The sequence below is a fragment of the Podarcis raffonei genome, chromosome 6 (genome assembly GCF_027172205.1).
Source record: "Podarcis raffonei isolate rPodRaf1 chromosome 6, rPodRaf1.pri, whole genome shotgun sequence".
Lineage (NCBI taxonomy): Eukaryota > Metazoa > Chordata > Lepidosauria > Squamata > Lacertidae > Podarcis > Podarcis raffonei.
Window position 1 is genome coordinate 23710659 of NC_070607.1, and position 134965 is coordinate 23845623.

The window sequence follows — 134965 nt, forward strand, 5'->3', positions numbered from 1 at the left end:
TTAAAAAGTAAACAAAACCAGGTCTTTAAATTCTTCCAAACGGTAGCCATCAAATTACATGTCTACAACTCCAGCAACACGTATGCATCATAATAAAACATCCTATTATGTAAAAAGCAAATATTGTGGCCAAACATACAGTCCACTTTCTAAAGGGAGACAAAACAGCAGCAGCAGGTCACAGTAAAAATATAGTTTTTACAAGCAAGGACAAAAAAATTGCTCATCTTTCTGTGTGCAAATGACTGGCAGGGGAACAATTATTCTTTGGCTAAGCCTAGAATGTAAGAAAAACTACAAGCAAATTCAATTTAATTTTATTGTTTCATAGGAAGTTCTATATCCAGTTTTGTGTATATGTACATACAATTCATGTACAGTATTGTTTATCCAAATACGCTATCCGTTTAAACCAGTGCCAGAGCTAAATCTGCCAAAATGGACTCTGACAACAGGTATTATGTCAAAAGAAAGAAGTGACAAGGGAGAATGATGACTGGTAGCAGTCATAAGTGAAATCAATGAATCTGCTTAACAAATTCAGTTTTGCATAAGTGGGTCTCTTTAACGATGAGCCAAGAAACCTGGTCGTCTCCCGTTTTTGCTACTGCTGCATATGCCAAGTTTAAACTTACTCAGAATAATTCTTCACATCAACAGCAGGTAGCTATTGTTTTGTTTCTCTAGCCATTGCTCTGGCTTGTTTAAGATGTATGGAAAACATATTCCTAAGATGATCAGATACAACAGTGAAATATTCCTACTGCGTGCATGCACGCTTCCAAAATAAATTTGCACTCATTATAAATAATGTGGGTGTGACATAGTGAGGTATTCATTGGCAAGGTTGATTTAAGTATATCAAAACTACTTTCAAATACTGTACACGAGTGAATTCTTGGCTGCAGAAACTACAAACAAGGGCATCTTGGGTAGTCTGGGTGTTTCAGAAGTGGCATGAGAGCTGTTCTTCTGCAGGTTTATCCCATAGATGGTGCTGCTGTAGCATTTAAAGGCATGCCGGCATGTGAGAGGGACCTGTATATAATGGGTCCTTAGCTCATTATTATTGCTGCTGTCCCAGCTATACAAAAATGGTTTAGTTAGCTCCCACCATGTAGTGGCAAGCTTTTAAATGTTACAGCAAAAATCAGCTCCCCTAATTGTAACGTATGATACAGGTAAAGGACCCCTGGACGGTTAAGTCCAGTCAAAGGTGACTATGGGGTTGCAGCGCTCATCTCGCTTTCAGGCCAAAGGACCCGGTGTTTGTCCACAGTTTTCCGGGCCATGCGGCCAGCTTGACTAAACCGCTACCGGCGCACAGAGGACCGTAACGACTGCCAGAGTGCACAGAAACGTCATTTACCTTCCCACTGCAGCGGTACTTATTTATCTAAAACGTAAAGGGACCCCTGACCATTAGGTCCAGTCGTGACCGACTCTGGGGTTGCGGCACTCATCTTGCTTTATTGGCCGAGGGAGCCAGCGTACAGCTTCTGGGTCATGTGGCCAGCATGACTAAGCCACTTCTGGTGAACCAGAGCAGCGCATGGAAACGTCGTTTACCTTCCCGCCAGAGCAGTACCTATTTATCTACTTGCACTTTGACGTGCTTTCGAACTGCTAGGTTGACAGGAGCAGGGACCGAGCAACAGGAGCTCACCCCATTGCGGGGATTTGAACCGCCGACCTTCTGATTGGCAAGCAAGACTCCTCAGTAGGAGCATCAGATTTTTTCAATAACTTTTTTCTAAGAGTTTCAATTAATCTGTAAAGTGTGGAATCATGGAAGATTGCAGCCGTTACATCTGCGATTGTAAAAGTGTATTGGTTTTTAATTACTTGCTGCATTAGAGGACTTTTTTAGGTTTTAATTTCTTCTTGATTGGTGAGGTACTCTGGAAACTTTGGGATACAGAGCAGGGTAGCAATGTATGGAATGAATCCCATTGTTCCATTTTAAAAATGAATCCGATTGTGCCATTTGTAGAATCTGAAGCTGTCGCTGCCGTGTTCTCTGAGTGCTTGCTTCAGATATTTAACTAGTTTTAATTGGCACTTTTTCAGGCGGTGGGATAGCTATTTTCTATTTTGTTCTGGGATCTAGGTTCAGTTCACTTGCCAGTCAGGATGGCACAATGTGACTTTAGGCAAAACTTTCCCCATCTGTAAAATGGAATTTAATAGTGAGAAAAGTATTTGCAAGGTTGCTGTGAAGACAATTGGAACAGCTAAACAGCATTCAGTGGACACTGAACTGTTACATTGCCCTTTAAGGTCATTCTCCCCACCTCCATCAGCCAATTTTAGTATTTCCAAACTTTTATTCTTACTTACAGAGGTTGTTCAACACCGTAGTACCAATTATTTCCTCAGATTACAGGATTCAGATATCCTATTACAGAGCAATCCCTGTCTCCTCAGAAATTAATCCTATTGGGTTCAATGAATCTTTCTCCCAGGTAAGTGAAGTACATTCAAGTAATTAAAAATGATAACGGCTTAATCTCAAACTATTAAATTGAGTCCTGTATTTCAGTTAATCACAGGCCCAATTTCATCGTCGGGCTTCAGGGGGGGGGGCGGATACTGTAAAAATGATTAAAATGTGCTGTATTGATTTTTTATATATAAAGTGATTTGCTAATCCTCTGAATTAGGGTTGCTAAATAAGCAAACACTCTGTTCGCCCAACAGAAAGGAATTTGCTAGATGAGATAGCCAAAATGATCAAGACTAGTATAATGTCTCCTGAGAAATACTGTGTTTGGGGCGGGGGCAATAGGAACCCACCCTCTTGATAAATAAACTTACCCAGTTATCAACAAGCTACCATTTCAACTGAATGAATATGTCTCTGACAATGCCTGAATTTGTCCAATTCAAGAGCCCCCAAAGAACGAAAGAGAACCCTCATAATACTGGGAGATTCATGCCTACTGTAACTCTGCCCCACACCCATGCTGAATTCAGGGATAGCTCAAATTTCTTAGTAGTTTTATCCAAACAAGCATGGGGGGAAAAACGAATGAATTCCAAGTGCAGCATTGTAATAAGCAAAACGTAAAATAGGACAGATCATGAAGCTGAGGCTCCAATACTTTGGCCACCTCATGAGAAGAGAAGATTCCCTGGAAAAGACCCTGATGTTGGGAAAGATGGAGGGCACAAGGAGAAGGGGACGACAGAGGACGAGATGGTTGGACAGTGTTCTCGAAGCTACTGTGGGAGGCAGTAGAAGACAGGAGTGTCTGGCATGCTCTGGTCCATGGGGTCATGAAGAGTCGGACATGACTAAACGACTAAACAACAACAAAATAGAATTTAAGGAAAAACATCGGCTTCCAACCTGAGCTCCCTTCCACCAACATGAGAGATGACTAAACTTTCATAATTAATTTTCTTCACAATGGCCAGTTGTTGTTAAAAAAAAAAATGTCAGTTGTGTTTATAGTTCTTTCTAGTTCTAAAATCTTGCAGTGCGATCCTATAAAGTCTACTCAGAAGTACATTCTATGGAGTTTCCTGTTTCTAGGAAAGCAGGTACGGAATTGCAGTCTGAATGCAATGGTTGGTTGTTTATTTTTATATAATTATTTGTATTTGGGACTTTCCAGCCGTTTATTTTCTGTATTTGTTGGTTTTTGTATTGCATTCTGCACAATTTCAGTATGGATATCCCTGCTCTGCGGAACAACGTTCCTGTCAAGATACAACAGAAACCCACTCTCTGCATTTTCCAGAAACAGAAAACATTTTTGTTCCAACAGCCTTCTCTCTCAGCTGGATAAATGTGTCTATTTTGTGTTGTTTTAGTTTTGTTTTCAAACAAAACTTTTGGTGTTCAAAGGTTTTTGGCAGTTTGTACAGTGGTGCCCCGCAAGACAAATGCCTCGCAAGACGAAAAACGCGCAAGACGAAAGGGTTTTTCGGTTTTTGCGTCGCTTCGCAAGACGATTTTCCCTATGGGCTTGCTTCGCAAGACGAAAACGTCTTGCGAGTTTGTTCACTTTTTTCCTAAAGCCGCTTGAAGAGGCGCAGTTGCGACGGACCGTGCTTCGCAAGACGAAAAACATCGCAAGATGAAAAGACTCGCGGAACGAATTAATTTCATCTTGCGAGGCACCACTGTACTGTACCTCGCCTTGAGATGATGGTGTAGAAGGCAATTAAAACATTAATGATGATGGCAACAACATCCACCCACCTTGGGAGCAGTTGGTGAAGGGCAGGGTTATAATTAATTATAAAAGCATTTGGTACAGGGCCGAATAACATATGGACTGTTAGAAAATTGTTCATGGTACAGGAAAGGGGAACACTGGAAGACTTTCATGGCTTCTCAATTGTTTCTAATTAAGGTCTGAAGCTATTCTCTCCCCATCCCAACCCCAGTCAGGTTATGATGTTGGAAGAAGTTAGGATGCAAGGAAATGACATTAGGAGAGCAGCTTTTGCATTGTGAGTTAAGATGTAGAAATGGTTAGGCATCCTCTCCACCCCCAAACCCTGATTCTCCTCTGCCCTAGATTTCTGCTTATAAGACGACATGTTCAGAAAGCATTTATCTCAGGGGTCAGCAAACTTATTCAGCAGGGGGCCAGTCCACTGTCCCTCAGACCTTGTGGGGGGCCAGACTATATTTTGAAGGGGAAAATGAACAAATTCCTATGCCCCACAAATAACCCAGAGATGCATTTTAAATAAAAGGACACATTCTACTCATGTAAAAACACGCTGATTCCCGGACCGTCTGTGGGCCGGATTGAGAAGGCGATTGGGCCGGATCCGGCCCCCGGGCCTTAGTTTGCCTACCCATGGTTTATCTGTTAGTATGACACCTACCTCCTCTGTGTAACAGATCCAACAATATGTGCACTGGATTTCCTGCACAAATGGGTAGAATTTCTTCAAAACATGCATAGTTCCGCTGCCTGAAATCATGATCACAATACAACATAACATACTCTCGAGATTAGTTTCAGCCAGTATCACAACAGTCTGATAAACTTTCCCATTTTCTCCTTGTAACACTAAAACAATGACTTATAAATGAGGTTCAAGATTGGTAAACAAATGGGGGGGTGGATACATCAGCTGATAGTCAAAACGATATAGCATTTTTTGTTAAATATGGTTGGTCAAATCACCATTACAATTTTGAAAAAATAAAAATAAAAGCTCCTTTGTTTTCATAAACACTTTATTTCTTTGCTAATGCCAATGTCTGGAATATAAATTACTTTCACTTTGAACCGTTACCAGTGGAAACGCTGCAGAAAAGCGATCATTAATGCACCGTTTGTAAATTAATTCTTTGCCGTAAAAAAGAAAGAAAGCTGTGCACTAACCCGACACTTTTATTAGGTTTGACTTAACGGACTGCTTGATTCACATAGTTATTGAGATTTCAATCCCATACACTCTTAACCTGGGAGAAAGTCCCACTGAATGTAATGGGAACTTGCAGCTGAGCAGAAATGCATGGGATTATGCTCTGAAATATTTTAATAGACTAATTCTGGAGCAAAGCAACATTAAATTAACGTAACTCATAGCTCCCCACAAAGAACCCATAGCATTGTAGCTGTGAGAATCACAAGAGTGCTCTGAGACTCCTAGCAGCATCACAGAAACATCCATTTATTTCTTTGACATCTGTGGAACGCCCTCCCATCAGATGTCAAAGAAATAAACAACTATCTGATGTTTAGAAGACATCCGAAGGCAGCCCTGTTTAGGGAAGTTTTTAATGACTGATGTTTTAATGTATTTTTAATCTTTTGTTGGAAGCTGCCCAGAGTGGCTAGGAAAACCCAGCCAGATGGGCAGGGTATAAATAATAAATTACTATTATTATTATTAATTATTATTATTATTATTAGAAACATGTTGGGGCAGAAGGCAAGAAGAACCATGGTTGTTACACAGATGAGTAAGTGGGGTGTTTTGTAGACATTTCATTACTTTTGATATGTTACCGTAAGCAGTTTAATACCAGATTTGCCCACAATATTAAGCCGTAACAAGTGTTCCAAGAAAGTTTGCCCAGCCATTCCAGGATGAAGGAAAGAAGGTTCTTTGGCAATCCCTCGTACCAGGAGAAATGATGCCCTATACTCATTGCACAATAATGTTATCAATATTAATACAGTTAGCATGTATTCTTCACAAGACTGGACAAAAACCACTCTCAGTTACATAATTCTTACGTGTGTGTGTGTGTGTGTGTGTGTGTTTTTAAAGCTCTGTAATATAATACAGTATATTCACATGATATATCACCATGGCTCCAAAAGGAACGATAATACCTTTAAACATTTCCATGGCTAATTTTAAAAATACAGGTTAAAATATTTTCAAATTAAATTTTGAAGCAATGAAATGCACTGTAAGGTAATTACAAGATTTTTTTTGCTTTTATATCTTTATATAAAAAGGATTTGCTCTTTGAACACACACATCCATATCTGGTGCCAACTCTGGCACTCTATCATAGCCTGTTGTTGAATAAAAGCACAGTAGCTATGCCTCTTCGATTTGTTTTTACGAAGCCTTTGGTCAGACTCAATGGTAGTGCTGCAGCAGCGTACGTTGTGACCTGACCCCTACAACACTTCTGATTAATCCTTTTTATTATTTGTGGATTCAAATCCTTCCTCTCTGGGAATCTTATCAAAAAAGTTTCTCGTGACCGTTAGAAATGTGTATAGATATGTTTCCCAACACCAATTTCTGTTTACTTGTACAGCTTTCTATATAAAATATATAAAATGTCTGAAATGAGAACGATTCAATCCCACTTTGCAGGGGTTTAAATCGGAATACCAAATCAGAAACACCATGGTTGCACTAAGTCTTATTTCACTTTGATTTGATCATTACAAATATACAGCAAGTTACAAAAAAAAACACATACTAAGATGAAACAGTCAATTTGCAAAAAAAGAAAAGAAAAAAGGTATGATTCAACAAATGTCATGTGCTCTTGCAAGAAGAGTGCATAGGGCATTTCTGCAGCTGTCAAATACAGTAAATAATTCTGATTTAACCTCAGATTCAAGCAGGAAGCATTTCTAATTGTAGGTATTAGGTGCAACGTGTTCCCTTCAAGTTTTGTTCTAGGACTTCCTTCGTTTCCAGAGGTACATACTGTTTTCTGTCTTTCTGTAGTTTGGTCTCCCATAAACCATTATTTTAATATGTTGTCGTTCTTCAGATACCATGTAAACTCTTCCATTCCAGTGCTTGGTGGTCCTCCATATAAATATTTTGAGGTCCTTAATGCACAGTTTTTGCAAAAAAAAGGTCTGGCACTGAAGATTCTGCTATGCTTTAATAGGGTTCCCCGCAGGCTTTGGATCATAACCGTATAGGAATGTAGCAGCTATTACAAGAACGGCTCCAAGGAAAAAAACACTGAAAGTGAAAAAGAGGGGGGGAGAGACTTAAGACCATATACATTCATAAACTAGATATCATTTACTTCAATGTATTTATTTTATGGCCAAAATGTTCATTAGTTTTGCTTTTCCCATTTCCCCATTCTTTTTACAAGCAGATATCTGGCTTTTCTCTTAACCTGGTCATATAATGAAACACCAGGACACACACAGAGGTCTGCAAAGGAACTGGAACAATAAAATAAAAGTGATAAAATAGCGTCTTATTAAATAGATGCAGTGAGCAAATATGAGACTTTTGCATGGCAACACGACAGAACTTCCCAGCTTGCAAATGGTTACTGTTAAAGTCTCATGATGTTGTCTGAGAGAGAATTGGGCAAAAAAGCCATTGTTTTGCTTTGGACACTTCCACAGGCATGGAAGACAGTGGCTTAGACTGAGAAGTCCAATATGTAGGCTGCAGGGTTCAAAATGGCTGAAAAAGTGTGCATCAAAATTCAGGGTATAAAAAAATTGTGGCTATCAAAAGAGTGGGCTTTCAAAATTCAGGCAGTATGTACCTGCTCTAAGATATCTCTATTGGCGTTAAATATTTTTCTTCCGTTTCTGACTGAACGCACTGCTGGTGTTTTAATATTCTCTCTTAAAAGTATGCAAATAAGGAAAGGAAAGATTCTAATCAACTTATGTTCAACTTGGGAGCATAAGAAGCTGCCCGATGGAAAATCAAACTGTTGGCTCGTCCAGCTCAATCAATGACTGGCAGTAGAAGGGTTTTATAAATGGTATAAATGTTTTTTTCCGAATCCTACCTGAAAAGCTCAATCTGATGTCATTCAGCGCGAGCAAGTCTGAGTCCTGTTTTTCCTGGTGGAAAAGCAGTTCCTTCAGCAAAAGTGTTATCGTGAAAACCTCTGAGGATTGGGGATTTTTGCAAGCCCCACATCAGTGACATTGTCTGCTTGTATGACTATCACTGGCATGTCAGTATTTCTGTGTAGAGAACTGCTATGGCAACAAAACTGCTGCACTATCCTTACAAGCATACAGTGGTACCTCAGGTTAAGTACTTAATTCGTTCCAGAGGTCCGTTCTTAACCTGAAACTGTTCTTAACCTGAAGCACCACTTTAGCTTATGGGGCCTCCTGCTGCTGCGCCACCAGAGCACGATTTCTGTTCTCATCCTGAAGCAAAGTTCTTAACCCGAGGTACTATTTATGGGTTAGCGGAGTCTGTAACCTGAAGCGTATGTAACCTGAAGTGTATGTAACCCGTGGTACCACTGTACAATATTGGCTCCCGTTTATGATGGAGGAAGGAAGATTTTTGGCTTCAAGTTTCTTGCTGCTCAGCTGCAATTTCATGTGCTGTAGCACAGCCCTCAGGTAAGAACAGGGGTGATCGACACATTACACCATCAATGACTGTAATAGAGATTATTGCATCAAAAGCATGTACTACTCTGTTACTGAGCTACAATCCTGAGTGTCAAACAAGGGAAACCGTTGCAGGTGCACTATCAATAGTGTTCCCTGGCTCCCATTCTAAAGGAGAAGATGATAGATCTTTTCTTCATTCTACCAGATGGTGTAACGTGTCGATCGCCCCTGTTCTTACCTGAAGGCTGTGATAGAGCACATGAAATTGCAGCTGAGCAGCAAGAAACTTTAGGCCCAAAATCTTCCTCCCTCCATCATAAATGGGAGCCAATATTGTATGCTTGTAAGGATAGCGCAGCAGTTTGGTTGCCATAGCAGTTCTCTACACAGAAATCCTGACACACCAGTGATAGTCATACAATCAGACAAAGTCACTGATTCGGGGCTTGCAAAAATCCCCAAAGAGGTTTTCACAAAAACACTTTTGCTGAAGGAACTGCTTTTCCATGAGGAAAAACAGGACTCAGGCTTGCTCACACTGAATGACATCAAATTGAGCTTTTCACATCTGATGAACAGAACTGGCACAGTTCAGCAATGGAAAAGAATCTGCACAAGAAGTGGCCGGACCATGGAACTTGGAGCAGATAGATGGGCAACAATCTCCATCAATAAAAGCCTAATCTATGTTGACCCTGCTGGGTGAGGCTTTGGAGGGCTTTAAATGGGCATGCCATTTGTGTGTCTAATCACCATTAAACTTTCTGAAAAACACCTTATCCCCACTGTTTAGTTTAGTTGTTTAGTTCATGTACGGTTTGATTACAATTGCCAGGCAAATACTGATACAGTGGTACCTTGGGTTACAGACTCTTCAAGTTACAGACGCTTCAGGTTACAGACTCCGCTAACCCAGAAATAGTATCTCGGGTTAAGAACTTTGCTTCAGGATGAAAACAGAAATCGCTTGGTGGCAGCAGGAGGCCCCATTAGCTAAAGTGGTACCTCAGGTTAAGAACAGTTTCAGGTTAAGAATGGACCTCCAGAACAAATTAAGTTCTTAACCCGAGGTACCACTGTACCTGAGTATGTACTGAATTAGAACTCAGGATGCCCAACATTAGTCCAACAACAGAAGGTGAATATTGGTTTCAAAAATATATACAGTCGTATTTTGGTTGTCGAACGCCTTGGAACTCGTACGTTTTGACTCCCGAACAATAAAAAAACAGAAGTGAGTGTTTCAGTTTTTGAACGATTTTCGGAAGCCGAACGTCCAGTATGGCTTCCACAGCTTCCGATTGGCTGCAGGATGCTCCTGCAGCCAATCAGAAGCCACATCTTGGTTTTCGAACAGTTCTGGGAATCGGACTCCTGGAATGCATTCCATTCGAGAACCAAGGTATGTCTGTGTTACTTGAATGTTATACCAGTGAAAATTAGTAGCAAACCAAAGCCGACTCAGCTAGATGTTTTGCACTCTGGCATACTGAATTTGATCATTTTCCTTGTCTGAGTTAATGTTTGAGCTATTAATAATGGGCTTCTGGTTGAACTGTAACTTTAGTTATTGTAGATCTTGCGGATAACCCCTCAGGTTTAAATACTAAACAAAATCAGGATCAGCAGATACAGAGATTTTTTTGAGGAAAGAGGTAGAGCTCTTTTAAATGTCTTACAGTTGCTATCTGAACCATACGTACTTGTAATCAAGTTCCTTTGTATTCAATGAAACTCACAATGAAGGGTTTTTTTTTGGGGGGGGACACAAATTCATACTATGGTTTTACATAAAGATATATACCACCTATTTCAAAGAATCACTCTGAAAAATATTTGAGTCTAGATTAATATGGAAGTATTCTAAAATAACTTAATTTCTTATTTCCTTCCCTAAACAGTAAAACACTGTCACCATTACTCTTTGCATATGTTGATCTTAGCGGAAACGAAAAGTAGTATGTTTGGCTCAGAATAAACCCACTGAAATTAATGGCCAAATTAAAAGGTATTTCAGTTGCATGGTTAACAGCCACGCTTGGAGTTTTTCTTTTTCAAAAAAATTAATAATAAACTGGGGGAGCAATTTTTATTGGAATCGCAACATGGAGGGAAATGAGTTGCGACATTTGCAGGATCAGGGGGTTCGTCATGTTGCTGTGGAGAGAAGGGTTATATCTCCTCTCCCTGAAGGCTGTGGTCATGATAAGACTCATGTCCCCAGCAATTCGGTCTTAACTTTTAAAAAATGTGCATCACCAGGCTACACAAGAACTGCAGAGTTTATGTCTAGCTTAACACCAAGAACAGTGTAGTCAGTTTAATGAAGTAAATCAGTGCAATTCAGGCATAAAAACTGAGTCGGTCAGAAAGAAGCATGTGAAAAGGTACTGAAATAGTGACACAAGCGACCAAAAATGTGCATTTTATAACCTTTGATAGACTCCAACTAGAATCTATATTTTGTAATCCGCATGACAACCACCATTCTCCACGATAAAATACAAAGGCTGCATCCTATTGCAAAGTATTTAGAGTGCGTACTAACCTAAGCAGTTAAATTTACTTAAAATCAGTTGAGACACAAATTTCAAGTTATTTATATAACGTACTCTTACCTTGTAGGGACAAAATCTTGCAGCCAGAAGTATGAGATTAATGTTGACAGTATAATAGACAAAGATGTTGCAAATCCTTTTAAAATGTTGTCTGCATATTTTATAACAGCAGCTATGACAAGGCCTCCAAGTGCCTGACAAAACATTGAAAAGTAAGTTGTCATCATATTTGAAAACTTTGAAGAAGAGGCCTTCCTTACTATGCAAAGAAAATGGAAGACTGTCTATTCAAAGACGGCACCTCCCCTATGGCTTTTGTAAGTATTGCATTAAATAGGTATTTGTTAACACTAACATGTAGCAGGGGTCAGCAAACTTTCTCAGCTGGGGGCTGGTCCACTGTCCCTCAGACTTTGTGGGGGGGCCGGACTATATTTTGAAAAAAAGAAGAACAAATTCCTATGCCCCCCAAATAACCCAGAGATGCATTTTAAATAAAAACACACATTCTACTCATGTAAAAACACGTTGATCCCCAGACCGTCCACAGGCCGGATTTAGAAGGCGATTGGGCCCCCGGGCCTTAGTTTGCTTACCCATAATGTAGGGTGAGGAAGTTCAAAATTATATTACATTAATAATAGGGCTGTCAACTTAATGAAGAAAAGTTAGTTGATTAATTGGGGTTTTGTCAATTAAATCTGCATAAATCTGCATATGAATAATCTGAAGTAAAAAACGAAACTCTTATAAGATGACACCTGCACATGTCACAAAAGGCACCGTCTTGAAGAGACATTATGCTTTGTGTTAGAAGTTTGATTTGGTGGTGGAATTTGCCAACATACGTATATTTCAGTTTAGGAGAAATAATGTCTGATTATGGGGGGGGCTGTTTAATAAGTCAAAGTATTTTAAACTAGTAATTGAACTGAACACAGTGGTACCATGGGTTGCATATGCTTCAGGTTACATACGCTTCAGGTTACAGACCCTGCTAACCCAGAAATAGTGCTTCAGAACTTTGCTTCAGGATGAGAACAGAAATTGTGCTCCAGCGGCACGGCGGCAGCAGGAGGCTCCATTAGCTAAAGTGGCGCTTCAGGTTTAGAACAGTTTCAGGTTAAGAACGGACCTCCAGAACGAATTAAGTACTTAACCCGAGGTACCACTGTAAAGATAATTGACCCTCCTCAATAAGATGCAGCGGTACTTATCCCAGAAAACTGACATGTTTATCCTGCGAGAGAATAAGTTCTGCTGATTTTGGGGTAAAAATGTAACTCTGGATGCATTACCTGCAGAACGACGACTATCCAGGTGAGCTGGTTGTAACCTTGAAAAAATCCATTCTTCGATACAAGTTCCCCATCATAAATGTAGACGCCCATCAAGCCAAATATGCTGCCAAAAAATCCTAAAAAAGACGAGACAGATTTTTTAACGCACAGTGAAATGAACGGCAAAAATAAAAGAAGAAACTCTCTTAATTCACCTGCATGTAGAAACGCAGGTTGGTCCCCTCCTGCGTCAATTAATGTGCTCCACGCGGGGAATCCCGAATCATGTCCTGGTGCTTGCAACTAGTATAAAGCTCTGTCCGTTTACTGGCAGGTGCTGGTCATAGGTAAAAAGTAAACTGGCTGCTTCTCTTGTTCAAGGCCTTTGTTATGATTTTTTTATCCTTTTATCCTTAGCCACCAGATCAGAGCGCAAATTCCCTCGCCCAGGTCCACCAACCAAGCGTCACCCTATTGATTGCCCATGACTGGGCAGTTTGAGCTTTAGTCTTGGTGGGCTGTTCTGCCCTGCAATGTGGCTGGCCAGGGAATTTATGCCAGCTGGCCGCTGGAAAATGACTGCTCGCCACCCTGGGCATGGTGTTCAGCCCGCGGCGGTTGAAACTGGCACCCACCTGGAGCAGGATATTATGATATTTAAAGCCCTAAACAACATGCTCACAGCATATCTGTCAAAAGCATATCTGTCTTTCCCCTTAGATTTGAAAATGTATTTATTAAAGCAAGCTTTTAATTTGTGAGTCTGTCGCTTTTAAGAGTTTCCCCTTTTAAAAAGGCTATTTTGATCTGAAGCTACAAGTTCTTCATTTTGAGGCTACATTTTTGCATTTTTATTAGCTGCAAACTGTTTCATTGTTCATTGCTTTTCTGTTTTATATACCTGAAGGAGCGTTTTCTTGGTAGTGGCCTTTTCGGTAGTGGCGCCCGCCTTGTGGAACGCCCTCCCATCAGATGTCAAAGAGATAAACAACTATCTGACGTTTAGAAGACATCTGAAGGCAGCCCTGTTGAGGGAAGTTTTTAATGACTGATGTTTTAATGTATTTTTAATCTTTGTTGGGAGCTGCCCAGAGTGGCTGGAGAACCCCAGCGAGATGGGCAGGGTATTATTATTATTATTATTATTATTATTATTATTATTATTATTTGCTTTGGGAGCAATTTGTTATAGGAAAGCGGTGCACCAATTGTTGCTTGTGAAGAAAGCTGGCGTATACGGTTTAAAATAAGTAAACAGAATAAAAATATAAGCCTCCCCACTTTTTAAGATCTGCTTTAAAATTCTCTGTCTTTCTCAGTGCATGGGCTCCAGAATGCCAGGGATGCTCGCGTGGGGACAGTTCCAAGAATTTCAATATATATGCGTTTTTCTGTGTCTGCTGAACCCTTGGAACCAAACACCCTTGTAAGATGCAGTCATACTGTAAATGCATTTCTATTTTCCTGTGCTTTTAAAAAAATTGCAGTTACATTTTACTGTTATAGTTATTTTACTGTGTAACCAATACTGGATTTTTCAATGCTGCCTTGAGTGCATTTAGGAGAAAGGCAATTAGCAAAATTCATAAGGATGGATTCAACTGCTAACATGAGGTCTCATAGCACAATTGTACAGTCAATTCAGATCTAACCTATGAACTGGAGAGGAGCTTTTCTACAGGTTCATAATATATCTCTACAAATATTCATGCAATCATATTTTTAAAATGGCAGTCCATAATCCTGTAATCAGTTGTTGAGAAATGATATATTTTGTTTTAAACAGAAGGAATTCATGTGTGTTTTTATTACACAATTCTATTACAGACATGGGGGGAGGGATTTAAGTATTCATCAAGAAAATGTTTGCAGGATACATGATATTCCCAGTTTATTTTTAAAATAAAGGCATAACTAACTGCCACATTAAGATTATGCTTTAAATTGGAAACATGCAGTCAAAATTTAATCTAGTTCTAGTACAATACATGAGCCAGGATCCAAAGTCTTATCTTAGGTTTGCCCGTGAACTTGCGACACTTCAGACGGAGTGTTTGACTTTTAAATCTTTAAACAGAGGACCCTCGTGGAAAATGACAAAGCATTAAAAAATCCCCTAAAAGAGAATTTTAGTTGCACTGTGGTTTGGATCTCAGCCACTGTATTTAGCACCCATTAGATGATATCAAATCAAACAAAACAAGCTGACTCAGACGTTAAATGAACAACAATTGTATTCCGAACAGGATGCAGCGTTTATAGAGTTCCTGTTAGCAAAGTTAATGGCAAATTTGGCATATGCTTCTGTAACACTTTAATTACACAAAGGCATGTTGAGGTACTCTGATAAGATTCTGCTGGAAATCTGAATCTCCGTTCTGTGTTTCTCTCGAAACAAGACTCACCCAACTGAATGTTCCTGATCCATACTGACTGTTTTGTTTCTTTCAAGATTTTCTCAAAATACACTCCAGCAAATCCGCTTGAAAAGCAGGCTATAAGTACTGCCATCAGGCCCACAAACTGTGATCCTGCTGAGAGTTCTTTTGTGGCTGCTTCTTGTGAATCTGATGGCCACTAAACGAAACAAGCAAAATAAAACATGTATATTAAAATCGTACAACAGGTTGCCAAATAGAATTTAACGCAGAGAAGTTTGTGCTTTGTTCTTGCTGACAAGAAGTGAAAAGAGGCAATGAAATACCAGAAACATTTCCCATCCAGCTCTTGTTTAGTCCTTATACACATCTTTATACCCATGAGCAGCTATTGATGGCATTCCAAGTTTGCAGCGAATCAAACTGTACTGACAATAGAATTGGGTTTTTAATAATTCCCTTTAAAAGTTGCATGCCTAGGCATAAAGGTAAAGGTAAAGGGACCCCTTGAGTCATGACCGACTCTGGGGTTGCAGCGCTCATCTCGCTTTATTGGCCGAGGGAGCCGGCGTACAACTTCTGGGTCATGATTAAGCCACTTCTGGCGAACCAGAGCAGCGCCCAGAAACGCCGTTTACCTTCCCGCCAGAGTGGTACCTATTTATCTACTTGCACTTTGACGTGCTTTCAAACTGCTAGGTTGGCAGGAGCAGGGACCAAACAACAGGAGCTCACCCTATTGCGGGGATTCAAACCGCCAACCTTCTGATCAGCAAGTCCTAGGCTCTGTGGTTTAACTGAATTCTATGTTTTGTAAGTGGTGCCCCTAAAGAACTAGGCACATTTATTGGTGACATGGCCTATATCTAGGGATCATATCCCAGAACAGCATGCATAAATTGAACATGTGAAATATGTTTAGGTCAGTATTTATTCTGCTACTTCCTTCCAAAATAACAAGATTATTAAACAGTACCCAAAAGAGTTGTGAACATTTGGCCCATGTTGCTCTGCAGCATCACCATCTGCTTATCAATGTTCAATTAATCAGGAGTTCAGTGCACCCTTAAGGTATATTTGATGAATGAATCACAAGCAGAGATCCAGGGAGGACGTTTATTGACAAAAAAACTGATTGCAATTGTGTTCTATTTCTTTATTCCTCTTTTGCCATTTAACATCCAATTATGGATTTTGTGACATGAACACAGAGAAAAGAGTTTGCCCACCTTCATTGCAACCAAGTTCAAACACATGAAATGGATCCTGGGGTTTTGTTGCACTTATTGATCTGCTTCAGACAACATCCCAAGCCAAATGTTGGCTTAGGAAGACTGTGAAAATGTGCATGATCCCGGAAAGAAACACTATTATTAGTGGGACACAGTCTGTGGGCAACGTGTCAAAACTATCCTTCATGTGTTCTTTTACAACAGTTTTTATCAGCAGAATACAGTGGTACCTCAGGTTAAGTACTTAATTCATTCTCGAGGTCCGTACTTAACCTGAAACTGTTCTTAACCTGGAGCACCACTTTAGCTAATGGGGCCTCCTGCTGGTGCCGCGCCGCCGGAGCACAATTTCTGTTCTCATCCTGAAGCAAAGTTCTTAACCTGAAGCACTATTTCTGGGAGTCTGTAACCTGAAGCGTATGTAACCTGAAGCGTATGTAACCTGAGGTACCACTGTAGAGAACACACAATATATCTTATTATGAGACTCTTTCCTGGCCAATCTTAAAACACCCTTCTGAAAATGTTCCTAGAAGGTACCAATACATTTATTACTAAGCAAGTGCCCAAATATTTAAATGTTTTAAAGTCTCTTGGATCTTCTTTGATATTTTACTGGGGCTATGATCTTGTGTCTTGTACAGTGGTACCTCGGGTTACAGATGCTTCAGGTTACAGACTCTGCTAACCCAGAAATAGTACCTCGGGTTAAGAACTTTGCTTCAGGATGAGGACAGAAATCGCGTGGTGGCAGCGCTGTAGCAGCGGGAGGCCCCATTAGCTAAAGTAGTGCTTCAGGTTAAGAACAGTTTCAGGTTAAGAACAGACCTCCAGAACGAATTAAGTTCGTCACCTGAGGTACCACTGTACTCTGTATCGTCTCATTTCTCAGCTGACAGCATCTGAAGTCAATGGATAAACTGATCTGGGAATCGACATTTAATATGGATTCCACCCCTATTCTCTCATTTATACATATCAATAAAAAAACAATCCTCCCAGAACAGATTTAGGGGGCACAGAGGGAGAGAAGGAAGGGATGTTCCACCGTGCAGCCAAAATCCTTCGTTGGATACTACCAGTGCTTTTTTTCTGAGCAGATGCAGGGGTACGCATACCCCTAAACATTTTGTGAATCTAAGTTTGGCCTCATTGAGGAGCAGTATTTTAATATGAGTAGGATAATGAGAGTACCCCTAAACATTTTTTTTGGGAAAAAATCACTGGATACTACCCCAGGTATTAAGTAGTAAAGCAAATAAGATCTACACTTTTAATATTCAGGAGTATGTTTATGTTAATATTTACCTGTACAAATGCAACTCCAGCCATCAAAATCACTAATGAAAGCCATTGATACACACCTAATTTCTTACTGAGCATGGACACAGAAAATAACGCAGTGGTAAGAATTTTCAGCTGATACGTGACCTGAAAAGACCAAATCAAGATGACTCTTGATTAATGACTCATTATTTGTGTGCACAATTTTAAAAACAAACAAGCAACAGCAAACTCCTCAAAAGCATGCCATACCTGGTAAGTGGCTGCATCTAGGTTTGACAAGGCAACATACAGGAGATTATTCTGTAGTGTGTAAATCCCAGAAGGAATAGCCAGTTTAAGTGTCTCCATAGGCTTATTAAGGATTTCATCATGCAACACTCTGTTCAGAGATCGTAAATTGCACTCTATACAAAAAGAGAGGATAATAAATTCTTTGTAAGTTTAAAAACAGATTAGTGTGGCCTGTTAATTATAACGAGCTTTTTTGCTAAAAACTTTTAGAGCTTTGTTTTTAAACATGACATTCCTAAGCAAAAATTTGCATAGCTATGTAGTTAATGTCCATTTACAGCAATGGGTTTACTGCGGCGTCTTCACTGCATAACTGTGCAAAGCTGACAATGGTTTGTCCCGATTAAGATATAGCAATATCTAGTTCCTGCTGATGAAGACATCTAACTCGTCTCTTCAGCACTAGGAACACTGGCAGCAAAACGAAGAAGTTGTTGCTGTGTCCAAAATACAATTCCGTACATTTCTAATAGTTAATTCAGGTGGTGAGTGGCAACAGAAATGTAGCAAAAACAGACCACCAAGAAACAAGAAAAATATAATTGTGGATGGGAAAACCTGAGGTTTACAAGATGTGGAATTTTTATTTTTTTTTACACACGCACAATAATAATAATAAATTTTATTTATATCCCGCCCTCCCCAGCCGAAGCTGGGCTCAGGGCGGCTAACAACAATAAAATAATACAACATTCTAAAATAATTTCATTACAAAAAAGATTAAGAGGCCAAACTGCTCCCCCCCCCCAAAAAAAACCCAGCCCAATGAGGTCTGAGCATGCTCAGTAGTTGTGGAATACAGTTGGGGGAAACAAAAGACAGATAGGTGTGGGAAGAAGAGTGGAATTTTCTTTTTTAGGAAGACGAGTTTCTGCAACACTGAACAGGAACATTTCATTTAGGAGGGAGGATACAATGCAATATTTTGCTAAAGGTCCCAACTTGTATTGAAAAAAGTATTAACCCCCTCATAATAAACAAACAAACAAATAGCAGACACTTACTGCTGTCTTTGTAAACCAACAAAATACAGGCTGTGATCTTCAAAAGCTCAGCAATAACCACTGCAGTCGAAGACAGATAACGAGGTCCTTCTTCTTTCAGTGTCCTTGAATACCGCATAGTCAAAACCAAGCTAGTTGTCTGGAAGACCAAAATCCCCAAGGAAAGGTATTTTAAGTTGGTAGACATAGCTTGACTATCGCTTTCCTGGGGGGAAAAAGAAAAGAAAACATATATATCAAATGTAAAACAGGGATTACTGAGTAAAATAATATATTGAAGCCTGTTTAGGAATTGCTTTCAGTACAAAAAGAAGTCTCTGAAGTCAAGGAGTAAAGAACCAAGTTTTTTAAAATGAAGCCACTGCATTACAAGTAGAACAAATGGTCTATAGTGGCAGCGCTGAGCCAATGCAACAGAACAATACCTTGTTTTTGCTTACTTTGGCTGTTGCCACTTGCTTTAAGGACTATTGCTCAGTGGGTTTTTCTGTCAATTCCCCAATTAAAACTTCAAGCTACTCAAAAGCAGGAAGCATTTTGAAGACAGTTAAGAAAAACAAATGTGTCTTTTTAAACTATATAAATACCCACAAATCAGCAGGTAGTTAAAAAAAACCACCCCATGTTACTAAGGAGGGGTGTACATGGGATGTTTATTTTACAAATTAACTAACAGACGGGTGATTCTGATTTATAACCTGCCCTTCCACTTACTAAAGTAGCATTCAGTGCAGCCAACAACATTCATCATGCAATAAAACAATCAAAGCAGCACAGCAAGGAAGTAACAGAGTCCACTTCAAATGCCAACACTAACAGAAACCCTGCCGGAACAAAACAGTCTGTGTGGCAGTGAATAATTCCACTGCTGGTGAAATCTATGGAAAAGACCAAGCACTGAATGTCAAAGCAGGAACAGGGAACCTAGACTACAGTTCCCATCATCCTTCCCTATGGGGTTGATGTGAGTTATAGTCCAAGAACATTGGTCTGGCCACAGGTTCCCCATTTGAAAACGAGGCACAGCAAAAGCTGATTAAAAAGTCAGAACTGTGTAAAAAGAAACCACAACCTACTCTTTTACACTCCTTTAGAATTTCATCATGATTTTTCAAGAGCTGGCGGCTATTCTTCTGTATCTGAAGGTTTCAGTGCCTCTCCTCCCCCCACTGATAGTCACATTTACACACATACCATACCCTCCGACATTTCTCCATTGAAAATAGGGATGCCCTATTCCATCCTCAATCATCATCAGTAGTAGTAGTAGTAGTAGTAGTAGTAGTAGTAGTAGTAGTATCATCATCATACCCTACCCATCTGACTGGGTTGCCCAAGCCACTCTGGGAGGCTTCCAACATATATGAAAACATAATAAAACATTAAACTTTTTTAAAATTTAAATCTTCTCTATACAGGGCCACCTTCAGATATCTTTGAAAGGTTCTAAAGTTACTTATCGCTTTGAGGGGGGGGCACACATAACCATACCCTCCATAGGGACGTCCTAAGGAAAAGTGGGACATTCCAGGATCAAATTAGAAAACTTCTGTAAATCCAGGACTGTCCCTGAGAAATAGGGACACTTTGAGGGTCTGACATACAACTTTACTAGAGTGCTGTGTGCGCATGAATATTTGGGCCTGATGTTGTCTCATGTAGTTCCATACTAACAGGAGCATACTGTTAATAAAGCAGACTTTGGAGCGTACTCTCCCCCCAAATGTAGACTTTATTAGGGTTGCACAAGCGTTGCATCGTGCCCTTAATACACAAGAAAGCTATACAAATTGTCAGAGCCAGGCTGGGGGCCATGGACAGCTATATCCAAATTTAATCTTCTGGAATCAATGAGGGAGAGGAATCCACTCTCAGGCTCACCAAATAGGCCCCTCAGTCTGCTGAGGTAACTTCTACAGATTACTTGAAAGGTTGTCAAAGGCATCTATACTTTGACAATGACCTTGCTGGCTTCCTGTTGCAGCAGAACAAAATTTAAGTTTCTCTGGGGATCAACGCAGGCATTTGGAGACATGGTACCCAAAGAAATGAAAAGACCTGCAATACTATCCTGGAAGGCCAGGAACACTAACTTGGTAGCCTTCAGTGCCAATTAGCTGATGTTTACAACTGCATGATCAGATCATAAAAGGAACCCACTCCCAATTAATTTCAATGGGTCTGATTTGAGTAGAATTTAGTTGGACACAACCCTCTTATCCCTGATTCAGGATACAAACACTTTGAGGGTTACATCTCCATCAGCAACTAGGCTATACTGCACTATTTTGCTTCTCTCTTAACTAGTACATTATTCAAACTTAATCTCTAATTTCACCAAGATAAAGACGCCCCTGTTTTTCTTTACTTCTGCTTTCTACTTATCTTGGAATCTGATTGTTTTGTTTAAGGTACAGGGCAGATCTGGGTTACATGTCAGGATTTATCATCCCATAATAGAGAGCTATTGCTCTTTGGGGTGTAGCACCTGAGAGCAACTTATTCTGGCTGCCATCTCTATCTCGGAACAGAGCCTACACCTCTGACCTTATGGCTCTAATATCACCACTTTTTTGTACTTAAACCCCCCCCCAAAAAAACTTTTCTCATTCCACCCCCCCATTCATGTTTGATGAAGAGTTGTGCAGAACTCACAAGCTTGCCAAAAGGTTTTAATTATTTTAATTATTTTTCCAAATTATAACAAATCAAACCAAATTACTTAAATTTACACAATTTCTTAAAATCAGGTTTCCTGCTCCTGTTGCAAACATATGTCCATAATTTCCCCTCCCATATCGCTTCCTTTCTTATTTTGTCTCCAGGTGACATCCTTCACTTGACATTAAACCAGCTTTTTTCACCTTACAAAGAGCAAGCTTGCCAAAATGTTGTGACATTTTCGTTGGCCCTCATAAAGGTATTTATGTATTTCTTTTTTAAAAATTGTATACTGCTGTATCATAAATATATATATAACAAAGCAGTTTACAGCAACATAAAGCCATACCATAAAGCCACAGGAAGTTATTATATAACTAATTATATGGTTAACATCACATGAAGTTAGCCTCCAACATGGGGGCAATCACTCAGCAAATCAGTTTCTCAAATTTATATTTAAAATAACAATTTTGTTTGGCCCTTACAATTCCCCACCCCGACATCTTATCAAACTTTTCTCATTGTTGTTAGCCGCTCTGAGCCTGGCTTCGGCTGGGGAGGGCGGGATATAAATAAAATTTTATGAGGATGATGATGATGATGAAAGTCTTCTGGGCTTGAGAGTGTCTACATATGTCTGAGAAGAAGAGAAAGGCCAGTTTTCAGGATATTGTGGGCGTGTGTGGGTGACAAGCTTTTTGGGAGGCCTGCGGGTGGCGCTGTCGGTTAAACCACAGAGCCTAGGACTTGCCGATCAAAAGGTCGGCAGTTCGAATCCCCGCGACGGGGTGAGCTCCCATTGCTCGGTCCCTGCTCCTGCCAACCTAGCAGTTCGAAAGCACGTCAAAGTGCAAGTAGATAAATAGGTACCGCTCTGGCGGGAAGGTAAACGGCATTTCCATGCGCTGCTCTGGTTCGCCAGAAGCGGCTTAGTCATGCTGGCCACATGACCCAGAAGCTGTACGCCGGCTCCCTCGGCCAAGAAAGCGAGATGAGCGCTGCAACCCCAGAGTCAGTCATGACTGGACCTAATGGTCAGCGGTACCTTTACCTTTTAGCTACTTATTAACCCTCGATAAAACCTTCATGGAAAGAAACTCGGAGCGTGGAAAGAGAAGCTGCCATCTATCTCGGCTTTGCTCGTTCCTCCGTCAGGCCATTTGGCTCTTACCCCATTCCAGCTCTTTACCCCATAACAGAGAGGCGAAGTTCCTTGCCACCGGGAGAGGTGGGAAACGGGGACTTGCTAACCTTCTCCATTGCACTGGTCCCTCCCAGGCTAGGCGCCACGGTGCTTCCCTCTTGCCACGGTCCAGGACTGCCTCTCGTAAGAGGATGAGAGAGATGCTCAGCAGAGGAGGCTGGTGCCTGCTCTGCCTCTATGGAGGGGATAGCTGGCATGAGCTGCAACGCTGCTTTTGCAATGATGCCAAAGTAACAAAAAGTTAAAAGTCAGGAAAGAAGAGCTTCTCTGGGTACAAAGCCTTCAACGCTCTCTAAGGGGCTGGTTGCTGCTGGGTGCCATTTTGACAGGGAAGACAGGCCATCCTCCAGCCTTCTCAGCTTCCTCCTTCTCTGCCCCCAAGACAGGAAGGGGAAGAGCATGGAGCTCACTGGGCTTGTGTAGCTCCTCCACTCTCAAGAGGGCAGCATTCCCTCCAATGTTTCTCTGATGAAAATAGGGACATTATTTTAGAAGACATCTGAAGGCAGCCCTGTTTAGGGAAGCTTTTAATGTTTGATGCATTATTGTATTTTAGTATTTTGTTGGAAGCCGCCCAGAGTGGCTGGGGAAACCCAGCCAGATGGGCGGGGTATATTATTATTATTATTATTATTATTATTATTATTATTATACCCCACCCAATTGACTGGGTTGCCCCAGCCACTGTGGGTGGCTTCCAACAAATATAAAAAACCTAGAAAAAAAAACATTTTTAAACTTCCCTTTACAGAGCTGCTTTCAGATGTCTTCTAGTGACTTATCTCCTTGGCTTGGGTGTGTGGAGGGTCGCATAAATTCACAGCCTCCAACATTTCTCCGATGGAAATAGAGACATCCTAAGGAAAAGCGGAACATTCCAGGATCAAATCAGAAACCTGGATGGCTTCTGTAAATCCAGATCTGTCCCTAGAAAATAAGGATACTTGGAGGGTCTGGGGCTTGCAAAAAATGTTCCTCTGTGCGTTCTCCAATGGCCTCTTATCAGCAGTGGGGTGGGTGTATGGGAATCTATGACAGCCTTAGGAGAAGGCCTGAGATGATTTTGGCTGGTTAAAATACGATACCCTTAAATATGCGTTAGAGTGGGGATTACCAGTTTATTTTTGCTCTTATTTTGTATTATGCATTTTGTTTGTCTGTTTTCCAATTGTATTTTTATGTTGCAAACTGCCCTGTGATCTATGGCTGAAGGCCGTTATACAAATTTAATAAATAATAATAATAATAATAATAGATGTTCGCCCAAGCTGTTCAACCCCTCACCCTGTCCTGTCCACACTGGCTCGGAGGGCAGGAAATTATGAAGGCATAAAAAGGTCAGGTGCTACCTCTTCAGCAAGCTCCTATTACCTGCTAGCCAGTCAAGGATGCTGAATAGCCTCTTTAGAGAAAAAATCCCACAATCCCAGATGCGATAAATGCCTCGCACTATTTATACTTTCCGGAAGCAATTAAAATGCCTTTTTGCTCCAACAAACTTTCCCAGTTGGCTGAACAGATCTCTGCCAGGGGTGTCTGTTTTGTATTGTTTTTTAAATTCATCTTTTCTTATTTTTTTACACTGTTCTTAATGGTTTTTACTAGGTTTTGTAAATTGATTTGAGATATATATGTGAAACTCAGTATACTACTACTGTGGCACTTTAGGACACACACAAAAATGTTATTTTAGGATGGCACCCAATACTATTCCTTTTCCAAGCAAATATTAAAATAATAAAGTTTTTTTCAATCTGCTGGCCAGATAACCAGCAACTTTTTGCTTGACCAAAAGTTTTTTTTAAAACTGATTAATATATCTATCAACTGAATACTGCAGTCTTAATCAAATGTGAACTTAACATCCCACAATACTTATTTCCCAATGACATTTCAGAGAAAAATATCTGATGGGTTCTTGCCTTGAGTTTTCCAGAGCAATGTGGATTTAGAACTGAAAACCAAAGTTTGGGATAGAGGATTATACCACAAAGTGGTAGTAGCTGTCACTAAGACTAAAAGGAAGGAAGGAAGTTTACAGCTAGGTGACTTTCCATTGCATCTGTGACCAATTTCACCTTTTCTTTACACCTTTTCTATTGTAGATGATGCCACACTTAGGAACCTAATGGATGCCTGGTACCCAAGAAGAAGATGATTTGGGAACAGACCCAGCCTTGATTTGAGTGTCAAATGAAAGCGGGAGAGCTCAGAAAGCGTTATTTCATGAAACTGTATGAGTTGCTTATGGAAACTTAGGTGAAGAAATGCTAATCTGACAAGGACAAAAGGGAATGAGGACGATTATCTGTGGTTTTTTTTAAAAAACTGTTCAAGGATTAGAAGAAATAGCTGTAAGGGAATAAGATAGGAATAAGCCCACAGGAAGAAGGAGTTACAATATCGTAAGGTATCCTGACATTCTGGGATGGGGCAAGGCATAAATGAATTTGTACATTTGTAACATTTCAATTCAAAGACAGATGTATTTCACATTGACCAGCATTTTGAGTTTTGCACAAATGTCTTGGAAGTGAAAAGAACGCGTCTAACTGTTCTTAAAATTCTCCTGCACGCATTTTATATTTGTATAACATCTGAACAACTAAACAAAATATAAGCCAGAAAGAAATACCGATTTAAATTTTCATGAACAACCTTAACATACGAGCTGCTAACTATGGCCTAATAAACAAGTCCAACAGAAGACAGGTGGCTGTTTCTCCTGAACGACAAGTTTCTCAACTTTTATGTCAAACCAGCTTCGGCTGATGGCCCAGCTACGCCCTTATCTGGACAGGGATAGCCCAACTACTGTTGTCTATGCTCTGATAACCTCAAGGTTAGATTACTGCAATGCGTTATACGTAGGGCTGCCTCTGAAGATGGTTCGGAAACTTCAGCTGGTGCAGAATTCAGCGGCCAGGTTGCTCACCGGAGCAAGACGGTTTGAGCATATTACACTGATCCCGGTTCGACTGCACTGGCTACCAATTAGTTTCCGGGCCCAATTCAAAGTGCTGGCTTTGACCTATAAAGCCTTAAATGGCTTAGGACTAATTCTGCATGTTCAAGTAGATTTGGGCTTATGACAATCAAAGAGAAAAACAACTATGCCACATACAAACCACTTTTGAAACCAAGGGGATTTTCAAAACTGGTTTGCAATATAGCATGCAGATCTATTGTTTGAAGGGGGGGCCAAAAAAATTATGTGACATACCTAATTCCTTTGGCATACCAGAAGTCGCTCTTTGGATCCTTACCCCCATTAAGAGTTCAGCCAACAAGAAAACCCCAACATATTCAGCACTGTTATATATTTTCGTAAGAGCATTCTTAATAAAAACATATACGGTAGAAAATGGTAAAAAAACAAACAAAACAAACCATAGAGATATACTAACTTCAAGTATAATCTTCTCTCCGTTAGCTGCCATTTCAAAAACTGATATGTTAGGCACATAGAATTATTCAGTCAACCTTGCTGGAGAAGAACGACCCATCAGGTATCAGTTGATAAGTTCCATGTCACATTTTCTTCCCAGTCTTAGAAGAAAGCACTAGATTTCCAAGTTTTGTGTAGCATCAGCTTGCTATATGCCAATTTTGCTTGCTGTCGTTCTTCTTCAGCAAACACCAACCTTTGTAGCATATGCAAAGTGATTTCATTTTCTTGTAGGCAAAATGTTTTTCTAAGCCAAAGAGGTGACTCCAAAAGACCGATTCCTCATGTGGACACTTAAGTACCTTGCACACAGAAAAGCACTTTCGATGCTATGCTGTACCTAACACTGCCTATAAGACAAGTGACGTGTCACAAATTGTGTAACTAGCAATATTCTACGTGTTCCACTGAAACAATAAACCACTCGCTGTTAAGCACGCTGCAAAGTACAGCCTGTTTAGAGATATTTATTTAAATATTGTGTTTCCTCTAGATAAGAAATCTCAGACTAAAGATCTTCAAAACAGAGACTGAATTCCACAAAGCACTTTATATACGCTAAATATTTACGAACACAGAAACTTTCAACAGAAGGTTTAACCCTACTATGTGTCTGTGGAAATGGACAACTACAAAATGTTTCTAAAAAGCAGGTTGATAACCTCATTTGCTCCTTTAGAACAGTGAAACACCAAATACATGAAACACCAAAATGAATGGGGTTTTTCTTAGCAGCAGAGGATGTGGTGCATTTTTATTATATTCAGCAGTATAATTTTCGGGGTAAATATTAAATATCTATAAGCTTGTCAGAAACAATGTAAGAAATACTTTACCAATGGTTTGGGGTGGGGGGATATGGTGGCAAGCAATGGGTTCAGGTTTTAACACAGGAGTTTTACGCTGGAAATCTTCCTATTTGTAGAAACTACTGGGCAACAGAACAAATTAGCCAAGGGAGACTTTTAGAAAACTAAGGCTGAAAGCCTGCAACCTTGAACACACTTACGGCTAGTCCTACTGAACTTAACAGAACTTATTCCTGAGCAGGCATGCATAGGATTGCACTATGAACATTTAAGCCTTATGGAATAGAGGCATTAGGAATTAAAATAGGAACTGTGATTATTCAGATTAGAAGATAAAACCTTGAACACAAAGGTACTGTGAGTGTGGTGCATGTGTTTGCCCACCTTACAATAATAGGCTAAATCTGGGCTGTCTGCAGCATTGACTGGGTCTTTGGCACGGTTTCAGCCCCTGGGCCCCTCCTGCATCAGTTGAACACTCACCAATCCCCAATGGAGTTACCTAGTGGTGAGCTGTATCATCAGTGTTCCCCTAACCCAGTGGTTTTCAACCAGGGTGCTGTGGCACCCTGGTCTCTGTCCCTCTTTCCTTCCCTCCCTTCCTCTGATGCCCCCTCACATCTCTCCCTCCCAAAGGCTTGCGGGGCTGTTTGTTGCTACAGCCCTGGCTACAAGCTCCCCAGGCGAATGGTGCCTCTGGGGCTGGCCAGGGGGTGCTTTCCAGGCCCCTGTGGGGCAGTGTGAGGAGGCGCCTCTCTTTGGGGCGGGAGGGGGGCAGCTCAGAGACCAGGGGCGGCAGCAGTGGCTGCCCAGAGCACTCCCAGTGAGAGGGGAGAAGAGAGGAGGCTGAGGGAACACTCTACAAGGGAGGGTGTTTGAAAAGGGGTGAGGGGGCTTTTGGCTCTGCAGGCAAGGGGTGACGTAACTGAGCTCCTGAGCCCCACAGGGGTGTTGCAGAAGGAATGTAGTTGGTCAAGGGAGCTGTGGACCCAAAAAAGGTTGAAAAACTTTGCCCCAACCTCAGGGCAGCTTGGAGCCACCATTTAAATTCCTCACAATGCTTCAGGGTATGAATAAAGGGTAGTCAGCACATGCACCAACCACATTGGCCTACACCAGGGGTCAGCAAACTTTTCCAGCAGGGTCCACTGTCCCTCAGACCTTGTGGGGCGCCGGACTATATTTTGAAAAAAATATATGAACGAATTCCTAAGCCCCACAAATAGCCCAGAGATGCATTTTAAATAGAAGCACACATTCTACTCATGTAAAAACACCAGGCAGGCCCTACAAAAAACCCAGAGATGCGTTATAAATAAAAGGGCAGTCTACTCATGTAAAAACACACTGATTCCCAGACTGTCCGCGGGCTGGATTTAGAAGGCGATTGGGCCGGATCTGGCCCCCGGGCCTTAGTTTGCCTACCCATGGTCTACACCCATCAATGTAAACATAGTTCTGTTTGTTCAAACCTCTCTCTAGTTCAGTATTTCCAACTTCAGACCTCACTCGCAAGTACTTTGCAGAGAATTACAACTTTCCCCTTCACATTGTCAAAAGTTGTTGAAGCAGGCCATAAAAGAAAATCGGGGGGGGGGGGGCAGGGTATCTATTTCTTTGAGAACAGAACCCTTCACTTATTTAATTATTTCAAAAGCTTCTCCTGAACCAGAATGCATTTTTTTTTAATTAAGACTGATGTCCCAGTCTCATAGTGTGAAGGTAGAAGAAATCTAGTCAAGTTTATTATTCTGTTATGTTTGGCTTGTTTATCTGCCCTGCTGCCTGTCTGTTTCGATTGTGTAATTTTTTAAAAAAAGTTGTATGATCACTTAAAAACACGCAAACACAATTGTTAAGTGCCTTGAGCAATTTTTCAAGCAGAAAAGCAGGATTTGTGAAGGAATAAATACCCTCAGTTTTCCTGTTCTACTTGCTATCGCCTAACCTCACCCACCTTTGTTCCATACTACCTAAATTAAATTGCAAGAGGATGGGAGTTGTGGTCCAAAACATCACATCAACGCACGCTTCCAGCAGTAGTAATACTCACGACTATCTAAAAAGCACCACACCAGCCATGTAAATAAAGATTTATTTACTGCTCAAAGCAGAAAAGGGTATCCCACCCATTTCAAGGTGTGACGCAAATCTCACACATCTTAAGCTGTGATGCAACCTCATCCATAGTTACTTCAACAAAGCACTTGGCAAAGGTAGATGTGTTTTTCAAAGACTGATGACAGTAGCAGCGGTACTAACATTTGTAGGCAATTATTAGCTTGACTTTCAACTCAGAGGTGGGCAGAGTTCAGGCTTGCTGAATCTATTTTGTCTCTTCCTAGAATCAAAAGATTACCAACCAGAGTCAGGTGCAAGAGACATAAAACGGTTGTTTGCATGCATAGGACTACTAGAAAAGAACTTACTTTCTTTTGCACCAGAGTCCACTACTAGTTACTACAACTTTTCCTCATTTCAGCAGTCTAACTGAGCTGGAAAAGTCATTTTGCTGTTGCTATCGTTAAACAATTGGGAATTGGAAACACATGCAGATCTACTGCAACTCACACAAGATCCCAATATGCCCTCTGTCTACCTCACCCTTTTTAACCGTACCACTGCCTTCCTTTTGTAAGCCACCGAGTTATTTCTTATCTCCAAGTTGACATCCTCTTTCGCCCTCCTGTTATTTTTTCTAGTTCTTGCTCAACAATCAAAAATCAAATTCTACTTCTTAATCCTTCAGTTCCCCTTCAACAGTAATTCTACAAAGACACAGATATTTTAGGATACTTTCCAAGATCACTGTCTCCCCCCCGCCACCAAATTTCAATTACCAGGGTGGATATGAGAAACCTGTTTCGCCATGCTTTTAATACTTCTGGAAATAGTACAACCTAATTGTGTGGGAAAACCTTTCAAAGAGGAACTATAGAGAGTCAGGCTGTAACCTGTAAAACATGTGATACATCTTCAGCCTCTTCTATTCCTCCCTGCCAAATAGAAATTCCCTGACACAATACACAAAGGTGTGATTAAAGGTAAAGGTACCCCTGCCCGTACGGGCCAGTCTTGACAGACTCTAGGGTTGTGCGCTCATCTCACTCTATAGGCCGGGAGCCAGCGCTGTCCGCAGACACTTCCGGGTCACGTGGCCAGCGTGACAAGCTGCATCTGGCAAGCCAGCGCAGCACACAGAATGCCATTTACCTTCCCGCTGGTAAGCGGTCCCTATTTATCTACTTGCACCCAGAGGTGCTTTTGAACTGCTAGGTTGGCAGGCGCTGGGACCGAAGGACAGGAGCGCACCCCACCGCGGGGATTCGAACCGCCGACCATGCGATGGGCAAGTCCTAGGTGCTGAGGTTTTACCCACAGTGCCACCCGCGTGTGATTAGATAGCTGCTATTCAGATATCAAATAAGGAAGAGCACAAAATCAGAATCCTGATACACAGGAAATTCTGGGCCTCATAGGTTTACATTACTCCACAGATTAGCCGTTACTGTGCACACACAGAGAAGCAAGAGTTTGATATTGACTTAGGAGTTCCTGTGTCCAACTCTCTGTGGCAAAAGTAAATGGAATCGTTTCCCTCTCTTTATTCATAAATAGTACATACAATGTTTTCATTGTGTAAATGTCACTCCGTATTTTCTCTTTGTATAATATAGTGATAGGTGCCAGCTGGAGAAGTACACATAGCAACTTTAGGCTGCAATCCTATACACCTATACATATTTTCTTGAGAGTAAAGCTCAGTGAGACCACACTGCACTTCTCCTAAGATTTGGACAAATGTGCCATTAATCCTTAGGTACAGTATAAACTGAATTAATACAAGTGTAGTAATTCTGGGAGTTTTGGCTGTTTATGTCTTTTTCATATGCAAGGAATGGCAGTCCTTTTTCATTGCATCTTTCCCAGTGTTAAGATTCAAATTTTCCCTCAACATCCAGTTCCTTACCTACCTACACCCCTGGGCTACATGCTCCTGGCTTGCAACAAACTAGCATTAATTTGTTAAATAAAACCATAGAAGGATTTGCTGTTGTTTCTAATTTACTGCCATGTACCATCTCCCTGTGTTTCTCGCTTGCCAAAGTACAAGTTACTGCAATCCAGGCCATCCGAGTGTCCAAAGAACTTGATGCACAATAGTAATAAATTTGTTTCTCAACTGTCCTTCAAGTTGAGCCCACCAACAAGCAGGCAACCTATTTGCCAGGAGTGGCATAAGGCACAAAGGAATGGCAAGATGTCTCTTCACTTCATGCATCCCTGATCCAAATGTCTCCTTAAATTTTTGTAACCCTCAAGCTTAACTAGCCAATTCTAAGCTCAGTGGTCGCTTTCCTTGGCGCCAGATATTTCTAAAACAAGAATCACAGAACTGCAAAGTCGGAGGGGGTCTCGGGGGTCATCTAGTCCAACCCCCTTGCAACTCAGGAATGCAGCCCACAGCGGTCCCTGGCTAGCCTCAAACCCCCAACAGCCAGACACGTTGACCCACTGCACCAATCGCACAACTGCAGATTTGGAAGGGACCTCGGGGGTCATCTAGTCCAACCCCCCGCGGCGCGGGAATCTTGGACTTGAACCCTTCACCCTGAGATCAAGGGCCTCATGCATCACCGACTGAGAGCTGCCTCCCAGCTAAAAAGCCCATCTTTTATCCTGGAAAAAAAAAATCAAAGCTCCTCGAGGGACTCCTGAGGGCAATGCGCAAGGCGAAGGAGAGAACACGAAACTTTCCTTTCCTCGCCGCGATCACAAAGCGTCAGGCACGGCCGAGAACTGGCTGGCTGCTTCTGGCTGCGGTTGGGCGGGACGGCACTCTGCACATGCTCGGAGGGACCACCCCCTTTCGCTGGGGGAGCCCAATCCCTCGGGGATGGGGTGGGGGGTGCTTGAAAGCCAAGCCGTCCCCCACCTCAAAGAGCCCCGCCTCCTCCAGGTTCGCATCCCCTCCGGGGCCCGATTCCTCCCGCTGCCTCCCTCGGCGAGGAGCTGCCCTTCCTTCCCGCCCGGGTCTCCTTCGCTTCCCATCCTCACCTGCCGCGCGGGGAGCCTGGCGCGCTTCCCTTCCGGGTGCTGCTTTCTCCCCCCCACGAGCCGCCGCCGCCGCCGCCGCCATCCACTCCCGGTCCCGCCCCGACAACGCTCCGGCTGCAGCCGCGGCTCCGCCCGCTCGGTTCCCAGCGCCCCGGACGGCCCTTCCTTTCTCCGAGGCCGCTTGCCGAAGCCCCGCGCTCCTCCAGGGTGAACTTCCCTCGGGGAACCCCGGAGTCCAGGCGGGAGAAGCTTTCCGCAGGGCCGGGGAAAGGAGGCTGAGGGGCTGGAAGCGAGCGGAGGGCAGCAGGCACCCCTCGTCCTGCCCCACCTCTTCCACCCCTTTTTACAAGTGCCATGCACAGTCCTGGGACAGATTTATGGTGCCATAAGCCTATCTTCTCTCACACAGATTATTATTATTATTATTATTATTATTATTATTATTATTATTATTATTATTATTCTCCTTCATGTTAAACATTCTCTTTTTCTTCTACATGAGTATGGGTAACTTTCAAGAACTGTTAAAGGAATTCTAAGGTCACGTATATATAAATCATATGTTCATAAAAGGCAAACACATACATAAGTATATAAACTATGTGTCTGAAATAGTTCAGGAGAGCAATCCTGAAACCATTTTGACTCTCCCAAATGGACCTGAAATGTTTCTCTGCAAGGAGGAAGGAAATGGGAAAACCTCCCCGTTGTCTCTTTGCTCACAAATCCTGTCTTAAGGGCGTATCTGTATGAATAGGGTGAGCCTGTGACCTGGATTCAGGAACAAAAGAATGGCCAGGATGCCTAGGTAAAAGCAATCAGTGACCATTATCAGGTATCCTGGCAGACAGGTTTTCTGCTGTAGACCTCCCCTTCAGTGATGTATGCATGATGTTTTGCGGGGTGGTCTTGAGCTACAGGGGAGGCAATTTTCAAATGTCTATATAAGAGCTTGAACACCATTGTTCTAGGTTCCTCTCCACCCTCCCTGCATAAAGATCATGCTTACTAGCTGCTTTGCTTCTCAATATTCCCTGGTTGGCCTCTGTTATTTTCTCCTACCAATAGAGAACCTATTTAAGGAATCTGTATGGGCTCTTAGATACCCCATAAGGGAAAGGGAGCAGTATTTTTCTTATAACAAACTATAAAGGACATTGTTTAAATTTTGTGCTCACAATATTTGTGAGACACGGCAGGTAGCCAGGATCTTCCTTGGCCCCCTTCCAAATAACATTTGCCTTCCCACCACCTAAGATAGACCTGCATATCTGTGACCATTCAAGCAAAATGCAGCCCACCCACCATGAATGGCAGCCCACCAAGGGCTTCATAAATTTGCTTTTGATATCTTGTCTGAAAATTCAAAAGCAAAGAGTGAACTGTCAAGCTGAACTGCAAACAGCTGAAAGCATGTTAATAAAAACTTTGCGAGTGTCCATTATGATACCATGGTGTCTTTGGAAACTACCATGTGTCACAGGGGTTGGTAATTATGAATGACATTTTCAGTAGCTGTTGTGCAAGTTCCTAACATCGTTGATGTTCTTTCTGGTAAAGCAAGTCAAAGTATGTAAGCAGGTCAGTCTAGCCTGGGCATTACAATGGTGCCAAACTGGCTTTTCCTGTTCATTGCTTGCAATTCCAGATTCATAAGGCCTATGGGTATGTTTCTCTTCTTTTAAAGGCCTATTGTGCTCTCTTTGAATGCTATTAAGTTTCTGTTCCTGAAACAAGAACCCTGAGTTCTTCCTTAACTCATATTCTCTGAAGAATATTTGGGAGTGGCAGGTGTAGCAAGTGAAAAGTGAAGACAATGATGAAGCCACAGCCACAAACAGAGAATTGTGTGCCCATGCCGGTTCCATTATGTCTCTTTTCTGACTAGATGCACAGAATGGTAATATATTTTGTGTGACTTTACAGAATGTTATGTACAGTGGTACCTCAGGTTAAGTACTTAATTCGTTCCGGAGGTCCGTACTTAACCTGAAACTGTTCTTAACCTGAAGCACCACTTTAGCTAATGGGGCCTCCTGCTGCTGCCGCGCCGCTAGAGAACTATTTCTGTTCTCATCCTGAAGCAAAGTTCTTAACCTAAAGCACTATTTCTGGGTTAGCGGAGTCTGTAACCTGAAGCGTATGTAACCTGATGCATATGTAACCTGAGGTACCACTGTACCAGTATGTCTCTGGTACTGGATATAAATATGAATTTATACATGGCACTAAGGTCCTCTTCTCATGGTAGACTGTTAGTGTAGTATTTGCCGCAGTGTGGTCCCCAGTGTGGAATGTACAATGCCCTCTTTAAAACTGTTTACAGTGGTACCTCGGGTTACATACGCTTCAGGTTACAGACTCCGCTAACCCAGAAATAGTGCTTCAGGTTAAGAACTTTGCTTCAGGATGAGAACAGAAATCGTGCTCCGGTGGCGCGGCGGCAGCAGGAGGCCCCATTAGCTAAAGTGGTGCTTCAGGTTAAGAACAGTTTCAGGTTAAGTACGGACCTCCGGAATGAATTAAGTACTTAACCCGAAGTACCACTGTATCTGTGAAGCAGTCTGTGTGGCTGGCTTTGTCTTGAGATGCTATGAATGCAGGTTCTTCTTCTTTGGCATTCACTCGTAGCCGAGTGAGACTGTCTTCCATGAACACGGTCTTAACAGTGAGTCCGTAAGTGACTGTGGAGGCCAATTCTGGACCCACAGATGAAAGGCGCTAATAAATGCTTTCAGCAATGGAAGCTATATTGTGGCCAACCATCTGTAAATTCCTAAATTTAATGTTCATTTACATAGAACTAGCCTGGCCACAAAATTCCCTAGTGGAATTTTAAACATTGGATTTGTTGATGAGCACTTAAAATTGTATTCTTATCTTAGAAAAAGTTAAAGACGGGCTTATCTGCACAATTATTCAAAGGTTTCACCCCCAGCTGCATTTCAGCCATTCTACTGAAACATTTATTTATTTATTCGGTGGTGTATACAAAACAACAACGTCAGTCTGTCATTTTGGCAAAGGGATATCTTTGATTCATGTTCATCATTCCTTCCTACTCTTATCCCATCTTGCCAAAGACACACATACTAGCTCATCATATGGGATGTGTAAGTGATTACATCTACTGACATTACATCATCTACTGACATTACATCATATGGGATGTGTAAGTGATTACATCTACTGACATATAGAGGGTGGGTGGAGGAGGTTGAATTATGTATGTCAACATCCTGAAATACATTATTAATTATATTTCAGAAGCATATAACATGAGGGCAGTATTTGCTCCATCTACGTTGCTTTGGTGTCTATTTCCAGCTACTGTATGTGAAAACACCAGATTCCCTTAGTTTCCCTAAAGCATTACATTTCCTTAAATAAACCTTTAGGCATTCCCGTTTCAACATATAGCCAGAATATCTAGCTTATGTTCCCAAGCATAAACTTTATGAAACCCACGTAAATTGCCTTCTTCAGCCTCTCAAATACAGTTACTGAAAATAGAACAACAAATTGCAAAGACACAGCAGTTCGTATGAAACCAATAATAAATTTATTAGAACAATTTAATACCTATTCAAATGAACAGTATATTACATCCTAAAGACCTTTCGAAGTTTTATCTATCAATTGGTTTTGAACAGAATCCTAAAAGCCTTATTTGAGGAAAAAAAGTGTTTTTGCCACAAGCTATGTAAAACAATGATGCAAGCTTTAAAGAATTAGGCACATGTGAACACTAAGCCATGGTTACTTATACCCAGAGTAGATCCATTGAAATGGACTTAAGTGACTTGAGTCCTTCAATTCCAAAGGGTCTACTTTGAATATGACTGGCTTAAGGAAAAACCCTTTCCTGACAGTTAATTATTTGACTACCAAAGGTCCATAGAATTTTAATGGAGTTTAGGCTCAACCTGAATCCTCTCTCTTGTATTTTATAGCTTCTAACGTCTTATGGAGGTTCCTGCTTTAGGGATGTTACAATTGTTGTTTAGTCGTTTAGTCATGTCCGACTCTTCGTGACCCCATGGACCAGAGCACGCCAGGCATTTCTGTCCTCCACTGCCTCCCGCAGTTTGATCAAACTCATGCTGGTAGCTGGTAGCTACCAGCAGGGATGTTACAATAAGGACTTCAATAGCCATGTAGTATTGTTTAGAATGTCCTGAATTCTGATTTTGAGCTATGAACAACACCCAGTAAAATAAACACCTATTGTTCATTTAAATTTTTATTTCTCGCCCTTCACTCTAAGGTCTCAAGAACATTAAAACACAACATGAAAAACAATTTAACAACCATAAAAATAAGCGGGGTCCTATGAACATACACTTTGAGAAACTCTTTGTATTTTTATAATCTGAGGTACTTGAAGTGGGATTAAAAAAAACCCAGTAGAATTAGGGTTTGATCCCCCTTCAAGAACTGCTGAATTCTGACTCCAGATGTGCTTAATAAACACACTAATTTAATTGCAACTAGTCTGTCTTAAGTGAATTATGGATAAGGTTGTGTCGTCCTAATTCTATGCAAACAAAAGGCCCATTTTAAAATGCCTATGCCGTTTTTAAGTTTAAGGACATGTTATACTAAAGATGACAGGAATTTAAGTGGTCTTAAATTTCTGAAACCTTTTTTAAAATTATATGCAAACACAAAGCATGCTGTTGCAGGAAAAAAACCCCACCCCACTGTATTAGTGGGTCAGAGGCAATGTAATTAAACATTTTAAATTTAGATCATCACTAGTGTACCTGGTACATACTGTATGTGATGCTATCACATTTCTTTGTAAGAGTCTGTTCATGGGGGGGGGGAATCCACAAGTAGGGGTGGGTGTTGTTTTTAAATAAAAAGAACATAACCAAACATTTGTAATTTTAGAACTAAGCCTTCTCAAAATGTATGCCCTCATCCCTGCTTGAGAAGTGTCTGAAAGGCAAGCCTTTTGAGTTACAGACTGGATGGGGCTGATTTAAAACAAAAACAAAAATTATAACTATGTTGTAGGGTAGCTGGCAACTGGTAACTTAGGGAGGAGCTAGAGTTGATCTACTGGAGCTGGCTGGAGATAAGGGAGCTGGCTGAGCAGTCTCCCACCCTCTTGTAAGTAAGATGATGCCACACAAGTAAGGACTGTAGCTCTAGTGAAGAGATGGCACCACCAAAAAGCCGGGACAGGATGCAGTTGCTAGCTTTGAGCAGGACAGAATCAATCAACTTTTGCTCCATATTATTGTGGCCATTTTGCTTGGCCTTCGGAAGGCAAGTTAGGCAAGAAGTGATTTACAGAAATACTGTGGAATTTTAATTTGTGCATCCAGCACAAGCTCACCCCATCAGTAAAAGCCTTGATGTCATAGCTATTTGTATGAATATAGGAACGCTCAAGCTTGTGAGTGGTTCCTGGTTATTTAAATCCATGCATCTATTTGAAATTGAATATAGCTTATCTTTATTCTCTTATAATCATCATAAAGGTCTAACATAATTGTGCTTATGAAGAAGAGGGAATGTTGAGATATTCACCGCAAGAATAGTTTCTCTTTCGTAATCTCTAGGCTGAATACTATAAATTCACTGAGGATAATCATCCTTGTTATCTTACTGTGGGTTACTTTCTGAAAATTACGGTGTATTGCTGAAGGTTTGGATTACTACCATTCTATACATCCATTTTAGGGTATTGGCATGTGGGAGTTATCACTCTTCTAGGACCACAAGCCAACATTTTAAAATATGTTCTCTTGATAACAATAGGCCTAGCCTATTGTAGGCAACTCTGTATTGGGAAAATTTTAATGCCTAATGTTTTACAATTTTTTGTGTGCTGTAAGCTGCCCAGGGTGGCTGGGGAAACCCAGCCAAATGGGTGGGCTATAAATAATAAAAATATTATTATTACTATTATTACTAAATGGATTGTCACCTATAACTCCCAAATTCTTTAGAATGAATAGAATCCTGTTTAGAGCAAATGCAGAGGAAGCATTCATTACATCTCAAGAAGCAAATAAAACATCTTGCAATTAATATCCCTACTTCATACGACGCATATGAAGCTCTGCTATGAAAATAAAGAGATAAGAAGAGTCAGTGTCATGACCTATTGCATTGTTAACCCAGGGGTGGGGATGGGGAGGAATAAATGTTTTATCAGTCCATAAATTCGACTCAATCGTTTCTTATAGAAAGTAGTATTCTGTTGAAGAAGGCAATCTTCCTCATTGGTATGGCTTCAGAAGTTTAGATCATCCATTGAATAAGAGATAGTAGAGGTGCAAAAACACTGAAAAGTATCAGGCTGAAGATGGGTTGTTTCCCAGAAGCGTCCTGCAAAAGAACACACATATATAATTACTCTAGAATCAGTTTCTAGTATTGTGAGGCAGTGAAAAAATTCCCTTTCTGCATAGTTGTAGAAACCTCTTTCAGCCCTCATATTTACCCCATACAAAAAAGCCCCACAACACATTACAGCAGTTCTATACATGATTTCTCTCAATTAAGTTCAGTGAGGCTTACTCTCATGTCAGTAGGCCTAAGAATGCAACCTGAGCCTTTCCTCATAGGAAAGTGCTTTAATTGCTTGGTCATTTGGGCAGTAGTCGTTTTCTGCACCTTTTTCTAGCTCTGCAATATCCTAGCACACAGTATTCCTAATGCGCACACGCAAGAGACTTCTATAATGGCATTATGGCACTCATCGTTTTTTATTTTCAATCCCTTCCGCTAGTAATTTGCATCATAAAATATGCATGTTTCATGGCTGGCACACAATGAATTGATGTTTAAAGTGAACTACCTTTGCTGGGGAGTCACAGATCCTTTCAATGCCTATTGGCCACAATGTGAATCCCTTGGCCCTTTCTTCCACTGAATTTTGGTGGGCATTTATTTTGTTGCCCATTCCCCAGTTTGGAGAGCTCCATTTGGAAGGTTTCGCAATCTGCTTGGATTCCCACCATCGCAAATAATTTGGTGGCATCCACAAACCCGACCACCTGACTGCACATCATTTATGAATAAGGCCTTGTCTGCTCATGAGGTGGTAGAATGAACTGTACCACTTCAGACTGCCAGTGGAAGCATCACAGTCGTTAAGTGTATCCTATGTTAAAAAGCAATAGCCCAAAAATTTACTTGAAAGTGGAAATTTCAAATAGAGAAGAGGCCAGGATAAAACCTTTCTCCCTCATGTGCTAGGTTTATGTTTTGTTTGCAGTGAACTTGTGGGAAACTTCCAAAAAACGGCACGCACCACCTTCAGAACGCAGTGGTACAGTCCACTCTGCCACTACATTATGATGCCTAAGATTAAATAGCATCAGTTTCTGGATGGGTCCTGAGGGTACTTCACTGTTTACCTTCCTGATAACCCATCCTTTAATCCTATGACTTAGGATCCTTTGGCTAAAGTCCGACTACAAAATGTTAAGAGGACTGTAATTTTTACGAGTTATGATAACCCTTTTCGGACAAGAGATATGTGCAAACTTCCATTTAAATACAAAGTGGTGTGTGTGACTAAATTTAACAGTAAAAGGAGCAGGCAGGAGAGGGACTTTGAATCCTCCTCCTCTCTTGCCTTTTCCTCTTCTTATCAATTGCTGCAGGTACTTTTCTCCCTATGCAGCTCTGATACCAGAAGTGAATTGGAAGTGGAGAAAATATCTGGAGTGTGGAAGAAAGGGACGGTCCACTCCCCTCTCCTGCACCCTCCCTTTGAAAAACCCAATCCACATTTCTACTGTACACATACATTGGGTGGATATACAAGAGACAGAAAAAGGTGTCTGCTCCCTTAGACTCCAGTGCATCACTTCAAAACATTGTGAAGAAGAAGAAGAAGAAGAAGAAGAAGAAGAAGAAGAAGAAGAAGAAGAAGAAGCCGTCCACATGTGGCAGTCAACCATAGGTTGCACAAAAAGATCAATGCACATTTCTAGTTATGCCACCGATTCAATACCATCCAATACTGTTCACAGGATTATTTGTGAACATGGCCATTGTCATTTAACAGAAATAAGTAAGGTGTAAATGTTCTGAAAGAAGTGTACTTACAGAGTGAGGAGCCTGATTGCTTTGAAAACCCTGCAGAAGGGGGGAAATGGGTGGAAATTATTTCAGCAACTCAGCCTCGGCACATTCATAGTAAGTCCTCATATGGCCTCAAGGTGCAGAGGCCTTTCTGTGCGTAGCCTAGGAGCCTCTGGCTCATGATGGGACCTCCAGAGCCCAGAATTCCCCCTTTTCTTATTGAAACACAGTTCTCTCCAGATTTCTAAGATGTGGCACAGATTTTTGCCAAGGAGGAGTTTGGCAGCATTCCTACACAGAAGTAAGGCACTTTCTTCTGTAAGGGCATAGAAAACTGCAACCATGCAGATTGTTTAACAAAATTTACTCTTTAAGAATACACACGATCACAGACTTGCGGCACATTCCTATACTTGTTTATTTGTGACGAAGTCTGGCTGAATTAAAGGCCAACAACTCCCATGAAAGTGTGTTTTAGGCAGCAATTCTAAGCACACTTACTAGGAAGTAAATTCCATTGAATTCAGTCAAGCTTACTTTTGTATAGAGATATATCGGATGAGGCTATTAGTGTTAACTTGTGAAAATATCACAGCACATGATAAAGCGAGTTCTCCTTCATGAATAGCACATGTTGCGGTGGGGGCAACCATGACATCCCCTGTTGCTGGGCGGGTTAGTATGGATGGCCACGAATTTGATTGGGCACCTCCAATTGTTGCTGGGTAGAATTTAATGTTGCAGAATTGTTTGATTGACGGGGGTGCTATTTATTCCCTGTGCGCAGCGTTGAGCTTCCTCTTTTCACTGCGCACATCGGTTTGCCCACCCACTTTCCCTATATTTAGGGTTTGTTTGTGCTGACCTTGCTCTGACTGTCGTGGGGTCGTCTGCTTTGGAGCAGGGGCCTGGTAGGAATTTTTACCATTTGGCTGATTGGCTGGTGCCATTTGGTTTTTTGCCTACTGCGGAGCAAATCGTCACAACTTGTAATGTTGCGGTTAGGCATTGGTTAATTTTGGTTGGTGGAGGGGATGTGGTTGGCTGTGCCTGCCCCTCCAATGCTGCTGCTGCAAGGATATTTCAGTGAAGGAATCCATGGGCTCGCCATGCTCTTGTCTGAACCCCTGGCAAGGGGCTAGGGCCACGCAAGAGCCCCTGGGAGCATTTGGGGAGAGGTGAGAGCCTGGCGCCCAGCTCTATTCGCTCCCCCCAAATCTTTACCCTTACTGACTTCCACAGGCTTGCGGTTGTCAGTTCTGTTCCTACCTCTATGTGGGAACAGACAGTCGCTAACCAATGCCTAAGCAACCACTCCCATACTGTAATTCAATAAAGTTGTGGCCAAAATTATGCCAAAAACCAAAACAAAAATGTTGTGTGAACTGTGTCTTTATTTGGGGGTGTCCTGGGGGGCCTTGACATGCAATAAACCAGTTTTAATACTGGGTCGAGTGCTTCATGATTGATTACAGTCCCGGACTATTTAGGAGCTTTGCTGATACTTTCAAAGTCATATATATACTTTTAGAAATGCTCTCCAAGCCAAGAAGAAGATTAAAAGCTAATGCAGAAAGGCTGCTTACCTTGTTGGAACCATATGGCCTACTTCCGTATGGTGAACCCTGTAAAAATGAGAAACCCATTAAATCTAGAAAACGTGCACTACTATCCGGCTGGGGTGGAGGAATCACCTACTCAGTTATGATCCTCCTTGTGAACACTGGCCACTGATTCTAACCAAGGTTACAGAACAATCCTAGAAATGTAAACTCAGAAGAAAGCTCCATTGGGTTCAATGGAGTTTACTCCCAGATAAGCAGATACAGGATTGTCCCTCGCTTCTCAGCACCAGTGTGTAAATACTCTTTGGTTTTAAAAGTATTTAGTCACATATTTTGAAAGAGCAGGGGAAAGCCTGCTTCATAAGGATAGCAAAACAACAACAAACCTATGGTTACGTGAAACATACTCAATAAACACACAAGACATAACCGACTGTACTTTTGAATAAATGAGGTATACTATTCATTGTATCAAATTGTAGATTTCAACGGAAGTCTCATAAAGTTCAACGAAAAATGCAGAAGACCCAGTGGATCAGTTCATTCTCTAAGTCAGTTCATGCATAAGGTCCATCTTTTCCAACTGTCTGTTCAAAGAGTCCAATAATCCACATGAAGGGTTGTTACAGTTCCACAGAATCCTTTCACAGAGTCTAAAGACAAGGATTTCTGGAATATTAGCCTTGTTTCGCCATCCTAGGCTTCATCAGTAGAACAGGCTCATAATAATAATAATATAATAATTTATTATTTATACCCCGCCCATCTGGCTGGGCCTCCCCAGCCACTCTGGGCGGCTTCCATAAAAACCAAAAATACAGTAAAATATCACACGTTAAAAACTTCCCTGAACAGGGCTGCCTTAAGATGTCTTCTGAATGTCAGGTAGTTGTTTATCGCTTTGACATCTGCTGGAAGGGCGTTCCACAGGGCGGGCGCCACTACCGAGAAGGCCCTCTGCCTGGTTCCCTGTAGTTTTGCTTCTCGCAATGAGGGAACCGCCAGAAGGCCCTCGGCGCTGGACCTCAGCGTCCGGGCAGAATGATGGGGGTGGAGACGCTCCTTCAGGTATACTGGACCGAGGCCGTTTAGGGCTTTAAAGGTCAGCACCAACACTTTGAATTGTGCTCGGAAACGTACTGGGAGCCAATGTAGGTCTTTCAAGACCGGTGTTATATGGTCTCGGCGGCCGCCCCCAGTCACCAGTCTAGCTGCCGCATTCTGGATTAGTTGTAGTTTCCGAGTCACCTTCAAAGGTAGCCCCACGTAGAGCGCATTGCAGTAGTCCAAGCGGGAGATAACTAGAGCATGCACCACTCTGGCGAGACAGTCCGCGGGCAGGTAGGGTCTCAGCCTACGTACCAGATGGAGCTGGTAAACAGCTGCCCTGGACACAGATTTGACCTGTGCCTCCATGGACAGCTGTGAGTCCAAAATGACTCCCAGGCTGCGCACCTGGTCCTTCAGGGGCACAATTACCCCATTCAGGACCAGGGAATCCTCCACACCTGCCCGCCTCCTGTCCCCCATACACTACTATGCTATAAGATCCACTATCCTGTAATGCTGTTCTACTGACAACCCTTCTAACAACCCTTCATGTGGATTATTGGACTCTTTGTACAGCCGGTTATTTCATAAGGATGACATAGGCTTGAAATCCAAATGAATTAAGTTTTTTCAAACTTTCTACCCTGAGAGAACTACTGCCATGCCTACTTGTCTGCTGAGGAATATAGGTGTATCTGCCATAAAACCCTTTTGTTGCCCAGTTTCACACTCGGTTCTCATGAGGCACTGGCTAGGCCTGTTGAGTTTCACTGTAACTGGGAAAGATTAGGAGTGACGGGCAGCTTTGCTTTCTTTGCTGCCATTGGAAGGAGCAGCAATCATGTTGACATCCTGCCCGCCATTTTGAATCCTTCAAACAACATGCAAGACCTAGCAGAATTCTGTGGCACTGTGAGGGGGACAGGGCAGTGGCAACAAAAAATAGTGAGGGTATTGTGAGAAAGCTGCCTTATTTTTCTCTGAGGGTGAGAAAAACAAAAATCTCCAAAATTTCCTCAGAAAAAATGTCTTCTGATAAATTTTGTCTCGGCTCTGAAAAGCATAAAGCACATTGCCATATCATATTGAGAGGACAAAGCAATTTAGCATGGCTCCATGATGATTTACTGAGAAGTTAGTTCTACAAAGTTTATTGGTACTTATAAATAACAAATACATTTGTTAAACAGTCCTTACATATCCACCATATTGGCTGCCTAGCCGTCCGCCACCATACTGGCTACTTCCATAGGGGTAACCCTAGAATCAAAACAGAAATGAGTATATATATTAAAAATGTAAACACCAATATTTTATTTGTTAATGCTGTAGAGAAAATTTCTGTCTTGTCCACCTCCACGCTGGCTACTTTGGTTTCCACCATTTTGGTACAATCCTGTAAAGGAAAGCTCTGATTTTATCCGCCACTCATGTAAAAAAGAAAAGGGGGGGGGGGAAAGCTCCATATATAGGCCAAACTAAATAAGATGTTGGAGTACTGTGAGTGGAACTCCTGTGATGGTTTCTCTTTTTGCACTGGGGGAGAGGGTATAATCCATTGCCTCTGTAGAAGTTTTTCAGTGCAACCCCTCTCCCCCAATATTATTCAAAGTTGAAAGGGATACAGGCACAATATGGGTGCCTCTAGGTTTCAATCTCCACGACTACTAGCTGCACAAAATTGGCACACTGAAATTGGTTACCCCACAAAATAGCCCTGAACCAAATCAAGGGCTTCAAGGTTGCTTTTTGAAAAACAAAAATATGTCACGAGCTCCTAAATGTAAATTCTGTTGAAAATTGTTCCTTACTTGTCCGTATCGTCCACCACCATATTGATTGTTGCCACCATATTGGTTTCCTTGCCAACCACCATATTGGCCACCTTGGCTGCTGCCATACTGGCTACTTCCTGACTGAGAACCCTGTTAAAAAAACACAAGCCAGGTTTTTTAATGCAATTAATGTGGTTGAAGTTTATTCCTTGTCCACTATAAGGGTGGGGTCAGAAGGACAATTACTTAGAAATAATGCCATTTGTTCGTATCTTTTAAGGGTAATATAGATATGTTTAAAATATATGCCACAACAGACTGGCCTCAAACATTTAATAACTGGCACAGCACACAAGAGATTAGGTGGGCAACCACAAAAGAATTAGCTGCACTCATGCTGCAGAAAACAGCATAAATAAACAAACACACACAAACAAATGCATCCATCTCATATATCTTCCAAAACATAAAAATGAATACAGCAGGCAATGGGTACTTACAGTCATTCCACCTGGACAGTAACACCCAGGCTGAAAAGAAAACACAAAACACTTGTCATATTTCTTTAGCGATCTTACTAGAATGCCGTTTTTATGGAGGAATTTTGTGTGAATTAAGATTGATCAATGATTCTTTACACCTTAAAAATCATGAAACGCAACCCTGTATCGGGAAATTTTTTAATGTTTAGTGTTTTACAATTTTTTATGTGTTGTAAGCCGTCCAGAGTGACTGGGGAACCCAGCAAGATGGGTGGGGTATAAATAATAAAATTATTTATTATTATTATTATTCTGGACCCTAAAACTTCAGCTCTTATTTCTTCCAAGATGCATTTTCCGAACACTGCTAAGGTTTCGGTTTTGATATTCTTCTTTGCATTCCGTTTCTGTTGCGTTGTCTACATTAGATAGCAACCCTGTTTGCATAGGGTGTGTTGTCTTAAAAATTCAGGTACACTCAGCTGGCTTGTACCTGAATGTATGCAATGAGCGCTCACACCTTTCTTTGTGGGCGCCCTTTGTGGGTCCGCACGCAGCACCGCGGCCCACTAGGGACCCACCAGCTGGCTGGGCTGGCCTGCCCCCTGTGCTAGCCCTTGGAGGTTCCCACCAAACCTCAGTTAGCCAATCAGCCCTGCAGGGAGGCGGGGCCAGCTGTTTAAATAGGAGGCGGAGCCGGCAGCAACCATGTGATTGGCTCTGGAGCTTCACCCACCTACCCAACCCTCCCTTTGTTTAATGTTTTTTTGCAGGTTAACCATTTTCCTTCCTGTTCAGCGGGTGCTGCTAAGGTCTTTGGATGATTGTTGTTGAAGAGCCGGGAAGGAATTTCCTTGCATTGGCAGGTTTTGTCTTCCCCATAGCAATTTGTCACAACTTTGGTGGTTTTAGGCCTTGGGCGGAATCCTTTAGTCTGTCTTTCCTAAATTGGGGGGGGGGGACGTGAAGTGGTGACTCACCCCCCCCATGACGGCGATTCCAGGGTTCCCTCTTGTTATGTACTGAGGCCGGCATACCTTGAGGACTATGAATGCAACCTCCCGGGCAGGACTGGAACTTAGAGGGGAGGGGTGTTATGTACTGAGTTGAATAGGATCCAAAATGCAGCAGTCTGATTGGTCCTAGAACAATAGGATTCAGAATGCAGCAGTCTGATTGGTCCTAGAACAATAGGATTCAGAATGCAGCAGTCTGACTGGTCCTAGAACAATAGGATCCAGAATGCAGCAGTCTGATTGGTCCTAGAACAATAGGATTCAAAATGCAGCAGTCTGATTGGTCCTAGAACAATAGGATCCAGAATGCAGCAGTCTGATTGGTCCACAGGAGCCACCCAATCCAGCTCCAGGTGGAAGTGAATCCGCAACCTGATTGGCCTACAGGAGAATCCCGGAATTAGCTAATCAGGTGGGGCCCATTGTGTAAATAATGTATATAAAGCAGACATTCTGGGGGAACTTCCATTCCTCCTCACCACTATGAGCTGAATAAAGAGCATGAAATCCACTCTCGACTCCAAGTATATTTCACCTCTTAAAGGGGTTTGTATATGGGAGTCTCTGGCCATACACTGAAAGGTTGTCAGTGAACTCCCCTGCGTTACAGGGATATGGGGTAGGCTGCCAGCGTACACAAGCATCTTGCTGTGCACCCTCCCATATCCCATCCACCCTGAAAAGCCCCAGTTCCCCCGGCTGTGGGGCTGGGAGGGATACACACCCAATGCCTAAGCCAAGTCTTCCTACGTCTGAAAGGTTTAATAAAGTTGTGGCCAATTTTTAATCCCATAACACGTTGTCATGAGTCATTATTCCTTCAGGTGGTCTCTCAGGGCCGGGGGGGGGGTGGTCTCCGCCTGGGCACGCAATGAACAAGCATGGTAACGAGAGAATGCTTACCTGACCACCAGGCTGCCTGCCTCCGGAGTATGATGAGCTCTGTATTTGCAAAAACAAACCAATAGGCTTTCATATTCTAAACTTGTCTATCACTACACAAGAGTTCACCAATAGCACCCAGTAATTACAGTATCAATTGCGTGAGGGAAAAATCCTTACCGGACTACCCTGCTGGCTTCCTGAAGGGGATGCTGAACCCTGTAATTATACAGTGAAAACACAGGTAATATATATAGCAATGGCTTTCTGCTCTTTATACAGTATGCAGAATATGATACTAAAGCTTTATGATAAAATAAAGTGGCCATTACACAGTCAACAAAGACTGGGAAAAGCCTTGATTGCGGAGGGTTAGGCTAATATGAACTGACTCTTAAGGTATTAAATGTGGAAAAGGTTTGGTAAAGGAATCAGGGGAGAACGATGATGGTCTGTGGTCCAGCGGCCCATGATTAATCGGCTTCAAATCCTGGTTAAGAAACAAAGTTAAATGGAGGCTGATTGGCCTCATCCGTGGTTGACACTGGCTTTGAGATGGAGACACATGATACAGCAACCTTGCTAAAGTTAAGCTGATCTGAGCCTGGGCAGTGTCTCCATAGACCACCTGGGAGCCCTATATATGTCTGATGCCTTGAATTTCACCATGGAAAAAAGTCAATGTATTTATGTAATAAATAAAATAAAGGGGATGAGAGATGCAGATGAGAGCCACAATGTGATCATCTGTTTACCCGCAGAGCAGGCAAATGACAAATTGCACATCTGCTCTAAAATATTGCAGCAAATTCACAAAATATCTAAGCAAATTTATAAAAGATTAAAGCAAATTTATGAAATATTAACATTTTGAGTAAACATTACCTGTCCAGACTGGCTTCCTCCTGAGGACCCCTAAAAGCAATACAGAAGCAATCAATTTCTGTGCTAATATGGCAAGATACCTATTTCTCTTTGTGTGGTTTCTCCCCCCCCCCTTTCTGCATGTTAATTTCTTACCTGTCCAACAGACTGACTGCCTCCTGAAGAAGTCGAGTTCTGTAAAAGAGTAGGAAATGTTTATTTCTGTTCCTTTTAAAAAGCAACAGCCAAGCAATCTTTGGGTGGTTTAGATTTCTTTTGGAAATAATGGAACGTCTATACCTCAATCCAGCTAGGTGCCAAATTCTTACCTTTCCACCAGGCTGACTGCCTCCTGAGGAAGAGTTGTTCTGCAAAAAATTAGGAATTGATTGTTTCTGCTCCTGGTGCTTTGCGGTATGGTTCTTCAGAAACAGGTAAATGTCTATATTCTGACCCAGCTGCATGCGTCTCTAATGCTGGATGAGAGCAGCACCAATTTGCTTTGCATCCAGAGTTCCTTTCCTATGGCTCGTGTGAAAGAGACTACTGCCACCTGCAGTCCTTCTGAACAGCTGACTGCTCCAATTGCTGATTTTTCTGACAGCAGTACGCATGTGCAGACCTATCTAGTGTGCAATGGGGTAACTTTAAAGATATGAATAAGGTTGCTATATGGCCCGCTTGTCCAAGTTTTGGCCACATTCTGAGCATGCCATCCAGTGTGGGCCATTTGGACCACATTTCCAGCTTCCATTGAAAAAATAATAAGTTGCAAGCCTTTGTAGAACCAGAGATATGAGGCAAAACCACAGGAAGATTCTGGCCAATTGTTTAGCGAGATGCCATGTCTGTGTCTGCTTTCCATTGTCTTAGGAAGGAAGACACAGCTATGATTGCCATACAGTGAAGCAGCGATAGCCATCTTTGTTTCCCTCTTTCATAAACTGATGGCTACAAAGCAATGCAAGAAGCAATTTACGATCTCCCCCTTGTCAACCTATTTGCTCTTTTTTATAATCTAGCTGAAGGGAAGCTGCCCAACTTTCCCGCTTCCTAGATTTTAACAGGCTTCTAAAAATATGTCAGCTTAAGGCAAAGTATCTCATACAATCTTATGATTTCCAAGCCTGGTCCTGTATTTCTGATGCTTGAAGAAATCCTGTGGATACGAACCCCATTCTCTCCCCTTAATCCTAAATCAAGATTCTCCTCCCACAGACACTGAACTCCAATGCAACTTTACATTTTGGCTCCCCTAACCCAAGATTCTACTTTCTTCCATTAATTTTTAAAAAATCAGATTCTTTAATTATAATGAGTATGTACATAATATATAATCTTTCTTTCTTTCTTTCTTTCTTTCTTTCTTTCTTTCTTTCTTTCTTTCTTTCCTTCCTTCCTTCCTTCCTTCCTTCCTTCCTTCCTTCCTTCCTTTCTCTTTCATAGTGCCCTTGAAGAAAGCTTTTGCCAAAATGCACTGGACGTTTTACACACACACACACACACACACACACACACACACACACACACAAATTTTGAGATCTCATCTCTCTCTCTTTCTTTCTTTCTTTCTTTCTTTCTTTCTTTCTTTCTGTGTCTGATGTTACTGCATTTTTCTCTCTTGATTTGCATAGCCGGCAGATTTGCTTAATATGCCGACTCGGCTGACCAGATTTAGAAAACTGCAGCATAGTATTTTGTTACTACTTCACAGTTATCATAATGGTTCCTAACAGTTATTAGACTGAGGGGCAAACACATTCTGATAAACAGGAGAACACCAGTTTTCAAGACCCTTGGCAAGATTTCTTAAATGCATGTCTCAGCTCCACGCATTAAAAGATGATCGCATCTTAGAAGTATATTTAAAGCATGATTATATTGGAGTACTCTTTCTGGGACTAAACAAAAAGTCTTCTATTCGAATTCCAAATACTCATGGACCAAACCTGGACTAGGGAGGAGCCAATGTTCCAATTATAAAAGCGCATTCACTGTCAATGGTAAGAAAATTATAAACAGGAAAGGATTTTTTTACTTTTCCATATTGGCTGCCACTGCCGTACGATCCACCCTGCCCATACTGGCTGCCGCTGCTGCTGCTGCCATATGATCCACTCTGCCCATACTGGTTGCTGCCGCCACCGTATGAGCCACCCTGTCCAGAAAACAATTATTTTATTTTATTTTTAAAAAGATGGTTTGTCACTGAGGCACCATATTACCATATCAAAAGATCTACAGCAAGCCACTCTCTGAGCAGAAATAAGCAGAAAATCTTGGCCCTGATAGTAGTCTTGATTCAGTGGGAGGCATCCATTCACTACCGGCAAATTTTGCACATTTCGCCTCCTCCAGTCTCCAGCACCTCCTGAAAATCTCCTCTGGAAGGTCCCAAGAGCCTCTGGAAAAGCTCTCCAAGGGCTGCTGGGGACGTGCATAGAGGGAAAAGGTAAAGGTAAAGGGACCCCTGACCATTAGGTCCAGTCGTGACCGACTCTGGGGTTGTAGTGCTCATCTCGCTTTATTGGCCAAGGGAGCTGGTGTACAGCTTCCGGGTCATGTGGCCAGCATAACTAAGACGCTTCTGGCGAACCAGAGCAGCGCACGGAAATACCGTTTACCTTCCCGCCAGAGTGGTACCTATTTATCTACTTGCACTTTGACGTGCTTTTGAACTGCTAGGTTGGCAGGAGCAGGGGCCGAACAACGGGAGCTCACCCTGTCGCGGGGATTCAAACCACCGACCTTCTGATCGGCAAGTCCTAGGCTCTGTGGTTTAACCCCCAGTGCCACCCGCATCCCTTGTGCATAGAGGGAAGGAAACTGGCAAAGTTAGCTCCCAATAGATGGCACCATTCAAGGCTACCCACACTTTTGTTTCCTTATGTATGTATTGGATCCAGGCTTCACTCCTATCATGGATGGGGAGGCTAATTTTGCACCTCCCGCTGTAGCCCTCAGTGCCACACTGTTCTGGAGGGTGGCAGTGTCTTCATTCAGGACAGCATGGAAGGATGGGGGGGGGGAGCAGGGAGAGGGAGGAAGTGGCAGAAAGTCACACCCCCCAACACACACACCTTCCACCAGATTCATCCAATGGATCAGAAAGCTTTGTGGGCAGAAGAAAACCTTCCATCTACAGAAGGCAAAGTCCAGATGGCTTTATGCCGCCTTGAGATATCTATCTATCTATCTATCTATCTATCTATCTATATCTATCTATCTATCTATCTATCTATCTATCTATCTATCTATCTATCTATCATCTATCTATCTATATCATCTATGTATGCTACTTTATAAATTTGTTTTTACCTGCCCATATTGGCTGCCTCCACCGTATGATCCACTCTGTCCACCCTGCATGGGAAACATTAATTACAATAGCTACTTTTTATGGCTGCTTTCTATTACCAGGAGCAGAAATTAGCATAAAAATGTTTTCTTTTATTTATTTTTCATAGCTGTGTTTATGCTAAGGCATATGTTCCCTAATATGCATACATTAAATGAGTTTTTACCTGTCCATATTGACTGCTGCCACCGCCATAAGATCCACCCTGGGGAGAAAATGCATTATTATATTATTATAATATAATCAGAACCAGTGAAGGCAGTGAAGGTCCTGTGTGAGTGCCTGGAGGCGGTTGGAGGATGGATGGCGGCTAATGGATTGAAGTTGAATCCTGACAAGACAGAAGTACTGTTTTTGGGGGACAGGGGGCGGGCTGGTGTGGAGGACTCCCTGGTCCTGAATAGGGCAACTGTGCCCCTGAAGGACCAGGTGCGCAGCCTGGGAGTCATTTTGGACTCACAGCTGTCCATGGAGGCACAGGTCAATTCTGTATCCAGGGCAGCTGTCTACCAACTCCACCTGGTACGCAGGCTGACACCCTACCTGCCCGCGGACTGTCTCGCCAGAGTGGTGCATGCTCTAGTTATCTCCCGCTTGGACTACTGCAATGCGCTCTACGTGGGGCTACCTTTGAAGGTGACCCGGAAACTACAACTAATCCAGAATGCGGCAGCTAGACTGGTGACTGGGGGCGGCCGCCGAGACCACATAACACCAGTCTTGAAAGACCTACATTGGCTCCCAGTACTTTTCCGAGCACAATTCAAAGTGCTGCTGTTGACCTTTAAAGCCCTAAACGGCCTCGGCCCAGTATACCTGAAGGAGCGTCTCCACCCCCATCGTTCTGCCCGGACACTGAGGTCCAGCGCCGAGGGCCTTCTGGCGGTTCCCTCATTGCGAGAAGCAAAGCTACAGGGAACCAGGCAGAGGGCCTTCTCGGTAGTGGCGCCCGCCCTGTGGAACGCCCTCCCGTCAGATGTCAAAGCGATAAATAACTACCTGACATTCAGAAGACATCTTAAGGCAGCCCTGTTCAGGGAAGCTTTTAATCTGTGATATTTTTTTTAGTGTATTTTTGGTTTCTATGGAAGCCGCCCAGAGTGGCTGGGGAAGCCCAGCCAGATGGGCGGGGTACAAATAATAAATTATTATTATTATTATTATTATTATTATTATTATTATTATTATTATTTAAGAATAGCAAACCTTCCCTAAGATATTTTCAAGATTTAAGAGCAAAATAAGCATAGTGTGTGTGTGTGTGTGTGTGTGTGTGTAATATTACTATGGCAGGTATTTCATTTATCTATTAACATAGTTCCTACCTGTCCACTGCTGCCGCTGCCATATGATCCACCCTGGGAAGAAAATACTTATTTATCATCATCATTATTATTTACGAATAGTAAACCTTCCCTAAGATATTTTCAAGATTTAAGAGCAAAATAAGCAGTGTGTGTTTGTGTGTGTGTGTGTGTGTGTGTGTGTGTGTGTGTGTGTGTAATATTACTATGGCAGGTATTTCATTTATCTATTAACATAGTTCCTACCTGTCCACTGCTGCCGCTGCCATATGATCCACCCTGGGAAGAAAATACTTATTTATCATCATCATTATTATTTACGAATAGTAAACCTTCCCTAAGATATTTTCAAGATTAAAGAGCAAAATAAGCATTGTGTGTGTGTGTGATATTACTATGTTAATTTATCTATTAACATAGTTCTTACCTGTCCGCTGCTGCCGCCTCCATATGATCCACCCTGAACAGAAAACAATTACTACTTCAGATAAGGTTTATTTGTTGGTGCAATACCACATTACATTATTATATCTGACATTCAGCTACTTTCTGTATTGCGGAACAGAAATAAGCATAACACTTTTACGATAAGACATCTTTGTGCATACTATCTAACACTACGGTATAGACCAGTGTTTTTGGACAACAATTCCTATCATCCCTGACCACTGGTCTTGCTAGCTAGGGATGATGGGAGTTGTAGTCCAAAAACAGCTGGAGACCCAAGGTTGGGAAACACTGGTATAGACAATGTCTCCAGATGTTGCTGGAGTATAACTCCCATAATTCATGCCCATTGGTTATGCTTGCTGCAGATGATGGGAGCTGGAATCCAGTGTCTGGAGACCCAAGGCCGAAGAACATTTGTAGAGATTACATTATACACACACGCACACACACATGCGCACACACACACACACACAAACTTACCTGTCCGTATTGGCTGCTGCTCCCATATGATCCACTCTGTCCACCCTGAACAGTAAAACATGTTACTTCAAAAAAAGATTGTTTCTTTCAGATGCGATAGTACCATATGCTTAACACACATTGTGCAACTAATTGGGATCCATTTCTATCTGGTATTTGCAAAGAAACTGCCTTGGCTGATCTAGCTGGTGAACGATATTGGAGAAAAGGCAGGAACTCCAGCGCTGGGAATTCAGCTTAACATTATTGTCATTCAAGTTAATGGAATGGACATCAAAGGTCTCCTAGTCCAAATGCCTGCTACGAGTTAACACCTCATGGATTTCTCCCTAGTTATCTCCCACCTCATAAAAAAGGGCCCATTAGGTCCAGTCGTGGCCGACTCTGGGATTGCGGTGCTCATCTCGCTTTATTGGCCGAGGGAGCCGGTGTACAGCTTCCGGGTCATGTGGCCAGCATGACTAAGCTGCTTCTGGCGAACCAGAGCAGTGCACGGAAACACCATTTACCTTCCCGCCGAAGCGGTACCTATTTATCTACTTGCACTGGTGTGCTTTTGAACTGCTAGGTTGGCAGGAGCTGGGACAGAGCAATGGGAGCTCACCCCGTCACAGGGATTCGAACCGCCGACCTTCTGATCAGGAAGTTCTAGGCTCTGTGACAGAGTTATCCCTAGTTATCACCCACCTCATACAAAAGGGCCTCTGAAGCAGATCTTAAGGATTATGCAGGAACATAGGAGGGGGAAAAATGCTCCTTCAATCGCCTAGTCTTAAGCTATTTGGGGCTCTTTAGAGTAAAAGCACCACATTTAGTGGTGCCCAGAATCAAACAAATTGTTAGCTAGAGATGGATAAAATATTTTCAGACCAGCATTAATAATCTTGATACCATGTTCTGAATTTAAGTGAAGTTTCTTAAAAGCTTTCAGATGGCAAATAATATAACAACCAATAGTCTAGCCTGGCTCTTACTAGAGCACAGATAACGCCATAATGACATGTACATTGTATATTACATGCATGTATAATTCTTTTACCTGTCCATATTGACTGCTACCACCGTATGATCCACCCTGTCCATATGGATGACCATAACCATATGATCCACCCTGTATTTAAAAAGGTCTTATTACTACTTATTACAACCATTGTTTTTTAATATGCAAGCTCAATATAACAGCATAATAAATAAACTGTAGATAAAAAGTCAAAGCTAGGGGAAAATATAGGAGAAACAACCATATTGGCAGTTGTCCCCATACGATCCCCCTGCCCACTGTCCAGAAAACAGCTATTTCAAGAAATATTCTCTGATGCTGAAACACTATATTGCTGAAATATATCTGCACTCAGCTGCTTTCTATAACCAGGACAGGAAATAAGCATAAAATGTATTTTTATTTTATTTTTCATAATTCTCTCTTTCTCTCTGTCTGTCTCTCCATATGCTATATTACAAAATAACATTTACCTGTCCATATTGGTTGCTGCTCCCGTATGATCCACCCTGAACAGAAAACAATTATAAATTGAGAAAGGATTACTTTAATATATCTCAACTAGCTTCCTATATTCAAACCCCCCACCAAACTTTTATCTATATAATACCACACTATGTGTTACAACACACACACACACACACACACACACACACACACACACACACACACACTAACAAAATACTTTTTACCTGTCCATATTGGCTGCCACCATAAGATCCACTCTGTCCACCCTGAACAGAAAACAATTATAAATTGAAAAAGGATTACTTTAATACATCTCAACTAGCTTCCTATATTCAAAGGCAGAAAAAACCCACAAAACTTTTATCTATATAATAGCACATTGTTTATTACTATATATATCTATTATATCTATATCATCTATCTATCTATCTATCTATCATCTATCTATCTATCTATCTATCTATCTATCTATCTATCTATCTAGATTACATATAAAAAGGTAAAGGGACCCCTGACCATTAGGTCCAGTCGTGACTGACTCTGGGGTTGCGGCGCTCATCTTGCTTTATTGGCCGAGGGAGCCTGCATACAGCTTCCGGGTCATGTGGCCAACATGACTAAGCCACTTCTGGTGAACCAGAGCAGTGCACAGAAACGCCGTTTATCTTCCCACTGGAGTGGTACCTATTTATCTACTTGCACTTTGACATGCTTTCGAACTGCTAGGTTGGCAGGAGCAGGGACCGAGCAATGGGAGCTCACCCCGTCACAGGGATTCAAACTGCCGACCTTCTGATCGGCAAGTACTAGGCTCTGTGGTTTAACCCACAGCACTACCCGCGTCCCTATATTATATATACTAGATAACAAAATGCTTTTTACCTGTCCATATTGGCTGCCACCATAGGATCCACTCTGTCCACCCTGAACAGAAAACAATTATTACCTTAATAATATTACCTTAGCACATGTGCAGTGCAATCCTACCACTGGCTAAATGGGGTTAGGAAGGAGTGCAGGTTTGTCTCCTTGACTAGAGATGAACTTGGGTAGCAAAGGACATGGGGGTTCCTGTTATGCCCTGTTATGTTCCTCCATGGTCATACAGGAATGGCTGTGCCTTACTTTGTGATCGGTAGCTGGCGTTAGGACTCAAAACAAAGATTCAGCAGGGGAAAGACAAAGGTGGCCTTGGGCCCCCTTGATCCAAGGCCTCTTCATTTGCCAGATGGGCTCCTGAATTGAGCTCTTACCCTCTGTTAGCATGGAGCTGGCCTTACTTATCTCCTGCCCATTCCCCATTCGGACTGGGGAAGTGGGGATTAAAAACAAAACACCCAGCCAGCAAAAAAGAAAATCACACCCCAACACCATCTACTCTAACCAGCACAAGCTGGCAAGATTTTGGAAGTGGTGGCTATTCCATCACTATTCCAGTTCAATTTAGGATTTAATTCTAAGCTACTTTTATGTGGGGGATCAGAGTAATAATAAAAATATGTATACCATGTAAGACCTCATATATATTACATATAGTGAAGGTAAAAAGGTAAAGGACCCCTGGACGGTTAAGTCCAGTCAAACTTGACTATGGGGTTGCAGCGCTCATCTCGCTTTCTCAGCTTTCCGGGTCATGTGGCCAGCATGACCGAACCGCTTCTGGTGCAACGGAACACCATGACGGAAACCAGAGTGCACGGAAACACCATGTACCTTCCTGCTGCAGTGGTACCTATTTATCTACTTGCACCGGTGTGCTTTCGAACTGCTAGGTTGGCAGGAGCTGAGACAGAGCAACGGGAGCTCACCCAGTTGTGGGGATTTAAACCACCGACCTTCTGATCAGCAAGCCCAAGAGGCTCAGTGGTTTGGACCACAGCGCCACTCTCTCCATTACTTATACACTGTATGTTAAAAGAGTTTTTACCTGCCCATATTGGCCGCTGCCGCCACCATGCATTCCTCCCTTTGCAGGAGACATTTTAAAAAATACATTCATGTATCTGCCCTAAACAACTCTTAATACTTAAGAGCAAAATAAGCATTAATCAGATTTTATTTTCATGCCTCTGCATATACTGTATATTTACCATGGTGTTGCATCTGGCTAAATCATACTCAGAGCAGAACCACTGAAATAAAGTTAGTCATAGTTACCTGATGTTGAATAATTTCAGTGGGCTTACTCTGATATGACTTAGCTGGATGCAAGCCATAGTGCAGTATATACTCTGTATGTACTATAAATTAAATGTGTTTACCTGTCCATATTGGCTGCTGCTGCCATATCCAAACCGTCCACCCTGTACAGAAAATAGTTATTGTAAAAAAATGTTGCTGGAAGGAAACCATATTGCTTTCTATATTCAGAAGCAGGAATAATCAGAAGCGCTTTTAATATCTCTGGGTATGCTACTTGTAATGCCTATTAAAAGTTCTTGCTACTTATTAAAAGTTATTACCTGGCTGCCACCACCATATGATCCACCCTGTAGGAAAAAACAAACAATCCATACTTCAAAAAGGTTCTTGATGATCTGTTGTATTACACTAATATATGCGCACTAAAATATTTTTTAATGTTCAGGAGCAGCAAAAAAGCAGAGGGATATCTTACTAAGTCATACTCCAAGTAGACCCATTAATATCAATTGACTGAAGATGCTTAAGTCCACTGACTTCAATGGGTCTGCCAAGAGTATGACTGATGCTGGATATCACCCATAAAACCCATTTTTCCATTTGTTTTAAAAATCTTAGTGTATAGTATTACTACATGATGCATTTCATATATGCTAAGTATCAAAAAAGTGTTTTTACCTGTCCATATTGACTGCCATACGATCCACCACCCTACACAGAAAACAATGACTTCAACAACAACAAAACCCAATTGCTAAAGATGCTATACCACTTTAATAGGTCTGCACTGCGGAAATACTGATAAATGTAAAAGTATCTACTGTACATGGGATGAGCAATCCCAAAAGTGGGGGGGGGGGGGGACGGGACGGACTAAAGTCAGACAAACTGCCATATTCATAGCCTTGCCAGAACTGTGTCACTACAGAGGATGAAAGAGTGGCTTTCCTATTTATTGTCTTCTCCACCCCATGACCAGGAAAAGTAATCTTATGTGAACCAGGTGTCCTATTACCTATAACAGGGTAAAAGGTAAGGTAAAGGACCCCTGGATGGTTAAGTCCAGTCAAAGGTGACTATTGGGTTGTGGCACTCATCTCACTAAGGGAGCCGTTTGTCCACAGACAGCTTTCTGGGTCATGTGGCCAGCATGACTAAACTGCTTTTGGCACAACGGGACACCGTGATGGAAGCCAGAGCGCATGGAAGAACCATTTACCTTCCCGCCACAGCAATACCTATTTATCTACTTGCACTGGTGTGCTTTTGAACTACTATGTTGGCAATAGCTGGGACAGAGCAATGGGAGCTCACTCCATTGCGGGGATTCGAACCGCCAACCTTCCGATCAGCAAGCCCAAGTGGTTTAGATCACAGCGCCACCCACTCCCTCCAACCTACAACAATGCTAAATCAAGTCTAAATGAAATCACACGAGACAACCAGTTTGGGAACAGTAAAGAAAAATAGTTACCTGTGCACCAGGGCAAAAACATTCTCCCTGTAAAAATACAAAAGTTAGTTCCATCTTTGTTGTAAGAAGTCAGATGAAATGCAATTCGCTTTCCCATAAGTTTATATTGATAAAATGGGAGCAGCAAGATTCTATGGATACTTCTGCCACATTTTAAGTAACGTGCAAATTCGAAAAGGATTTAAGTTGTAATCTATTCCTACAAGGGATGGGGGTCAGGCCCCAATGTTGCATCAGCATCTGGGGGAAAATCCACGTACTGAATTTCTGAGGTAAAATTGATTTCTGTTTTCTGATGGAATATCCAGCATGCTGTTGCTTGATGGCGTCAGGCCCAATTGCTGTGCTACCTCTAGGCTGGGGCGGCAATTTGTCTTGAGCGATAGGGATGTGAATGTGGTGGCAATGGCCCCACACCTGCCCAGCCAGGGCTTGGATTGTCCTGCCAGTTATTTAAAATTTTATTGTATGAATTTGTGTGTATTGAGATGCAACTCGCCCTATAACCGGTGAAACTGGTGAAGGGCAGGATATGAACTGAGCAAAAGCCTGAAACAAATGTGCAGGGAAGTCACTCGGGATAATCTTAAGATTTTCTTTGAAATGCAGAAGAAAAGGAACTACACTTGCCCAAGTGTCAGAAAGAGGCTGGTTGTCAATAAAAGGTAGCGAGGCAAGGAAATTGAGGATTGGAGAAACCGAAAGCCGTAAGGATGAAAAATGACCAGAGAGGAAATTGACCAGGAATTGGGGGGGGGGAGCAATTGAAAGAAGGAATAAAAACTGAAGTCTCCTCACTCTCCCATTAACATTTGGATACAAGAAACAGTTGAACAAGGTCCCATCAAATTTGCTTACCTGCCTATTGGCATAAGCCACAAATGATCCATCCTATAAAGGACAAAGTGAATTAAAAACAAATAGCATCTCAATATACAGTTCGTTCTTCTATCTGCACTAAACTGTTCAAAGTGCTGCTTGCTGCATGTGTTTAATTATTTCATCGCACCAAGCTCCAGTATTAGTAAACATAATTTGAATTTTGAAGTATTTAAGGCAGATGTTTATAGGTTGATGCACACACTGTGGTCCATGTGTTAGTAACCTCGAGGCTGGATTACTGCTATGCGCTCTGTGTGGGGCTGTCCCTGGGCCTGGTTCAGACGTTCCAGCTGCTGTAGAATGCAATGGCCAGATTACTGACAGGGACATCTGTCTGACAACATTTGCCACAATTGTTCATGCATCTGCAATGGTTGCTCTTCTACTCCTGAGCCAGGTTCAAGGTCCTTGTATTATTTCACGAAGCCCTGAACAATTTAGGAGACCTCAACCCCAGCACAGTCGCTGAGATCAACTGCAGGAACGTTGTCAGTTGTGGCCTGAGTTGGCGTGGCTCATTCGACAGAAACAAGGAACCGAGCCTTTAATGTCATTGGCCCGGTATTACGGAATGCTATATTAGCAGAGATTTAGCAGGCGCCTTCGGTTTCAACTGTCAAACGCCTGCTGGAAATGTTTCTATTCTGTCAGGCTTACGTAGATAATTAAAAACAAATCTTTCCACAATGTATAGCTGATTTCTGATTTTATTTTTATTTTATATATTTTCAATTGAATGGTTTTATGTACAATTGTTGTAAACCACTTTGATTTTTTTTTTGTCAATAGAGATGTGACTATATATATATATATAGATCTGAGAAACAGCGCCATAATTTGTCTTTACAAGATTATCATGCTGCAGTACAATGTAGGTGGAAGACCCTAGGATTTGCTGCTGACCAGTAAAAGTTCTTCCCCCTGGAAGCTAGAATGTCAGGAAGCAGCCTATGCCATAATCAATCTTCCTGCTAGCAGCTGTTGAAAGAGATGTGATTTCCCCTCCAGTGTCCTCCTCATTTTCATTATGTCATAAGTGCTATCCTATATGACCAACAATATACACCCAAAAATGCACCTGGAGGCACCTTTGTACGACTTAAGAGCTCATGTTACAATCCAGAAACTTCTATTTTTAACTTTCTAGCATTGTGCCTGTATAAATAATATGAGGCAACATAAGTTATTGGGTGAAGACAGAAAGAACAGGGGGGAAAGATAGCCCATATTGCATCCTGCAGCCAAAGGGTGAGCCCAGATTTGCAACTCAAATGCAAAGCAATGAACTGAAGACAATATACCGTATATTATTATCAATAAATTACCTATACTAAGTAATAAACTATGCCAGGCCACCACTTTTAAAATGTTCTAAGACTGCTGCATTTTTCAGCTTATTTGCATATTTGCTTTCCCTTTCAGAACCAGATTTGCATTTTTTTTTCAGAAAGGAATCCTGGAGAAGAATATATTCATTTGGACTACATGCACTGAGTATATTTCCAAATAAACCCTGGTGCTTCATATTTCTTACATAAATCTTTTCCTGTTGGTTCAGATTTTATTTTATTTTTAAGCCCAAATTGTGTTTTGGAAGATCATTTTTCATTTTTTGTTGAGTTTCTTTTCGTTTTCTTTTGCATGAGATTAACGATTTCATTAAAATTCCTAAATTTATGCCACGTCCTGATTAAGAGCATAAAGAACCCTTGATTCCCCCCCCCCACTTTCAATAGGAGAGTGTATACTCCCTGGAGAGTTACTTGCTTTCACTGTCTTTGTATGAACACCAGAAAACTATAGAAAGTGAGTGGTAATTACTATTGGATCAGAGTTGTTTGAAGGACCATCTGATCAAATTGATCTACAAGGGGAAAATTCTTACCTGTACATGATGGTTTTCGTTATTATAAAAGCTTTCGCCCTGTGAAAGATGCAAAATAATAAATAAACACCATCTATTTCTGTAATGTAATTATCAAAAGATTTTAAAACTTTACAAAGAATTACTCTATGGTCATTAGGATATACAATAAGAACCAAACAGTCTGATGTGACTGAAATACAGAAACTTCAAGAACATCTGAAGGATTGTGTGGGGTATGTACTAAAGTGAAAGCCAAATTAGTAATATCTGGGGAAATTAACTGAAAGGACCACTGTAGTCAGGACCCAGAGACTGTAGAGGTTATTTATTTACTGAATTTCTATCCCACCCTTTGATCGAGAAGTACCCTCAAAGCATCTTACATAAAATACTACAATGCAACGACACTGGGGCTGCTTCTACTTCCTCTGGGACACAAAATTGCTCAGGGGCACGACATATCTGTTTTCATAGGAATTCACTGTCCAAAGGATGAGAAAGAGGAACAAGTCTGTCTCAGGTGAACTGCTGAGCATTCGCATTTGGATCTTTAGCTGCCTGGTTCGTGTTTCTTCCTTTCATCCCCTAGATCTGCGAACCATTTTTACTCTCTGAGGGGAGTTCTGTTTCTTGGACAGGAGCCTACCATGTTGCAAGGCAAATCACTTTTGAAATGAAGAGGAATTTCAAAAGCCTGATACAACGTAGTGGGTGGGTGGGTGGTTCTGCTGCCCACTGAAAAAACAGTCATTAAAAAATGCATGAGTTGTTTGCAAGTCCTTGAAAACTCCTAATACTGCAGTCTGAGAGGATGCCAATTTTGGTAACAGGTCCTCCTCTATAACAAATAGGCGGGCATGATTTACTGTGCTGCAAACCCTGGTTATTAATCCCTCTGAAGCAGGTTCTAGCTTGCCTGAGCAGCAGTTAGTATAGTTCCCAACTTGCTCGCCAATGGTGTTTAAGGTGAGATGAAGAAATTTCCTCAGGGGAGGAAGTGTGCATGGCTGATTTCTTAGCTGCAACACACATGTGCCCAATTGTATCTTCATTTGTCTCTTAGTGAGCTCTTAGCATGTAGCGCCACACCACACACAGGGGGCTGGCACAAGTGATGTACAATGGCCTCATTTCAAGTCATAGCTAGTATGTTTCAATGAAGACTTGATGGCAGTGGATGTCCTTACCTGGCCATAGGTATTGATACTTGGTGGATTAGAGGTTTCATTCTGTAACAAAGCCAGAAATTTCAGAAAGCAGTGTTATTTGCTTGCCTGAGCAACAGCTTAAATAAACGAAACGAGGTGAAAGAGGAAAATCTGCCTGTTCACCGGATTTTCAAAGCTATAGAAGTTTGAGAGCCCAATCAGTGGAAAGGCAGCACCAAAGTTACAAAGGAAATGAAAAAACAAGTTGTGCTGCTTTCAGTAGACATTGTATTCATTCGAGAATTGACAATGCATCTTGCATTTGATGCCGAATTTCGACGGTGCTGAACGCAAGCCATGTTTGCAAAGGAACAATCAGGAGCCTTGGGTCCAAATTGTTTGTTGACAAGAGCAGGCTCCAGATTGTTCCTTTGCAAACATGGCTTGCGTTCAGCGCTGCTTTGCACCTGATGATATATGATGCTGGGTGATTGACAGATACGTGGCTCCACCCACCTGTGCAAGGTGGACCATGAAGGGTTGGCCATAATTGAATCTGGACCATTGATGGAAAGGGGTTCACTACCCCGATATATAGAGACACATTGTATAAAGTAGGTATAAATAATCCTAGAAGTTTTCAGGAAACATCTTCTGGTTTATTTGATGTGCTTATTTAGACACATGTGCTTTTTCTTTGCCATTAAGAGCTATCTGGTTTGGGGGGAAAGCTCCCCTCCACTGCTGCAAACAGCAGCTCAGTGGACAATTATATGTATGTAGGTTTTAAGCAGGCAGTGCTGAGTCAATAAGGCTTTGTTTGACGAAGACCTGTCTGAAATACTGTAAGGCCCAAATCATTTCTTCCATTAACTACACCGTAGGGCTGCATTTAGCTCTCCTCATGCAGCCCAAACAACACTTCTTCTTTTATTTTATTTGTAATTTGTTTATTGAGATTATTCAACTGAGTACAGTAACACACATATAACACAAAAATTGAAACATAACCTAAATATGTCTTTTGCGGGTGGAAGCATGGAAACACAGGAGAAAGCTGAGTGTTATCAGAGAAAGGTTACATCATGTAAAAAGGTAAGTTCAGAGATATGCATTAGTTAGACCAGCCACATGTTCCGAAATACCACAGGTCAACCTGTTCCTTCTTGATTTGTAAATGTTATAACACTCCACCAGTCTGCAGCGAGAGAGTCTTGCTTCTTCCTGCCTCTTGTTAGGCGCAAGCGTTGTGTTAGCTTCTAAGTTAAAGCTATTTCCTGCACCTTATTTTAACACCTCTACAGTACAAACAGTTAATTTTGGCACTAGCAGATACAACAGATGCTGAAGAGTCAAAATGAAGAAAATGGTGTCAGGCAGTTCTTACTTTTTCACTCCGAGCTGCTCTGATCAGAGCGCGAGCCTGCAGAGAGAGAGACAAGGGAAAGTTTTAATGTCTTGCTTTTATCTGAATGAACATCAAGCAAACTATTGTGTACCATACTAAGAGTTTGGTTAGCCACTTCGCAAAATATGATGTGGGCCACCTGAAGCTCAGAAAGAACTGCAGAGATATAACAAGGGATCAAATTTTGAAAAAGCTCTTCTTGGATCTTCCCCATCTCTGAACGAGTGTTGGAGGACAAAAGCGATTAGGAGTTCTGCTCTCAACATAACATTTTATTCCACTACAGTGGTATCTCTAGATACGAACGGGATCCGTTCTGGAATCCTGTTCGCATCTAGAGGTAAACGTATCTAGCGATGGCACGTCTGTGCACACGCGCGTCGCTTTTCACCACTTCTGTGCATGCGCGTGACGTCATTTTGAGCGTCTGCGCAAGTGGCGAAACCCGGAAGTAACGCGCTCCGTTATGACTGTACAGTGGTACCTCTGGATACGAACGGGATCCGTTCTGGAGCCTCGTCACATCCTGAAGTAAACGTAAGACGCGACTGCGCGTCTGCGGGTCACGTTTCGCCGCTTCCGCGCATGCGCGTAACGTCATTTTGAGCGTCTGCACATGCGGCAAAACCCGGAAGTAATGCAAAGTTACTTCTGGGTCACCGCGGAGCGCAACCCGAAAATATTCATCCCGAAGCTACTTCAACCTGAGGTATGACTGTAATTCAGGCTGGGTGGGAGGAGCATAGAAAGAAATAGGTACTGGGGCATATCTTCCAACTATTTTTTTTTTTTTTAAAAATTGGATTGGCAGAGAAGATTGAATGGGATGGGCTTTCTACAGCAACCTCTACAATCTCCCTGAGCTGAACGTTAAAACAACAAACAAAAAGGATTTGAAAGATAGTGCAGAGGAGAATGGGAGGAAGCCAACACACACCATCTGGATGGAAACATGCCACAGCTTTCCCTTCCATTGTCAGGGTAGTGGGTTCCAGTCCCATGTTGGGCAAAAGATTCCTGCATTGCAGGGGGCTGGACTAGAGGATCCTTGTGATCCCTTCCAACTCTACAATTCTATGATATATACAAGTAGTGCTTACTTTTTCACTCCGAGTCTTTCTGGTGAGAGCGCTTTGCACACTCCGTGCCTTTCTGATTACAGGAAGTGCCTTGGGAAGTAAGGAAAGAAACATTAGTTTTAGATAACATTTATGCTTCTAGCTGAGAGCAGTGCTCTTCAACATTCCTATGTTCAGGGAACCTTTCCACATCACCTTGTCCACTGAGGAACACCTGCATTTTACAAAATGCCTCTGCAGGGCCTCTGCATTACTCTGTATAAACATAGCATACACCTTGAAACACACTCAACACTCTTGTCTGCAGTGCATTATAAGGGAGGATCTACAGCAGTGGGAAGGTTGACTTCCCTCCACTAGATGTGAAAAAGCTGGGTTCAAATCTCTGCAGTTAAGAAGCTCACCGCATTTCTTTTTCTCAACTCAACCTAGCTCAAAAGACTGATATATTTTGCCACATAAACTGGCTAATTCACCCATGAGTGTTCAGGCTCCATAATAAAGTTGGCGCCATCTATTAGTGAGGTCTTTCTGCTTACAGAGCACAAGTCCTCAGGAAGAGCATATCATACAAATGTGTACATTTGCATATTAAAAATGAAACATACAACATCAAAGACTCAAGAGAGAGAGATATGTTATAAAATTATGGAATAACTGTTTTTTTCTTTTCTATTTGGCTGAAAGTTCTGCTTTATTATCATTTGGTAAAACTAGCAAGGATCAGTTAAAACTGCCTTGGTCTGATGCCATTACTATATCTCTTGCAGGAAAACATGAACTTCTGGGATGAAGGCTTGGACTATACAGAAATGACAAATATACAAGTCAAATAAAAATTATAATAATATCACATTAGGAAAAGTGCCTAGGTACACAACACCACAGAGAATACCATGGGTAGCTAGAACCAGGCAGTTTACAAATACCACAATCACACCATGACCCAACATGAAGGGTCAAAAATGTATGACTAAAACTCTCTGCTAATGTACATGAACCCGTGTGCAGTTATCTACTTCCTGAAACAGTTTTTGAAAGCATTTATTCTCTTGACCTCAAAGCTGGCAAAGAATCCTGCATCCTGTTGATACAGCTACATATATTTATACAATTTCAAGAGCATATGAGCCAGCGCTGCCAATAAAATCCAATCCTGCTGACTCTTTTAAGAGTTAAAACAGAGATTATGGTAACGGGTAGTGCTTACTCGTTTTTCCTGAATCTTTCTGACGAAAGCTGTGAATGCCTCCTGTAAGGGGAAAACATAAACCCAAGTTAGCAGATGCTGAATGAATCCCTCTGTGGCTTTGTTTGCACAAATATGCTCTTTAGAAGCATATTTGGAGCAAATCCAACATGTGGAAACCAAAGAGTACTTACTTGAGCTGCTACGTCCCTTCTGCCTCTACAGTTTGCTGAGCTCTGTCGAGATAAGTGGCATGGAATGAAATGAAAACAGAAAGGTTTTTTTTTTTTAAAAATCCTAAAATAATGCCCATTCAATTTGTGACCCATGAAAGTGGAAGCTGAACTAAGCCCTCCAACCAGGTCCCTGACATTCCCCACCCCCAAGGCAATATAAAATGTGCAATGGTCCAAATGCAATAGATCAGTGGAAATCGCTAGTGCCACAACTGTGCAATAGTGAGAAATTGTGCAGCAGCCTCGTGATATAATAAGGAAAGCCAGCCAGCTTTCTCTCATACCTGGAAGGCTATAGAAAATTTCTGGTATTAGGTTCCATTTAGTAGTGCAGCCATATCAAGATTTGAATTATCACTTCCTTCATGGGCTGCAGTTTGAAACAGCCTGTAACAGTTGCCTACTCTAGAATATTTGTTAGGTTCCTGAGCATGAGCGATGATTATAGGGTTCAAATCTGAGAGTCTCATTCTTCTGATTCAAAGGATAATGTGTGGCCCCCTAATTCAACTTAGGCAATGCCTAAACTGATATTTTAAAATATTACAAATGAAAAATATTTACCACAGCTTTTCCTCCGTAAGTAGAGGCATCACCCTGCAGAGGGGGAAATAGTAAATTGTTATATATTTTGAAAAACAGAACCAAGAGACTAATTTGTGATATCTAAATATAAGGTGTCCCTCACCCAAAGCTAGGAATGCATCAATAGTACTAACTGAAATGGTTTAGCATCCCCTCCTCCAGGGAACTTTAAGGAAATGTAGTTCTTTAAGGGTTTAATGGGCTTTAGTGGTTAACTGTCAGTACTTTGATGAAACAGGATTCTGTGATGGAAACCACCAAGATATATAGGTATAAAAGTGATAAATGTGTATATCATCAACAGACCTAGGAGTGTTTGTCAATCTGAAATGTGCCACTAGGGGATGCTGTTCGTTAAAATGTGAGAGAAAGCAGAAGACAGCCATTTTTATATCAGATTCCATGTGGGTTTTAAAAGTACAGATATTAGAAACATAAAGAGTTGTGAAAATGGCTTTCCCCAGTCAAATGTCTTATTTTCTCCTGCCTTTCCTTTAGCCCACTGAATTAATCCGGAAAAAAACACTAATTTCATCTTGTATAATAATTATGTGCAAATGTAATGCACTGCAAGACAAATGTAATGTCTTACCAGCGTTTTAAAATTCTAGTTTCAGTTGTATCACCTTATAATATCGAAACGACTGTTTGAAGAATGTGAAGTAGAAGATTTCAGGCAAAATAATATCTGTATTTATGCTTTTTTTTTTAATGAGTTCATGAAAGTAGAAAAGGTAATTGAGAAAGATGACTATGCTTAAAAAAACAACTTTTTTGGGGGGGGAACTGTGAGAGTATCCCTTTAGGATTTCATCTCAGAAACAAGTGAAATGTTATCTCCTGGGGATAATCAGCACATCACATGCCAAGTGTAAGGTGCAACGCAGAAGGGCTACTCTTACCTGATCACAAATGATATTGCCGTAACGTCCACCAGTCTGCGATCCCTGCCAAAAAGTAAAATAAGGAACCCAATTATTTACCATGAGAAAAACTGCATAAATATCATGGGTTAAGGAGCCTGGAACTGAAGGCTGCACACCAAGGAACACCAGAGGTTTGTTGCCGGCTCTGTCACTGGGGGAGATGGAGGGGGGGCACTGTCCCATGTCTTGCATGTTGTGTGTGTGATGTGTGTCCCTCCATGTTTGGGTACATGTAGATGGTCATCACCAGCCCAGTTCCTGAACTGATGGGGCACCGGCAGTATTTACTGGAAGAATGTGGGCATCTGTTGGTTTTCGTGACTTCTTTGCATCTTCTACTTGTGTATATTTTTCCTGTCCTTCAGGGCTGAGCGTGCCTTTTTCCTTGGCAAAGCAGAAGTGTATCTCTATTTCCAACCTAAGTATAGGCTTGATATCCCCATCTCTCTGCAGACGATACCATGGAATAATCTGCACATATGCTATAATATTAAAACAATGTTTTACCTGTCCGTACTGACTGCTGCCACCACCAAATGATCCACCCTGTACAGAAAAAAATACATCTTATTTAACAAAGGATTACCTTAACCTATCTGCACAAAGCTACTTCCTCTATTTGGGAGCAGAAATAAGCAGAGATACTTATCTGCATTTTATTTTCTGGATCTGTGTATACTTTGCGCATTAGCAAGTGTTATTGGTATTATTAAATTATCCACCCTTCACCCTAAGGCCCCCAGGGATGTTTACGACAATTAAAAAAACATCAATATGAAAACACAGTATTAAAAACAGTGTGTAAAACAACTTAAATAAGGTGGACTCTGAAAATAGACATCTCAAGTGTCAAGGGATATATATACACAAATCATTTGATCTTTAGAGACCCTTTTGAGTATCTTTATTGAGGTGTTCAATAAATTTATTACCGACAGGGGGAAAATATATCTGAAGGTTGTAATATCTCTTAGACCTGCTATGTTTGTTATTTCCTAACCTGTCAGTTTTGATATTTATTAACTGGTTCTACAGAGGCTGAACTTTGTTATTATTTCATATTTTGGTCTCTCTGTAATGGATGGTTGACAAAAGATTAGATTGATTGAGTGACCAAGCCCTATATCATGTGTATTTTTAAAGTGTTTTTACCTTTCCATATTGGGTACTGCTGCTGCTGCTGCTACTGCCGTATGATCCACCCTGCAGAGGATACAGTTTATTATTATTGTTATTTTTTAAAAAACAGATTTTTCTGCTGAGATACCAGCTTGGTTTAATACATCTGCACCAGCCCTGCAATAATATGGTCTCTGGAAGAGGCACTAGGATAGAGTGGATCTCCCTCTCTGAGGACAGAGAAAGAGAGAGAGATCTACACTTGGAGAGGAAGATCTCACCCCAGGCCCCCTGCCCAGAACCATGGTTATCTTCATAGCCCTAACCTCATTGATGTTAGGTCAGAACTGCCATAATGGCAGAGGAGAAAGAGAGCATGCCAAGAACAGATCAGGAGAAAGCACCCAGTCTGCGTTTCTGGGAACTGAGCCTCAAGGCAACAGAAGAGATTGAGTATGACCATGGTTGGATACTACCCAGATCAGAACCACTGACATTAATGGATTAGGATTCATTTACTGGTAGGTCCATTGATTTCACCGGGCCTACTTTAGTTGGCTACATCCCATAGATTTCTGGTGGACTTTTCTCATGCTTAAGGTGGGTTATAGGTAAAGGTAAAGGGACCCCTGACCATTAGGTCCAGTCACAGATGACTCTGGGGTTGCGGCGCTCATCTCGCTTTATTGGACAAGGGAGCCGGCGTACAGCTTTCGGGTCATGTGGCCAGCATGACTAAGCCGCTTCTGGCGAACCAGAGCAGCGCACAGAAACGCCATTTACCTTCCCACCGGAACGGTACCTGCTTGCACTTTGACGTGCTTTTGAACTGCTAGGTTGGCAGGAGCAGGGACCGAGCAACAGGAGCTCACCCCGTCGCGGGGATTCGAACCGCCGACCTTCTGATTGGCAAGTCCTAGGCTCTGTGGTTTAACCCACAGCGCCACCCGCTTCCCGGTGGGTTATAGTTTGCTCTAAATTAAGGTTTTTCCAATGAATCCGGGGACACTTTTCAACTTCCTACTAAATATTTCCTACTATTTCCTAAATATTTCCTACTAAATAGATTGATTTTGTCGGGGACTGATTTGTAAATCTGGGGACTGTCCCCGGGAAATGGGGACGTCTGGTAACCTTACTCTAAATAACTTGGTCTGGGTCACCGTCCTTGAATGCATCGTACAGTCATGGATTCCAATAATCCTCAGCCTTTCCTTGTTCCCTGACATGCCCCCTCAAACCAGGGAAGAAACTATGCCAGTCCACCACTGTATTTCTGCCCTTGCAGAGCTATGTAATCTGCTGAATTGTAACTGGAAATCAGTCAATTAAAACAGGCAAATGAGAACAGGCCAGAGAAGGAGGGCATGGGCACAGTTCTGCTTTCGCACAACCTGCCAGGGCACTAGATGAGCTGGTTGGTCCACCTTTGTTTCTCTGTCTACCCCACCTTTAAAACCTACAGCTTGTGAGTCTGTACACAGCACACATTCACCCTCACCACCACAGTCCTTGGAAATGTAGTTTGTTAAGGGAGCTGGGAATTGCAGGTCTGTGAAACTCCCAGAATTGTTGAGGCGTGGGTGCTATACATGTATGGTGGGTACGCAGCCTAAGAACCCCACAGTAGTGTTGGATGCGAACTATAACCCTGTGTGTGTGTGTGTGTGTGTGTGTGTGTGTGTGCAGACAGATATAAAACACAGTCACACACAATGAAAGACCACAGACAGACACAGAGTCCTGTTCTCCAACCAGCATTCAAAGTGAATGGATGTCTTCTACGGGGTGACACAGTACCCCACATTTATGCCGTGTACACAATCTAAGCTCCGTTCCGGAGCCCCGTTTGCATCCTGAATAGAACGTAAGATGCGACGGCGCGTGCGCGGGTTGTGTTTTGCCGCTTCCATGCATGCGCGTGACATCATTTTGAATGCATGTGCATGCACGAGCGGCGAAACTCGGAAGTAACGTTACTTCTGGGTTGCTGCGGAGCGCAACCCGAAAGCGTTCAACCTGAAGCACATTCAACCCGAGTTATGACTGTACTTTCTATAGTACAGTCATAACATACATTCAGAAGCAGGTTAAAAAAAATAAAAATTTTATGGAGATAGACAGACAGATAGATAGATAGATAGATAGGTAGATAGATAGATAGATATAAGTTACCTGTCCAAATTGGCTGCTGCCGCCACCGTATGACCCACCCTGTACAGAAAACATTTATTGCAAGAGGGTTACTTGAATATATCTGCACAGTTACTTCCTATCTCACTCTTATTTTATTTTCTATGTTTGTGTGTGCTGGCGTGTGGCCCTCAGAAGACTGCTCAGAAGGAAATGCGGTTCTCAGGCTGAAAAAGCCCCCCCCCCCCCCGTGTATACTGTTTATTACTAGCACATATATTATATACTCTATAAACGGTATATTACAAGTGTTTTTACCTGTCCAAATTGGTTGCTGCTGCCATATGAGCCACTCTGCAGAGAAAACATTTATTATAGAAGGGTTACTTTAATATATATGCACAAGCCTACTTTCTATATATTGTTTCTAAGGCTGGAAAAATAAAAAAATAGAAGGTCCTAAAGGAGGAGATCAGAATACTATCATAAACACAACACCAGGGAGTAGAATTTGAACATACAGAAATGGGCATGAACTAAAGGATATATAATAAGAAAAAAAATAAATAGGGAATATTAGCCCAATATGTGATCACAGTGGAGAGATTTTTAAATGGACATGGACAGAAGAATTTACTCAATATGGGGTAATGGTAGTGGGAATAAAGGGAGGTCAAAAGAAATAATATGGTTGGCATTTATCAATAATAACAATCTCGGACTTTTCGTGGGGAAAAGAAATGAATGATTTCTGACCTTGACTTAAAATAAATATTGTTTAACAGAAAGTGGAGAAGATGGATGTTAGCATAGATTGAACATTTTAAATAATCCACTTTTTATGCCGCTGCCATATGAGCCACTCTGCAGAGAAAACATTTGTTACAGAAGGATTACTTTAAGATATCTGCACAAAGATACTTTCTAAATTATTTTTAATTTTATTTCCTAAATCTCTGTGAGCTGGTGTGTGGCACTCAGAAGGCTTCCCAGATGAGAATGTGGACCCTGGGCTGAAAAAGTTCCCCCACACCTAGAGTAGACTGTCTATTACTAGCATATCTATTATATACTCTATAAACTGTCTATTAAAAGTGTTTTTACCTGTCCGTATTGGTTGCTGCCACCACCGTATGATCCACTCTGCAGAGAAAACATTTATTATAGAAGGATTACTTTAATATATCCGCACCAAACTGCTTTCTCTATTATTTTAAATTTTATTTCCTATATCTCTGTCTGCTGGTTTCACCAGAGCCTGCCAGTCAATACCACACAGTTCAAAGATGGTGTTAACTCTTTATTAGCTAAAACACAATCTCCACAGACTTGGTTGAGTGTCAGGCCTAATGAGCAGAGCAGCTCATTCCCAGTGGTCTTACTACATGAATAATCAGCTTCCAAGACTGAAGGTCCCTGCCTCTCCATAGCCATCTAAGTACCACCCCCTCCAAGGCTTTTCCCAAGCAATCTGAGACTGTGCCTACTTAGAGCCAACCTCTCCTCTGCCCTTTTCATGCCTCTTCTGGTTCAGGGGGACAGGAGCTTGTCACAGAGGAGAGGGAGACAACCATGCCTCTTCACCAGCTGAACTCATCTCTACCTCTTGGCTTCCCTCCTCTCCTGCTTCCGCTCCTATTTCTGAACTTCCCTCTACCACAGCCTCTTCCTGCTCACTAAATCCGGTTACCTCCTCATCTTCCAACACCTCTTCCCCCTAGTCTTCTCCCTCTGACCACTCTTTGCCATCCCACCACCAATCCCCGGGCTCTGAGTCTTCTTCCTTGGGGGTTCCCCGGCTGGTTACTCCCACTATTCCTCTGTGTTCATCAAATCTATGACATCTGGCATGTGGCCCTCGGAAGGTTGCCCAGAAGGGAAGGTGGCCCTCAAGACTGAAAAAGGTTCCCCACAACTAGGATATGCTATTAAAAGTCTTTTTACCTGTCCAAATTTGTTGCCGCTGCCATATGAGCCACTCTGCAGAGAAAACATTCGTTACAGAAGGATTACTTTAAGATATCTGCACAATGATACTTTCTATATTATTTTTAATTTTTTTTCCTAAATCTCTGTGAGCTGGCGTGTGGCCCTCAGAAGGCTTCCCAGATGAGAATGTGGACCCCGGGCTGAAAATGTTTCCCCACGCCTAGAGTAGACTGTCTAATACTAGCATATGTATTGTATCCTCTATAAAATGTCTATTAAAAGTGCTTTTACCTGTCCATATTGGTTGCTGCCACCACCGTATGATCCACTCTGCAGAGAAAACATTTATTACAGAAGGGTTACTTTAATATATCCGCACCAAACTATTTTCTCTATTATTTTAAATTTTACCTGTCCGTATTGCTTTAAATTTTACCTGTCCGTATTGGTTGCTGCCACCACCGTAGGATCCACTCTGCAGAGAAAACATTTGTTACAGAAGGATTAATTTAATATATCTGCACAAAGCTACTTTCTGTTCCGTGGAGGAACAGGTCAATTCTGTGGCCAGGGCAGCTGTCTACCAGCTCCATCTGGTATGCTGACTGAGACCCCACTTGCCCTCAGACTGTTTGACGGGTGCATGGTGCATGATTTGGTTATTTCCCGCTTGGACCACTGCAATACGCTCTACGTGGGGCTACCTTTGAAAGTGACTCGGAAACTACAACTAATCCAGAATGTGGCAGCTAGACTGGTGACTGGGAGTGACCACCAGGACCATATACTGTAACACCAGTCCTAAAACATCTACATTGGCTCCCAGTACATTTCCGAGCGCAATTCAAAGTGTTGGTGCTGACCTTTAAAGCCCTAAACGGCCTCAGTCCAGAAGGCCCAAAGGAGCATCTCCACCCCCACCTCCCAGCCTGGACACTGAGGTCCTCCTCCGAGGGTCTTCTGGTGGTTACCTCACTGCGAGAAGTGAAGTTACAGGGAACCAGGCAGAGGGCCTTCTCAGCAAGTGGTGCCCTCCCTGTGGAACGCCCTCCCTTCACATGTCAAGGAAATAAATAACTATCTGACTTTTAGAAGACATCTGAAGGCAGCCCTGTATCAGGAAGGTTTTTATGTTTGATGTTTTATTATGTTTTTATGTGTACTGGAAGCTGCCCAGTGTGGCTGGGAAAACCCAGCAGGATGGGCTGGGTATAAATACTAAAATTATTTATTTATTAAATTATTATTATTATTATTATTATTTCATTTTTACTTTTACTTCCCATATCTCTATATATCTCTCTGGCATTTGGCCCTCAGAACGCTGCCCAGATGTGGCTCTTAGGCTGAAAAATGTCCCCTACACCCAGAGTATACTATTACTAGCACATATATTAGATAAACTATAAACTGTACGTTAAAGGTGGTTTTACCTGTCCAAATTGGTTGCTGCCACCACCGTATGATCCACTCTGCATAGAAAACATGTATTACTACCAAAGGATTACTTTAACATATCTGCACCAAACTACTTTCTATTTTATTTTTTAGATCTCTGCGTGCTGGCATGTGGCCCTCGGTTGGCTGCCCAGAAGTGACTGCGGCCCTCAGGATGAAAAAGACTCCTCGCATCCGGCATACAGTACGATCATGTCTTACACCCATTTAACTTGTGTGATTTCAACCTTGCACGGCTGAAGGCCTGCTGGCTGAAACCACACAGATTAAATGCATGGAAGGTGAGGAGCTTAAAAGCTCTTTGTGCACTGTGCTTTCCTGGCAGAGAAAGAACTTTTAATCTCTCTTCCTTACTTATCAGGCTCTGGGATGCTCTCGCGAGATCTCAGGGAAACTTGGACAGTCCCACGAGAGCATCTCAGAGCCTGGAAAGCAGGGCGGAGAGCTTAAAAGCCTTGCTTGTATACTATGACTCCCATATATTGCACATATTATATATGCTATATATGAAAAAGGTATTTTTACCTGTCCGTATTGGCTGTTGCTGCTGCCATATGAGCCAACCTATACAAATAATAATAATAATTGCAAAACAGATTTGGTGGCCACTTTAAAATCTCTGCACTAAGTTACTTTCTATATTTAGAAGCAGAAACGGAATAAAACTTTTTAGGAAATCCATCAGTTTTATTACACATCGAAAGCTTTTACCTGTCCATATTGGCTGCTGCTGCTGCTGCCGCTGCTGCCGCTGCTGCTGCTGCCGCTATATGATCCACTTTGTCCGCGCTATGGAGAAAACACGCATTACTTTGAAGTATTTCAAATATTACATTAGCAACTATTCCTGCTTAGACCCACTAAATAACACACAGGTGCTTCTGAAAGCGCACATTCCTACAATTCCTTCATGGAGCCAGATGGCAGTACAGTCGTACCTTGGAAGTCGAATGGAATCCGTTCCGGAAGTCCGTTCAACTTCCAAAACATTTGGAAACCAAACCGCGGCTTCTGATTGGCTGCAGGAAGCTCCTGTAGCCAATCGGAAGCTGTGGAAGCCCCGTCAGATGTTCGGCTTCCAAAAATAGTTCACAAACCAGAACAGTCACTTCCGGATTTGCGGCGTTCAGGAGCCAAAACGTTCAAGAACTAAGCTGTTTGAAAACCAAGGTACGACTGTACTGGATAAGCTTTCAGTGGACGTGAATTATGTGGAGTGAGGGCAATTGTGTTTGCCTATGCATATTTTGTTTGCTTAGAAAAGAAAAGTTTTCAAAAGCTGCCAGGGATTGCCTGGGGTCACACAGTTAGGAAGAGGTCCCATATTAAGGAAAAAGGGACTGAGTAACTCTTGAAATGGGGCATTCGAGAGCAGAAACTCCCTGCTTTTCACACTGAAAATGCTTAACTGTGGACATTTGGTGTAGCTATAAGCCTGGCATTCTCTAGTCCATGGGGTCACGAAGAGTCGGACACGACTAAATGACTAAACAACAACAATAGCACACTTTCATCCACAGACACCTTGCATGTGGTTTCACCTGTTAGTGTAAGACCATAGAAGACATAGAATTTTTACCTGTGGACAGTTGCTACTGCTGGTTATTTTACCGGTATAACCATCCTGGAAGGAAAAAAATAATACATTTTTAAGGCACTCTGGTTTATTTAAACTGTTGCTTAAAGTAATGCATAATATGCTATCAGTTAAAGATACAATTCCAAAAGCCAGCAGGGAAGTTGGCACTTTATAGCCAAATATCTTAAACTAAGTTAACAAAGGGACGCGGGTGGCGCTGTGAGTAAAACCTCAGCGCCTAGGGCTTGCCGATCGCATGGTCGGTGGTTCGAATCCCTGCGGCGGGGTGAGCTCCTGTCATTCGGTCCCAGCTCCTGCCCACCTAGCAGTTCGAAAGCACCCCTAAGTGCAAGTAGATAAATAGGTACCGCTTTCTAGCGGGAAGGTAAACGGCGTTTCCGTGTGCTGCGCTGGTGCCGGCTCGCCAGAGCAGCTTTGTCACGCTGGCCACGTGACCCGGAAGTGTCTCCGGACAGCGCTGGCCCCCGGCCTCTTAAGTGAGATGGGCGCACAACCCTAGAGTCGGACCTCACTGGCCTGTACGGGCAGGGGTACCTTTACCTTTTTAAGTTAACAAACAACAAGAAAGGGACATACCAGTCCACAAGGATTATAGTTGCCTCCTTGGGAATATGAACCACCCTGTGGAAAGTTGGAAGGAAGGAAAAAACAACAGTTACTTCCTTTCAAGATATATATGTATATATTCCATAAATCAAAGTACATTCAGTGTAGGAAAGAATATAATTAGGGCTGGGGAACCTCTGGACCAAGGGCCCAAAGTGGAAGAAAATGAGGGTGGGAGCAGGAAATGACATCACGTGATTGGCAGGGGGAGGAATTTTCCTTAAAAAATGGCCTCGGGCGCCATTTGAAGAGACCTGGTGGGCCAAATAAAGCCCATGGTCCAAAGGTTCTTCCCCAGTACTGCTAAAAGAGAAGCAAAATGATTTTCCAGTTGGAAATAAGTTGGTACAGTGGTACCTCAGGTTAAGTACCGTATTTTTCACCCTATAGGACGCATTTTTCCCCCTCCAAAAATGAAGGGGAAATGTGTGTGCGTCCTATGGGGCGAATGCAGGCTTTCGCTGAAGCCTGGAGAGTGAGAGGAGTCAGTGCGCACCGACCCCTCTCACTCTCCAGGCTTCAGGCTTCAGGAAGCTATCCACAAGCCTTGGGAGCCCGGCGGGAGTTCCCCGTCCCCCCAAAAAACTAGGTGCGCCCTATGGGCCGGTGCGCCCTATAGGGCGAAAAATACGGTACTTAATTCATTCCGGAGGTCCGTACTTAACCTGAAACTGTTCTTAACCTGAAGCACCACTTTAACTAATGGGACCTGCCGCTGCGCCGCCGGAGCATGATTTCTGTTCTCATCCTGAAGCAAAGTTCTTAACCTGCAGCAATATTTCTGGGTTAGCGGAGTCTGTAACCTGAAGCGTATGTAACCCGAGGTACCACTGTACTCTCCAAATATAAAATGAGCAACGGCTGCACACTTAATTGAAACAATCAGTCGTGGTGTCCGTGAGAATGTGTACTCTCCTTCCAGGAGGTGGAGAACTGGAAACTGTTACATGGACCCATTCGCATAAACCATACAGATGTGCACTTTTGCATTGTTATCGGCTTTTGTACAGGGAGCAGCCGCTATGTCGAATTGGGTCCTAGGCTCTTCATGTTTAGGGATGGGGAACCTGTGCCCATTGGACTCCAACTCCCATCAGCCCCAGACAGCACAGCCTATAATCAGCAATGTAGTCCAGTTTAGACTTGTAGTCCAACTTAAAGTCCCACAGGTGACCCAAATGTGTGCTAGACCATAATGCTAATGGGGGATATACAATATGCAATTTACCTGTTTGCTTCCAGTTTGCTGGGATGAGCCGCCCTACAAGGGAAAGAAGGAGGAAAAACAGTCTTTACTTGTGAAAGTGGATCTTTTCAAATACCAGATGGTGCAATATTTATTATTACTATTATTATTATTATTATTATTAAGTTAAAAGCAGCTGTACCTGGCTACTCCCGTAGGTTTGCTGGGATGATGATCCGCCCTACAAGGGAAAGAAGGAACAAAAACAGTATTTTCTCGTGAACTGGGACCTTTTCAAATACCAAATGATGCAGTATTGTTATTAATAATACTAATACTTAGTCCATAATAATATAGGAAGGTTCAAAACAGTTCTACCTGGCTACTTCCGTAAGATTGTTGAGATGATGATCCACCCTACAATGGAAACAATACAAAAACCAGTGTTTTCTTGGAAACAGGGAAATGGCAAATGATGCAGTATTAATTTTTTTAGCAAAATGGGTTAAAATGTAGGGAAATGAAGAGCCGCTTTACCTGGGAACTTCCATAAGTTTGCTGGGATGATGATCCACCCTGAAAAGCAAATAATGTATAATACTGTATATTGTCAGAATATAAAAAAAAGACACCAACAAAAATATGAAACATTTGCAAAGGGAGTAAACGAGGACTGTATCCTGTATATAGTCACGTTACGCTATATCGTTACGCAACGAGGAGGCAAACAACAAAGAATAATATAGAAATTTATGATAAATTAGAACCATTAAAAATGCCACATGAAGGAATATTTTCAGTAGGAATCCTTTACCTGGATACTTCCAGAACTTTGCTGAGATGTTGATCCACCCTGTGGGAGAAATAATTAATAAAGACATTAATTTTGTTAAGTGTGGACCTGCATCTACACTACTTTTGGTACAGTATGGTGGGGTGCTGGCTTCTCCCACTGTGGGGGTCCCAAGTACATTAATGTGGTATTTCTCTCTGTACCACCCTTTTTAAATATAGGGACCAAATTAGTAGGCAGGAAGCAAGACCAGGAGACTAAATCCCAATACAAAATTACAGCTGCTGAGTCAGGGAAAAGATTTCACGATATTACGATCCATGCTGGACACGAGTCTTCAAAGAATTCAGAGCAGAGGAATCTTACCGGTTTGCAAGGATTGCCATCAGTTGTATAGCCCTAAGAGAAAATTATGAACATTAATATTAATCATCCTCCTCAAAAACAAAACATACTTTTTACTTCTGGCGGACATTTATTTCGATCTTTGACTCCATTGGTCAAGAAGAGATTGTGTCAATTAATTAAACTACTAACTGGGCATTAATTATCAAGCTGGCAAAAACTTAATAGACAGACAAATATGGTCTGCACAGATAAATCAGCTATGCCTTTTACATTTGCTATGGTTCTTCAACCAGTATTTATTTGCGTGCCAAGGCTCCGTTCCCTAGTGGATAAAAAACAAAGAGACCCAAGTATTTTGGTTTGTGGGTTCAAATAGGCCACAACTTTATTGGTTACAGATGTGAGCGGTTTGACTTACACATTGGGAAAAGCCAGACTATATTTTGACTCCTGCCCATCTGCAGGGAGTCCATCTAAGGGTAAAGCACCAATAGGGGGAGGCCTATGACTTACATCAAATAGGGGCACCCCATGGGGTCTCTGCTGAGGTTGTGGCATGGCCCTAGCCCACATCTGGGCACTGGACAGAATCCACACCCCCAGATCCCTTTAACAGGATACCCTTAATGAGGAGGGGCAGGCGGAGTCTACAACCTCCCCTCCATCCAAGCAAAGGCTTACCCAATGCCTAACCTCACAAAGTTGTGACGATTGCTGCAAGCTAGGCGAAAACCAAGTGGCTGGTACCAATTTGCCAAATACCCGCCACCAACAATATGGCGGCCAACATTTGTCCATAGCAAAGTCATATCAGAGCAAAGCGTGAAAAGATGGGATTGGAAGATCCGGCGAAAGGGCGAGAGAGGAGGGCCGTGGTTAAATCTCCTGTGGCCACTCCTCCTACTGGCACTGATTGGTCAGCGGGGCCACACTAGGTGTGGCCCCATCCAACGCCGGCAACACAGCCGGGACAACATGGGGGGGGGGGTCAACTCTCCGCCCTCACACCTGATCACTGCAGTGTCCCAGATCCCTGGCTGCAACACTGCCCTCCGGAAAAGGTGAGTGGGCTTATTTCATAGAAGGTATATTCCACTTGGTTTTGGGCTTTATTTTCAAATACAAATACCTTGCAACTTATGCACATTTAACTTGTGCACGTTCAGCTTTACGTGCTTGCCAAAAGAATAAAATGGTGGTTTTTTTAAGGAGATGGGAATGGGATAGGTGTCCAGGAAAAAAAGACTTTGGCAATCGCACCCACCACTGAACCCAATGTGCGTTGACTAAACGTGATTTAGGCCCAATATCCAGAATGTAACGCCAACATAAGTTTAGAGTTGCCTGTTAACTGAAAGTGGTTTACAAAATGAACCAGTTGAAAGCTAAGCTGCTGGCAACTGATGGTAACTCTTATCAACGTACAGTGCAAAAATTATTATAGAAATCTGAATTTTTAATTTTGAAACATCACCCACAATGCAATAAATCAGAATGGATACAAAAAGGTGTTTGTCAGGAACAACGTCAATTTAAACCAGTCCTTGTATTATTCAATTTTCTTCATCTGCTTACACTAGGGACAATGAAACAAACCGTTCTTTAACACTGCAAGATACGACACAATTTTGCCAAGTTCCTCTGCCACGCATTTGTGGCAATTCTTACCTGCCTGCAGATGCTACCTCCAGCTTTAGAAGAGGATCCACTGCTCACGACAGAACTCGAGGATCCACTGCCAACAGAACCAGGAGATCCACTGCCTCCAAAAGTAATAGAGACCCCGCTGTTGCCAACGGAAGTCGAGGATCCACTGCCGCCAGCTGAATTAGGGTATCTGCCGCCACCAACTGAGCCGGGGGATCCACTGCTGCCGAATGTCACAGAGACTCCACTGCCACCAACCGAAGAAGAGGATCCACTCAGCTAAAGCCCATACACACAAAGAACCTTGTCAGCATTAAAGAACGCCATCGCCTGCACTTTTCAACCTGAAATCTGTTATCTTAGGGAGGGACCCTTTCTGTGGTAAATCAATAGGAATAGCATGAAGATGGGCCATTTTCAATGGCGACGCCCCACCTATGGAACAGTCTCCCAAAGGAAATCAGGCAGGTCCCCTTTTTACCTGCATTCAATAAAACCCATGTAAAACTTCCCTTATTTATCCAGGCTCCGGCCAAATTTTTATGAGTATTTTTACGCTGCTGGTTTTAAATGCTGCCTGTAGTGTGTTACAGAGCTGCTTTGAATTGGTTTTTAAGTAACATTATTATTATTCTGGGCTGTTCTTCACACCCTTTGGGGAGGAAGGGCAAATTATAAATCTGAATGAATGAATAAATAAAGATTTGCAAAAGGCATGGCCATGGAAATTATAAGGTAAGGGGGGTAATTTCCAACTGCTGAAGAGAGTATTTCCTCCATATTTTAAGGCTATTGGAATAATTAAGCAAATAATATTTGCTTCGTATTTTAAGACAACAGGTAATGTTTTGGAAAACCATAGTGTGTCATGAAATTATTGCGTTCAGAAAACATTATGAACGTGCACTTAATGTTGGCTATTTTTGCTCTGATCCAGGCAGGGACAAGACTCAAGACTACCGATTTCTGCATTTAAAAATGTGTTGTTATTCTAATTATTACTGATTTCTTACCCACCCTTCACCATAAAGTCCCAGGGTGGGTTAAAACTATACGAACACATAATATTTAAACCATTTCTCTAGTTGGATGTGCTGCAAAAAGGGTTTCTCTCACTGATGCAACTGCAGGTGCAAATCTCTCTTTAAAAACTTAGGTAACTGAGCAATATAGAAGAAGTGTGCATGCACACGAAAGCTCATACCAAGAACTAACTTAGTTGGTCTTTAAGGTGCTACTGGAAAGAATTTTTTTTTTTTTTTTTTTGACTATGGCAGACCAACACGGCTACCTATCTGTAACTGAGCAATATATGAATGGCTTAAATAATCAAAATAAAAACCGATCGCACTTATGAACCGTTTGCAGGGAGCACACACACACCTTGCTGTCAACAACTCGGTTGGCACAAAGCATGCTGTTGTTTTTTAAAGAAGGTTCTGTGGCTGTATCCCAAGAACTGTGCATGAATGTATGCATGGGTGGAAGACTTCCTTGTTTTGGGAAGCTTTTAATATTTGATGAATCATTGTATTTTAATATTCTGCTGGAAGCCACCCAGAGTGCCTGGGGAAACCCAGCCAGATGGGCGGGGTATAAATAATAAATTATTATTACAGTGGTGCCTCGGGTTACATACGCTTCAGGTTACATAGGCTTCAGGTTACAGACTCCGCTAGCCTAGAAATAGTACCTCGGGTTAAGAACTTTGCTTCAGGATGAGAACAGAAATTGTGCTCCGGCAGCGCGGCAGCAGCGGGAGGCCCCATTAGCTAAAGTGGTGCTTCAGGTTAAGAACAGTTTCAGGTTAAGAACGGACCTCCGGAACGAATTAAGTACTTAACCTGAGGTACCACTGTATTATTATTATTATTATTATTATTATTATTATTATTATTATTATTAGGCTTGGTGCGTCTGGGTTTCTGACATTACCAGAGCAGCATGGCTGCAGGAACTATCCAGCAGCAGTTCTTCCACACCACTAAAATAACAATCTTCTAAGAACTCCTAGTGAAACCAGTAGGAATTATACAGGGCTGTTTACCTTAGAGCCGTACGAACTGCCTCCCTGTGACTGAATACTCTGTAAAAAAACAAAAACAAAATAGATATTTTGGTCACCTCGCTGTGTAGAAAAAATGGCAGGCAATACTTCAACAGCTGCAGCAGAGAGAAGAAAGGAAGTAGGGTTTTCCACTGGCTGCCTTTTGCTCTTTCTCAGCTGTTATCTACTAGAAGCAACCATTCCATTAGTCCACAGAGCAGAAGGGAAGCATCGAAACCATCTTAATATTGCTCCTCCTCCTGTTTCCATCCCACCTGGCCTTCATGACAACTCTTAACTTTAAGAACAGGTGCCTGACTTTGCTTCCCGCACCCTTTCCTTCTAATTTGGTTTTTTTTAAAAAAAAATTAAAATGCATACAAAAAATGTGGATTTCCATGCTATCTTTTTCTTTAAAAATTTTGCAGAAGGTCTTCTTGCCGTTAAGAAAAATATATCACAGAGTTATGCAGAAATTGGGTGGAAAGTGACATGGGCTGGAAATAAACTAATCTGTCAAACCCTTATTGGAAGTGCTACAGCAGGTTTGGGAACCGTTGGCCCTCCAGATGTTGTTGGACTACAACTCCCATCAGTTGCAGAATGGCCCAGAATGATGGGATTTGTAGTTCAGCAACAGCTGGAGGACCCAAGGTCCCCATGACCTGTACTAGAAGCTCTAGACAAGCAGAAGATTCCTACCTGCACATTATTATTATTAAAATAATAATAATTTATTTGTACCCCACTCATCTGACTGGGTTGCCCCAGCCAGTTTGGGTGGCTATTAACAAATATAAAAGCAGAAAAACATTTGAAAAGCAATTTCATTCATTGTCGGAAGAGTTGTAATTTCACATATAATGGTACAGGCTAATTCACAACACAGTCATATACTGCGATCTCACATTCTGATCGTGTTCTCCTTTCATTGCTGTATTTGTTGCCTTGGAACTGGTCTCAAGGCTTTAAATGCTTTGGCAAAATGTTTTGCTACCTGTAGTTTTTCTCCACATATGCTAAATCTCTTTGCTAGTATGCTTAGAACCTCTTAATGACTCCCCCCCCCAAAGAAAAATCTTATCAAATATCCAAGTAGACAAGAGCAACATTCCAACACAGGGTAAGATCACAGAGCTCTGTGTGTTTTAACAGACAGATCTCTCAAAGGAGCAGAAATCAAGCTGCAGCCATATGGATGTGTTTACCATTTTACAGGCTTGGCTGTTGTAGGAGGATGAGGTCTGTGAAGTAGAAAAAGAAAGAAATTACTTCCTGAATTAACACAACTAATATGCTAACACGCAGAAAAATTCAGCATCCGTTAAAAGTTATCTGATGGGCATAGGGTTACTTTAAGACCAAACAAATCATTTCTTTGGAAACATAAATAGTGAAATAGTTAGGAGACAGGGAGTTTATGCATAGTACAGATTACTATCTGTAATAATTTACATTTTTGTGGAATTTCCTCAGTACTGATATATAACTGCAGACACATATACACTGGTGTTTTCTTTTCTTTTCTTTTGTTTTACAAATGCTTGGTCCTTAAAGCAGTTATTGGAAGTTTGATCCATTATTGGTCATTCAGGTAGTCTTCCTTCCAAACTTATTTCTTGGACGAAAGGCCAACATTAGTTAGTATCCAACTCAGAGGTGAAACAGCACTTACCTTATCACAAACTCGCCCAGGTTGTCCACTCTAATTGGGGGGGAAATAGAAGCCATTGTAAAACAAATCTTTCAAATGCAGTATAACACCATGTTAGAATAAAATCCTGCACGCATTACAGTCAAGACTGTTTGTTAAGCAAATTTCTGATCTCGAATATAAACGCGAATTGGCTTTGTGATGCGAAGTGAACATTACCGAGAAACACAACTGTTATCATTTTCGTCACTTAGGGGGTTTAGTGCAGCTACACTATAGTTACCTGGATGGTTATTCGGATGTCATCTTGGGGTTTTGAGCCCTGTGGGGGAAGAAGTTGATAATAATAAAAACAACAACAGCAACAATTTTGCAATCAAAGTGCAGGCAGCAGAATGTCCTATAGCTACAAAGATTTCCTTAGAAGACATTTTTTATTAAAATGTAATTTAATAACAGAGAGCATATAACCGTAGCAAACTAGTCGCGTGTTACACCTGCCCAGGTGACAAGCCAGATGGGAAAAATAAACATTTGTTGCATGAACAATCGGCGATCTCCCTCTCATAAACCAAAGCAAGTTGCCACAACAATGATCTGTACTGTTATAAAAGCATCAGGGCAAGTGCAATTATATAATTAAAGAGATGTAAAGAGATAAGTTTCTTAGAAAGAGGATATAACGCATCCGAACTCTGCTTAAAACCAGAAGTATTCTATAGCAATTCGCGTGCTCGAAAACTCACTTGCTTTCACTGAAGCTAAATTCTGATGTGTGTGAGAGAGATCAGGTCTGTTCCCACACATGGTTTGCACCATATCTTTATAAATTGACTTTTACAGGTCAGAATCCAGCAAGCCCATGGCTAAATAGCATGACTAAACAAACCACTGTGCTGCTGGAGGTGGGTGTCATTTAAGAAATAAAAGTCTGACATTCCTTGTCTCTTTGGGGTCCACTTCACAAGCTTTAGGCTATGTTGTTGTATTTTGATTTTACAGATGGGAAAGTGAGGCTGAGAGATGATTATTGTTAACTTTGGATGGGCAAATATCTCTATTTTGGTCTTTCTTCATTTCTCATTTGACCACATTCCTCCACCAGATCGCAACTTTCATTTATTTATTTTGCTATGTATTGTTTCTTCAGCGGTCAAGAGAGGAGGTTTACAGCTCTCACCCATGAGGCATGGAGTTTGCTGAATATTCTTTCAATGCTGAATTTACTAATTCTTCACAATCAGGGGAGGGGGGGAATTACGCAGCCATCGCAACGGCACATGTTGCTTTCATGGCCCCTGAGTTGTTAGCAATTTAGACTGCAGCTCAGGTGTTTGGCACATATTTCCATAGTACTCTGTGAAAGCAGGTAATCTGCCAGTGCAAACAAGGACCAGAATCAAGCTGTTAATTGTTACAGAGAAGCCTATAGATGGCCAAAGAAAAATTAGAACGTACCTGGGCCTTGATTTTGTCCCCATATATAGTGCTCTGCAAAGGAACCGGAAACTAATTAGTTCAACATAGAGGAGTACCTGCCTTCTTGAAATATTTGCTAACTTTGTGGGTACTCCATTCTTACAAATGATATCCCTTGTGCTGCATTGTTATTAATATTTGCTGGATAATATTCTGCGGGTGGCACTGTGGGTTAAACCACAGAGCCTAGGACTTGCCGATCAGAAGGTCGGCGATTCAAATCCCCGCGACGGGTGAGCTCCCGTTGCTCGGTCCCTGCTCCTGCCAACCTAGCAGTTCAAAAGCACATCAAAGTGCAAGTAGATAAATAGGAACCGCTCTGGCGGGAAGGTAAACGGCGTTTCCGTGTGCTGCTCTGGTTCGCCAGAAGCAGCTTAGCCATGCTGGCCACATGACCCGGAAGCTGTACACCGGCTCCCTCGGCCAATAAAGCGAGATGAGCACCACAACCCCAGAGTCGGCCACGACTGGACCTAATGGGTCCCTTTACCTTTATCCTGCTTCTACATCCTGAACCCTGTGTCATCATTACACTGAAGTGGAGTGTTCTAAGCACAAGCTCTCAAGCTAGCAGTTCAAAACAATAAACCTAATCTACAGTTCCTCTTGCCCCACAGCTCCCCATCCCTGTGGGGGAAACCACTCTTTAGTGCTCAGTTGAGCAAATGGCAATTCCTGTACCAAGCAGAGTAGAAATGCTTACCTGAATGTGTTTGTATTTAGAGTTGGCCAGTTGCTAAAAAGGAATCAGAAACCATTTTATTTGTACTGCGTATGCACACATCACATCATTATTCTCATAGTCATGACTTTGTGCTGTGATAATGATTAGGAAGAGAGGCTGGAAGAATGTTTCTTTTGTCAGAACAAACCAGCTGATAATTAGGGCATGCTCGAAATGGGAATAAACCCAAAGCTGTTTTACGGAAATCAAAATGAATTGTTTATAAAGACTTTTAGGCATAACGATGAAATGAGAGTGTCCAGCAAAAAAGCAAATGATGCTTTATTTGAAAGCAGACCCCAAAGTTGTTCAGGAATGAACAGTGCAATCTTATGCGTGACTCATCAGAGGTAAGCCCCATTGAATTTAATCTTGCTGAAGAATCAGCTAAACAAATTAACAAATAGGTGTTTTTTCGCAGGGGACATTTCATGAAAAGCAAAGCAGGAGTACAACATAGGGTTGGCATACGTCCCGAATTTCCCGGACACAGCTGGGATTCAGCTGTCAGAAGCTGTGTCTGGGTGGAAATTGCTGAAATGTCCGGGGAAATCCGGACATAAGGCAAGAAGCGTAGATTTTGTCGGAAATGTAGGTTTTGGCAAATTTTCTTATAAATTGTTCAAAAATGTCTTTTTAAAAAAACAGATCTTGCAAAAAAAAAATTAGCAACTCTAGTACAACATATGTTGTAGTTCCACAGGTACCCATGCCTAAATATCACTTCCGGAAATAATTCCAGGAATGGAAGAATTCTTGCGTTGAATTAGCTTAAGAGCAAGAAAAATTAAAATATTCTTACCGATGGGTATGTGTTGCGCTGTGAAAACAACAGAAATACAAATAATTAGCCATTCCCAAATAACTTTTCCCACATTAATAAAAACCTCAAAGCACAAAATGATATTTTAAGAGAGCTTACTTCAGGTGGGTAGGGCTGGCTGGGAGCATACACTATGACCTGACAAAAAATAATAATAGTCAAATGACAAGTTAAATTGGGTTGATTTCAAAAGACATTTCCTGTTCTGCCTCAAGTGGCAAAACATCTTGAGCCATCCCTACTGAGGACAGCGTGGCTGCACCAATCTTCATCCCAGCTGTTGCTTAAATCAGTAGGAAATTAGTTCAGAAAGAGATACATACCTTCCCTTGGTTTGAAACAGTTGAAACGGACTGTAAGGAAAACAGAAAGCAAACATTGAATACCTTTTGTTCCCTTGTGCTCAGCTGACTGGGCTGGATGCATCAGGGAGTACTAGGACAGGAATAGGGAACAGTTTTCCACTGAAGGGCCACAGTGTCTTCTGGGCCGCATGGTAGTGGTGGGCAGAGCCAGAGGTAAATGGGGATTTTAGCTTTCTATAGCAGGCTAGTTTCTACACACACACACCCTCTATCCTCCATCCATCCAAGCAGACAAGAAGCATTATAGGAGTTCAAGGACACATTCCAAGCAGGCAAAAAACACTCAAGCAGGATGTCAAGTAGAGTTGGGGAGAGGTGTGGCCTATGGAGACGGTGTTCCTGGGGGCCACATTTGGTCCCCAGCTTTGAGGTCCCTCATCCTTGCCCTAGTACTTCCTTTATTTGAGGCTTGTTCCATATTTTTGGACACCTTTGACGCAGCAGTACTAGTTGATTGCTCAGGCCTGCGAGCACTCCAGTTGGAGAACAGCCTTTACCAAAGGTGTCATGGGCTTTGAAGACACTCAATCTCAGGACGAAAGGGAGAAAAGTGCAAAGAGGAAGGCATGCTTGGAAAACCTTCACCATGATTAACTCCCACCCGGAAACCTATGTCCTCACTGTGGAAGGATGTGTGGATCCAGAATTGGCCTCCACTATCACTTACAGACTCACTGTTAAAACCTTGCTTATGAAAGACAATCTTACTTGGCTACGAGTGATTGCAGAAGAAGAATTAGAAGAAGAAGAAGAAGAAGAAGAAGAAGAAGAAGAAGAAGAAGAAGAAGAAGAAGAAGAAGACTAGTTGACTGCTAGTTTCTCACCTGTCCGTAGGAAGTGCCACTACCATAGCTTACACCAGGCTGCATAAAAAAGAAACCTCAGTTACTTCTTTATAAAAGCTACACATTTCAACAAATTGCTATGTTATGAAATTAAACCCATTTGCAATGGTAAGTTTAAAGAGAGATGGCAAGAATTCAGGAAAACGGTGTTGATTAAGAGACATTCTGTTGCCGATTAACCTTTAATTTAAATATGTAGATCTTGGGGAAATCCTTGTTGGTGGTTGGGAGAATCTAATTCAGATTTCAGACATCCAAATGAGCTAATGCTGAAGACACAATGTGCACGACTAGTCACTTGTGGCTTACGACAGAAACCATCCATCACATATCTAACCGTGACAATCAACTTCTATGAGGAAAAGAAGGAGGATGCTTACATCGTAGCAGCCAAACTTGTTGTAGATACTAGCAGTGGCACCCTGTATGGAAAAAAAAACAGAGACTTATATGATTCTTTGTTTTGGTCTGCTGGTAAATGGAATTTAATGGCATACAGTAATATGGGTTCTGACGGCTGAGGAGAACTGAAGTGGATGCAGCTGGGGGTGGGGGGGTGGGAGGTTGAATATATACAGAATACAGAACTCCCACAAAGGCTGCCTAGATTTTCAACAACAATAATAGCACAGGGACAAGGTTTTAAATGAGAACAGAAAAATGTCTGCTTACCGCAAGGCATCCTCCGCCTTTCTTTACACCTCCTTGGTACACTATAACTCCCTGTAAAGGAAATAAGGACAGGTTATTTTTGTCAAAGACTTTATTCAATGCAGGCATAGGAAACTGCAGTGCCTTCATCGCAATCCATCCAGTTTGGAGGGGATGGGGAAGCTTGCTTGAGAGTACAGCTGCTGTCCTTGGGAGCGACGCGTGTAATCTGCAAAGACCCTGGAAACTGTTTTGGTGTAAAAGGGAGAATGAAACCCACTGAACGCTTCAAGTGTCTTCCTTGCTTTTGATACAGGTGAAGGACAAGAAGAGCTTTCATTTCCCCCTGTTCAGTCTTCATCCTCTTGCTCTAAATGACTAATTCACAACCAGGGCAAAGTGACAAGGGGATGCTGCTGCCTGTTGGTGTCTTGGAGATAATGGATGCTTCCAGGTGGGGACTTAATTTGCAAACACGTTGTTGGTATTTTTCAGTGTATCAGATTTTCTCCAGAAAGGGTAAATCTAGATTAAACTGGGGTGGGGGTTGGCATTTTGATGCCTTGGGGGGTACCAGCTTGGGGACCCCAGTCTAAAATATTATTAACTGGCCACAGAAGGGGTTATTCAAGTGAGAAAGAGAAAAGGTGCAGTAGCAGCCCAGAAGCTGGCTCCCTCACATTTATCCTTTAAAAGCCCAAACTGTGGAGTCTAATGAACCTTTGGGACAGAAATAGCTTTGCGTGCTGTTAAGACTGGTACATAAATATGGAAAATATAAGGGCATGGAATGCAACACATGGAAAACAAGGTACCGTGAGAAGAACAATGGTGGCAGCAGTGAATTCCTTCTACGCAATTCGCGTCAGACTATGTAGGTGCATATTTTCACAGAACTGCACTAATTCACACAATCAAGGAGTCACCGGAATAAATCGTTGTACTCTTGTTTCTCTGTGTAAGTGTAAATTTCTGCTCTGAGCAGTTGGGTGTGGTTGTGCAAGACCCAAGATTATCGCGAAGACGAGTGAGCCTATGAAATTGGTAACACATTGGGGAAAGCGGAACTTACCTGGCCTTGAGTGCTACCACCCTGAGAGGAAAACGTTGACCCCTGTGAAGTAAAAAGGAATGAAAATGTGATGCTATGTCCATCAAGCACAACTATTAAATAACAGAATTTTCGTAACCCTCCTTCATGGCATGAACAAGACGCAATGGCTTATTCAGCTTATCCTGTGTTTTATTTCACATCATTCTGCTGCTCTGCATCATTTGAGCGGTAATTCCACCCACTCTCCTTGGAAGTAAACCCTGTTGAACTCAATGGGATTTGCTTCCACGTAAGCAGGCATAACTTACTTGGGCTGCTCACATGATAAATGTGTGTACAGTTCAAGATGATGATGATGATGATGATAATAATAATAATAATAATAATAATAATAATAATAATACTTTATTATTTATACCCCGCCCATCTGGCTGGGTTTCCCCAGCCACTCTGGGCAGCTTCCAACCGAGTATTAAAAACAATACAGCGTCAGACATGAAAAACCTCCCTAAACAGGGCCGCCTTCAGTTGTCGCTTAAAAGTAAAATAGTTGTTTATTGCCTTGACATCTGCTGGGAGGGCGTTCCACAAGGCAGGCACCACTACCGAGAAGGCCCTCTGCCTGTCAGCTTGATGGGGAAGGAGGAGCGATATGAAGAAGGGCCGCATGTCGCTCAGTGGCAGAACACCTGCACTGAGTGCAGAAGGTCCTGATTCTCAATATGTCTGGATAAAGCTGGGAACATCTCCTGTCTGAGACCCAAAAGGGCCCTCTGTCAGTCAGCTTGATGGGCCAACAGCTTGACTTGGTATAAGGCAACACCCCATGTTTCAAATATTGGACTCACCTGCCCTAGATTCATGAGTCTTGTGAAAATAGGCCATGTCTGCTCAAGCATAGCCTCTGTTCACAATACCTCTGGGTGGCATTTTTGTCAGGTATAAGTGTCTGCATACACTGACAACAAAAATTAGCAGTGGTAATATTTATAGCAGTAATCACAGTATATGGGGTGGCTTGGGGGCATAGCTGCCAGCGTTTCCTTTTTTTTAAGGGAAATTCCCTTATTCCGAACAGGATTCCTTGCAAGAAAAGGGGAAAGATGACAGCTATGCTTGGGGGAAGTTCAATAGAGAGAGACAGAGAGTATGTGTAAAGATAAAGGAAATAGCTTTCAGCAAATAATAGAAAGGCTATCAAAGGGCTAACATTATCATTTGTGACCTATATTTTGAAAAAATGAGCACTTACCTGGGCACACTTGCTGCTGCCTACATGAGCTCCTCCCTGCAAGCAATAAAAGGCATTTGATTTTTTAAGGAGTTTTGCAAACGTAGTACAGTTTCAGGTTTAGTGAAGGGGGAGAGGAGAAAGCGCTTTCCCAGGCATTCCAAAGAAAAACAGAAGCAGGAAGATGGAGACAGGAAGTTGGAGCCACCAGCACTTCCTGTTCCTTCCCTTCTTCTCCATTGCATTAGGGCAGAGTAGGCAAAGGTTTCAGCACAAGAAAAGGTGTCAGAGAAGAAAAATACCGTCATTCTGCCAGCTGAGAACCATTTTGCTGCTTTTAAATGCACAGTAAAAAAGCAGTTGTGTCAATAAGGGGTATTATGGGAAATAAGGAGTTCAAGGATACTTACTGGTCCACAGTCTATTTTTATGGTAACGGACTGTAAAGAAAGAAAAATAATTACGATTTAGGAAAAGGGCTTGTGCTATAGCTTTTTTTTAAGTTGTACGTATCATTGACATAAAAATAAATCATGTGAACACTTTCTGTCACATGACTGTATGAGGATCAGAGACTACATAGCGTGTGAACCAGAGAAACATGGAGTGATACAGCTGTCCCTTCTACAAGTACAGATGTCGTAATCACAAGTGTTCATCCTATCTAAGCACACAATCCACACTTAGACTTTTCTCACTGGTTGTGCAATCCGTGGGACTTAAAAGTTCACCGTCTGGGCCAAAGTCCAGTCATAATAATGTAGGGGAAAAGTGCATGAGAATATCAAAGATTTATCTGGTCTTCATTTCAGCATACCTTCTTCCTACTTTTTGACGATACATTGGCTTTTTTAGACTCATCTTCAACTTTAGTCTCATTGGAAAGCTTCGGAAACAGGACTATGCTGGGAACCAGCCAGTACGTTTCAGCATCTTGGAAAACAGTCGCTCTGGAAAGAAAATGCAGTTGTTAATAGGTCATGGTTTGGATCAGAATGGGTTTCTTGTGCAGTGTCAATAACAGGTTTTGCCTTATTGCTCTAAGGTAGGCTTTCTGCTTGCAGTTTTTCCCATTAAATCGGAATGTATGCATATTTCTTCTATTTTTAACAGACTGTTGTTATTCACCAAAACTATAATATCACATGATATGTCACACCATTCTGACATATAAATAATTTGTTGAATCAAAACTCTCCTCCCTCCCTCCCCTCCACTTTTCTAATACTTCTCCATCTACCCAGGATTATTAATAAATTCACATTCTATCTTAAGAGTCTGATTGAATGCAGGCTCCATCATCAGCCAAGCTTTTTCTCCCTGGTTTTGTTTACTGTCTAGCCTGATGAAGAGTTCTGGAGACCTCAGAAGTTTGCACACTATTTTGTACCATTTCGGTTGGCCCTAATGTACACATTCAATGAATCACCACACCAGTAAACCAAATGGATCACTATGTCATACGTTGGGTGGCCAGATGGGGGAAGAGTGAGCTCTTCCTGAGCCTTTAATAGTTGTGCAGAAGGGGGAGTTTCAACAGGTGTGGCTTGCATGTCCCCCTATTTATATGTCTATTGAAAACATGCAACTTTTCCTGTATGCAGTATTATAATATTTAATCTGAATGCCAAGCTGAAGTTTTTTTTAAAAAAAAAACACTCCCAAAACACTCCCAGAGAAATTTTTGGATTAAAAAATAAAACCCAAAGAAACAGAAAATCATAACGAGGCTTAATCCTTTCTAATATGCACTTACATAAACTGAACCTTTTTAGCATCAGGTGAAACCCAAAGAGATGATATGTTGTGCTTCTCTTCTGAGTCCTTGTGAATTAATGCTGAATTCTGAAAAATTAAAGACAAGCGTTAAGATTATTCGTTCATTTTTAGACATTTACTGAACTTGCTTCTTTGAAGGAAATGTCTTAACAGCAGCACTGGAGACAGAACTCCCGTTTACTTTTTGCAAGGTTACTGAGTAGTATATAAATAGGCAAAATAAAAATAGGTACTCCAGAAAATGACAAAACAAGGCATTCAACAGCACTGTAATGCCCTCTCATATGCTCTTGATGTGCAACTCAGATGTGTTTTTCTGCATTGCTAGCGTTGTATAATAAAATATTCCCATTGTGTTTTCTGCAGAAGCTCATTATTGTGCTTTGCTTTGTGTCAGGACCATATAAGGTTTTTTTCTGTCCTAGGTAAGGTTTCTTCTGTCCTTTGTAGAGATTACGAAAAATGAGACTATTCCCCATGGGTCACATGGAGAGCTGGCCATGCTGCAAAACACTGTTTCTGTCAGTTTGAATTGAATCTCCCTAGGGTGCTGTCTTGCTTTCTTTTAAAGTGGTGCTAATGGCCCAGCCCTGGGGAATCACTATGGAGTCATTACCAAGCACACAGAACAGAATGCTACAAGGTTGGAACACTGAATGAAATCCAGTGGTTTGACGCAAACAAAATTATCCTTTCCCCTCAGGTGAACAGTTAACAAGATGCCTTTCCCACCCACTGCATGATCCAGAGCTTTGTACTCCTAAGTACAGATCAGGCTCCTGCAAAAATAAATGTCCCCATTTGCTATTTGATTTTAAGAGGCTGAGCCCTGCAAAGGCAGCCCAGTGAGGACAACTGTGCATGTGCAGACACCATACACTCCCTACGCAGGCGCACATAGTAAGAGAGTGGTGCCTGTTGTCGAAATGTTATTCCCTATTATAAACACATCCCTGCTTCATCCTCATTAAGTATAACAGCAGCTGTATTCATTCATAAATATATTGCAACGGTCCCAATATTTATTCTTGGGGAAAATCCAATGCTTATTTCCCGCTATTGCGAAAGTGATTTGTTTATTACTGCCGTTCTGGGGTTAAATCAAAGGTTGTCTTCCCTCTAGACAGCTCTGACTGATGTCCCACTAAGAATCCTTTTTCATGTAGCTTATTGTGTAATGTACCAGACAGATTTCCTCTAGATGGGACCAACAAATTCAACCATGTTAAATAGCCAAGCTGAAGGAGTAAACACATACCGTCATGTTGTAACAGTCGTGGGTCTGTGTATTTGGATCTGTGACTTGAAACGAACCAACAGGGATGTTCTCATCAATGTCTCGGGCTTGTAGCATAAACCATTTAAATCCAGCTCCGGATGCTCCTTGTATGTCGACTGGAGAAACACAGAACATGAGAATCATAAGTGTAACATATTTTGCATTCTGTTTCAATAGTACTGACCATAATATATGGATGGTTGGCCTCACTTACGCCTCTCCACATTGCCTTAATTTCAGTAATATGGGACATTTTTAGCTGCCGTAGCTAAATCCATAATATTTCTATTAAAGCAGAAATAGGAGTTATGCAATGTATTTTCTGGTTTCCAAATTCCATTCCGGCAAAAAGACAGATGATGGCATGGAGAAAATTCCCTGCTCCACAAGGTGTCCACTACATATCAGTCGCTTATCAGAAGAATACAAGCACTATCATGAGTAATTTAAAACAGCCATTTTAAAGAAGCATCTCTATAATACCCCAATGCACAGGTTGTAAAAGCAGGAAAAATATGGACACTTTTAGGGAATTAAAGTTATAGTCTATTTTGCTATAGTAATTTGGCATACACACCAACAAGTTGGTCTCATAAGACACATTATCTTCTCATAACTCACCATCCAACTTATTCCAGTCACCTTCTTTCCAAGAAAGTGTTCAGAATAAGAAGGATGGTGAACTATAGCAAAATTCGCAGAGTAAGAGGACGCTTATGTAACATACCTTTTATTTCACTTCCTGGGTCGTACACCTCTGATGGCACAGAAATGGAATAGGGCAATTCAGATTCCTGAGGCCGAGCTGGGTCGTCGGGCAACAGAGTTCCACAATCTATTGAAAAATTTCTGTACGTAACGCTGAAGACTCTTGACATGAAGACGCCACAGAGCAGAAGCACAACCAAGTGGTACCTCTCCATCTTGAGGGGGAACAGAGAACAAGAAATAGGTGAGCAGAAGTCTAGTGACCAAAGCAGTAAAGGTAAAGGTGCCCCTGACTGTTAGGTCCAGTTGCGGATGACTCTGGGGTTGCGGCGCTCATCTCGCTCTATAGGCCAAGGGAGCCGGCGTTTGTCCACAGACAGCCTCTGGGTGATGTGGCCAGCATGACTAAGCTACTTCTGGTGAACCAGAGCAGCTCACGGAAACGACGTTTATCTTCCCGCCAGAGCGGTACCTATTTATCTACTTGCACTTTGACGTGCTTTCAAACTGCTAGGTTGGCAGGAGCAGGGACCGAGCAACGGGAGCTCACCCCATCGCAGGGATTCAAACTGCCCACCTTCTGATTGGCAAACCCTAGGCTCTGTGGTTTAGACCACAGTGCCACCCATGTCCCTATGACCAAAGCAGTAAGCAAACACAAATGGCACGACTCTCATAGTAGCCAACCTCTTGGGTCAAAGTACGAGGTGATGTCACTCTGATACACTACAGTACACCTGGAGCCCACCATTGGCCAGGGCAATTTTGGCAGTAAGTAAAGGGCTGGAGTGGAAGCTGTCATTTTATTGAGGGACCCAAGGAAACATAGAGAAGTGGTCTAAGCAGAGACAGTATGGGGTCATTACAACAGCTTCAACCTCAGACTGAGTCCTACCAGAACCTTTCTGGTCTATCTTGTGTTCAGAGCAAGCTTGAATCCTACATAACATCTCAGCTGGAACTAGTCCAGATTCTAGCATCCTAGAACCACTAGGAAAACACAGAGTGTGCTATGTCAGTTGTGGTACCTTGCATTGCAGGTTGGCCACTCACATTACAGGATGTTGATAACAAAACATCCTGCACAGGCATCATCTTTCAGGTGGCTCACCTATACGCAATATCTATTCTGCATAGCCATCAAGCCTGACTGTCCTGATTAAGAAGGTGGCTGAGGGTGTTTTCATACGTCAAGTTTAAATTGGCTTGCCCTGAAATCAATGCCTAATGTGAATGCAAAACTGGCAAATGATCAGAACAGGCATTCCGTTTCTCCTTCTCAGCTTATTGCCTTTGAACAACAATGGCACAAATGGTGCACGAAGGCTTCAGTGCGCATTTGATTTCCTTGTGTGCAGTCTTAAGACATATTGACTTAATTGGCACAAAACTATATTAAATTCAAAATGAGGAATAACTGGCTAAGTTGTTATGGAGTTAAGAATAAGGTTCAGAAAGTTATAAAGGACAGGAAAGCATGAAAATCAGTTATGATGACAATGCACGAAAAGCTGGTATCATTTTAGGCTTTTATCATCTAAGCCAATGCTAAGCAACTTCATTGTGTATAATTCTGGACAATGAAAATGAATGAGCTTTTTCTGCCTCAATGAAAAATATAAGGGAAAGGCATATCAGTTTTCAACTATTTTGAAAGCATCTCAGCCAAAAAGGGGGAACAACTGATCGTAACAGCCACCAAAGATAGTGCAAGCAGCAAATTGAGCAATACATTAAAAATATGTGAATTTTATTAAATTAAATAATCAATATTAAGGGGATAGGAAATCAGCAAATGTAGTAGCAGTTTAACTGGAGGACAGAAACGGGATCTGCTCAGTGGGTCAAATCCCTAATTTCCGCACCCCCAGTGAATCTCCTTTGACAGCTGAGCAGAACAACTCCCCAGTTGTTGTTCTTGTTATTTCTATACCACCCTATATCCGAAATCACCAGCCATCATAATGACACCAGGTGATTGACACCTGTCAAATTCAAAGCAGCTACTGATCAACCAAAGCCTATTTGTGGGAAGTGATTTGGATTCAACAGTGTGCATCTTTTTACCCCAGGAAGGTTTTGTAAGAAAGGCTGGACAGGAATTTTTTAAAAAGAATGTTGTGGTTTCATGACAGCCTTCTCTAAGTTGTTAATCACATTGCCTTAACAATTATGACTGCTTTCACCTTTTGCATCATGAGTGCAGTGAATCCACCGAAATCTTTTAACACATAAATCCTTACAAAGCAACCCAACTTGATGTTTCACCTTAAGTGAATGATCCTCTTTTCTGTTTTCCTGATTCTTATTTATGAGGACTCACATCAGCTGAGAACCTGCACTGACATGTTTGATTCAGAGCTCAGGGCATATTAATTTCCTTTAAAGGATTCCATTCATACTCAGCACCGCCTGATTCTTCCCATACCCACTGGAAAGCTACTCTCACATCCTTCATTTAATACTCCAGGGCCTGACAATGAACATAGCCACGCTTCCTCTTGTCCTGCTGCTTCCCGCCCTCCACCAGGGGAAATCACTCAATCAGAGCAAATGGCAATTCGGGTTTTCTCCGGATTAACGTCTGCTCTGAGTTAGCACTAAAGAGTGGGTTTTCCCTGGGAAAGGAGCGGGCAAAGGGAAAACTGCTCGAACTCTTGCTTTCTAGGCACAGGAGAAGCAGAAGTGTGGACAAGCCCAATGTTCAACATTCTGTTTCTTTTTAGGTACAATTTTTCAGATGGACAGATGAACAGATCCACACAGGCTTATGGAGGAAGTGGATTTTGCACACGTAGGGTAAACAGTGGGGTTTTCCTGGGAAAAGCAGTGGGACAAAAGATCAACATTATGGACCCATGCCTAGAAATCATGGGTGATGCCTAGAAAACCTGGATGAGCCTTTATTCAGCATACTGGATGTACTCAGTATTGCATTCACTCATTACATCTCTAGAAGAAGAAGAAGAAGAAGAAGAAGAAGAAGAAGAAGAAGAAGAAGAAGAAGAAGAAGAGTAGTAGTAGTAGTAGTAGTAGTAGTAGTAGTTTGGATTTGATATCCCGCTTTATCACTACCCGAAGGAGTCTCAAAGCGGCTAACATTCTCCTTTCCCTTCCTCCCCCACAACAAACACTCTGTGAGGTGAGTGAGGCTGAGAGACTTCAGAGAAGTGTGACTAGCCCAAGGTCACCCAGCAGCTGCATGTGGAGGAGCGGGGATGCGAACCCGATTCACCAGATTACAAGTCCACTGCTCTTAACAACTACACCACACTGGCTGCCACATGGTCCCTAACTGGAGCCTGTGTCAATTCCCCTGACTGTCCACATGGGAGGAAAGGGGGGTTGCTTTTTTAGCAGGACCTGCAAAGGAGACACTGCTTGCCAAGTCCCTGTGCAATGTCGACACAAGGTTCTACATTTTCAAGGTGGAGGAAAGTTTCCTGAAGCAAAGCAAAAGGAATACACTTGCTGTCGGATCCTACAAAAATCACAAAGCGGCATATAATTTATTTTTTGCACGTAGGAGCAATATAGAACCAATATTAATGGCAAAGGGAGCACTGGGTCCAATGAAGGCACAGCTCTATGTTATATACGGGAGGGGCGGGCTAAGCCTGCTCCCTGGTGGCCCATGCCCTCTTGTGATTTGCTGATTAGGTGATCGGGCGGGACTAGTTACCCAGGCAGCAAGCTTAATCCCAGAGGCTTCCTTTGCTGCCTGGGAAACAGTCCCTGGGACTTCCCATGTCAGATTCTACTGCGCGCAGGGATGGCAGTCCGCAATGGCACCCATCAGAGACAGTGACTGGACATAGAACCACCGATAAAGACAATGAATGCTAAGGATGTCAGTGGGTTGCTTATGGACATAGAAGTCGTTTGCACTTTTTCTTTGTAATTTCTGAAATGAGTGCTTTCTTAACGGGTGCAAGATTTTAAACCAACAAGAAATTGATGCATCTATTGTGGCATGAGTTTTAGTTGGCAGAAACCTACCCCCATGAGACAGATGCCATGAAGGAGATGGTGCAAGTGCTGGATATAGACCCATGTGCACCTACACAAACACACAGAGGGACCCAGTTTGCAAAAATGTTTGCAAAAGGCACGAATAACAAAAGCAGAATCATGAGTCGATCAACAGAAGTAAAGCAGATTCGGATCAGTGAGGGGCATCAACAAGATCTAGGTGGGACCAAGCACATCTTCTGAGCCCCATTTCGGATATTATAAAGGAGGATGGGTGAGTTGTGCTTCCCCATCCCCTGCTTAAGACCACTTCCGCAAGCTCAAATCCCAAAGCTAGCAAACAAGATCCATGGGCTGCTGGAATCTTCTGGCAGCTGTGTTTTAGGTTCACAAGCTTAAGTGACAACAGAAACCAAGCAGCCATGGGAACAAGTCACAGTGTCAGCAGAAAAAGGAGGAGGTTGCAGAGGCTGTGATGAAAGAACTGAGTCATGCCAGGGGAACAGCCCAGGAGGACCTGCTTAAGCTTTGCCGTTGTCACAATCGATGCAAGGTAGTGAGCAATCAGACGCCTGGAGGAACAATGACCATCCCTATGAAGCAAAAGGGATGGAGACTGTTTCGCTCTCGTGTGCCAAGGGAACTCATTCACATGGGATGTTCCGCATGGATTTATGTTCAGGTATCAGTGTGGTAGGTGTGGTTGCTCGCTTTCCTGTGGGTACATCCACTTGACCCACCTCTAATTAAATCTTAAGTACGGCATGTGGGTGCTGCTCTTTTAAGTGCTGTGATAAACAGCGATTTCGTATGAGCTAGTCTCTGTGTTGTTGAGATCTTTCCCTCTGACTCATAACTCCTAAGTAATGAGCCGCTCTGTTCTGTTCTGAAATGTGGCATTTAAATCGGACAGGTTTGGGAAATGGGAGCTTTGAAATAATTCTAAACCTGAACTTTGTACTATCTTCCTTCCTTCTTGACCTGGAGGTGAAGGAGCAAAACACGGCATCCCTGACCAGATTCAGCTGAAAGGACCACTTCATATACTGCGGTTGTTGGTGTGTGGGTTTGTTTAGGTGAGTATAACCTAAGATGGGTTAAGAGTACACATAAAAATGTGAAGCGTAAATGTGACAAACATCAGCATCATTTCAGCTGGCATTTGTTGCATTTTACATGTGCAGTTAGCATTTGCTTGTTCTGGTCCTGCAGGGACATGTGGGGGGGGCAGAGGATCTTGTGTCCTTGTTCTTCTCCAAGCAATGGGCTGGACTGAAGGAGAAGCAATTGCCCATTCTACCCAAAACGGAAAGGAAACTCAAGTATGGCTGAGAGAGCTTGATTAGTGCATGGCTGTTTGGCCATACAGAAGAGTACAGAAGAACCAGGATTATATTCCAAATTAAGACGTGGGGAATTATTTCCCTCTGCAAATCCATATGCCTGACCAACTTTCCAGATCACTTCATGAATCTGATGAAGTTTTCTGTAGATCTCAAATATTTATGCCACAATAAATGTGATTGACTCTTAAGTTCACCTCCGGACGATCGGTATTTTTGCGGTAGGGATTCGATTGCACGGCAGATACTAAGTCTTGCACAATTAAAATGGATTAAAATCCTGTGGTGCAACAAATCTCCACTCCCTTTTTTAAAAAAAGGTCTTCTTGATGTTAGGAAAGCAAAGTGCACCAAAAAGGATAGGATAGTGACTGGTTGATGGGAAGACATACAACTTCCCTACAGGGAAACCAGGACTGATTGCTCTGTTAAAGGTGGACATTGTATAATCTCCATGCAAGCTTTGTGCCAGCAAATCAGGATGAGTGTTCATTAAACAGGAGTCCTAAGATGCCACAGGCCTTTTGATTATATTTGCTACAACAAGCTCAACCCTGTTTTATACCATTGCCAATTCCAGAACCTCAAAATTCTTCGTTGTTCTTTCCAGAACTCTTGAAGAAGCAGGATGTCCCATGCTCAGGTTTGCTAGGCTGGTTGCTGTGGTAGGTGAGGGTGGCAGCAAGTGGTTTGCTATGTGCCCACTCTTGCGGAGGACATAGCATTGGGCAGGATCTCAGTCACAGGGATGGGGATCCCCATGTTGGGTCAAGCACCAAGCAGCCCATCATAGCTCCCGTGGAGCTCAGCCTGGTGTCACTCAACTCAGGTTGCCAGCGGGATCCCGTGCATGACTTGCACCATATTGGATCCTCCCCACTAGTTAACTCCCATGACATTCCTCAGCTGGCATTCTGGGATGGGTTTTCTGTGAAAAGAACACCAGACGTTTGCAGCAGAGAACATGCCATGCCAACCCCACAATTATGTTGTGGCCTGTTTTAACCCACATTTGTCCTATTGTAGCCTGGCCTTCTCTGGAACAGCTTAATGTGCCTGCCCCACAACTCCTGCACTCCCTCAGCTTTTTATTCACAGCAGTGCCACAAGCCACTTCACCTCAGGAAAATGTCTGTAGATGTTTTCATGGCTGCCATGTCCTTCATCTTCTCAACTTTGGGCACCAATGACCTTAGGTCTATCAACTGCCCTTCACACCACTCAGCCTTATTAAAGCTATGTAATCTTTCCCTCTTCCCTCTTTCCCTTTCAGCTTCTGCTTTCATGTGCAAACAAACAACAACAACACCACCGTAGCAGCCCTTCCCAGTCATTTTTATTTTGTCAGTAATGCTGCTTGAGGAGGGGCTGCAACCAGGGCAGGAAGGAAATATAAAACCAAAACTCCTTTGCACATCGAAGCATCCCTGACGGGGGCAACCACAGCAAATAAGGCAGAGTAAACCTTCTCTCCAGACTTCTACCTCATTCTGCCCTCACAATTACCCAAGAGATTGTTGCTGCCCATGCTGGGCACTGCCAACACGGTCAAAATTATGAAGGACATAAGAACACAAGAAGAACCTGCTAGATCAGGCCAAAGGACCGTTTGGTCAAACATTCTGTTCTCACAGTAGCCAACCAAGTACCCATACCAAGTCCACTAGCAACTTGAGTGCAACTTGCATTCTCCCTACCTACAGCTTCCAGCACCTCATATCCAGAAGGATATTGCCTCTGACAGTGGAGGTAGAACATCGCCACCAGAGTTGGAACCCCAGATTCTCATTTGTTTGCTTCACATGTCTACCAACCCTGGGTCATACAATTAACAGGTGAGGTGGTAAATATATTCTGTATCTGCAGTCTATGTTCCACTTCAAAGTGCATAGCCAGGGGCTGAATGCCCCTCCATATGCAAAGCTAATTTTTAAAAAAAATGTATGTATGTATGTATGTATGTATGTATGTATGTATGTATTTATTTATTTATTTATGCATGCCCCTCCTATCTGGCTGGGATTAGACACACAAAAGTAGATGTTGGGGGAAACGACTAAAGAATTGTCTTTTTCCTGATATTTTAATTTTGCATGCAGTGATTTCGCCCCCACCCAGCCACGGGAAGGTATTCAACCATACAGTTACTCCCCTCCACCCCTCGCAACACACACATTATGAAGTTTTACCACTTCACCTACAGCAGTTTCAAACTTGTTTCTCTGGGCCACACTTCAGGAAAAAAAAGTTGCTCGTTCCCCACACCAAATTTTTTATTGATAAGCAAGACAATGGAAAACACAACTAAGGTTGCCCTCAGTCTCACTTGACGCTCTTCCTCTCTTTTTGAAAAGATCTCTATCCATATTCTGCAAATATATAAAAAAATATTTTGATACTATGCTACACTGAAATATCCTTCCTTTGGTTGTCCTTAATCTTCCTGCCACACTTGCCATCTTCTCCTGCCACACCAGTCTGGCTTGCCAAACCCTTTGAGAACCACGGACACACAGTTTGCACAGACTGAGGTCTTAACACAGCTGGAACTAATCCACAAATGGTTGTGTTCTTCCATTATAAAAAATAAGAATCTTGTGCAAAGATACCAAGTGGATATCCTATGCACAAAGTTATAATGTATATCTTTTGCATAATATTACAAAGGATGTTTGGAGATATATATATATATATATATATATATATATATATATATATATATGACTTTTTGATTCAGGCCTGAAAATAAATGTTAACCAAAAGGAAATGGGTGACATTCACATGGAAAGAAATGTATCCAGAATTTCAGAAAAACTATCACGGAAGGAGAGACTACAGACATTGAATTAGCCAAACTGTGCAAATGGGAAATAAATGCTGTACTATATTTTGTCCTTGTATTGAAAGCATTCCAAGTCTTATTGCCCTCAACCACAGCACTGTCAAATCATTTACCCAAAGCATCCAACCACTTATAATTTAGCATTACTTCATAGCAATATATATATGCTTACATATACAACAGCCTCAGCTGCAGGCATTAGAAAATTTCATCCCTATGGAGAAAACCTAAATAAGAGCACACTCAAGAAGCAAAAGAAGCCACATGCCTTTTTTGTTTTTGACATTGTCCCAATTGCACATTTCTCAGCCAGATTTCCACCCTTCAGTATTTCTTAGCATAGCACATCCTTTCCCTTTAGGAATGAAATCACTCTAGAATATCCCATTAAAGCAAACTGCGGTGACAAAGGGAGCAGATGAAACCTCTCCTTCTCCTCCTCCTCCTTCCCACAAATTCCAACCAACACACCTTGTTTCTGGAGTGCAGATCAGCTGTGAGCAACCCCTGTGGTCAGTGTGCAGCAAGTGTACAGCCCTGGAGTGCAACAGCTCAGCTAAGAATGGCAAGGAAAGCCTATCACAGGTGGGTGGATACACCAATCACAAGCAGGGCGGAGAAAGGAAGCCAGCCAATCACAGACACTGGTATAACCTCCTCAACAATTAGGACTGAGCAGGTGGAATCCTCCATCAAAGTGTGGCAATAGCCATTCGCGCTGTTCATGACTCACTCCTTCTCTGACCTTAAAACCACCTGTGTTGAAACTGGTAGATTTAAAAATGGAGCCTAGGGAGAGATTTGTTTCCAGCCAAGGCTTCTGGTTGGAATGGAAGAGAAGGTAACAGGGAACCCAAGTGTTTACACATTTTGTTGGCATCTCAAACGAAAAATCATTTTGAACTTGCATCTCTAGGCAAGCATCTTACATTACTGTGAAGTGAAGACTAGGATACATTTCGGCTTCCCCCTTTCTTGTGTCCAAATTAAAATCTATTAAGCTCATTGTATGTCATGAAGTCACTTCAGGAAAAATTACCAAAGGATAAATTTCATATAAAGGAAAGGAAAGGAAGGGAGAAAATTAATATTTACAGGCAACATGACACAGGCCTATAAACTTTTTAATATATATATATATATATATATATTGTCAGGCCTAGGGGTTTGCAGACAATGGTTTGCAGATCGCTTTAAACCACAGTTGAGGTTAGCTATGATTTAAAAATAAGTGTTTGGCATTCTGGTACATGAGGCTAAAATTGTGGCTGTTTCCAGGGCGGAAGAAAGGGGGTGCAGTGTGTGCGAGACGCCCTGGGTATCACCACTGAGGGGGGGTGAGAAAATGTCGGGTGGCACTCTGCAGCGCACCTGAGCCACACATCTCTCCTGGGAGAGACACAGTGGCTTGGGCGCTCGCAGGCTCTGCGCTGCCCAAATGGTTTGCCCGCTGCCTCCCCCCCCCCAGCTGTAGGGCGGCTGAGTGGGAGGAGGCAGGCAGACTCTAGAGGCCCCACCCTCACCCCTCCCTCACCCTGCCCCTATGGCTGGCTGTTTCACTTCTTTCCTACAGTTGTAGTGCTGCCACAAGCTAACCTATGGTTTGGCTTGGGGTTATGTCCAAAACTGGGCTCATGGTTTGTTTCTGCACCCCTCCAAACAAACCATAGTCTGTAATCCAAGAACAACCCTTGGGTATAGATCATAGTTATTTTGCAGAGAGACTAACCACAAAATTTTGAATGTAACACTAAATCAAACCATGGTTTGGCTCCTGACAGGATATAGGGAGGAGCAAAACAGCCGTCCTGCACCAGTACTCTGCATGTTCACATTTAAACTGTGTTTAACTTGTGCTTTAAAGTGATGTGCAAATTAGGCCAATGTGACCCTGAAAAGGAATTTTTTAAAAAACCTATATTCACTTTGTGAAAAAAATTGCAACAAGTTGTTAAAAAAGAAATCGTGATGATCAATAAGAAATTATGCTCCCTCGCCCTCAAAAACCCCAATTCTAGGAATTCTAAAGGCATTAAACACAAATAGGTATATAGTTAAGAAAAACAAGGTATGGCTAGAACAAAAAATGTAGAGACCGCAACAAGTTAACTACAGTTAAGTAATCAAAGATATCAGATTGCCAGCAGTTTCAAAATTAGCTGGCAAAAAAATAAGCAAACCTCCTCCTGCCCAAACACTACCGAAATCTTCTGAATATTCTTTATTCGTGGGAGGAAAATTGTTTCTAAGAGTCAAACCCATTTATTAGCAGAGATTCACTTTATCTGCATCCGTACCCAGGTGCCTATTTCTCCTTGCAAAAACCAGGATTGCTTCTTTGCCGAAATCCTGCTAGAGGCTGCTAAACATTCATGAATCCGTAGCTGAAATGCGAATTGTGTGAGTAAATGGGTGCTATTTATATGATTCCCTGAATCAAGACAACAGCTTGGGAAGGGGTGAGTAGTAGTGTTCATAATACGTGGCAGAGGTGGCTTAGTGAAACCCATAAACCCCCAGCCTCCCCACACAATATTCCTAAATCATGCCTCTCCTTGTGACCTTCTGTAAGCAATAGGTAAAGGAGACCATTAGGGTACAGGGGGCTCGATCCTGTCTCCCCTGCCCTAGGCAATTCAACCTCTGATTTTAAGAAAAGGTGGAATTATGCCAATAAACAGCTTAAGGAAGAGGGATACTGGGTTTAATTGCATCCGTTCTGCCTTGCCAATGTGCTAATTGAAGACAGTCTGGTGGTTCCTGATACACACACAATCTCTTGGGTTGGGGCCGATATTTGGGTGTCCACTTCCACACTGACACAAAAGAGGAAGTGTGTCACCAAGGGAGAGCACAGGGCTGCACACAATTTCCACATGCTAATTTATTTATATATGGGCAAACTTAGAAGTAATTCCTCTAATTTAAATACAATGAAGCTTGCCATAGTTGTGTGATCTGGTCACCTGCCTACTGTCCCGGCGTGAATGTCAATAATAATAATAATTTTATTATTTATACCCCACCCACCTCTCTGGGTTGCTCAGGCCACTCTGAGTGGTTTCCAACACATATAAAAACATAATAAAACATCAAATATCAGAAACTTCCTGAGGTCCAGCAGTAGAGGGGACAGCTTGAAAAGTCTGGGGGCGTGCACAGAAAACCATAAATCCCAGCCTAAATTACTGTGTGAAATACTTCTAGCAGCAGACAAGTACATTCATGCACAGTCTTAAGGTTAATAGGAAAAGTGACAAACAAAACACAGCAGACATTCAGGGAAGTAAAAGTGCAACTATTTACCCCACCATTAATTTAGTAGAAAACAATAGCATTTTTGGTTCCCAAAATATGCGGTGTGCCACATTTCATGGGTAACAGGCTAATCAATTTGCTAAAGCTAAGAATTAACAGAAACCATAACCTTTGTAATATCTCCTTGCACAAGTTCCCTGCTCTGCCTTATTGTTCTTTGCCTTCGAAACTGGACTTGCACCATACTACCATTCAAACAGAGGACTTCTTTAAACAGAGCACTGTCTGTTATCGCTCTCATGGAATCACAGGTTTTTAGAGTTGGAAGGGAACACAAGGGTTGTCTACTCCAACCCCCTGCAATACAGGAAACTTTTGCCCAATGTCAGGCTCGAACCCACGACCGAGATTAAGAGTCCCATGCTCTACCAAGTGCACTATCCCAGACTCTGTCCTCTAACAGCTCTTTAAATGAAGGATTCTCCTCTGTCGAGAAAAACACATGGCCATCCCAGCCTAGACATCAAGGTTGGGGAACCTTTGGCACTCCAGGTTTTGTTGAACTACAACTCCCATCAGCCAAGGCTATTGACTATGCTGACTGAGGTTGATGGGAGATGTAGTTCTGTAACATGTGGAAGACTGAAGGTTCCCCATCCCAGGTATATACTATTTAACTTCTTTTATATATATATAAGATATTTATTAAGATTTTTTAAAGTATTACAATAAAAATGAAAAAAAACAACAAAAATACAAAATAAAAATAGTTAAAAACACACAAAGTTTCCATTGCTTATTTTCCTTTAGCTTGTTTCCCGGACCTCCTCATACCTCCCTTTTTTGTATTCCACTTCAAATTGTTGGTTCAGCAAATCCTTACCATTAAATTTTAACCTATTTATATCCCTTTTTTTCACATTCTCTTAAAGCATTACAGCTGGAAATCACTTAATTTCTATCCAACATCATTCTAACATTCATTAATTTTACAATATTTCTGTAGATAGTCTTTAAATTTCTTCCAATCTTCTTCCACCGACTCTTCTCCCTGGTCTCGGATTCTGCCAGTCATTTCTGCCAGTCCCATGTAGTCTATCACCTTCGTCTGCCATTCTTCCAAAGTGGGTAGATCTTGTGTCTTCCAATACTTTGCAATAAGTATTTTTGCTGCAGTTGTAGCGTACATAAAAAAAGTTCTGTCCTTCTTTGACACCAATTGGCCGACAATGCCCAGAAGAAAGGCCTCTGGTTTCTTCAGGAAGGTATATTTAAATACCTTTTTCATTTCATTATAGATCATTTCCCAGAAAGCCTTAATCCTTGGGCACGTCCACCAAAGGTGAAAGAATGTACCTTCAGTTTCTTTACATTTCCAACATTTATTATCGGGCAAATGATAGATTTTTGCAAGCTTGACTGGGGTCATGTACCACCTGTATATCATCTTCATAATATTTTCTCTTAAGGCATTACATGCCGTAAACTTCATACCTGTGGTCCATAACTGTTCCCAGTCAGCAAACATAATGTCATGTCCAACGTCTTGTGCCCATTTAATCATAGCAGATTTCACCGTTTCATCCTGAGTATTCCATTTCAACAGCAAGTTATGCATCTTTGACAAAATCTTAGTTTTGGGTTCTAACAGTTCTGTTTCTAATTTTGATTTTTCCACTTGGAAGCCAATTTTCTTGTCCAAATTATATGCCTCCATTATCTGATAATAATGAAGCCAATCTCGCACTTTGTTTTTTAGTTTCTCAAAACTCTGCAATTTCAGTCTATCTCCCTCTTGTTCCAGAATTTCCCAATATTTCGGCCATTTGGCCTCCATATTGAGCTTTTTCTGGGCTTTTGCTTCTATTGGTGACAGCCACCTTGGGGTTTTATTTTCCAATAAGTCCTTATATCTTATCCAAACATTGAACAGTGCTTTCCTGACAATATGGTTTTTAAATGCTTTATGTGCTTTAACCTTGTCGTACCACAAATATGCATGCCACCCAAAAACATTGTTAAAACCTTCTAAATCCAGAATGTCTGTGTTCTCAAGAAGCAGCCAGTCTTTCAACCAGCAGAATGCTGCTGATTCATAGTAAAGTTTAAAGTCTGGCAGGGCAAATCCACCCCTTTCCTTTACATCAGTTAATATCTTGAATTTTATTCTGGGCTTCTTGCCCTGCCAGACAAATCTAGAAATATCTTTCTGCCACTTCTTGAAACAGTCCATCTTGTCCAGAATTTGCAGTGTTTGAAACAAAAACAACATTCTAGGCAATACATTCATCTTTATAGCTGCAATTCGACCCAACAAGGAAAGCTTCAAAATTGACCATATACTATTTAACTTCTTTGTATGTGTGTGCGTGCGCGCGCGCGCGCACACACACACATATCGGTATGCACCTTACAAGCCATTAGTCAATCATTTTGGTGAACTCTCTTCAAACCCACATTAGCTGCAAACATATAATATTTACCATGGGCTGGGGTTACTAGAGAAGCAAAAGTGGGAGGGTATGGACCCTACAAGAAACCATCCTTCTTTCACATCAAGTCTTTGAAGAAAAAATATAACATATTTCCAATGCTGAGTATTGACCATTCTCCTCTTTGGGAGTTTTGAATGACACCACGAAGCTGAAAAGATTATTGGGCACGATTCAAGTAAGTCAGTGTTGGGTCTCCAGCTGTTTTTGGAGTACAGTTCTCATCATCCCTGACCACTGGTCCTGATAGCTAGGGATGATGGGAGTTGTGGTCCAAAAACAGCTTGGGAAACACTGAACTAAGTTGTTCAAGTGGAACGAGGTCCGCCCATGCAAGGAGACGTTTCTCTTCTCTTCTCCCCACGTCCGTGTGCCCCTAAATCGGCTCTGGGGGGTTGGAGGAAACCCCAGGACAAGTTATGGGGACGCAGTGGCAGGAGAGGTGGGAGAGGTCCTGCGGTGCAGACAGACCTCATTTTGCTCGCACATACCCCAATTTAAATGCTCTAATTCCACCCATTGAACTAAATACATTGCAGACGTCACTAACATCACAATACAGTATTGTATTTCGGTCCCCAGTGTCATCAGCATCATCACCAAAGGAGGTGTTGAAAGGAGGTGTTGGGAGACGGATGGTGCAAGCCTATTTGCTGTGACATCCATGAGACAGCTGGGCGAGGCTTTGGGCATTTAAGGTCTCATGGCCATGTCAGCACCTCTGCGTTGAATGCTTCAGTCTTTCTTTCCCTTTGCTTGACTCAGAGGAACTTATTATTAACTACTATTATATGTTTTATTGCATTAGTTCCTAAGGCCCACATCCTTTTCCACTGGCTGCTGTACATATCAGAGCAATTAGACAGTCCCTGCCCTGCAGAATGGCCAAGTTGGTATGTCATTGCTGTTAGAAGGAGGGCCTTTCTTTGAATTCTGATTGTGTATCCTTAGTTGCAGGCCAGCATTCTACAGGCTCCTCTGTGGTCTCAATCCAGCCAAAATTAAAAGTTTATTTAAATAGTAGAGGGACAACCACAATTGACCTTCGGCTGAGAGGTTTTCGCCTTTCCCTTAGTGCTCGGGTAGGCAAACTAAGGCCCTGGGGCTGGATCTGGCCCAATCGCCTTCTAAATTCAGCCCGCGGACGGTCCGGGAATCAGCGTGTGTTTACATGAGTAGAATGCGTCCTTTTATTTAAAATGCACCTCTGAGTTATTTGTGAGGCCTGCCCGGTGTTTTTACATGAGGAGAATGTGTGCTTTTATTTAAAATGCATCTCCGGGTTATTTGTGGGGCATAGGAATTCGTTCATCCCCCCCCAATATAGTCTGGCCCCCCACAAGGTCTGAGGGACAGTGGACCGGCCCCCTGCTGAAAATGTTTGCTGACCCCTGCCTTAGTGGATAGCAGGTGATGGTTAGGCGACTTTATATCTGTTGCACCTTGGTAGCAATGGCACCTGGTAGCATCTAAACATAACAGGGGTCCTCATAAGGCTTCTTGAGGAGAAACTCCAGTTCCCAACCTGAGCCTGGCACCACCGGTTTCAGGTTTCCAATGGGATACTGGTCAACTTCCACAGCATTTCCCAGCAGACATGCTAGGATGGTATGTCTGTTGCAGATATTAACAATGTGAAGCATGTAGCAGGTGGATGCCTAAAAGCTGGCTCCTTTTGGAATAAAAATTGTCCAGGCCCATAATTATTATTCAGAACTTTACTTGCAGAACTTTCTTCTCAAAGCAGAACAAAAAGCATGAAAGATACTTCTAAATAATTCTATACATGCAATATCTTGTGCATGTGCAGCACAGGCTCAACATCTGATAAGAAGTATAAGATCATTCCATTTAAGTAATTCAGTTTGACTTGTAATAATTTGGAAAATTAATTTTAAAAAATTGGGAGGGGGGAGGAGGAAAAAAAGACCTAGAAGCAAATGTCTCTCTTCCTACAGTTTCTATTGTCTTCCACTGCCTCCTGCAGTTTGGTCAAACTCATGCTGGTAGCTTCGAGAACACTGTCCAACCATCTCGTCCTCTGTCGTCCCCTTCTCCTTGTGCCCTCCATCTTTCCCAACATCAGGGTCTTTTCCAGGGAGTCTTCTCTTCTCATGAGGTGGCCAAAGTATTGGAGCCTCAGCTTCACTATCTGTCCTTCCAGTGAGCACTGAATTTCCTTAAGAATGGATAGGTTTGATCTTCTTGCAGTCCATGGGACTCTCAAGAGTCTCCTCCAGCACCATAATTCAAAAACATCAATTCTTTGGCGATCATCAGGAACCGGCAAGCCACTCCAGTATCCCTGCCAAGAAAACTCCATGGACAAAGAAAACAGTTTCTATTAGTCTGGAGCTTTTTCCTCTCACTTCAGGAGATTCATTTACACCTCCTTTGGTCTCTCTGTGGCGTTCAGAGAAATACTAACTCACCACAAAATGGAGACCCACAGATTAACATCTGCTTAGAGTGTAATCCTATCTCTTTCATGTGATCTAAGTCAGGCACATGACAGAGCAGAGAACAACAACAGTTAATTATCAACCCATCCAAGTGCTTAGAGATCGGGTTTTTTAGCTTCAGTAGAATCTTCCACTTAAACCCTTTCAGCAAAACACGCAGGCATTCTCCGTTTCAGAGTAAATTAAACAATTAACGGTGTTGGCCTTCAGATCGGAAGCATTAAAGGTTCGCAGATCTTGACTGGCAACCCCACTAACTTCACCTGTGGAAAACAAACTAACCTGAAGTACAACAACTGTTCTAAGTACTGTTCTAACTCTTGTGATACCTGTAGTTACTCTTGACAGTAGATCAAATGAGATCAACTGAATGCATGCAAGTACAAGTTGAGCGAGGTTTTGGTGACAATTCCATCATCCTCCAACACAGTTCCTTACAGCAGACATAGCAAATATAAGGTGGAGGGATATTATATTACAGCTTGGAAACTTACCTAAAATGGTACAGATGGAAGTACATGGAGAAAGAGTAAATACAACAAATTGCATACCACATTAATGACAGCGACACAGCTGAACCCCTGTGGGCTGTGGGAACTGAATGTAAGGTGATCTGAACTTTTGAAGATGGATTCAGAACCACATTGAATAAGAACACTTAGCCCAACACATAAGTACTCATAGTTTTTCCTTTATTTATTCAGTAACGTACTAGTAATGTGGGAGGCACAATTCAAAGTGTTGGTGCTGACATTTAAAGCCCTAAATGGCCTTGGTCCTGTATACCTGAAGGAGTGTTTCCACCTCCATCGTTTAGCCCAGATACTGAGATCCAGCGCCGAGGGCCTTCTGGCGGTTCCCTCATTGCAAGAAGTGAGGTTACAGGGAGCCAGACAGAGGGCCTTCTCGGTAGTGGCGCCCACCCTGTGGAACACCCTCCCTTCAGATGTGAAGGAAATAAGCAGCTATCCTATCTTTAAAAGACATCTGAAGGCAGCCCTGTTCAGGGAAGTTTTTAATATTTAGTGCTGTACTGTTTTTAACACTTGATTGGGAGCCGCCCAGAGTGGCTGGGGAAACTCAGCCAGATGGGCGGAGTATAAATAAATAAATAATTATTATTATTATTATTATTATTATTATTATTATTATTATTATTATTATCCCCTGTAAGGGATCAAATCCACACTTTCTGAAACAATATGTGAACCATAACACTTCAAAATTCCCACGTATCTGAATTTTGCGATACAGTTTTGCAACAAATATTTACAAAAATGCATCTGAATATCTTACTGAAAATAATGTAAAAATGCATTTCTTGGGGGGGAATTGCTTGCAAAAATGTGCACATTTGTCAAAACCGCATACGAAAATGTGTTTATTAGGAGAAATTCATACTAAAAGGCTGATAAATTTTTATGAGGATTAAAATATATAGCAGGAGATTATTAGGCAGAAATGTGAAGAGCTGAATTTAAGACTGGAAAAATGAAAAACTAAGAGAACCAAGGCTGGCAGATCCATCACTATTCTCAGTTTACTAACACTGAACTGGAACAGAAACTCGAGCTTTCTTACATTCCAAGAAAAGTGTTTCTAACCACATGCCCATCCTTCCTATCTGATAACGATAATGATAGTAATCATCTCTGTGTTGTCAACAGTAAACTAATTGCCTCAGTGTCAAAACAATCTCATGTTCGCATTATTATTATTATTGGTCCACTCGCCCTCTCAGGTGGGCACCATTATGGGCTGGCAGTCCTCAAAGCGCCAGGATCTGACGTGGGAGGTCCCAGGGATTGTTTCCTAGGCAGCAAAGGAAGCCTCTGGGCTGAGCTTGCTGCTTGGGTAATTGGTCCTGCCCACTCACCTAATCAGCGAATCGCGAGCCAGCATGGGCCATCAGGGTGAGGGTTTAGCCCACCCGTCCAGTACATGACATAGGTATGTGGCTTGCTCTGCACTTTTTGTTGGATCTCCCGCCCTCCCACCCTTTATATCAGGCTTCCTCAACCTCAGCCCTCCAGATGTTTTGAGGCTACAGTTCCCATCATCGCTGACCGCTGGTCCTGCTGGCTAGGAATCATGGGAGTTGTAGGCCAAAAAACATCTGGAGGGCCGAGGTTGAGGAAGCCTGCTTTATATATTGCTGTTGCATGTTGTTCTCCCCGCCCTTGCTATGGCGTAGCCGGTCGCCAAATTCGGGCCCAGGTTGGAATTTTCCCAGTTGGCAAAATGGCTCCAGCCCTCTGGTTTTCACCTTCCTTGTAACAATTGTGACAACTTTGGTGGTTTAGGCATTGAATAGGCATAGTCTTGGTCAGAGGGTAGGTTGTAGCCTCTGCCTGGCCCCTCCAAAAATAGGGTATCATGTTAAAAGGATCTGGGGGAGATGCTAAGAACTTTTGAATGGACACGTGTTGTGCTGCGTCTATAGCAGATGAGTTTTTTGTGCATGCCTCCTTCTTTATTACAGGAAGAGAACAGTTGGGTTAAATCAAGGTGTGAACTACTGATTGGTGTGAAATGGATGGAAATATGCTCACAGAGTGGAATCGTAGGGGAAACAAGCCTTATTCCCTGACATGGAAACACCTATGATTCACAATTCAGTCTTCCATTAGCAGAAGCCCTAAAGGGAAAAGGATATGGCGGATTTAAAATCTTCAGTCACTGCTAGCTAACATCCAATCAATGAGGCACGTTCCAGGGTGTGACTCCCCCCACCAATGGTGTGACTCTTGTTCTTCCACCACCACTGCCTTACTAATACTTCCAGACTTCTTTCAGCCTTGGTCCTTTAATCCCCAATTCTCACAACACCCTTTTGAAACCGGAAAGTGGCTATTAGTTGTGTTTTGCATGTGTGGAAATGTAGCATGTTAGCTATTAGGTGCTCTTGCTATAAACAGATGCAGAAAAGGGCAAGACGGAGCAGGTTTAATTGCTGATTTAAAGGGAACGAGCCAAAAGAGCAATTAGCAGCTAAACATGGATATGTATACCTTTATTTATTCACAATGTAAACACACACTGCATACAAAGCTGGCTAGTATCTGTGCACAATGGCTTTACCACAACTTTATTAGTCAATCAGAATTATACTAGGACAAAATTTGATTGTGACCTTCTCCCAGGATGGGAAGAGAATGAGGCAGAAGCCAACATTCCCTGCTTTGTGTTTTTTTCTGACAACCATACTTTTTATGAGATGCATTTTTAAAAAATAAATGCATAAGTAGATAGTTGGCACAAGGGACGCGGGTGGCGCTGTGGGTTAAACTACAGAGCCTAGGACTTGCGGTTCGAATCCCCGCGACGGGGTGAGCTCCCGTTGCTCGGTCCCTGCTCCTGCCAACCTAGCAGTTCAAAAGCACATCAAAGTGCAAGTAGATAAATAGGTACGGCTCCGGTGGGAAGGTAAACGGTGTTTCCGTGCGCTGCTCTGGTTCGCCAGAAGTGGCTTAGTCATGCTGGCCACATGACCTGGAAGCTGTACGCCGGCTCCCTCGGCCAATAAAACGAGATGAGCGCCACAACCCCAGAGTCAGTCACGACTGGACCTAATGGTCCCTTTACCTTTACCTAGATAGATGGCACACTTCAGAAGAGGGGTGCTCTGAATTATACGTTCAAGGTATCCTCTCTGTACCCAGATTGTGTTTATAACACTACTTCCCATCAGCTGAGAAAGGCATTTTACACACATTCAAACAATAAGGATGCAAGTAGTGCTGTGGTCTAAACCATGGAGCTTCTTGGGCTTGCCGCTCAGAAGGTTGGCAGTTCGAATCCCCGTGACGGGGTGAGCTCCCATTGCTCTGTCCCAGCTTTTGTCAACCTAGCAGTTTGAAAGTACACCAGTGCAAGTAGATAAATAGGTGCTGCTGCAGCAGGAAGATAAACAGTGTTTCCGTGCTCTCTGCCTTCTGTCATGGTGTCCCCTTGCACCAGAAGTGGTTTAGTCATGCTGTCCACATGACCCGGAAAGCTGTCTGTGGACAAATGCAGGCTCCCTCGGCCTGAAAATCGAGATGAGTGCTGCACCCCATAGTCGTATTTGACTGGACTTCACCATCCAGGGGTCCTTTAACTTTCTTTCTTTAACATTCAAAACCTGAGGTACCATAATTTTAGAACAAAATTCTGATGACCATATTTTATCACAATTTAATGATGTGATTATAATTGACGGCTTACTGGCCTTACATGTCACCGGTTGCAATTGTGGTTCACATACAGTGGTACCTCAGGTTACATATGCTTCAGGTTACATACGCTTCAGGTTACAGACTCCGCTAGCCCAGAAATAGTGCTTCAGGTTAAGAACTTTGCTTCAGGATGAGAACAGAAATCGTGCTCTGGCGGCTCAGCAGCAGCAGAAAGCCTCATTAGCTAAAGTGGTGCTTCAGGTTAAAAACAATTTCAGGTTAAGAACGGACCTCCAGAACGAATTAAGTACTTAACCTGAGGTACCACTGTATAGTTTTAATAGTGTTTGGACATTCATCTCCAATTTTACCACCACCTGAAAGGAAGGAATGTGCTTTGCAGTGTTTGCGTGTGTAGGTCCCCAGACCACCCCTCAAATAACTTCACACATAACATGTAATTTTAGTTTTGGTTTTTGGGCACTATTTTGGCCACAACTTTATTAAAATACAAAATCAGTGAGTGGTTGTTTAGACATTGGTTATGACTATCTGTCCCCCCGCCTGGGACAGAACTGACATCCCGAGGTCCGATCGGTAGCCAGTAGAAGGGAAAGTCAAACTTGGGGGTCATTTGAGCTAAGCATCGGACCCACGCCGCTCACCCCAGCAGCTCCCCGAAAGCTTGCCGGCCCTGGTCCCATGACAGGGATTGGACGAAATCATGGCAAGCCCCAGGATTCCTTTAACGGAATTCCCTTCAGCGCAATAGGAGGGGCAGGCACAGCCTATCCTGACCCCTCCACCACCAGCATATTATAACCAATGCCTAACCGCAACCTTACAAGTTGTGACAAATTGCTGAGTAGTAGGCAAAAACCAAATGGCACAGCCAATCACCAAATGGCAAAATTCCTACTAGGCCCCTGCGCCGAGGCAGATGACCCCATGACAGGCAAAGCAAGGTCAACGGGAAAGAGGGCGGGCGGGCGGGTGATCCGATGCACTCTGCAAAGAGAAAGAGAAACCAGAGTGCACCAATATTTAAAGACTATGGTCCCACCCACCCAATTTGCAACATACAATTTGCCCCAGCAACCCGGTTATCCAATCACAATGCCAGGCAACAACTATTAACCTGCCTGGCAACAAGAGGCCTGGCCCGGCGGCCCACACCGCAACACGTGCTCTCATTTATTGGAGAACACACTATCCAGAATCAGTGTCATTGTTTCCCTCTCTGGCTGTGTGCACACTAGAATTTTCTCCTCTTCTCTTGTCTCCTGTGGTTTCCTACTCACCCTCAAAATCTGTTCCAGAGAGTTGGGGGACCCTGTGGAGCAGTTTTCTGGGCCATGCAAGGAAAGGAACGCACAAATGGAACTCTTCTCACACAGCACTGAATACGACCCTTAGTTAAAACAACAGCAGCCAGGTGGTTGTGCGTATCCCAAGCTATGATATATACAATCTGCCATTTTAAGGCAATTTTTGCTTGAATTCACTCTGTAATGCCGAGGAAGAAACATAATATGTGTGTAAGTTTTCTATAATCTCTGTTGAACTATAATAAGAAATATGGTTATGCAGAGAAGTGATTGGGGCTGCTATGGTGAAAAATTAAGGGGGGAAAAAAGAAAAGAACATGCAGTGGGTTAGAATCAAAACCATTTAAGATTATTGAAAGTATTATTGTTAAGATACAAGAGATTACATGTGAGTTAACAGGAGTTTCCTCTCATAAACTGAGAATAGACTTTTATGTATGCCACAGAGGTGCTGAGGACGCCTTGTTAATATTTGTGAAATGGGTTGCAGATGGTGCTGCATAGTCATCAAATGATTATTATTTTGGTTTTGTAGGCTGCCGTGGAGACTTGATGACAGCATCAACCAATTAGCATTGGAAGGCATTGTTTAAAACATCAGTTGCCGGTCCAGATGCAGTGAAGCCATGGGTGGCAAACTGAGGCATGGTGAACGGTAATAAATACAGAGCACAACTTTAGTGATTACAGATACTGGCAATGTTTTGGCACAGGCATTGGGTGTGTCTCCCGAATCAACCAACCTGTCTGTTGGGGGATTATTGGGTAGGGTTAACCAAGGTTAAAGACCTATGACCAGCTGAGCTATCTTCCATGACAAGATTGCCCTATGACATACATCAGATCGGGGTGACCCACGGGGTGACCCACACGAGACCAGCCCCTGTCTGGCCATGTGGACAGCACCTCCCATTGGATCCCTTTAATGGGGTACCCTGATTTCTTGGACTGGAGGGGGCTCTCAACCCCTCCCACTGCCCGCCAACCTAATGCCTTATCAGCCATTTGAGTTGACCACCCCCTGCTCACCCGCCGCCAAACCAGTCACATCTGCAACCAATCTCTAATGCTATTGCACATGGCAAGCAACCAAACCTCATTGCCTGCTGGTGAAATATTCACCCTGTCAGGTCTGTTGTCAAATCTGATGCAGGGGTGCTGAATCACCCAGCCCCTGAGTGCCAGCTTTTGGTTTGATTGTCAAACTGCTCTCACCACCAATGAGTTTCTTTTAATGTTCCACCAAAATCTAACCTCCTCTAGGTTAAGTCAATAAGATCGAGCTGTGAGCCTCTGAGGCAAGACAACACTCCCTTCTTCTGCATGACAACCTTTGGCCTATCATGGCCCCACATCATCCCTCCTTTCCAAGTTAAACATACCCAGCTCTTTCAACCCATCACTTAGCCTCAAACAAGGAAGTTGACTTGTTCAAGCGCTGTATCGATGATGTACTACAGGTTAGGTTTCTTGGAAACTTACCAGTCTATCAAATTGATTGCATACTGCAGCAGTTTTGGGATCTCACTTGATCATTAACATTGTTGACTCTGCCCCCACAGTACATTATTATAATTCCCTGTTTCCAGATGCGGCATAACAATTCAACTTTGCAGACAAATTGCAGCAACGCTTGCCCTTGTCGCTTCCACATAAACATTCATTGCTGCCGTTTGGTCTATGGGCTCATTACAAACAAAGGAGATGTTAGCAGTTTGATTATCAGACGAGTCACACCTTAATGAGGGGCTGGTCCAGATTTGCTGCTGATACAGGTCTAAATGACATCCTTCCCAAAGCAAAACAAAGCCATCGTGAAGTGAAGTGGTTGTTTTTGATCTGCGTTCTTCCGGGGAACCCTGGCCATCCGTAGCACATGATGTGGGGTACAGAATGGCAAGTGCTCATGGGAGGTAGTAGATAAATTCAATATGAATTCAATAAATAAGGCAGTAGTAAGGTTGATGTGGTGCAAATAAACAGGTGGAGCGAATCCTGGACTCCCACTGGTATGTTTGCACCATGCCAGACTTGCCGCCACCTTTCCCCTTCCCCTCTACTTCCTGGTAAGCAGCAGCGACACAACAAACCGGAGGTCTGGGGAACAACGATGCATGATGCCGGGACTTCCTGGAAGTGTCTCAAAGATTCTTCCATGAGAAGATCAGTAATGGTGGTGGAGAAACTTTCCTAAAATATGTCTTTCCTGCTTCCGCATATTCTCCAACGTTACACAGATGAAAATGGAGTCACTCTTGCGTTAGGGCCTCTTGAACTATGGCAATGCCCATGTCAAGGGCAAGATTCACATTTGTGAATCTTTCCTGGCATTCTAGACCAGGGGTCAGCAAACTTTTTCAGCAGGGGGCCGGTCCACTGTCCACTCAGACCTTGTGGGGGGCCGGACTATATTTTTTGGGGGGAAATGAACAAATTCCTGTGCCCCACAAATAATCCAGAGATGCATTGTAAATAAAAGGACATGTTCTACTCATGTAAAAACACGCTGATTCTTGGACCGTCCGCAGGCCAGATTTAGAAGGCGATTGGGCCAGATCCGGCCCCTGGGCCTTAGTTTGCCTACCCGTGTTCTAGACCCATTCAGGGAAACCTGCAAGTGTCTAGGAGTTGCCAGCCATTGTGAAAAGAGAGAAAGAATACAAAATCTTGCGAGGAATGGGCCTATATGAGGTTCCATAGCTCAGACTCGGTTCAGCCAGCCAGGCAGCAGAACATGTCTCACTACATCTCATCATCTGGAAATGGACACACCTTTGTGCACTTCTAACATCTCTATCATCACATCAACTTGTATTACGGTTTGAAAAACCTCCACCCCTTCACCACAGATCATTAAAGGCTCTTCACGGCCTGCTATATTAATTTGCTTGGAACAGCCTTCTTCAATAGTTTGGCTAGCATGGTGTGTTAGTAAACAGACTCTCTCTCTCTCTCTCTCTCTCTCTCTCTCTCTCTCTCTCTCTCTCTCTCTCTGTGTGTGTGTGTGTGTGTTTAAAATGTTTAACCAAAGGAACAATGAATTGCGAGCCCATGTGCTAACCCCCCGGCCCAGGAGCCAGTCTGAAATAAGGAGACACGACAACCATGTTATGGTAGTGATGGACAAACTTGGCCCTCCAGCTGTTTTGGGACTACAATTCCCGTCATCCCTGACCACCAGTCCTGTTAGCTAGGGGTGATGGGAGTTGTAGTCCCAAAACAGCCGGAGGGCCAAGTTTGGCCATCACTGATGTATGGGATAAAATTAGGCCACAACTTTGTCGATTTCAGATGTAGGAAACCTTGGCTTAGGCATTGGATGGCAACCCTCTCAGCCCCAATTTACACAGCATTCCCCCCACTGCACCTGAAGTAGGGAGATTGACCTTATGCCGCCGCTCAGGGCCAGTGACTCCCACAATCAACCCTTTAATGGGCCCTGCAAACGCCGCCACATAATAATGCTACCCCCCCCATTCCGAAGATAGACTATAGGAGACCATTCAAGATATAAGACCTCCAAAGTTGTGACAATTGCTACAATGAAGGCAAAACCTGCAGAGCAGGGAAAATTCCTTCCTGGCTCTGGGAAACAGCAACCACTGTCCGACCGTAGCAACGCCTGTGAACCTGGGAAGGAACAGTTAGCCTGAAAGATAACCATGTTAGAGGGTGGGATGGGTGGATGACGTTCCGAAGACTGACTGGAGAGACGGTCAGCCGGAGCCCACATTACCTGACCCTCGCTCCGCCCCCCCCAACCAGCAGTCGATTGGCTAACCGGGGAGGAGGCGGAGCAATGGCCAGCAAGTGAGGGGGTGTCACCCAGGCACGGGAAACCCATGCCAGGTCACAAACCCCGCCCACTGCTTTTTATGGGTGAGCGGTAATTGTGTGCTTGCTCAGAAGAGTGACATATGCATAGCTCTTCCTAAAACAGGAGGCTAAGTGGTCCTTCAGCTTCAAATGAGTTGTCATGATCTGGCTGTGTCTAAGACATTGCGTTTGTCCTTAGCACCATTTTAAGTAAGTTTCTGCTTTGCCTCATCCGGTAAGTGGGTATTGAGATTGCAATTGATGACACTTTAGGAAAGTTTGAGACTGTGCGCTGATCTAAAACCACAGACCGATGAATGTCTGCTTGCACACTCGCACAGACAACTGTCGGTGATGTTATACTCACCAATGCAATTGCCATGATCTGCCCTACAAATGTTGTTGGATTCAGAACACCACCAACACCAGCCATCAGGGATGGTGAGAGTTGTATTCCAACAACAGCTAAAACGCTGCATTTTTTCCTACGCCTGACCTATGGTATACCCAGAGTAATCTTCACATTGTGAGTCAAGGGGTGTTAAAACTCCCCTGGTTTACTGCAAGAGAACACCACGTTTTTGACCACCCTTGTTTCTTATACCATTTTTCACTTCCATCAGCACTAAGAGTAGATGGCCATTTTCAGCCTGTGTCTTCTATTTTAAATATGGGCTGCCATAATCCATATTAGCTAAATTACATTGTGTGTAGACTAAGGAGTTGTAATCCAAACAGAAAGGGAAATTAGTTTATTCTTTTCCAGCCGTTGTGTAATGTAGTGAATAGACATGACAACAACGCAACCACAGAAACGCTAAAAGCAATAAACAACGCTATCATTTCCTCCTCCTTCCACAGGTCAGAACCAGAAATGGAAGACAAAGTTTATTGCAAGACATGCACTTGGGTGATTAAAGACACACACACACACACAGAGAGAGAGAGAGAGAGAGAGAGAGACAGACAGACAGACAGACAGACAGACATATATATATATATATATAATGTAGAGAAGGAGCAATTTGCAGAAGGGTAGCCATGATGATGATGATTCACCATAAGGTTGCAGGGCATGTTCAAAGCAATATTAAAAACAATCAAAACAATCAAGAGAATAGCGTGGATCCTAAAAACATATATCTTAGGTGTGAAAGGCAGGGTGAAGAGGTGTGTCTTCAGTATATGACAGAAGATATACAATGAAAATGTCAGAGGAACCTCTGCCAAAGTCAAGGCCAAAGAGAGAAACAACAGTTTGGCTCATGGAAGAGACTGAGACCCAGGAGAAGGCCAGAAGAAGGAGGGAGGTTATTTTTGCTGACTCCCCTTTTGCCCTGCACCACTTCTCACACTATTCCAGAAGCGCCCCCCCCCCATTCTGGAACAGCTTTTTAGGGGCACAGGGGACGCAGGAAGAAGGTTGGATCAGGGAATATCCCTCCTTCCTGCAAGAACCTCCCCAGACTCATGGGAACCCCTGGTTCCAAGCCAACACACCATATCTGAAATACAGCCATTGCATCTCCTTCGCCTGGGAAGACACAGGAATACATCTAGAAACATGGTCTTTTTAGAAGCAGCTGTAAAGGACCCCTGACCATTAGGTCCAGTCATGGCCGACTCTGGGGTTGCGGCGCTCATCTCGCTTTATTGACTGAGGGAGCTGGCGTACAGCTTCTGGGTCATGTGGCCAGCATGACTAAGCCGCTTCTGGCAAATCAGAGCAGCGCACGGAAACGCTGTTTACCTTCCCGCCGGAGCGGTACCTATTTATCTACTTGCACTTTGACGTGCTTTCGAACTGCTAGGTTGGCAGGAGCAGGGACCGAGCAACGGGAGCTCACCCCGTCATGGGGATTCGAACCACCGACCTTCTCATCGGCAAGTCTTAGGCTCTGTGGTTTAACCCACAGTGCCACCCGTATCCCTTAGAAGCAGCTGTAGACAACCCCAATCGGTCTTCTAAAAGGAAAGTTCAACTTTCCATGGGCTTGAAAGGTACCAGACACTTGCAAGGGTTCTACCCACACCAACCCACACAGATTAACACAAAATGCTGACAGCTGGAGAGCTGCACACAGGCAAGCGGTGGAGTGAAGACTGTGTGTTTCAACATATCCTGTTTTGCATTGATTCATTATCAACGCCCTGCAATTATTTATAGGAGTAGATCTCCTGTTCCCTGAAGGGCATTCGCTCCTCCTTGTACTTCACAGAGGGTGACACTGTTTTGAGTCAAAAAGGAAGTTTGGCCTTCCTTCGGGCTATTCAGCCAGCCGAAGAGTTCAGGGAGTTGCATTCCAATCCTACAGTGTGTAAGATTCTCCCAAATGTTCAGAGAAATCCTTTGCCTTGTACCTCTACTCCAAAAATATGAGCAACTCTGGAAGTACTTTCCATTCAGAAACACACACACACACACACACACACACACACACGGCATTTGCTTGTAAAATATGCACTTCTCTGATGAAGGATGAGGTTTCTTTTAATTGAAAAGTGGACTGATTTAAATCTTCATTACTGATAAGTAAAGCTAGGCAATAACTGGGGGAAAAACATAATTAGGTGAATTGATATGGATGGAAGTGGTTGAAAACTCTAAATGTTTTTTCAAAACCACCTTGGCAATGAATGAGGACTGTTCCAAAAATTACTTAGAAATGGGTATGACTATGAATTACAATTAAGGTTCTCATTTTTTGTGTGTATTGTCATTAATGTCATACCAATTTTAGTGCTGAAATGTGGGTTTGGCCGCTGATTTCCCTCTAATTTGCATTGTGAAGAGGGGAAAGGACTATAAAATTGACAGGATGTTAAATTGACAGGATCCCTTCTGAGATATGGGTGACTAAAAAGTAGCTGTTTGATTCAGAACCGACCCTGATTGAGGTCAGGTGCATTTGTGACGCTTTCTGCCTAAAACTACAACAAATGATTCCCCGCCTTCACCTCCAGAACCCTCCAGATGTTGCCAGACTCTGGTTCTCATCTGTGTGGCTAATGAATGGAGAGGGATGAATGGCAGCCATGGAGGAAAGCACAGTGGGTCCCCCTGATGGAGAAAAACATCATTGCCAACTTTAGCCCAGTTGCAAACAATGTCTGTGTTTGGAACCATTTATAACCGCATGGCTAAAAATGGAACCGGGGAGCCCAAAATGTCAACAGCTTTAACCCAGCTAAGCCAACAATTAGATGATTGCTCTGAATGTATAAGTATTTTTCAACTGACGCATCGTGAGATGCATGTGAGACACCCAATGACGGAGCAATATTGATGAGGCATCTGTATCCACACTCACAAAGGCGAGGAAATAAACACATAGCCTACCAATTATGTCCCTTTTACTGACACTTGTACCATAATCGCACATCAAGTAGAATCAGGACAATTGCTTCAAAGGCTGCATACACACAGTATTATTTCCAAGTACATCCTTCCTCCAAAGGAATTATGGACATGGCAGTTTATCCCATACATAGTTACAATCATCAGCAAACTGCCCAGAAAAATGTGCTTCTATGTGCTTTAAAAGTATAGTGATATACAGCCACAAGACCGGCAAGACAAGGAGGGCTTTCCATTTTTCTGTTTCATGGGTGGGTAGAATAGTATCAGGAAACTTGAATTAGGTTTAGTTTAGACCAAGGTTTCCCAGCCTTGGGTCTTCAGCTGGGTTTTTTTGGACTACAACTCCCATTATCCATAGCTAGCAGGACCAGTGGCCAGGGATGATAGGAATTGTAGTCCCCCCCCCCAAAAAAAAGCTGAGGACCCTAGTTTGGGAAGCTCTGGTTTAGACCATCCATCTGGTTTTCAGAAAGAAGTTCTCAAGAGAAAATTATAGCACAAGGGTAGTCAACATGGTGCTGTTGAGATGTTGTTGTACTCAACTCCCATAATCCCTGGACATTGGACAAGCCGGCTGGGCCTGATGGGAGTTGGCATCAAAGAACATCTTGAAGGCACACACCTTGACTACCTCTGTCCTAACAAGGTGAGGAGATTGGATAGATATGTGTGTGGAGACTAGTAAGCAACAAGAACCTGTGCCATTTATGCACATGTTTTAATTAAAAATAACTCCAAACCTGATGCATAAGCGATGGGTATGCCAATAAGGGGTGCGGCAGACAAAATAGTTAGGCATATTCATTTGCAATTTTGGAATGCCGAATCTGAATAATTGCTTTCTTTCATCTGATCCCCTGTAAAACATTCCCAAATGATTGCTTTTTCAGTCCTTGTGATTGTTTTCCAGGGTGATAGCAGCTCTGGAAAACGGGGAGCAAGTTGATACGAAGGAATAAAGAGAGAAGCCTGCATATTGCCTTGAGAGATTACAGACAGCTAGGAAAGAGTGGCAGGTACGTGTGGCAGTTGTGAGAAAGTGGTTGGTGACTGCAGTACAAATGTGAGAGAGTTGTAGGGTGAAATGAGTTAGAGAGAAAAATAAGATTTAAGAGCCTAGGATGGGGCACAGTTGTCCTCTCCCCTTGCTCCTGTTGTGTGAAAGGCCAATTTGTAAGGCAACAAACACACCATACAATTAAAGCACATCTAAAGCACATGTCTCTCCCCCCCCCCGAATCCTAGGAACTGCAGTTTACTCTTCAGAGAGCAACAATCCCTAGCACCTTTATCAAACTACAGTTCCCAGAATCCTTTGGGCAGTGGCGGAGGAAGCCTCTCAGGCACCTGGGGCAGGGTGAACTGCCCATAGTGGCAGGGCGCACAGCGCAGCGCTCATAGGGGCTAGGGACAGGGCACGGCACGCCCATAGGGACGGGCAGAGGTAGAGCTAATGGCGGCAGCGCACGTCCCAGGGGTGTGTGCCAGCGGCAAGGAGCGTCCCATGGGGGAAGCCGCCTATTGTAAGTCAGCCCCCTCAGGGATGACACCTGGGGTGTACTGCCCCCACTTTGCTCCGCCTCTGCCTGGGGGGGGCAGGGAATCAAGGGCTTAAAATGTATGGTATGTTTGGTTAAGAGTCAGGAATGGCCTCAGGAATCTGTACAGTGGTACCTCAGGTTACATACGCTTCAGGTTACAGACTCCGCTAACCCAGAAATAGTACCTCGGGTTAAGAACTTTGCTTCAGGACGAGAACAGAAATCGTGCTCTGGCGGCGCGGCGGCAGCAGGAGGCCCCATTAGCTAAAGTGGTGCTTCAGGTTAAGAACAGTTTCAGGTTAAGAACGGACCTCCGGAACGAATTAAGTACTTAACCCGAGGTACCACTGTACTGTATTTAATACTCCCCTCTGCTCCCTCCCTCCCTCCTTTCCCATCACCAATTCCCATCCCGACATAATAGTACCATGGTAAAAGTGGAATCAGCACAGGAGGAGGTGCTAGTGACAACATGAAACACAAAGTTTAGCCCATCTAATATTTACTTCCAATCTGCAGCAGCAGGTCTGCAATGGAATGATACATTGCAAATATCCATTTGCCTGGAGGGAGAGGGAAAAAAAGTCTGAAGTCCTCTTTAACACCTAATATAGTGGAAAGAAGTGGTAGTACTGTATTCCAAGGTTGGAGAATGTGCTGTACCCCTTTAGATTGCAGGTGGGGTCATGTTTTTTAATGATCCCATGCATAAACAAGGTCATCACACATAAAAAGCAATACATCACGGAGTGAGCAGGGTTAGCGCCTTTCCATCCGATGTGTTTGTTTTTATTTCCAATCAGTATTTGTGTGTGGGTGACATTAAAAAGATGGAAATCCATGCTATGCAAATACCAGTCACCTGAAATGGTACAGTCCATTCAATTATTTCATTCTGCTACCTTCGTGGACTGGGCCTTATTCTGCAAAGACAAAGAGCAAGCAGCTTGTCAAACCAGTTTTATCCTTTGTTTGGGAAAGATATTTGGTGATCTATGTTTGTTTGTTTGTTTGTTTGTTGAGTTTTCCTGTCTTGTCCTGAGGGGAGGATGCAACCAAGTTGATCAAGTTTCATTCTCCAAATGCCCCTCTGAAGTAGGCTAGACTAGGAAAGTAACAATTTGCTCTGAGCCACCTAGGAACTTTAATAGTTTTACATGGCTTTTAGCCGGGAGCCGCGTGACAAAAGCGGATTACCTGGTTCTCTGCAACTCCCATAATTATTATACCAAAAACTCGGTGATGCATGCCAATGATTTTTCCCACTGGAATCCATATATTATTCCACAAAAGCCTGTGCCTGTGTTACACAGGTTCTCTTGCCATGTTCAAAGTGTTGAATCCTGAGCCTTTTAAGTCAGTAGCAGATTGGCTTCTGCAGATTTATAATCCCAGGGTTGTGGGTTTGCACCCTGCGTTGTGCAAAAGATTCCTGAATTGCAGGGCGTTGGACTAGATGACCCTCAGGGTCCCTTCCAACTCTATGATTCTATTATTCTTGGGTGATGGAAACAGCCTCTGCCTGCTACCCTGGAGACCTGATGACAGTCACAGTAGGTAATTAGACGGATCAGTGATCTGACTCAGTAGAAGGCTTCCTATGTTCAAATATAGATGCTCACTCTAAACTAGAAATAATTATACAGGGTAGCTGGAAAAGTCTTACTCAAAGTTGACCCATTAAGCCCATTGCTTGCAATGAGTCTACTTTGAGTATGACTTGGATACCACCCATAGTTGTCTTCAGCCCGCTAGAATGGAAATAACCAGTAGCTGGAAAGCAACTCAGCTGCCTACACTTAATCAGTACCCAATCATTATGTAAATTGGCTCTGACAGACAAGTTAATTCAACTAATACATGTAGCCAATGGCTTTGCACAGGGAGATTCTTTCACAGAAGTTGGTACCCATTAATTTCACATGCTAACAAAGACTCTTCAGCTACTGTGGACTTTCTACCGAAAACCATTTTCTACAACAAGAAGAAGAAGAAGAAGAAGAAGAAGAAGAAGAAGAAGAAGAAGAAGAAGAAGGGTTTGGATTTGATATCCCACTTTATCACTACCTTAAGGAGTCTCAAAGCCACTAACAATCTCCTTTTCCCTTCCTCCCCCACAACAAACACTCTGTGAGGTGAGTGAGGCTGAGAGACTTCAGAGAAGTGTGACTAGCCCAAGGTCACCCAGCAGCTGCATGTGGAGGAGCGGGGAAGCGAACCCGGTTCACCAGATTACGAGCCCACTGCTCTTAACCACTACACCACACTGGCTTATTCCCAAGCAAATGTGTTGAGAATCGCAGCAACAGAAGCAAGCCAATTTTTTTTCTTTTAGGCATAATAGTGGTGCTATGATTTAGGTGAGCTTACAGTGTGAAACAGCATGTGCTCAGGCTACTTCTGCTTTTTTAAAAAGAAAAGAAATTCAGGGCTGTCAAACTGGATCATGTTTGTTGCTCTAACATATCAGCAGTGTAGCAGCAGCTGTCATTCATGGAGTGGTGGGGGACAGAAGATAAATGTTGGGACTGAGCTCCACAAAGGAGGGCACCCCATCCCAAGCTGTAGGACTATTAAGTCCGGGGTCTAAAAATTGTCTGGCTGCACCACTCTGTTCTGCTTTTTAGGAAAGCTCTCTTTCACATCTTCAGAAGAAACCGTGACTGAGAAAGGACAATGAGTGTTGAAAAATCTGTCCCAGGGAGGTGGTTTCAGCAAATGAGATATCTATGACACAGGTAGGGATGGGCTAATATGTCAAATTCAGTTTCTCATTTTCCCAGCCTTGAGTTCAGTTCTCCACAATTCTACCTCAGTCAGTGATTTTTTTTACATTAAAAAAAAATCCTCAAGAAAATTAATCGGTGTTTCTTCCTTACACATGCAATTCTGTGTGTAATTTTGCCATACATACCTATTGTTGCAAAGCCATATCCACTAATATAATGTTTTTATATGTCATTTCCAGAAAGATGTGCATTTATATCCTCTGCATTTGGGGACAATTACTTGGCTAGAGAACCCCCTTGCAAAATTGGGAGAAGCGCAAATTTGAAAGGATGGCTGTGTCTCAGGGCGCATATTGTTGCAGAAAGCACGACTTCGGTAATTTCAGCATTAAATGGGAACTGGGTGGAATTTGTCCCCCATCCCTAGAGGCAGGTATCAAATCCGGTTGTTATATGCAAGCATGAGAGTTAAACAGAACTTTTCCTCAGGCTGGCTGGACAAAAGTGGTTGCTTGTCATGTATAACAAGAATGCGGTTGGTTGCAAGCGCCGTAAAGCTTTACCTTTTGCTTTCATCCAGACTGGCAGGATTTGTTCACGAGCATTTTCAGACATTATTTACTGCACTGGCATGCAGGTGATTATAGCTTATAGCTGTGGCCCAGGGAGGACCCAAGGATTTGGAGGACTCTGGCACGACATCACCATTTGCTGCCAAGTATAGAATGTGTGTTGGCAAGCTCTGCTATAAAGATTTATTGCCACGAGGCTGAGAAAGCTGGGGAACCCACAAGTGGAGAAAGCCATGTGAAGGTTATGCTCATCTCCCAAAAGATGCCTTAGATGCTGTCTGCCACAACCACACAAAATGCCAGTGGAAAAGGCCTTCGGGTGTTAGGAATTCAGTTTGAAGGAGAAGACCAAACTGGTTTGGATTTTGAAATTTGGAACTACATGCCTAGAAACCTCATTTTATGGACTCCTTGGCAGGTTTTGAATAAACATTCACTAACTTTTTATTGATAGTAATCAGCTAAATAGTTTGAGGATCTATACAACTTTGTAACATGCAGAAAACAGCATTCTTAGAGAAACCAAAGACTGGAACTGAGGGAAGTCGGGGGGTGGGTGGGTTTTGTGTGGGAGGAGGGGAGGGAGGAAAAATGGGGGGGGGGAAACAAGGATGATATGTTTTTGGATAATATGTCTTGTTATAATTTTGAATAAAAAAAGAAAAAAGAAACCTCATTTTAGGCATCAAACAGGGGAGACTGCTGCTGTATTCATAGATACCATAGAATCATAGAGTTGGATGGGACCCTGAGGATCATCTAGTCCAACCCCCTGCAATGCAGGAATATGCAGCTGTCCCATATGGGGATCGAACCTGCAACCTTGGCATTATCAGCATCATGCTCTAACAAACTGAGCTATCCAGGCTATAAGTTCCCGCTTGTTAGTAACGTGACTTAAATAATGCGGAGTCAGGGGCGTGTTACCCATAGAGGCTAGTGGCTCAGGGCACCAGGGTGCCAAGTTCTGGAGGGCGCCAGGGAAGAGAGGGAGGCTGGACGCGGCGCCTCCCGGCATCAGCTCACCGCCCTCGCCTGCCTCGCCGAAGCAGCGCCACGCCCGGAGCCTCCGTCAGCCATGGCCACCGTGGCACGAAGCGGCCAGCTGAGCCGGGAGACTCCACGTCCACCCTCCACCCCTTCCCCACTGGAGGAGCCACCCTCCAGCCGCTGCCCGCCTCCTCCTGCCCTGCCGGCAGTGCCGTCCTCCCTAAAAAAAGGTGGACAACTCTGAGAATTGGGGGGGTGGGGCTGTTTGGCATCGGAGGGAGCTTTGTGCCACGGCACCGGATATATTTAAGACGGCCCTGTGCAGAGTCCAGAGAGAAAAGCCTTGATAATGCTTAACTGAGGAAAATAGATATAAGCAGTGCAATTCTGAGGAGAAAGGAAGAGGAAATATTTGCCTTTCTTTACTTCCGACCTTGTACGTGGAAGGTGGACATTCAACGAAACATACGGAATAAAAACTCTCTCAGACTTACACAGCCAGTCAGGGCACATGCAATGTCTGTCAACATCATGCCATTCTGTCTAGTTGCTAAGGAGCACCTCCACCCACCCCTTTTCTTCAGCACTAACAGAATTAACCCTTGAGTTGCAAAGATAATGATCTCTGCTGTGCACTTCTGGCACTGCTTGCAAGCTTCTCATAGGCATCTGGTTGGCCACAGTGAGAACAGGATTCTGGGCTAGAAGAGCCATTGGCCTGATCCATATGTTCTTAGTGGTGAAACCAATGAAGGCAGAAAGGGAATGACAAATCATTCCTGACCTTGGGGTTCTGCCACGTGCAGAGCAATCATGAAGGCAAACTAGAAGGGAATCAGAAGTGGGTGGGGAAGGAAGAGAGATATTGCTAGATACAGAGGCCTGGGTGGAGTGCAGAGACAGGGAGGAATAGACGATCAAATTAGGTCACTCTGTAGGCAGGGTGGCGGTACACCTCTGCTTAAAAGCAAGGACTAGCTTCACTTAAGTGTGCCTTCCAAATCTCTAATGCCTATATTTTATTCCTCTTCTTGTAAAGCCCCAAGCCTTCATCCTGGTACCATGGCAACTTTAACCAACTCCTGACGATGCCAGTTGGTTTACTATCTCAAGTTGTAATTGCAGTGGATGCATCAGTTTAATTGTTACTTTGTGGGCATTGTCTGTGATTGTATACAATGGAGAGAGAGAGAGAGAGAGAGAGAGAGAGAGAGAGACGTGTCTCTGGAGAAGCCTTGTTCCTGCTCTCCATCTCAGGTAGTGATGTGCTTTTTTTTTTTTTAAGGTTGCAATTTGAACACCCCATCATCTCAGAATAGCTTAGTTGTGCATCTATAGGCCTGGTTCACACACATTAAAAACAGACAGTGCTTTAATACACATGAGCATAGTGCTGATACACACAATTATTTCTATCTGTGGTTTAATGCAATGCTTGAACTTTGAGGGGTTAACGTCCACTTTCAAATAACTCCATCTCCTTGTTCTGCTGCCCATTATTGCAGTCATTTATGTGCCTCCATCCAGGAAGTTATTCTCTTTAGGATGTTACTTGCTTGTGGACTGCAGGGCATACAGTTATGTGACTGACAGGATGTGACTGAGGTGCGCTTCCAATGATAATATAAATAAGGCCCCAGAGCAGGGGTGGGAAACTGGATCCAGTCAGCAGGCCCTGATCCTAATTTCCCCCATGCCTCATGGGCCAAGTTAACCCACCTGCCAATCACTTGACGGCACACTGATGCTAGGTGACTTGTTTTAGTCTTCTGGAGTGTGCAGCACTTTGAAACCACAGCAATCAGCTGGTTGTCTGCAAGGACTGGTTGTTGGGGCATGGAAAGAGCTGCACAGGGCACTATGGGCAGACCTTTCCAGGTGCCCCTTTTTGGCCTAGTCATGTTTTTACCTGTCCCACCCCTGGAAGTCCTAGTTGGTCCCGAGGGCCCCACCACTGCCCTAAAGTTTTAAGACTCGTGACAACTGCATGCACTTAGTACATGCACTTAGTACAGTGGTACCTCGGGTTAAGAACTTAATTCGTTCAGGAGGTCCGTTCTTAACCTGAAACTGTTCGTAACCTGAGGTACCACTTTAGCTAATGGAGCCTCCCACTGCTGCCATGCCGCCGCAGCGCAATTTCTGTTCTCATCCTGAAGCAAAGTTCTTAACCCGAAGTACTATTTCTGGGTTAGCGGAGTCTGTAACCTGAACCTGTAACCCGAGGTACCACTGTATATTATTCAGAATCAATTCATGTCTGGTCTCGTTTCTAAATAATGTATTGGAGACTGCATTCATTGTGGGAAGAAGGCTCAAAGATGGCTGGGAATGTTGGCTGTTTGCAGTATGGTAACGCTGCAGAGAGCTTGCTGGGGAGACCATGCATTAAAAAGAAAGGACTCAAAAATAACTTAAGGTTTTAATAAGAAAAACAAAAACTCCTTTTACACTAAATACATTAACAACCAAACCAGACCCAACCACCAACCCATCCCCCAGGGTAATGGGAGAGCTAGGTGCTGCTCCTTATATACTACACCCAAATGCTGACACACCTTAATCAAATACAACTCAGCAGCACCTGCTACGTTTCACAGCTGTAAAGCTGGGTCTCGTTATCTTACTCTGGCCCTTGCTCTGGCCCCTTAAAGACATACACATTGGGTGGAACAATGATGAACCTTTACATTTAAATAAACCATTCAACATTTCCCCTGCGGTTCATCATTGTGGAACAAAAACATAAAGCATATTTTGTACATGTCTTTCAAAACAGAATGTCCACGTTGTGATGCATCTTTTAACGAAAGCTTAACTGTTTCAAATTTTACGCTTGGTGAATAACACAAATCATAATCTTCACCTGTAATTTGTTGAGAACCCTAGCAACTATCTAGCCTTGTACCTTACAACTTCATTTTTGTCATTCATTTTAACTCTATAAACCCACTTTGAATCAATAAGTCTCATATCTGGGGTTTGTGGTACAAGAGACCAAGTGTTATGCTCTTTTAAAGAAGCTATCTCAGAGTTCATAGCTTTATACCAATTTGCAGCTTGTTGCTTGGGTAATTTCTGAACATCATTGTAGCTTTTTGGCTCAAAAACTGCCTTATTGGCATACACAGTATTAAAATGTTCATCTGCAAATCGTTGTGGCTTCTGCCTCTTTCTATCTGAACGTCTCAGTCCGGAAGGAGAGTCAGACTCCTCAGACTTAATGGGACTAAGTGAACCACTAGTTTCAGGTTGTAAATCATTGTCAGATTGAAGAGATGCCTGTAGGCTAAGCTCACGGTCAGAAAACTCAAGAGAATCTAACCTCCCCTCGGGTGCCTGTGACTTTAAATCATCAAACAAATCAGATTCAACAGACTTTTTGTCTTTTTCCATTAATTCAGAAGCACCATTTCCTGCTGCTGCTGCTTCTTCCTCTTCTTCCTCAGTATTATCTATACCATCAGTATCTTGGAAGACAGCAACTCCATTCCAATTTACAGTTTGTATCATGCTTCTGGTAATATGAAATTTGCCAGTTGCTGGTATGTAAATTCTGTACGCTCCCTGCTGGTAGCCCATTAATTTTCCCTGGACACTACGTTCACCCAATTTCTGCTTAGCGGGATAATGCATTATTACATCTGAACCCCAAATGCGTAGGTATTTCAGATTAGGGCGTTTTTTAAACAGCTTCTCATAGGGGGTGACATCTAAACCAGAATGATAACTGCGATTTCTAACATAACAAAAAGCATTAAGCGCTTCAGCCCAAAAGTCTTTGGGCAGATTAGCATCGTGTAGATACGTTTTAACCCCTGCCTGCAGGTCTCGCTGCACAACTTCAACAAGCCCATTTTGCCAGGGACTTCAGGGGCAAGATAACTCATGAGTAGTCCCCTGCGTTTCCAGGAAATTCTCAAAATCCTCAGAAACAAATTCCCCGCCCCGGTCAGAAAATAGGTTCTTAATTGGTTTGTTAAAGTGCGTTTTTACCCAGTTGCAAAAAACTTTGTACTTCTCAAATGCTTGGGACTTCTCAGCTATTGCATAAGTCCAACAATATCTACTATACTGGTCTATCAGAGTAAGCCAGTACTTAGAACCTCCTAATGATGGTGGAAGTGGCCCAACTAAATCACAATGTACACGCTCAAATGGCTCAGTTACTTTCCTATCTGAGCACCTACCCTTGCGTGCAACCTTAATCTTATTCTTGCAACAGGGTAGACATTGCATAAAGAATTTACATGGTTTTAAGTTGAGGCCATTAACAATATTCTTTGTCTTAATTACATCAGCAAAATTCAGGTGTCCCAGAATTCTGTGTGCTTCATGGACACACCCGGAATGTGGCATTACATTCCTCAACCCCTGGCTTGACTGTGCTGCTCTGCAATTTATAGGCGATTGGGAGTAGGTGCGAAAATACAGTCTATATAAACCATCAGATTCCCGGGCATATAATAGACGTTTGTTCCCATCGAAAAACTCACACATTGACTTTAAGAAACGCACAGTTATGCCTTGACGAGCAAAGCACCTTACTGACAATAAATTGTCCACTGACGGGCAGTAAATGCAGTTCGCTATCGTAATGTTTAAAGAGTCAAGTTTAACAGTACCCCTGCCAAGCGACTGCAAGACTTGTGAATTGGCTAAATGTACATTACCAATTTCCTCTTCGAAAGAAATAAACAAGCTTCGATCGTTGCAAATATGCTGAGATGCTCCTGAGTCCACAACAAAAGACTTCCACTTGGCACGTTTAAGTCTTTTACGATCTGTTGTCCTAGCATGGAAAACTCGCGGCTCGTTTCTGTCTCTACTATACGATGTCGGCTGCTGGGCTGACGACCGTGACTGACGAACAGAAACAGGCTTGGGAGTACTTTGCTTTCTTTTGGATCTGCAGTCCTTTGCAAAATGTCCTTGCTTATTGCAGAACCAACAACGCTTT

General features: G+C 42.6%; 2 protein-coding genes across 17 annotated transcripts; both read right to left on the reverse strand.

Annotated features, from left to right (window-relative positions):
• Positions 1-6240: 6240 nt before the first annotated feature.
• SLC35A3 (solute carrier family 35 member A3) lies at positions 6241-32112 on the reverse strand. Of its 2 annotated transcripts, none has more exons than XM_053391650.1 (8): positions 32003-32112; positions 18820-19024; positions 17774-17928; positions 17546-17668; positions 15033-15204; positions 12646-12764; positions 11408-11541; positions 6241-7422 (listed from the first exon to the last, which is right to left on the reverse strand). In XM_053391650.1, exons 2-8 carry the CDS (start codon positions 19004-19006, stop codon positions 7332-7334), a joined length of 981 nt encoding a protein of 326 aa, XP_053247625.1. In that variant the 5' UTR covers positions 19007-19024; positions 32003-32112; the 3' UTR covers positions 6241-7331. The 2 variants fall into 2 exon arrangements, with proteins under 2 accessions (XP_053247625.1, XP_053247624.1); XM_053391649.1 differs by lacking the exon at positions 32003-32112 and adding an exon at positions 26095-26222.
• A 3429-nt stretch (positions 32113-35541) lies between these two features.
• Positions 35542-103847, reverse strand: LOC128415441 (hornerin-like). Of its 15 annotated transcripts, none has more exons than XM_053391637.1 (76): positions 103771-103847; positions 95162-95357; positions 94414-94550; positions 93133-93221; positions 92194-92326; positions 91787-91816; positions 91398-91433; positions 90164-90205; positions 89113-89163; positions 88821-88862; positions 88420-88458; positions 87554-87583; positions 87330-87368; positions 87210-87227; positions 86387-86419; positions 85663-85695; positions 84488-84526; positions 84226-84255; positions 83759-83794; positions 82551-82589; positions 80525-80782; positions 78875-78907; positions 78530-78568; positions 78253-78291; positions 78094-78132; positions 77918-77956; positions 77758-77790; positions 76500-76544; positions 75903-75947; positions 75035-75112; positions 74849-74887; positions 74299-74337; positions 73302-73340; positions 73157-73195; positions 72881-72916; positions 72041-72079; positions 71255-71290; positions 70979-71017; positions 68837-68887; positions 68192-68230; positions 67661-67705; positions 66738-66770; positions 66132-66173; positions 65959-66000; positions 64770-64838; positions 63649-63684; positions 62301-62342; positions 61132-61170; positions 59223-59255; positions 58365-58391; positions 57569-57601; positions 57211-57237; positions 57010-57051; positions 56676-56714; positions 55631-55672; positions 54973-55014; positions 54754-54789; positions 54320-54355; positions 53281-53325; positions 52778-52810; positions 52597-52629; positions 51213-51251; positions 51007-51051; positions 49727-49846; positions 48018-48056; positions 47845-47883; positions 47710-47739; positions 47005-47043; positions 46846-46884; positions 44945-44974; positions 44481-44594; positions 43867-43929; positions 41641-41679; positions 40079-40108; positions 36124-38347; positions 35542-35981 (listed from the first exon to the last, which is right to left on the reverse strand). In XM_053391637.1, the coding sequence occupies exons 2-75, from the start codon at positions 95355-95357 to the stop codon at positions 38261-38263; spliced, it is 3705 nt and encodes a 1234-aa protein (XP_053247612.1). In that variant the 5' UTR covers positions 103771-103847; the 3' UTR covers positions 35542-35981; positions 36124-38260. The 15 variants fall into 15 exon arrangements, with proteins under 15 accessions (XP_053247612.1, XP_053247607.1, XP_053247618.1 ...); XM_053391632.1 differs by having other exon boundaries at positions 54320-54391; XM_053391643.1 differs by lacking the exon at positions 78530-78568 and having other exon boundaries at positions 54320-54391.
• Between the last annotated feature and the right edge of the window lie 31118 nt (positions 103848-134965).

Excerpts from the sequence above, each read along its gene's own strand:
- SLC35A3 (XM_053391649.1), bottom strand. The coding sequence starts at position 26,127 with ATGGCAGCTAACGGAGAGAAGATTATACTTGAA. Across the intron at positions 19,025-26,094 it reads GAGAGAAGATTATACTTGAA|GAAAGCGATAGTCAAGCTAT; the intron begins GTTAGTATATCT and ends TTTTCCCCCCAG. Across the intron at positions 11,542-12,645 it reads GGATAGTCGTCGTTCTGCAG|GCACTTGGAGGCCTTGTCAT; the intron begins GTAATGCATCCA and ends ATGTTTTGTCAG.
- LOC128415441 (XM_053391632.1), bottom strand. The coding sequence starts at position 95,357 with ATGGAGAGGTACCACTTGGTTGTGCTTCTGCTCTGTGGCGTCTTCATG. Across the intron at positions 77,791-77,917 it reads AAACCTACGGGAGTAGCCAG|GGCGGCTCATCCCAGCAAAC; the intron begins GTACAGCTGCTT and ends TTTCCCTTGTAG. Across the intron at positions 55,673-56,675 it reads GCAGCGGCCAATATGGGCAG|GGTGGACAGAGTGGATCCTA; the intron begins GTAAAAACTCTT and ends TTTTCTGTTCAG.